Source organism: Phyllobates terribilis, unplaced genomic scaffold (genome assembly GCF_046119375.1).
Source record: "Phyllobates terribilis strain yellow unplaced genomic scaffold, ASM4611937v1 Scaffold_340__1_contigs__length_2048258, whole genome shotgun sequence".
Taxonomy (NCBI): domain Eukaryota; kingdom Metazoa; phylum Chordata; class Amphibia; order Anura; family Dendrobatidae; genus Phyllobates; species Phyllobates terribilis.
The window spans coordinates 1,041,489-1,185,667 of NW_027363100.1; positions in this window are offsets into that span (position 1 = coordinate 1,041,489).

The window sequence follows — 144,179 nt, forward strand, 5'->3', positions numbered from 1 at the left end:
ACCTCCTTCTCCTCCTGTACAATGACTGATAACACCTCTATATACAGTAGGTAACACGGGATCCACCATTCACAATAGGTGATATCACAGCTCACCTCCTCCTCCTGTACAATGAATGATAACACCTCTATATACAGTAGATAACACAGGATCCACCATTCACAATAGGTGAGATCACAGCTCACCTCCTCCTGTACAATGACTGATAACACCTCTATATACAGTAGATAACACAGGATCCACCATTCACAATAGGTGATATCACAGCTCACCTCCTCCTCCTGTACAATGAATGATAACACCTCTATATACAGTAGATAACACAGGATCCACCATTCACAATAGGTGAGATCACAGCTCACCTCCTCCTGTACAATGACTGATAACACCTCTATATACAGTAGATAACACAGGATCCACCATTCACAATAGGTGATATCACAGCTCACCTCCTCTTCCTGTATAATGCGGATTGCACATTTTCTGTACAATAAACCTCATTTCAAGGCAGAAACATTACTGTGTCCAACAGTTATTACATAGATCAAACTGAAATAGCTGTTGCAAAAACACCAATTTTAAGAAAGCATTAAGCTTAAGATTAATAGGGGTGCCCAAACTTTTTCATATAACTGTATATATAATTATATACACAGTGGGGGAAATAATTATTTGATCCCCTGCTGTCTTTCTTAGTTTGCCCACTGACAAAGACATGAACAGTCTATAATTTTAAGGGTAGGTTAATTTTAACATTGAGAGATAGAATATCCCAAAAAAAAATGAAGAAAATCACATTGTATAAATTAGATGATTTTTCTGCATTTTGCAGTGAGAAATAAGTATTTGATCCCTCTGGAAAACAACACTTAATACTTGGTGGTAAAACACATGTTGGCAGCACAGCAGTCAGACGTTGTTTGTAGCTGATGATGAGGGTTGTGCACATGTCGGGAGGAATTTTGCTCCACTCCTCTTTGCAGATCATCTCTAAATCATTAAGATTTTAAGGCTGTCGCTTGGCAAATCGGAGCTTTAACCCCCTCCATAAGTTTTCTATGGGATTAAGGTCTGGAGACTGGCTAGGCCACTCCATGACCTTACTGTAGTTCTTTATGATCCACTCCTTTGTTGCTTTGGCTGTATGTTTTGGGTCATTGCCTTGCTGGAAAGACCTAGCCACGACCCATCTTCAATGCTCTTACTGAGGGAAGGAGGTTGTTGGCCAAAATCTCGCGATACATGACGCCATCCATCTTCCCTTCAATACGGTGCAGTCGTCATGTCCCCTTTGCAGAAAAGCACCCCCAAAGTATGTTTCCCCCACCATGCTTCACGGTTGGAACAATGTTCTTAGGGTTGTACTTCCTTCTTCTTCCTCCAAACACGGCCAATTGAGTTAATGCTAAAGAGCTCAATTTTTGTCTCATCTGACCACAGCACCTTCTCCCAATAACTCACAGAATCATCCAGGTATTCATTGCCAAACTTCAGATGGGCCTGCACATGTGCCTTCTTGAGCAGGGGGACCTCGCGGGCACTGCAGGATTTTTAACCTTTAAAGCGGAATGTGTTACCAATGGTTTGCTTGGTGACTGTGGTCCCAGCTGCCTGGAGATCATTAGCAAGTTTCCCCCGTGTAGTTTTAGGCTGATCTCTCACCTTCCTCATGATCAAGGATACCCCCTCGAGGTGAGATTTTGCATGGTGCCCCAGATCAATGTCTATTGACAGTCATTTTGTATTTCTTTCATTTTCTTACAATTGCACCAACAGTTGTCTCCTTCTCACCCAGAGTCTTACTTATGGTTTTGTAGCCCATTCCAGCTTTGTGCAGGTCTATGATCTGGTCCCCGACATCCTTAGAAAGCTCTTTGGTCTTGCCCATGTGGTAGAGGTTAGAGTCTGACTGATTAATGGAGTCTGTGGACAAGAGTCTTTTATACAGGTGACTATGTAAGACAGCTGTCTTTACTGCAGGTAACGAGTTGATTAGGAGCGTCTAACTGGTCTGTAGCAGCCAGAACTCATAATGGTTTGTAGGGGATGAAATACTTATTTCTCACTGCAAAATGCAAAAAAAATTATCTAATTTATACAATGTGATTTTCTTGATTTTTTTGGGCAGGGATATTCTATCTCTCAATGTTAAAATTACCCTTAAAATTATAGACTGTTCATGTCTTTGTCAGTGGGCAAACTTAGAAAAACCCGCAAGGGATCAAATATTTATTTCCCCCAGTGTGTGTGTGTGTGTGTGTGTGTGTGGGCAGGTGTTTGTGTGTGTGTGTGGGCAGGTGTGTATGTGTGTGGGCAGGTGTGTGTATGTGTGTGTGTGTGTGTGTGGGCAGGTGTGTGTGTGTGTGGGCAGGTGTTTGTGTGTGTGTGTGGGCAGGTGTGTATGTGTGTGTGTGTGGGCAGGTGTGTGTATGTGTGTGTGTGTGGGCAGGTGTGTGTGTGTGGGCAGGTGTGTTTGTGTGTGGGCAGGTGTGTTTGTGTGTGGGCAGGTGTGTATGTGTGTGGGCAGGTGTTTGTGTGTGTGTGTGCGCAGGTGTGTGTATGTGTGTGTGTGTGGGCAGGTGTGTGTGTGTGGGCAGGTGTGTTTGTGTGTGGGCAGGTGTGTTTGTGTGTGTGTGTGTGGGCAGGTGTGTATGTGTGTGGGCAGGTGTATGTGTGTGTGGGGGGGGCAGGTGTGTGTGTGTGTGTCTGTGTGGGCAGGTGTGTGTCTGTGTCTGTGTGGGCAGCTGTGTGTGTGTGTGTGTGTGTGTATATGTGTGTGTGTCTGTGTGGGCAGGTGTTTGTGTGTATATGTGTGTGTGTGTGTGTATATGTGTGTGTGTCTGTGTGGGCAGGTGTGTGTGTGTATATGTGTGTGTGTGTGTGTGTGTGTGTGGGCAGGTTAGAAAGTCTTGCCCTGTTGAACACTACACCTGACTTGAGGCCACCACCTCTTGGTTGTCCAATGTTCTTGCTTCTCTAGGGCTCTTCTCAGATATTCATTATACCAGCTCCCCAGAATACCAAAGTTATGGTGGGTGACCGCGAGCCCTGGTGGTGGTCATAACTGCGGCCACCCAGGGGCAATACTCCATAACAACAATCCCCTGAGGTGGTGTAGGATGTAAGGACCTATTCACACTACATTCAGCGCTGCATTCAGGTCTTTACACAAGGCTTACAACTGAATCCCTGAAATTCAGGATTGTGCTGTCTGAAATGAGACATCTGAAAGCAGAGAAAATGGAGCCTAAAGATTCAGACTTTAGCCTCGGTTTGCCTTTGTTCAAATCAATGGCTATGTCAAGGCACATCTGAATGCCATTTTTCAGGGATTTAGATAGAAGCCTGGAAAGAGGAGATGAATGCATTGCAAAATTCAGTGTGAATAGGCCCTTATATCTGGAGTCTTGATATTGATGCCACAAGCATTTTACTTGTTTTTAACTTAAAAAAAAATACACACACACAAATTATACACACACACACACACACTATACATACACACACACTATACATACACACACACTACACATACACACACATTATACACACACACACACACACTATACATACACACACACTACACATACACACACACACACACTATACATACACACACACACTATACATACACACACACTATACATACACACACATTATACACACACACACACTATACATACACACACACAAATGTGTGTGTGGGCAGGTGTGTGTGTGTGGGCAGGTGTGTGTGTGTGGGCAGGTGTGTGTGTGTGATGTCTGTCTGTTTGTGTGTGTGTTTGTGTGGGCAGATGTCATTGTGTGATGTCTGTTTGTATGTATTTTTGTGTTTCAAATGTGTTTATGCGTGTCTGTATATGTTTGTGTGTGTGTATGACTGCATGCGGCCTACTGCTGAGTATAGTTGGCGCCGTGCGGCCTCCTGATGTCTCTGGGGGGGCTCCGTGCGGCCTCCTGCTGTGTATAGATGGCTACGTGCGGCTCCCCGCTGTGTATAGATGGCTACGTGCGCCCCCCCGCTGTTTATAGACGGCGCCGTGCGGCCCCCCGCTGTGTATAGATGGCTACGTGCGCCCCCCGCTGTGTATAGATAGCTATGTGCGGCCCCCCGCTGAGTATAGATGTCGCCGTGCGGCCTCCTGCTGTGTATAGATGGCTACGTGCGCCCCCCGCTGTGTATAGATAGCTATGTGCGGCCCCCCGCTGAGTATAGATGTCGCCGTGCGGCCTCCTGCTGTGTATAGATGGCTACGTGCGGTCTCCCGCTGAGTATAGATGGCGCTGTGCGGCCTCCTGCTGTCTCTGGGGGGAGCGCCGTGAGGCATCTATACTCAGCAGGAGGCCGCACGTAGCCAGCTATACACGTATACTCAGCAGGAGGCCGCACGTAGCCATCTATACGGTGCCATCTATACACAGCGGGAGGCCGCACGGCGCCATCTATACACAGTGGGAGGTCGCACGGCGCCATCTATACACAGCGGGAGGCCGCACGGAGCCATCTATACACAGCGGGAGTCTCAGTGTTTTGCAAGAGCAGTCAATAAATTCTGCTTGACTAATTCTGAGCACCATAAAGTCTGGTTCGCTTCTAACCTGCTGTCTTCATTTTCAGCTTGCTGAATTCTAACTCATTTACTGTCATTCGAGACGATGCCTTTGCTGGTCTCTTTCACCTTGAATACCTGTAAGTGCTCCACTTAATGTCATATTTTTGATTCTGTTCTTCTTCATCTTTTGGCATGTGCAATTGTATGAGCAAGTATTCATATGAATTTATGACCTACTTAAATCTTGGAGGACCTTAAATTTTATTCAATCAAGTTTTTTTTCCAGTTTAAAACTATGGGACATATATGTGCCTTGGTCCTCAAAAGGTTTTTAAAGGGGCTGCAAACATAAATACGAAAAAAATAATTCAATTAGTGCTTTTTGTGTTCATTTAATTTTTATTTGAAGTCCATTTTTTTTATATACCTTGAAATTAAGCCCTACCCCGTGGAATGAAGCCCTACCTACATAACATCTGAGAGCTACATGGATCCCGCTTGTGAGGTGCCTGTCCGTCACTGCTATTCAGTTTTAGGGTCCACTCACTAAGCCATATATTCTCTCATGCAAGAGAATAGGGCCAATTATGCTAATGACACTGGGCTCAAACTCTGTCAGAGCTTCAACTGAGTGTGATCCGATTCTCTCGCAGCACAGATATGGAGAAGATGGAGAACTTAATTTCTCCATCTTCTCCATAGTCTCTGTGAGTGTTCATCGGACTGCACTTGGATGACATCCGAGTGCAGTCCAATGTTTTACGTGCACCCATAGACTTGTATGGGTGCACATGGTCCGAATATCGAATGAGATTATTTTCTCATGCCAATAATCGCACTGTCCCATAGTATAACATAGAGCCGAGTCCTATCCGATAAAACATCACATAGCATTCGGCCGTGTTATACGACAGTGTGAGCGAGCCCTTAGAGTCAAGGAATATTTACATGTAGATGATGATATTACTCTCCAAGTGTATATTTTTTTAGGCGAGTTCATAGTAAATGCTTTGCATTTTTGACATGTGATCAACTAAAGAACAAGAAAGATTTAGGACCTCGCCTATAGAGAAACGGAAAATAGTTTGGAGGACTTGCATGTCCTTTTTTATTTATTATGAGAAAATCATAAAAGATCCCGTTTTTTAACCATGCTGTGACTTTCTGCTGAGGGAGAGGGAGAGAGCTGCCCTATTCAGAGTCTGTAATAAGACCTGCTGACAAAAGTGTTGAAGATACAGTCTAATGTGAATTAACAATGAAAAAAAGTTAATTTAACAAATGGCTTGTATTTTTTTTAATACAAACTTTTTTGTCTTTACAGCTCCTTTAAAGGGAATCTGTCATCAGGTTTTTGCCACCTAATCTGAGAGCAGCATAATGTAGGGTTAGAGGCACTGATTCCAGTAATGTGTCACTTACTGGGCTGCTTAGTGTTGTTTTGATAAAATCATTGATTTGTCAGAAGGTAATTATCACTAGATGACTAGTAAGTTCTGTAGGACCCCACCCCCATCACTGATCAGTAGATTTCTGTGTACAATGAGCATGGGCAGAAAGCTGCCAATCAGTGGTGTGGGTGGGGCTATACAGAGCGCAGCATTCAGAGAGCTGCTAGATCTGCAGCAGATAAAACAAAACGGTGATTTTCTCAAAATGACAACAAGCAGCTGAAAAAGTGACACATCGCTGGAATCAGGGTATCTGCCCCAATATTGTGCTGCTCTCAGATGAGGCAGCACAATTAATATTATGCCAAATTAATTTCCCGTGAACTATCACATGATCTATCACAGGGGATCATGTGACATGTCACGTGATAAATCAGGTGTGTGGAGGGGGCCCGCGCCTTCTAAACTGCCCGGGGCCCTTGCTACTCTTAATCCACCCCTGCCTATATCCTCGGAGCGGCCTGGCTGCCCCTGTATGCCGGCGAGTCGCATACCTTGGGCGACTTTAAAGAAAGGCTGTATAGCCTGTTCAAAGTTTATCCCCTGACAGAAGAACAGAAGGTAAGCATACTGATAGGGCAGTTAACTGGTGCGGCCCAGCGGGAGGTAAAGTCTTGGACAGCTGAGGAGAAAAGGACTGTAAGGGGGGTTCTGACCCGTCTACGGGACACCTTTGATACCCGTACCTCAGCAGAAATCAAAATGCGGTTCTATGGATGTAAGCAGCGAGCTCAAGATAGCATCCGAGATTATGCCCTAAATTTACAGGAAGCCTTGGGGGCAATTAAGCAAGCTGACCCTGGCAGCGTGCAGGATACAGATAAACTATTGACTGACCAGTTCATAGAAGGTCTGCTGTCCAGCGCCCACAGAACCCAGCTGCGCCTCATGGCCCTACAGAACCCCGATTTGACTTTTGCACAGTTCAAAGATAGGGCCATCCGGGTGCTCCGAGAACCTGCACCGGGTGGCGCTGTAGCTTCCCGGCGCCCTGCCATCCCTTACCACCAGGGGGCGGCGCCCTATCCCGCAGACCTTGTGGGGGCTGATGCGCAGGCCCTAAATCCATCCCCGCCTGCAAACCTGCACCATCAGGTCCAAGAACTAACAAAGAGTGTTGCTGCATTGACCAGGACCATACAGTCATTACAAATGGACCCGTCAGGACCAATCAAGCTGGCTTCCAGTCCGGAGGATGTCCCGTGGCGTCGACGGAGGAGGATCCCGTCGTTCAGAGGGAGGCCCGCCGATCATTACACTGAGGATGGACAGCCGATTTGCCGCTGTTGCAGCTAGCCGGGACACGTAGCCAGGTACTGTACTTTAAATGGGTCCGACCTGGGGCAAAGGGCCAACCCCCAGGCATAAGGTCATCAGGCCCATCTAATTGGCGTGATAAGTACGTAGGGGGACGCCCGGTTTTACCCGTAGTGCTGGACGGTATCCCCATAAGTGCACTGCTGGACACCGGGTCCCAAGTGACTACCATCCCCTATGTACTTTTCAAGCAGTACTGGAGTGACACTGATATAACTCGTTATCCAGACGATGACTTGAGCATCATCGCCAGCAATGGTCAACCCGTGCCGCAGGTGGGGTTCAGAGAGATGACCATTAAGATTGGTAAACTTGAACTGCCGGCACAGGGAGTGATCATTGTGGACATTGACCGTCGAGAAAGTCACCCTAAAATAACCTTGGGTACTAATGTGATTGAAAATTGTCTTTCAGAAGTAATTGTAATTTTGCAGCAGGTGGCGATGAATGCAAGCTCCAGCCAACAGAGGGTCCTCCAGAAGGAGATAAGAGCCCTGATGAGATGGCAACAGGTAGAACTGTCTGGTGGTGAGATCGGTAGCGTGAGGATGAGCGACCCGTTCCCCATTGCCATGCCCCCCAAAAGTGAAATGATCTGGTGTCGGACTGCAATCGGGTTAAGAGGGAGAGACTACCAAGCCATGGTAGAACCCGTGTACTCAGACAGCAGGCCCACCATTTTGACAGCCCGGGGGGTGGTCGATGTCCGCCATGGAAGGGTGCCCGTCCGGATCTTAAACTTTGGGGAAAGGGAAGTACACTTGCCCCGGTACGCTACACTAGCCAAATTGTATACTGTTGAACACAATGCTGTCAGGGCCATGGAACCCTTGCCTCCATCTCCCCAGGCGGAGGGTAATGGTTCCCAGAAACCCAAGGAGGACTGGTGCCAGAAACTCCACGTGGGTGCTGACTCCACTCCCTTGCACCAAAAACTTGGAGTCTATCGGGTGTTTCAAGAGTACGAGAGAATCTTTAGTAAGCACCCGCTAGACTTCGGCAGAGTGAAAGGGGTAGAACACCACATCCCCACGGGGAGCCACCCACCAATAAAAGAAAGATACAGATCTGTACCACCCCGCACACTATCAGAACGCAAAGGGCATGCTGAGAGAAATGAAGGAAGCCGGGGTCATTAGAGACAGTTGTAGCCCCTGGGCAGCCCCCTTGGTTCTGGTAAAAAAGAAAGACTGTACTATGAGAATGTGCGTGGACTATAGAGAAGTCAATCGTATCACCCATAAAGACGCATACCCGTTGCCTAGAATAGAGGAGTCTTTGGTCGCACTAAAATCAGCTAATTTCTTCTCTACTTTGGACCTTACTAGTGGGTACTGGCAGGTTCCTGTGGCAGAGGCTGATAAGGAGAAGACCGCCTTCACCACCCTGATGGGATTAAGTAAATTCAACTATATGCCGTTCGGGCTCTGCAACGCACCCGGGACCTTCCAGAGGCTGATGGAATGCTGTCTAGGGCACCGAAACTTTGAGACGGTCCTACTTTACCTGGACGACGTGATTGTCTATTCGAAGACTTACGAGGACCATCTAAAGCACCTGGCCGAGGTGTTCGAGGCCCTGGCAGGCTTTGGCATGAAAGTGAAACCCTCCAAGTGCCATCTGTTAAAGCCGAAGGTACAGTACCTGGGACACGTGGTGAGTGCAGAAGGAGTAGCCCCCGACCCTGACAAAATCATGGCAATAAAGAACAGGCCAAGCCCCTCTAACATAAAAGAAGTGAGGCAGTTCGTCGGGTTGGTAGGCTACTACCGAAGGTTCATCCCCAGGTTCACCAAGATGGCAGCCCCTATGCAGGACCTCCTTATAGGACAATCTAAGACCAGAAGCCAAAAGCCACCCTTCAAGTGGGACAAGCCGGAAGAGGAGTCCTTCCGCCAGCTGAAGATGGCCCTCACGGGGGATGAGATCCTGGCATACCCTGATTATGGCCAGCCTTTTATCCTCCACACAGACGCCAGTAATGTGGGGCTGGGAGCCGTACTGTCACCGAACCAACAGGACAGAGAAAAGGTGATCGCGTACGACAGCCGAGAGAAACCCGGAGAATTACAGCTCCTTTAAGCTGGAGTCCTTGGCAGTGGTGTGGGCCGTAACAGAACGTTTCAAGCATTACCTGGCCTCTGTGAAGTTCACTGTGTACACGGACAACAATCCGTAGACACATCTGGACAATGCGAGACTTGGTGCCCTAGAGCAGCGGTGGATGGCCCGGCTAGCAAACTATGACTTCACCATCAAGTACCGGGCAGGCCGAGCCAATGCCAATGCAGATGCCCTATCGAGAATGCCCCACTTGCCCGATGAGGGAGAAGATCCAGATGAGTTGGAGGAAATAGAGCTCCCTGCATTCCACCGGTACGGAAGGAAGGAAGGTACCAGCCAGAAGACGCCCTTGATGCCCATCGTCACCAGGCAGCCTCTTGAGCTGGTAGCTCTGGACCATGTGAAACTGGCTCCAAGCCGGTCGGGCTACGTCTATGCCCTGACAATAGTGGACCACTATTCCCGGTTCCTGGTGGTGGTTCCTGTTAAAGACTTGACAGCCCAAACAGCGGCCAGAGCCTTCCAACAACACTTCTGCCATCCACACGGGTATCCGGAACAGGTCTTGACAGATCAAGGTCCAGCGTTTGAGGCTGAAATCTTCCAGGAGTTCTGCAACCTCTACGGCTGTAAGAAGATTCGGACAACATCTTACCACCCACAAACCAACGGGCTATGTGAGAAAATGAATAATATCGTCATTGATCTCCTCAAAACGTTGCCCCTGGAAGAACGCAGCCTGTGGCCGGAGAAGCTGCCAGACCTGATAGACTTATACAACCATATCCCGGTGAATGCTACAAATTGCACCCCGGCTTACCTGATGAGGGCAAGACCAGGTAAGCTGCCGATAGACCTGGAGATGGGAGTCCTCCCCACCTCCCCAGACGCGGACTGGGATACGGAACGGCGGCTACAGTACAAGAAGGTACAGGAGAATGTGGAGAGGAGTCTGGCTCAAGCGAGAGAAAAGCAAGAGAGGCTCTTCAACCAACACGCCCCTGCTGGTCCCCTGGAACCTGGTGAGCAGGTCCTGAAGCGGAAGAGAAGGCTTCACAAGCTAGATGACCAGTTGGAGAGCGACCCGTACACAGTACTGCAGTCCAACCACAACAACCCGAAGGTATGTGTAATTGCCAAGGATGGAGGAGAAACCACTAGCACCGTCTCCAGAGACCACCTAAAAAGGTGCCCCAAGCAACTACAGAGTGCAGGAGAAGATCAAGATGACCTTGAACCCGCAGAAGACAAGAAAGAAATGATCAGCACAGTTCTTGGAGAGTTCCCCCGGTCCTGGACTCGGATAAATGATGCAATAGTGGTACCCGTCCTACACTTCCTTCAACCAACCCAGCAGGAACCTACAGGAGAGCAGGAGGAATCAGAAGACCAAGCAGCCCTAGAGGCAGAAGAACCCATGCCAGCAGCCCAGGAGAGTCAACCCTCTGCTGACAGTGAGCCTGCCATACCTGCGGTAAGCCAAAGGACCCGCAGATAGCTGCCTGCACTGCCTGTAAACCCAGCTAGTAGCTGTACCCTGAATGCTAGTGGGGAAAGTCAGGTTAGACCACCACCAGACAGTGGGTTACGCAGGTCAACCCGGAGCACTAGGGGGCAAATACCAGCTCGCTGGAAGATCTAAATGCTGTATATTGTAAATGTTTTATGTTTGTTGCCTGGTTGCTAATTATGTTTTTCCAGTCTTTCTAGTTCATGGACTAACAGGTTATGGACGCTGAATAACCGGAACTGTCTTGTTGATAGTTGCACTTGGTGCCCTCTTTCGAAGATGGCCACGGAAGAAAAATCTATCCGGTGTGGCCTCCTTGTGGCCCAAAGTAGAGAGCTCAGCCTTGTCGCCACGCCCAAGGCGAGGAACTTGGGGTTTATGGAAACAGGTCCCCACACCGTGGAAAACTTCACACCTTGTTGGGTGACATGGACACCCGTCACGGAAGCGCCGTGACCTCAAGGACAAAATATACTTGTATATATGTTATGTTGTCATTTATACCCTGCATTTGTGTTTCCTGTTTAGTCCGGAGTAATACATTTTACTAGGGGAGAATGTGTCACCCCAGGCCTGGATGCCACAAACAATAATCTGTGTCTGAGAGCAGGAGGGAGGTCCCCTGGTTAGGGACAATTAGCATACAGCACCTCCTGTCCCAGGCCAGCAGGGGGAGCTGGCTGCCCCTATAAAAGCTGGAACTGGGGGCAGGGTTAGAGAGAACTGGAAGACCTAGCTCAGGAGTGAGACTAGTCCCAGAGAAGGAGGGACAGTTCAGCTGTAGCTGAGGAGTCCGTGAGGCAGAGGAGAAACTGCAAGCCAGGGACAGAGGTGACGAGAGCCGGTCCTGGAAGAGAACCAATCTACCGGGCATTGGGGTCCGGGGCTGTCAGGGTTACAAGCCCAGCAGCAGAGAACCAACCTGCGAGGGATTTCAGGTCCCTTGGCCTAAGAAGCCTGGAGGCTCCGCCACACAGAGTGACCAGTACAGCGAGGAGCAAGCAACAGGTACCCAAGGCCCTAGTCGCATGCCATACAGGCGAGAAGTACACGGCCAGCTCAGAGACGTGGGCTATTACACCACGAAAAGGGGGATAGTCAGAAAGAGCATAGAGAGAACGGTAGGCCTACACACTCACCCTGACCAGTGGGGCTCGCCCGAATGCTCTCAGACACCCAGGCCCATTCCTAACCGGTACTGTTGGGTCATTAATAATATCTACAATAAAGACCCTGAACTGTTTGAAGCGGACTCTGAACTCTTACTATTGCGGCCTGCACTATCACCCCCAACATCCACCTACACTGCCCTGAGGCTACACTCTTCCCGTGGGGAGTTATCCTACACCTGTGCTGCACACCAACACCAGCCTCAGCAGTCTGCCTCGCAGCGGCGGTTATCCCTGACCGCAATCCACGGGTGGCGTAGTCGGACATTCAAAACACTGATAAATAGACTGCCACCATTTGGTCTGACCACCCTGAGCCACGGGATCGGGTTGCCACTACTACCCCCATCAGCACCGTACACTAGAAGGCCCGGTTCCGTGTACCCCACGGCCCAGGGGGCGAGTCATGTGCATCAAATTATACATACACATATGGGGCAGTGGGGCTTCATACTATATACAGGTGCTTCTCACAAAATTAGAATATCATCAAAAGTTAGTTTATTTCAGTTCTTCAATGCAAAAAGTGAAACTCCTATATTATATAGAGTCATTACACACAGAGGGATCTATTATATAGACTCATTACACACAGAGGGATCTATTATATAGAGTCATTACACACAGAGGGATCTATTATATAGAGTCATTACACACAGAGGGATCTATTATATAGAGTCATTACACACAGAGGGATCTATTATATAGAGTCATTACACACAGAGGGATCTATTATATAGAGTCATTACACACAGAGGGATCTATTTTAAGTGTTTATTTCTGTTAATGTTGATGATTATGGCTTACAGCCAATGAAAACACAAACGTCATTATCTCAGTAAATTAGAATACTTCATAACAACAGCTTGAAAAATGTTTTTAAAATCAGAAAAGTTGGCCTACTGAAATGTATGTTTAGTAAATGCCCTCAATACTTGTTCGGGCTCCTCGTGCATCAATTACTGCATCAATGCGGCAATGTGGCATGGAGGGATCAGCCTGTGGCACTGCTGAGGTGTTATGGAAACCCAGGTGGCTTTGATAGCAGCCTTCAGCTCATCTGTATTGTGGGGTCTGGGGTCTCATCTTCCTCTTGACAATACCCCATAGATTCTCTATAATAGATTCTCTATGGGGTTAAGGTCAGGCGAGTTTGCTGCCAATCAAGCACAGTGATACTGTTGTGTGTAAACCAGGTATTGGTACTTTTGGCAGTGTGGACAGGGGCCAAGTCCTGCTGGAGAATGACATTTCCATCTCCATAAAGCTTGTGGGCAGAGGGAAGCATGAAGTGCTGTAAAATGTCCTGGTAGACGGCTGCGCTGACTTTGGTCTTCATAAAACATAGTGGACCTACACCAGCAGATGACATGGCTCCCCAAACCATCACTGATTGTGGAAACTTCACACCAGACCTCCAGCAGCTTGGATTGTGGCCTCTCCACTCTTCCTCCAGACTCTGGGACCTTGATTTCCAAATGAAATGCAAAATTTACTTTTCATCTGAAAACAACACCTTGGGCCACTGAGCATCAGTCCAGGTCTTTTTCTCTTTGGCCCAGGTAAGACGCTGCTGGCGTTGTCTATTGGTCATGAGGGGCTTGACACAAGCAATGCGACACTTGTAGCCCATGTCCTGGATACGTCTGTGTGTGGTGGCTCTTGAAGCAATGACTCCAGCAGCAGTCCACTCCTTGTGAATCTCCCCCAAATTTTTGAATGGCCTTTTCTTAGCAATCCTTTCAAGGCTGCGGTTATCCCAGTTGCTTGTGCACCTTTTTCTGCCACACTTTTTCCTTCCACGTCCATTAATATGCTCGGATACAGCACTCTGTGAACAGCTGCTTCTTTAGCAATGACCTTTTGTGGCTTACCCTCCTTGAGGAGTGTGTCAATAACTGCCTTTTGGACATCTGTCAAGTCAGCAGTCTTGCCCATGATTGTGGAGCCTACTGAAACTGACTAAGGGACCTTTTTAAATGCTTAGGAAGCCTTTCCAGGTGTTTCTTGTTAATTCTAATTTACTGAGATAATGACTTTTGTGTTTTCATTGGCTGTAAGCCATAATCATCAACATTAGCAGAAATAAACACTTAAAACAGATCACTCTGTTTGTAATGACTCTGTATAATATATGAGTTTCACTTTTTGGATTTAAGAACTGAAATAAATTCACTTTTTGATGATATTCTAATTTTCTGAGAAGCACCTGTATGTAGCAGTGCGGCAATTATACTATATACAGTCAGGAGTATAAGTACTTGATACACTGATAATTTCGAAAGTTTTTCCACCTACAAAGAATGAAGAGGTCTGTTTTGTTCTACTTAACTGCTGCAACTTGGACCTTTAACAGGATTTATATTTCACCTATGAGAAAGCATACTATGTGTATTTGGCAGATTAACTCAGGCATGTTTATGATAAACTGAATACCTGGATTGGAGTCCTATTTGTATACAGAATATTGACTATTAATGCTGGCAGAGTAAGTCTTAGGCTATATTCACACTAGGTGTTTTTTTCTGCAGCAAAACATAATCTCTTGGCAGGAAAGAAGTAGCGTCAAAAACGCAGGTTTTGGTGTGTTTTTTTGCAGTGGCTCTTGGTGCATTTTTGGTGCGTTTTTCAGGATCCCAAAGTTCAGCTTTGCTTCCACCATAGACACATGAGAACAGGTCACCATTGCAAGACATATGTTCATGAAAAAGTACACATTACAAATGTAACAGGGGGCGGGTGGGGGGTGAATTGGTCTGGAATGGTTTATCTAAGACCCTGGCAGTGCATTGAATTTGTAGGACACTATTTACTTTCACATTATGGTTTGCCATTGAGTTGCTCAGGCATTGTTCATTTTCACACCTCCCTGGGCCACACGTGTTGTTCAATCTCACACCTAGCTCAACCAATGTTTACTTTGTAGGCATCACTAATTTAATTAAACTGTAATAATCCAAGCTGCTATCTCAGGTGACCAAGACAAGATGGTTTAAACTTGGGAAAATCACAAGAATAAATGTGTGTCACATACTTGCTTTTTTCACTAAAAACGCAGCAAAATGTTCGCACTAGGCTTTTTTTCAGCATTTTTTTCCACCACCCTTTTTTTTAATGGGTGAAAAACGCTGAAACAAGTGACATACTCTATTGCAAAAAGCCATGGAAAGCACAAAATACTGAGGACAAATAAGCAAGCTTTGTGCATGAGATTTCGGAAATCTCATAGACTTTGTTGGTACTGTAAAACGCAGCTGAAAATTTGCATAAAAAAGCCCGCTAAAAAAACGTCTAGTGTGAATATAGCCTTGTATAACGGTTCGCCAATGAGTTAGGATATATGACCACGATGCAGAAATGCTGCGGATTTTTCCTAAGCGTTTCTGCATCTCCCTGGGTTGTCAAGCGCTTTGCCAAGTGATTTTAGCATCACTTGGAAAAGTGCTTGACAACTTGGTCACACTATATAATTTCATGCAACCGGCATGGATTTATATAGTGTGACCAAGTTACCATGCTGCAAATGCAGCATCAATAATGAAAAAAAAGAATAATAATGGTGAAAAATAAAAAAAAAACATTATACTCATCTTCCGATAGTCCTCGATCTCCTTCTCCGGTGCGTCCGGTGTCTTTGGCGGATCACGGTGCTGTAAAAGGACCTTTCATGACGTCATTTAGTCATGTGACAGGTCACGCAACCGCCGATGTCAGCGGTCACGTGACCTGTCACATGACTAAATGGCATCATGGAAGGTCCTTTTACCACCGCGAGCAGCCGAAGAGCCAGCAGCACCGCCGGGAGCAGACAGGGGCCATCAGAAGGTAAGTATATGTTTATTTTTTATTTTAATTCTATTTTAACTACAGGTACTATGGTACCCGGGTCTGGAGGAGAGTCTCTTCATCTCCAGACCCGGGTACCATCCACGCATTGAGTCGCATAATATCCACATGTGTATTTGTAGTCATGCGGATGTTATGCGTTCCAATGCAAGTCAATGGCGGCTAAATCGCAGCGACTCTGCAAAATTAAAGGACGTGCTGCGGATTTTTCCGCAATGATAATCCGCAGCGGAAATCTCCGCGGCATGTGCATAGCACATGCGGATTATCATTGGGGACCATTGCAGACCTATCACCAAGCGTTTTTTAAGTGTTTCCGCAGCGAAAGTTACGCTGCAGAAACGCCTAAAAAACGCATAGTGGGCACACAGCCTTAAAAGTTCTATGGTGAAGAAAAACACGTGAGATAATAAATGCGAAATATACAATATTTCCCATAATATGACTGAGGATATCTTTAGGGTGTATTCACTGTTTTTTCTTCTGCAGCAATAAATGCTGTGTTTTACAGCACCATCTTAGTGAATGACATTTCTGAAATCTCATTCACATGCTGTTTTTTTTGCATTTTTTTTAAAATCTGCAGCTTGTCAAGTCTTTCAGAGGTTTTGCAGCATTTTTCACCCATTCAAATGAATGGAAAAAAAAACACAAGTAAAAACACCTGAATTTTAAGCAGCGTTTTTCCTGCCTCCTTTGATTTTTGAGGTAGAAAAAAATGCTGCCAAAATACAACTTGTGAACACACCTTTATCCTGGTTGTGTTCTAATTGGATATAAAATAGAACGGCCATGATAACATGGGTAGTTAATTGTATGGTGTTTTCACTTTAAATATTACCAGGCCGCATTCTATTTGCGCAGAGCTGCTCCGTGAAGATTCTATCACAAGATTCCGTGATGACATCACAGGTGATGGTGACATCACTGCTCACAGTCGCTATATATGCAATGCACATAGGCTCACCCGTGCCTTTCTTGGCTCTATAGTGACTGATAGCACTTCCAGTTTTTCACTATGGCTGGAATTGTTTTGGACATTCCTCAGGTAAAAGCACTATTGATGATCCTTATGATCAATCGTCCTAACAGTGTGCTTCTACCACCCGATGGCGTCCTCAGCTTCACTCACCGGCTGGTGATGGAGCTAGTAAAGGATTGCCTGACCAAACACCGACAACGTCGTCTAACGTCAGACTATCTGACGGATTTACTTCAGAACATCAGGACATTACTACACCAGGTAAGTGGCGGACACTCTGCACAGAACATCTCAATATTAACAGATAATAATGGAGGGATAGAAGCTTTTTCTTCTAATATATCGTATTTTGCAGACCATAAGACGCACCAAAATTTTTTGGGAGGTAAATAGGAAAAACATTTATTATAATAAAATGGGGGTCTGTCTTATAGTCCGAATTTTCGGTTGCTTACTGAGGGGGGGTGGTGGCAGTGGAGCGAGGTCACAGGAGGCAGAGTCACTGCTGCAGGAAGTCGGCAGTAGGAGTGGGGCGCTGCTGCGGGCTCCAAGCTGGGAGGAGCGGGGTGTCCAGAAGGTACGAGGCTGCGGGCCCTGGGCTTCAAGGAAATGTTAGCGGTAATTCAGGAGGGGAGGCCCTGCTCTGCTTATTGATTTCTCTGCAGTGGGCTTCAAGAAGTAGGCTGCTGGAGATGGCCAATACGCAGTTTGAGATCTCAGCTCCTCATTGAGCCGAGATCTAAATCTGCACATGCACTGCCTCCAGCGGCCATTTGCCTGAAGCCCACCGCCAGAAATTCAATGGGCAGAGCGGGGACTCCCCTCCTAAATCACCGCTAACATTGCCTTGAAGCCCAGGGCCCGCAGCCTCGCACCTCCTGGACACCCCGCTGGCCCGCAGGAGCGCCCCACTTCTACTGCTGGCTTCCTGCAGCAGTGACCCTACTTCCTGTGACCTCACTCCACCACAGCCACCCCCCTGGTAAGCTACATTCAGACAATTGTTATTATTAATAATCTGTCTGATATGCTGGGGTGGAGAGTTCCAGAGTAGGGGGGATGCACGGGAGAAATCTTGTATGCGATTGTGGGAAGAGGAGATAAGAGGGGAGTAGAGAAGAAGATCTTGTGAGGATCGGAGGTTGCGTGCAGGTAAGTACCGGGAGACTAGGTCACAGATATATGGAGGAGACAGGTTGTGGGTGGCTTTGCATGCCAAGGTTAGGGTCTTGAACTGGAGTCTCTGGGTAATGTGGAGCCAGTGAAGGGATTGGCGGAGCGAGGGGAGAAGCCAGGGAATAGCGGGGGGATAGGTGGATTAGTCAGACAGCAGAGTTTAGGATAGATTGGAGGGGTGCGAGAGTGTTAGAAGGGAGGTCAAAAATTTTGGAAAAAAAGGCATCTTATAGTCCAAAAAATACGGTAAAACACAACGAGTCCCCAAATACAGTATGTAGTCATTGTATCTGCAGACAGAGAACCGATGTCACATACAATTTCCGCCTCCATTCTGATCGCTCTCATCTCAAAATTCTCCTTTCCATTTTTCCTTCTTTATAGGCTGAAGAAAGATCTCAGACTGAAGATTTGGCTGTCTTTAAAGAACTGGCCGAAAAAGTCCTGTCTATACTAGAACGCTCATTGGAACGCCCGGTAAGGATCAATATTAATAGACGTATCTTAATCCACCGTATCTGAGGAGACTTTCTGAGAAAAGGTCTGAAGATGGCGCGGGATTTGTATCGTTACAATTGGTGCATCTGTAAATGTTGGTTTAGTCCTTCATGATTTATGTATTTGGTGATTTAGTGAAATCTTCCACATATTAATTATATACATTATATCTATCAGGAAACAACAGGAGGCGACGCCAAATATGGGCAAAATGTGACCCCGAAAATCCCTGACCCTAATAGGAGTCAGCCGGAGCTGAACAGCGATCTGATTACAGGTGAGCGATCACCCGACCTTCTACAAGGAATATCCAGATATTACAGAGGACGGAGGATAATGTTAGATTTACTCTCTACTCTGTGTAATGGGAACCTGGCAGCACATTGTTACATATAGAAGTAGTGGTGTGACGGTATAGGCCATTGTCCCCTAATAATAATTGTTTGTAGAAATCCAATGTGCTAGTCAGGAGAAATGTAAAGTAGACACCATATTCAAATTAGAATGGAAGTGCGCTGGGGGCGTGAAAGAAGAAATCCAAGTGCAGTGACACGCCCCCAGTGCACTTCCAGGCTAATTTGCAAATCTCTCCTATGTTTCAGCTCTCTTACCATCACTCATATGTGCAGCGTGGGTGGGGGCTTCCTCATTCATGTGATGGAGGGTCCATTCTGCAGTGCTATAGCAAGTAACATGAAATAAATTAAATTTAAATTGCATTACTGCTCTAGAAAATGGGAAAAAATTAAGATACTGAGCACATAATTTGGCCAATTCATGAATGCCCAGCAGCCAATGACAAGGCGATCTTTTTGTTGGAATCCTCTCCTAATGTGAATCCTCTCCTAGGCTGAAGCCTACATTTATATGGGTAGGTAGGATCCTGTTGTAATTAAAACCACCCCGGGCTGATGGGTGGAGATAGGTTCCCAGCAAAAAAGGTCGCCTTGCCGTGACTGCTGGGCATGCATCGAGCAAAAGAAGGTCGCCTTGCCGTGGCTGCTAGGCATGCACCCAGCAAAACAAGGTCGCCTTGTCGTGACTGCTGGGCATGCACCCAGCAAAAGAAGGTCGCCTTGTCGTGACTCCTGGGCATGCACCCAGCAAAAGAAGGTAGTCTTGCCATGACTGCTGGGCGTGCACCCAGCAAAAAAAAAGGTCACCTTGCCGTGGCTACTTGGCATGCACCCAGAAAAAGAAGGTCGCCTTGCCGTGGCTGCTGGCTATGCATGAATTGGCCAAATTATGCGCTAAGTATCTTCCTTTTATCCTATTTTATACAGCAGTAATGCAATTCAAATTTCATTTATTTCATGTTTACATGCTATAGCGTTACAGAGTGCAACTTTGTTAGTTATGTATTTGGATGGCTACTCTTAGTATGCACCTGTTCACACCCATTTTCTTTTCGGAAGTGATGGTCAGTCTTTTGTTATTTATGAAGGGGTTCCTCCATCATTTACATTACATTTATCTATGGATTCCCCGTATATTCTCATATTTAGAATCCCCATATAACGAGTATTAATCCCATTTACAGACATCTTGTCATTTCTCCGTTTTATTGCTGTATTATCTATGTAGGAATAATATCCTCTAATACATTTCATTTCTTCATCATTATTTTAGAAACAACTGAGCTGTCGAATCCTAACAATGGAATTTGTGAGATCCCGGAGATCCAAGAATCCGTAAGTATCATAGAGGGGGATGCGTGTGTGTCATCAGATCATGGGGTGTGAATGACTCGTCCAGTATTATCCCCCATACAACCGTGGGACGTCTCTATTCTAAGTGTAGATGACCCTATGGTGTTAATTACATGTGAATTACAGGGAATCTGTCACCAGGTTTATGCTATTTGGTCTGAGAGAAGCATGATGCAGGGACAGAGACCCTGATTCCATGTGTTGATTACTTTACTCGGTGGAGCAGTTGTGATAAAATCACTATTTTTTTCTGCTGCAGAGCTCTGAATGCTGAGTCTTGTATAACCCCGCCCACACCATTGATTGGCAGCTTTCTGTGTACACTGTGCATAGGCAGAAAGCTGCTAATCAGTGGTGGAGGCAGGGGTACAGAGCAATAGGACTACCTGGCTAGACAGATAGTCTTCTAGTGATAATCTACTGATTTTATTGAAACAGCCACACACAGCCTAGTAAGTAACACATCACTGGAATCAGGGTCTCTGCCCCTACATCATGGTGCTTTCAGAATACATAGCAAACACCTGGTGACAGATTACCTGTAAGTCCTCCTCTGTGTGATCTCCCACATTATCCAGAATGTTATAGTAATGTATGATGACCGTTGCAGGACGGCTCCAGGATTTCGTGGGCCCTGGGCGAAAGAGTCTCAGTGGCCCCTTTAACACATACCACGATTCATGATGCACAGATACCGCAGATAAATATATATACATATATGTATATATATATATATATATACATATATATATATATATATAGTACAAGCCCGAAGATTTCACTTCTTACATTACATGAGCGATATCTATTGTAAATTCCACAATAACTCAGAAAGCGGCGAATCCTCACAGCTCACAGTGCAGACCGGACAGTAATGTCCTCCACACAGTATAATGGCACCACATAGTCCTCTATACCGTATTATGAGCTCCATATATTGCTCCATATAGAATAATGGACCCCATAAAATGCTCCACGCAGTCTGTGCCCCCATATAATGCCCCATGCAGGCTGTGACCCCACACATAATGCCACATGCAGGCTGTGCCCCCCACATAATGCCCCATGCAGGCTTTGACCCCCCACATAATGCTCCATGCAGGCTGTGACCCCCACATAATGCCCCATGCAGGCTTTGACCCCCCACATAATGCCCCATGCAGGCTGTGCCCCCCCCCACATAATGCCCCTTGCAGGATGTCCCCCTCCCACATAATGGCCCATGCAGGATGTCACCCCCCATATAATTCCCCATGCAGAATGTCCCTCCCACATAATGCCCCATGCAGGCTGTGCCCCCCACATAATGCCCCATGCAGGCTGTGCCCCCCCACATAATGGCCCATGCAGGATGTCACCCCCCATATAATTCCCCATGCAGGATGTCCCCTCCACATAATGCCCCATGCAGGATGTCCCACCCCACATAATGCCCCATGCAGGATGTCCCCCACACATAATGCCCCATGCAGGATATCCCCCCCACATAATGCCCCATGCAGGATGTCACCCCCCATATAATTTCCCATGCAGGATGTCCCCCCCCACATAATGCTCCATGCAGGATGTCCCACCCCACATAATGACCCATACAGGATGTCACCCCCCATATAATGCCCCATGCAGGATGTCACCCCCCCATATAATGCCCCATGTAGGATGTCACCTCTCACCCCATATATTGGCCCATGCAGGATGTCACCTCTCACCCCATATAATGCCCCATGCAGGATGTCACTTCTCCCCCCATATAATACCCCATGCAGGATGTCACTCCCCCCATATAATGCCCCATGCAGGATGTCACCCCCCATATAATGCCCCATGCAGAATGTCACCTCTCACCCCATATAAAGCCCTATGCTGGATGTCACTCCCCCCCCCCATATAATGACCCATGCAGGATGTCACTTCTCCCCCTCATATAATACCCCATGCAGGATGTCACCCCCCTATATAATGCCCCATGCAGGATGTCCCCCCCATATAATGCCTCATGTAGGATGTCACCTCTTACCCCATATAATGCCCCATGCAGGATGTCACTCCCCCCCATATAATGCCCCATGCAGGATGTCACTTCTCCCCCCCATATAATACCCCACGCAGGATGTCCCTACCTCCCCCCCATATAATGCCCCATGCAGGATGTCACTTCTCCCCCCATATAATGCCCCATACCTCCATACATAAAAAAAAAAATCAAATGCTCACCTCACTGCTCACCAGCTGTGGAGAGGTAAGTATTGTGCCGGCCGTGGTCCTGGGCAAGCATTGAGGTGGGGGGGAGCAAGGCCCGCCTACTCAGGGCCCCGGCACTTGCCTGGGTGTGCTGGGTGCTAGCGCCATGTCTGCCCAGCGTCCGGTTTGTATCCTCCCAACATCATATCAGTGTAAATCATCTGGGACATAATATGGGGGGAGAAGTTTTTGCATCTGTAACTTTTTTCCTGCATCTTCAATAAATCAGTATTATTTCTTATTCTTTTATAGAGCGTGATGGATTCATTGGTTCCGGCGAGAAAGCCGCATATGACCGACTATGAAACTTCCAAACTCATCAGCAGTGGAAATTTTGGGTGAGATTTCTGTTGCCATAATCCACATTTCTCAGGGTTCCCTATGACAATGCTTCTGCCCCTGCACTCTGCCATTCAGTGTTATCATAGGGAAATTATGTGATCTGTAGCAAATCAAACTGCAAGGAAAGTGATTTAAATAATATAATTACATATAATATAATATATAATAATATAATATTATTACATTCGCCTGTGCTAGACTCTCATCTGTTCTTATGCTGCCTCCTCCACCTGAGCTTTTCTGCTCTCCACTCTGATCTTTGTTTTGATGGGGGGGGCTCCATTATGAAGCTGATCAGAGAAGTTGGCTACACATGGTCACATGAAGGGTGACACCATATTGACGTCAATGACATCTACACCCTCCACCATGACCATGTGGGCCCAATCACTGGCCTCAGCAGCAGAAGAGAGCCCTGGAGCACATTCATTTTGGACCAATTTTATTTGCACTAAATTGTATTTGGTCAGTTATAGCGAATCTGCCCAAAGAGAATTTCAGTAGATTCTCGTATCTATAATGTGACCTGGGTGATGGCTCCGGCAGAAGTGGCATTGTGGAGACCTCGCATAGGTGATCTATGTAGTGCTATTTTATGTATTTCTAGATGTGGATTTATAGCGGCGGCCAGACTTCTAGTATTAAACATATGCAAATTGTCTCTTCTGAGAGGAAGCAAACTAGAACTCCACCTATAGGAAGTAGCAATCCTAAAAGTCAATATCGACCCTTTAACAAGCCTTGTCACATGACTTAGGATAATAGCCAAAACCAAAATCTCAATTTGCAGGAACTGTGTTCTGGGGTACTGCCCCTCTTCAGTGCAAAGTGTGAGATATGGTTTGACTGGGTGAGAGGTGTCTGACCGGTATCCAAGGGGTTGACATTTCTCCTTGCGGACATGAGGAGACTTTTAAGCCACAATGCTCCTCTGGGAAATAGGATTGCTACTTCCCATAGGTGGCACTAGGGTGCTAGTTCTCTTCCTCTCTGAAAAGAGACAATTTGCATATTTCCCAGAAGAGCATTGCAGCTTAAAAGTCTCCTCACCTTGACATGCTTAACATGGCTTTTTCCGCAAGGAGAAACGTTACCGCTTGGATCCCGGTCAGATGCCTCTTACCCAGCCAAACCATATCTCACACTTTGCACTTATGAGTGCTTGTACCCCAAAACATAATGTCCGAAAATTGAGATTTTGGTTATGGCTATTATTCCATGTCATGTGATAAGGCTCGTTAAAGGGTCGATATTGACTTTTAGGATTACTACTTCCTATAGGTGGCACTAGAGTTCTAGTTCTCTTCCTCTCCGAAGAGACAATTTGCATATTTCCCAGAGGATCATTGAGGCTTAAAAGTCTCCTCACCTTGACAAGCTTAACATGTCACTCTCCGCAAGGAGAAATGTTACCAGGATACCAGTATTAAACATATAATGATTTCTATAGATGGATTATTAATAAGGATTTATTATAACCGATGGATTCTCCTTCTCTCCAGGGCCGTCTACTTAGTGCATCATAAAGACTCACACCAGACCTTTGCTATGAAGAAAATGGCTAAGCGGAACCTAAATACTGCACAGAGATTGGAATGGGCCTTTCTGGAGAGGGACATCTTAACATTTGCTGATTGTCCCTTTGTGGTCTCCATGCTCTGCTCCTTTCCAACTAGATCTCACCTGTGTATGGTCATGGAGTATGTAGGAGGTAAGACACATCTATTGTATTATATTCAGCCCATGTCTGCTTTCATCTTATCACTGCTCATATCATTAGGACATTGTTGGTTACATCCCCACAGAGCATTTACTATAGGTTATCTATTACCAAGATGCTCGTAAATTCATTGATCTTGGTGCAGGGGCGCTATGGGGCTCATCAGTCGGAGGGGGTCTGTCGACGCTCAGCAGTGGGCAGCATCCCTCCACCTGTCATCACAATTTCAGCGGTATTTGCTTCTTCAAGGAGGTGGGGCTGGTGGGGGCAAAAATACTGAGTAGGTGGCTAGTAGGGGCCAAAATACTGAAAGGGGGCCGTATGACTAGATATGGGGGGACTGTGAATGCTGAGTGGAGGTCATCATATTAAGTGGGGTGCTGTGGGGGTCCTCACTCTGTATGGAGGCCCCCATTCTGTGTGGGGACATCATACTGAGTGGGGAGTTATGCGGACCATTATATTGTGTGAGGGACTGTGGGAACCATTATCCTGAGTGGGAGGGTTGCTGTGGGTGCCATCACACCGAGTAGGGGGTTGTGGCTGGCCTTCTTCTAAGTGGTGGCCTCCTTAGGAGGATTCACTGTGGGGATACCATACTCATTGAGTGTGGGTGTGGGCATTTTTGGGAGCATCATACTCTAAAATGGCCATAAAAGTTGTATTGCTGGTGAGAACACCAAGCTGCTTCAACAGGGATATAAATATATTTCTTTTTTATTTTTTAGGGTGGGGGGCAATTACAACTTTTGATATGGGGTCTTGTGATTTCTATGTACGCCACTATCTGTGTGATCTCCCCAGGATGTTTCCGCTCACTGCTCATTATACATCATGGTTATCTGCTCATGGTATATCATGGTCATCTGCTGTATAAACCCCTCACTGGTCATATTTCCTTTCTTCTATAGGTGGAGACTGTGGGACCCTTCTAAGCACCAGGGGTCCTTTCTCTGTCCCCATGGCCCGCTTGTACTTTGCAGAGGCGGTACTTGCCGTGGAATACCTGCATAGTTACGGTGTGGTGCACAGAGACCTGAAGCCGGAAAAGTAAGTGCCCCCGAAGTATAATAAAGTGGGGAAAGTTGTCATTTATTATCATTCAGTCTGTGAGGCTAAAACCATCTTCTCTTTTGCAGCCTCCTGATTACATCTACTGGACATATTAAAGTTACCGATTTTGGGATTTCAAAACTTGGTCTAATGATACCGAAAACCAACACCTACAAGGAATTAGCAGTGGACATCTCCAGAGAGTTCCAGGACCGTGAGGTCAGCATCACCTACAAGAACTTAGCTTGTTATTTGCAAATCTCATCACACTATTGTCTCTTCTCTACGTTCTTCCTTTCTAGAGAACTTTTCCACTAATATTTTATCTTCTGCATTGTGTTTTAACGATGATATCTTGTCATAATAATTGTTTCATCGATTCTCATCTCTATGTTCTGTTGGTTTCCAGTTCTGTGGCACCCCATGTTACATAGCCCCAGAGATCATCCTGAAAGAAGGCTATGGAAGACCTGTTGACTGGTGGTCATTGGGGATCATCCTGTATAAATTCCTGCTGGGATGTGTACCATTTGATGCTGATTCCCTCACTGAGCTTTATAAAAGGGTTGTCATTGGTGAGTAGAATAATTCGATCATTGCGTTGATTGGTTACATTTGTTTAGTTATTTCCTTTGCTTTATGTTACAGTCCAGTAAAGAGGTTTTATTTTCTGTAATTTTCTATGTAACAGGAGAACTAATTTGGAATTGTGATCGCGCTCCACCCCTGGATGCTCAGAATCTCATCACTGAGCTGCTCAGAAGAAATCCTGTGCGTAGACTTGGGACAGGTAACAGATATACTAGTATTAATATTCCCTTATTAGACCAAGGACATATCGCTCATGTCCATGAAGATCAGCATTTCTCTATCAGCTCATCTACTGTATTTCTAGTTCTCCACACTAAGACTTTCAGTTTATTTCCTTCATGTCGGCTCAGTTTTGTCATTAGTTCAGATTACGATAAACTGTTCAGATATGGAGCCATCCCTGACTATGTCCGCATCACTTTTGTTTTTCTTTTTCTAGGAGGAGCATTTGAGATCAAGGTTCATCCATTCCTGAGTGACTTGGACTTTGACAACATTCTGAGCCAGGAGCTGGAGTATGTTCCTCAGCTTGTTTCAGATGCAGACACCAGCTTATTTATCAGTAAGTAGAAGGAGACGTCATCTAGACTAAGCGACTGTTTGTCTCATCTTCCCTAATATGTGATCATCTGTTCCCATTAATATTAGTGATAAATAGTGACTGTGTTATACTGACAACCTCTAATAATACTTCATTACCTATTTCTTGTAGATCATTCTGATATAAACAAACATCTGGTCTCAAAGGATGAGGAAGGCACAAGTGAGAACAATGAGAGCCTTGACTTCCAAAATTTTACGTCATCTTCTGAAAAGCTTTGTAAAGTAAGTATGTGATTAATAAATCCAAAATATGTAAAAAAAATGTAAAACAACTCTAAAAGTACATAAAAAAAATATTTTATATCTTATTTTTATCCGTATTTAGCTCTGTATCATCGCTACCAGGATGGTGAACAATGAGGATCCCAATGCCCCTCCAGAGTATACACCAGAAACCAACACAAACATCTCAGAAATGTGAGTAGATTATAAAGGGTCATTACTTCATTACTGGGAGTTCCAGGCTGATCTATGTACACAACACCAAATATAGGACATAAATATCAGAATATCAAATGCAGCATTCACCGCTTCATGGTTAACGGTCATTGTACTTTTGGCTTCAGAAAATGCAGAAGATAACAGCCCATAATTGTGGCAGGTCATGCATTTTTAGCACTGCCTACTCTGTAGGAGAGCTGTAGTATTACTTGCCAGCCATTCTTGGTAGTTGTGTTCTGATCCATGGAAGGTAGTTTTGAGCAGAAAACCTTCCCCACTATGACAGTCATATGTCCTATTAGGCCTTATAGTCAGTGTTCTTATAGTGAGACAACCCATTTTATACTGTGTTTACTTACGATTTACATGTTTTTCTTCTTCAAACAGGCAGAAAGAATCTGTTCCTGTATGTAATACAGACGATGCTGTTACCATCTTGCCACCCTCATCCCCATTGCCAGGTATGTACATGTCTACAGCACCAACAATGTGAATGTTGACTTCAAGGCTCAAATATTTCCACATGGTTTTTCTGGTCTACTATGTTATCCATGTTTCATGGATCTCAGCTATGTTGACCATGGGTTCGTACTGTATCCCTATTTCCTTAATTTTGTACAGGAGTTTTTTTTCATGTATTCTGTATATTACGTTGCATCATCTATTAACCTAGTGAGATATAGCGACTGTGTTATACTGACACCCTCTAACAATCCTTCATTACCTATGTCTTGTAGATCACTCTGATGAAAACAACCATCTGATCTCAGAGGATAAGGAGGGCACAAGTGAGGACGATGAGAACTTTATCTTCCGAATATTTGCATCATCATCTTCTGAGAGGCTTTCTAAAGTAAGTATGTGATCGATAAATCCAAAATATGTACAAAAAAAGGATCTATAAAATTAAAAAGTATGTATATTTAATAACTTATTGTTATCCACATTTAGCACTCTACCACCACTAACGGGATGGTGAACAACGAGGATCCCAAGGCCCCTCCAGAGTGTACACCAGAATCCAACACAAACATCTCAGAAATGTGAGTAGATTATGGGGTCATTACTGGGAGCTCCAGGCTGATATATGTGCACAACACCAAATATAGGACATAAATACCATAATATCAAATGTAGCATCCACCGCCCCATGGTTATGGGTCATTGTGCTTTCAGCTTTCGGAATTGTTGGAGATAACAGCCCATAATTGTGGCCGGTCATGCACTTTTAGTGCTGCCCTCACTGTAGGAGAGATGTAGTATGAAATGCCGGCCATTCTTGGTAGTTGTTTTCCTCTCAGCTCTCTATAAAAGGTAGTCTTGAGCAGAAGACCTTCCCCACTATGACAGTCATATGTCCTACTAGGCCTTATAGTCGGTGTTCTTCTAGTGAGACAACCCCTTTTATATGGAGTTTACTTGAGATTTACATGTTTTTCTTCTTCAAACAGGCAGAAAGTATCTGTTCCTGTATGTAATACAGACGATGCTGTTACCATCTTGCCACCCTCGTCCCCATTGCCAGGTATGTACATGTCTACAGCACCAGCAATGTGAATGGTGACTTCAAGGCTCAAATATTCCCACATGGTTTTATACAATACTATAGGTCTCTTATGTTATCCATATTATGACAAAGCAGATCCTATAAGAATATATTGTTACTGATTTTTTTTTTAATTTTTCATCAGAATTTCCATCTCATGAAGAAAGAAAATCGGCAATAAATCTGAGTATGGAGCAACAAAACTCAGAAAATGGAAAAAATGGGAAAAAGAGACGAGGTAAGTGTGAGAATCAACTCCATGTTGTGTGATGTCAGTGAGAATAATTCATGTGGAGTAGATGTCATCTGTCAGTGATGGGATTGTCACATGTATGATTGCTGACAATGACCCCTGACCTCTGTATGATAATATTCCTCTGCCGTCCGGCCACAGTGACTGCACAGCATTATCATGTAATATGGAGTCCCATCACTTACATTATATTTATTTCTCTTCTCATAGGTTCCATCTTCCGCCGGATCTTATCATCCTGCCGGCGTGGATTATCCAGGGCTGCTCGCGCATTTGCATGCTGTCACTGTTGCCCTAAAACCATCTAAAAGACGGGACACCTAAGCATCCAGCGCCCTGAAGTCCAGCAGATCCATCATCACTGCTGGAGCTGTATAGAAGGACCTTCACCATCTACCTGTGGCCTTCTGACTGGTCAACCTGGACAAGTTTCAGTAACGCCTCTGTCATCGGGCTCCGCGGTATTCATACTGCTCGTCTGACTTGTCATTTACTGATCACCTGGTATCTGACCTCGGCTATCTTCCTGACTTTGATTTATTCTATTGACAATGTTCACGATTTTATTCATCCCATTATTAATTAAAAAAAAGTAAAATCTGTTACTGTTGCTCTGATTCCTTTTTGTCTTGAATTCACAAATACTTGTAACTCACTAATTGCTCTTCTTCCCACTAAATGTATTTCTCATTATCCTTAATGCAGCAGTCAGTCTCATATTTCTGTCCAGCAATTACACTGGTGCATCCACCCTGTACCAGTCATTACACTCATCCACAAACCTCTCCACACTGCTGCACAGTCCTGCATCTCTACCATATCTACACTCCAATGAGCTAAGATTAACATCCTCCATAATCAGGACCTCCCACTCTCATGTCCAAGACATTTTCTCTGCTGCACCAGCTCTCAGGAGTGCACTACTGCAGGCAATCAGGTTCATTCCCACTATCAGAGATTTTAAGTGTGCAGTAGAAACAGATTATTTGTGGCAGGACTGTCAAATCACCTCACTATTCTAAGTTTTTCCTACAGCACTCAGTAGCACTTAATATTTGTACATATACAGATAATGGTTGGTGACTGGTTCATGCAGTGTTAATTCCACAAAGATAGAAATAAAAGGTCAACATGTTTCATACATCCAAACCATCCTTAATCATGGCAGAAAAACATAATTTTAAGTTCCCACTATGAATATTTGGTGAGATATCACAGCTGTGTATTTTCACAGCACAAAGAACGCATCTTACAGATCAGCAAATCACAGTGTGCTGACGCTTAGTGTTGTAGTTTTGAACAACACCATTCATTTTATCATATAATGTGTTGAAAAATGAGAAAAAATGCCAGGTTTGGGCTCCTTCATTTTACAGTGTGTATTGTGTTGTAAAAACAAACTGACAAAATGATTCAGAGTCAGTAGTACGATTACTGTGATACCAAACTTATAAGGTTTATATATATATATATATATATATATATATATATATACAGTACAGACCAAAAGTTTGGACACACCTTCTAATTTAAAGATTTTTCTGTATTTTCATGACTATGAAAATTGTACATTCACACTGAAGGCATCAAAACTATGAATTAACACATGTGGAATTATATACTTAACAAAAAAGTGTGAAACAACTGAAAATATGTCTTATATTCTAGGTTCTTCAAAGTAGCCACCTTTTGCTTTGATGACTGCTTTGCACACTCTTGACATTCTCTTGATGAGCTTCAAGAGGTAGTCACCGGAAATGGTTTTCCAACAATCTTGAAGGAGTTCCCAGAGATGCTTAGCACTTGTTGGCCCTTTTGCCTTCACTCTGTGGTCCAGCTCACCCCAAACCATCTCGATTGGGTTCAGGTCTGGTGACTGTGGAGGCCAGGTCATCCGGCGTAGCACCCCATCACTCTCCTCCTTGGTCAAATAGCCCTTACACAGCCTGGAGGTGTGTTTGGGGTCATTGTCCTGTTGAAAAACAAATGATGGTCCAACTAAACGCAAACCGGATGAAATAGCATGCCGCTGCAAGATGCTGTGGTAGCCATGCTGGTTCAGTATGCCTTCAATTTTGAATAAATCCCCAACAGTGTCTCCAGCAAAGCACCCCCACACCATCACACCTCCTCCTCCATGCTTCATGGTGGGAACCAGGCATGTAGAGCCATCCGTTCACCTTTTCTGCATCGCACAAAGTCACGGTGGTTGAAACCAAAGATCTCAAATTTGAACTCATCAGACCAAAGCACAGATTTCCACTGGTCTAATGTCCATTCCTTGTGTTCTTTAACCCAAACAAGTGTCTTCTGCTTGTTGCCTGTCCTTAGCAGTGGTTTCCTAGCAGCTATTTTACCATGAAGGCCTGCTGCACAAAGTCTCCTCTTAACAGTTGTTGAAGAGATGTGTCTGCTGCTAGAACTCTGTGTGGCATTGACCCGGCCTCTAATCTGAGCTGCTGTTAACCTGCGATTTCTGAGGTTGGTGACTCGGATAAACTTATCCTCAGAAGCAGAGCTGACTCTTGGTCTTCCTTTCGTGGGGTGGTCCTCATGTGAGCCAGTTTCTTTGTAGCGATTGATGGTTTTTGCAACTGCACTTGGGGACACTTTCAAAGTTTTCCCAATTTTTCGCACTGACTGACCTTCATTCCTTAAAGTAATGATGGCCACTCGTTTTTCTTTACTTAGCTGCTTTTTGCTTGCAATGATACAAATTCTAACAGTCTATTCAGTAGGACTATCAGCAGAGTATCGACCAGACTTCTGCACAACACAACTGATGGTCCCAACCCCATTTATAAGGCAAGAAATCCCACTTATTAAACCTGACAGGGCACACCTGTGAAGTGAAAACCTTTTTCGGTGACTACCTCTTGAAGCTCATCAAGAGAATGCCAAGAGTGTGCAAAGCAGTCATCAAAGCAAAAGGTGGCTACTTTGAAGAACCTAGAATATAAGACATATTTTCAGTTGTTTCATACTTTTTTGTTAAGTATATTATTCCACATGTGTTAATTCATAGTTTTGATGCCTTCAGTGTGAATGTACAATTTTCATAGTCTTGAAAATACAGAAAAATCTTTAACCGAGAAGGTGTGTCCAAACTTTTGGTCTGTACTGTATATATATATATATATATATATATATATATATATATATATATATATATACAGTGTTTAGCATAAATCAGTACACCCAAATAGATTTGTCAGCAAACCTGTAGTTTCCTTTCAGAATCATCATTTTATATGGGATACCATACTACAAAATACTCTCGCAAATTTGAGCCATTGAATGCAAACAAGATTTGGTATTTTGCAGACCCCAAAAAAGTAATTTTCTTAACAAACTCATCAAGATCATGTTTCAAAAATGAGAACATCCCAGTAACAGTCTTAAGAGAAAAGCTAAGTTTAGACAACAAAATTCTAATTAACAAGAACTGAACCACAGGTAAGTGTAATTATTCATTAAACAGATGTCCAGCAGACAGGTGTCTGTAAAAGGAAGTTACTTAATAAAGAAAACTCCTTCCCATTTCATGCTATCAGCAATGGCACCACATAGAAGGGAAATGTCACAAAACCTGAGAAAGAAAATAATTTCTTTGCAATAAATGTAAAGTCTACAAGAAGATCAGCAAAACTTTACTTATCAGTCAGAATACTGTAGCAAAAGTGATGCAAAACTATAACAAAGATGGAACTGCAACCATCTTACAGAGACGTCCAGGCCGACTATGGAAGTTAACACCTAAACAAAAGCGTCCTCTGATGAGAAGGGTAAGTGGCACCACATAGAAGAGAAATGTCACAAGACATTTCTGAGAAAGAAAATAATTTCTTTACAAAAAATGTGAAGTCTACAAGAAGATCAGCAAAGCTTTTCTTATCAGTCAGATGGAAGTTAACATCTAAACAAAAGCATCTTCTGATGAGAAGAAAATCAACAGGCAAATTCATTGCTATTAGCTGAAGAAGTAGAAAGCCAAACTAAGGTGAGTGTTTTCCATGACACGACACGGTGTACACTGCAAATGAATGGCATTCATGAGTGTCCTCCACAAAGGAAGCCTCTCTCCCTTAAAGCCCATGAACAATAAAAGTCCGTCTACAGTTTGCCAGGGTCCATGCTTAAAACTATGAGGACTACCGGGACTCTATACTGTGTATGTGAATCTTATGTGTATGTCCGTATTTTATGTTTGTGTGCACTATGTATATGTGACGCGCCCTGGGCCTATGTGACGTAGCGTTGCGCACGCAGGGACTACCCGGAGCCGGATCTGATAGGGGTAGTAGTCTCGTGGCGGTGACCCGGTCCGTGCCCAGGGAGTCAGACTAAGTGGCGGTATATTAGCAGTAGATGTAGGATGACTACGCCACCCGTTGAATGCAGCTATGGAGCTGCCGCTGCAGGGCAGACCGCTGAGGCCGGTGGAAGGATGGTGCAGCGTGGATGGTATAACCCCCAACGGGAGGGGTATGGCCTCAGGGCAGCCGACGTGGAAGATGGGGGTAGCAGGAACCACTCAGAGACGATGCGGTGTAGTTCAGGGTCTTTACTGGTGACAAAGACAGACCCTCCCGGAGTACTTGCTAGCGATCGGGGCCTGGTCAGTCCTTGAGCAGATGGGATCTCCCCTGGCCAGGTGGAGTTGTAGGCCTTCCCAACTAACTGTACTCTTCTGGCTACCTTGCTAGAGGCGGGTAAAAGTAGCCCACGTCCCTGAGTGTACCGTGTGGTGCTCACCCGTATGGCCGGTGACTCGGGGCCTTCTAGTGCCTTCCGCTCCACGACGGCGGTGCTGGTCCCACGCGTGTGACCGTGCCTTCGGGTTTCTGGGCCAGAGGACTTGAAATCCCCTGCCGGACGGTTTCTGCTGCTGGGTAAGGGTTAGTCCCCACAGCCTCGGACTCCGGGTCCGGTGATAACTTCTCAGTCAGGGCGAGCTCTGCAGCTGCCAGCCCCTGACTCCTTGTAGCACTGCTCCCACAGAGCTCCTGTTGTTTCTTCCTATGCTGCTTCTCTTCTCTGTCTCTACTTCTGGCATGGCCCGGGAGCTGGGCCCAGCCGGAGCCACAGCTCCCTGTCCGCCCTCCTGGCTCAACTCTCCCTTTGAACTCTCTAACCCTGCCTCAGCCCCAGGTTTATATAGGGGAAGTCCTTCCCCTCCCAGGACTGGGCAGGAGGTGTGGCATGCATAGGATTCCTGACCAAGAGACCTCCCACCTGCTCTCAGACATAACATTGCTGTTACTGTGGAAACCAGACCCCTGGGGTGCCACATTCCCCCCTAGTGAAATTTAGTACTCCGGGACTGAACATACTTTTGTCAACATAACAAGGCATAAAAAAAAAAATAACATTACAATAAGGAAACACATAAAGACGGTCACGGCGTGTCCGCAACCGGGTGCAGTCTTTGAAGAAAACAAAGGTGTCCATTTCACCAAAACAGGGAGACGTAACCAGGTAGGGGTCTGTCCTGCCCCGAGTCCTTAACAGTCTTTAGTCCATCCTGGGTTACGCTCCACTAACTGTACAAGGATTCCCGGTAAATCCACCAAGGACTCCTAAAAATAACTAGAAACACATAATTATTTACAGGATATGGCCGCTCTCAGGCCTCGGCCAGTGGGGATAAGGATTGGCTGCTCACAGTCCTCAGCCTGGTAAGGGATAGGGACACACGGGGAACAATTCACTAATCCCAACGGGGACCATATTTTAATTAGCAGCAGTCCTTGTACCCTAACGGGTAACTATGTACAGCTCTTTATTCACGCTACTTCCCTTCAGCAGCTATGTCCTCTTTGTGCTCCCTCCTGAGGGTAGTCCTCAGACCCGTCCGGGTCCTCTTGGCTTTCCTCGTATTGGTAGTACTGCAGCTCCTCCTCGGTTAGCCGGGTTAGTATCTCTGCGACAGTCCTCCTCCCAGGTGGCCAGGACTTTACCTCCCTTTGGGCTGCCCCGGTTAATTGGGCCACCAGGATGCTCACTTTTTGCTCTTCTGTGAGGGGGTACACCTGGAAGAGGCTATCCAGCTTTTCTCTAAAGTCATGTAGGGTATGTGACTCCCCTGAGTACTGGGGTAGCCAGGCCGCTCCCGGGATATAGGGCATGGTGAAAGGCATGACTGCAGCAGCGGTGGCGCTGGCGGGGGTTGAGGCAGTGAAGCTCTCCTCCGTATCCGACATCTTCCTCGCCCCTAGTGGACCGTGGCCTACCTTGCGATGATCCTCTTCCGTAGGCCGCGGCTCCGCAGTGGATCGTCAGGGTTGAGGACCTCTCGTCGCGCTCCTGTGACGTCGGCGTCTGCTGGGCTCCTTCCAGGACCTTACGCAACGTCCGGACGTGAGGCGGGGCTTCAGTTCTCGCGGGCTTTTCGGAGTCCACGCCCCTCTTCTTCCCGCGCGGCGTCCTCAAAATGGCGTCCAACGGCGGGAAAACTCCAGAGATGGCGGGAAGAAGGCTGAAGATGGCGCCGGATGGCGGGAAAACTTCACGGATTGCGGGAAGAAGGCTGAAGATGGCGCCGGATGGCGGGAATCTTCACCACAGGTAAGTTTTAAAAGTCTCTCTTTCAGGCACGCAGTACCCGGTGGTTGCGGGCACGAAATCCTGCCGACTACGCCAAAAGTTGACGCGCCCTGGGCCTATGTGACGTAGCGTTGCGCACGCAGGGACTACCCGGAGCCGGATCTGATAGGGGTAGTAGTCTCGTGGAGGTGACCCGGTCCGTGCCCAGGGAGTCAGACTAAGTGGCGGTATATTAGCAGTAGATGTAGGATGACTATGCCACCTGTTGAATGCAGCTATGGAGCTGCCGCTGCAGGGCAGACCGCTGAGGCCAGTGGAAGGATGGTGCAGCGTGGATGGTATAACCCCCAACGGGAGGGGTATGGCCTCAGGGCAGCCGACGTGGAAGATGGGGGTAGCAGGAACCACTCAGAGACGATGCGGTATAGTTCAGGGTCTTTACTGGTGACAAAGACAGACCCTCCCGGAGTACTTGCTAGCGATCGGGGCCTGGTCAGTCCTTGAGCAGATGGGATCTCCCCTGGCCAGGTGGAGTTGTAGGCCTTCCCAACTAACTGTACTCTTCTGGCTACCTTGCTAGAGGCGGGTAAAAGTAGCCCACGTCCCTGAGTGTACCGTGTGGTGCTCACCCGTATGGCCGGTGACTCGGGGCCTTCTAGTGCCTTCCGCTCCACGACGGCGGTGCTGGTCCCACGCGTGTGACCGTGCCTTCGGGTTTCTGGGCCAGAGGACTTGAAATCCCCTGCCGGACGGTTTCTGCTGCTGGGTAAGGGTTAGTCCCCACAGCCTCGGACTCCGGGTCCGGTGATAACTTCTCAGTCAGGGCGAGCTCTGCAGCTGCCAGCCCCTGACTCCTTGTAGCACTGCTCCCACAGAGCTCCTGTTGTTTCTTCCTATGCTGCTTCTCTTCTCTGTCTCTACTTCTGGCATGGCCCGGGAGCTGGGCCCAGCCGAAGCCACAGCTCCCTGTCCGCCCTCCTGGCTCAACTCTCCCTTTGAACTCTCTAACCCTGCCTCAGCCCCAGGTTTATATAGGGGAAGTCCTTCCCCTCCCAGGACTGGGCAGGAGGTGTGGCATGCATAGGATTCCTGACCAAGAGACCTCCCACCTGCTCCTAGACATAACATTGCTGTTACTGTGGAAACCAGACCCCTGGGGTGCCATATATGCATACGTTAAAATGTGTATAGAGTATTAGCATGTGCAAATTTTATATGTGTGCCTAATATAAATATACATGGAAATGTATATGTAGGTGGTGCCTGATGGAGGGTGGGGGGCCCAGATCAGAAGTCCTGATTAAGGGCCCTTCACTGTCATTGTCTGCCCCTTATATAAACAGTAAAATCCTCTTTAATAACTGGACTTCCATTGGGGTGGACTTCTCATAGATGGCCAGTATGCATACTATATTGTGAATCTGGGCATCTCTCACAGAAAATCTGATCTGGATATGAGGGTGGTCTTCTATAAGCGGTGATGTTTTGGAGAGATTTAGGGAAAAGTCCCAATTCTTATCCATCGATCTGGTAATTTGAGTAAAATATTTGTGTTGATAACTGATCACAAAGTCACAAAATATGTAAGATTTGGCATAACCTGGTTCATTTTTCAAAAAGTTATGCTCAATTTTTTTAGCACCAAGTTTTGTTGCTTTTTTGTAGACTTACACTAACTTAGTATATTGTGTGAGAATTAAATGAATTATGAATTAGTTGGCGCATTTTACCACACTCTGGGGGTCCCTGACAGTCCTTCTTTACCGGCCCTGTAGTGATGCCAATGTAAACTTCCAAGTGACCGCGCAGTCAATCACTGTCACGAATGCAGGACAACCTATAATTAGCTAATTTTTGGGAAATCCTTATAACAAAAGGGGATTGAAAATATTTACAATTATTTTAAAAGCATTAAAAAAAAAACAGACCCAATACTTATAATTAGTTTGTTGAAAGTAGTCTAATTAAAGGGAGCTGAAAGGATTAGAGATTATGAACCCGATTCACCAGTGTTTTTGCCAGAAAACTGGCATAAAGCTCTTGAAAAGTTGCAAAGTTTTGTGACTTTTCCCATTTTCACATAATTTTAACTTCTTTAAAGCCCAAGACGTACTGATACGTATCTGCGCCCTGGGACTTAAGAGCCTGATACGTATTAGTACATCTTTGCGATCGCGCCCGCACACAGGCTGTGCGGGCGTGATCGCCGCCGGGTGTCAACTGATTGTCACAACTGACACCCGGTGCTATGTGCTGGGAGAGGTCCCGCACATTAACCCCCGCAATGCTGGGATCGAAGTCGTTCGCAGCATTGCGGGGGCAAGGGGAGGTGATCGGGATAGTCACCTCTCCTGCCGGCGTCCAGCAATGTGTGCCGCGGCTTCCCGGATGTTGTCATGATGACCCGATTCACTGAGGGGTACAGTTTTAAGAATGGTGTCACTTTTGGGTATTTTCAGTCATAAAGACCCCTCAAAGTGACTTCAAAAGTGATGCGGTCCCTAATAAAATGGTTTTGTAAATTTTGTTGGAAAAATGAGAAATCGCTGGTCAATTTTAACCCTTATAGCTCCCTAATAAAAATAAATTTGGGTTCCAAAATTGTGCTGATGTAAAGTAGACATATGGGAAATGTTATTTATTAACTTTTTTTGTGTGACATATCTCTCCGATTTAAGGGCATAAAAATTCAAATTTTGAAAATTGCAAAATTTTCTAAATTTTCGCCAAATATCTGTTTTTTTCACAAATAAACACAAGTGATATCGAAGAAATTTTACCACAATCATAAAGTACAATATGTCATGAAAAAATATTCTCAGAACCAGGGGGATCCGTTGAAGCGTTCCAGAGTAATTACCTCATAAAGTGACAGTGGTCAGAATTGTAAAAATTGGCCTTCTCATTAGCGTGCAAACCACTTTGGGTTGTAAAGGGGTTAAGGACTCTACCTGCATATACAGTCATGGCGGAAAGTGCTGGCACCCTTGAAATTGTTTCAGAAAATTACACATGTTTTATTACACGCATGTTTATTTCCTTTGTGTTTATTGGAACAACACAAAAAAACTGAGAAAAAAAAGGCAAATTGGACATAATTTCACACAAAACTCCAAAAATGGGCCGGAATACATATATATATTTTTGATGGGACAACACTGAAGATGCGACACTTTGATACAATGTACAGTAGTCAGTGTACAGCTTGTTTAACTGTAAATTTGGTGTGCCTGCAAAATAACTCAACACACAGCCATTAATGTCTAAACAGCTGGCAACAAAAGTGAGTACACCCCTAAGTGTGTTCTCAGCTGATGTTATTTGTGGGTTTTTCTTTGCATCCCGAACAATTTTCTTGGCAGTTGTGGCTGAAATTTTTGTTGGTCTACCTGACTGTGGTTTGGTTTTTACAGAGCATCTGATTTTCCATTTGTTAATCACAGTTTGAACACTGCAGACTGGCATTATCAATTCCTGGGATATCTTTTTGTATCCCTTTCCTGTGTTATACTCTTTTTGCCTCCCTTTCCTGTGTTATACAGTTCAACTACCTTTTCCCGTAGATCCGTTGATAATTCTTTTGCTTTCCCCATCTCAAAATCCAGAAACGTCAGTGGCTGGATCCCAGAAACTCACTCAGCTTTATGCACACACACTGATTACAAGCAAACAGGTCATAGGTGAGGATGTTACCTTTAGTAGCCATTCAAACCCATTTGTGTCAAATTCTGTGCATGTTATCAGGCCAAAATCACCAGGGTATGTAAACTTTTTGATCAGGATTATTTGGATGTTTTTGGTTGTCATTAGTGATGAGTGAGCACTAAAATGCTCGAGTACTCGTTGCTCGGGTCGAGCAAATTGAAATACTCGGGTGCTCAACCCGAGCAATGAGCCCAATATAAGTCTAGGGGAAACTTGAGCATTTTTCAGGTGGCTCCCCACGGCGGTCTGCAGAGGGCCTAAAAATTGCCCAAATCGATGGGAACTGTGCTCAAATGACATGTGAACAGCATGGGGAAGACCCCTGGAAGCATCTCTGACTCCCAGATCACTGCTGTCAACAACGTCGTCAGAGTATTACGCCACTTTTACGGCGTAAGGAACATCCTTTCCAGGGTGATGACTTGTATATAAGGCAAAATAAATAAACAAAAACACAAATACTCCTACACACCTTGGGCTATGTTCACACGTAGCATTTTTGACACGTTTTTGCACTTTTGCATTGCTTTCAACCAAGACAAATGCATTCACCAGGAAATGTCATTTTAACATTTTACAACCTTATCTGGCCATGTGGTGTGTGACACATCATCAGACACATGCATACAGTGCTGAAAAGACATGGGAACAGCAAGGGGAAGACCTCTGGAAACATCTCTGAATCCCAGGTCACTGCCTAAATGTGTGCCCATCATAAGTGATCCTTGGCACATGCGAAGATGCCTCCCGCCATGCACCTGTCGTTGCAGACTTGCAACAATCACCGTCCACGTCCTTGTCCCACTGCAGTGTTCAGTTGTCCCTACCCCATTCCTTGGAATGCAAGCACAAGAATGCCGGCAGCCACCCACCCACAGGCTGCAATACTATACTGCCAAATTTTTGACAGCTGCTTGCACTTGAAATGTGGCCTTTTAGGCTCGTGGAGGCGGAAGCTTTTCATAACCTCATGCCGGCGGCGGCCGGGTGTCCATACTCGGTCCCCAGTCGCCACTATATTTCCCGGTATCGCCTCCGCCTTCCACAACCACGGGTCCAATAACATTACCCGTGCCCTCCCCAGTGCACTTACTGGGAAGGACCGCCTAACCACAAACACGTGGACAGGTGAATGTGGCCAGGGACGGTACGGAGCCAGTCCACAACTTTTTTTGCTAAGAGTTGTATTTAGCTCGGTGAAAGGACTGGCATAGAGGGAAACCGTATCTACCCTGCGTGTCATTTCTCCCAGAAAATCCTGTAATTGAGCTTGTTGCAGAAGCAATGGCAGCCCATCCAACATCAACTCGCACTTGTCAATGGTGCTTTGACACACACACATCTTTCTTTGCGCATTTAATTTCTTGAATACAGAATTGGAAAATGGCCTGATCCGTAATGCGTTTTGAGAAATAACATGCATAAGCATGGCCGATCCGCATTAAAAAAGCAGCCATAGAGTGTCCAGGAACCTTCCCCCACACTTTTCTTAGCCAGGGCTGCTTTTCGGCAGGGTTGCACGGGCCCACCAGAGAACCAGAGACTCCTCCGGCGGGCCCTGGCTTCTCCTTCAGGAGAGTTCATAGTGCCGAGGTGAGGCCATGATGATGATAGAGGCCATCATCTGCTTAGTTTTCTGTTACTTGGAATGCAATTGCAAGTATGCAGCCAGCCACCCACCCACCCACAGGCCGCAACACTAAACTGACAGATTTCTGGGCAGCTCTTTGCACTTGAAATATGGCCTTTTAAGCTTGTGGAGGTGGAAGCTTTTCACAACCTCATGCAGGCGGCGGCCGGGTGTCCATACTCGGTCCCCAGCCGCCAGTATTTTTCCGGTATCGCCTTCGCCTTCCACAAGCACGGGTCCCACAACATTACCCATGCCCTACCCAGTGCACTTACTAAGAAGGACTGCCTAACCACAAACACGTGGACAGGTGAATGTGGCCAGGGACGGTACGGAGCCAGTCCACAACTTTTTTTGATAAGAGTTGTATTTAGCTCAGTGAAAGGACTGGCATAGAGGGAAACCGTATCTACCCTGAGTGTTATTTCTCCCAGGAAGCCCTCTAAAGCTGCTTGCACTTGAAATGTGGCCTGAACATTACTGCTGGTACTTTTCTGTGGCAATTTTCTTGCCTCCTACCAGCCTGGAATATTTCCAGCAAACTATGGTACAACACCATGGTATTAGCACTGCCCCCAGTACCAGCAGCGAAGCCATCCTCAATTTCCTTCTCTGGAATTTTATTTGGTAGACTGAGTGGCTGCCAAAATAAATTTTCTCACAAAGGAGCTGATGATAGAGTGGCAGTAGGTTCAAGTTTCTCCAGCCTGCTAGATATTAGAGGGTGAACGGCAGCACATTGGATCAGTGGTTAGCACTGAAGTCTTGCAGCACTGGGATCCTGGGTTCAAATCCCAGCAAGGACAACATCTGCAAGAAATTTGTATGTTCTCCCACAGGGTTGGACAGTCCCACCAGAGAATTCTCTGGTGTGCCTTGGCTTCTACCTCAGGAGAGTTCATGATAGCGCTAACTTTGCAGCTGCTATGGGGCTCTTGAGCAGGTGAGAAAGGTTAGCCCTCAGAAACAAATCCTCTGGTGGGCAGAATGTTTTTCAATCTGAAACAGCTTCTCAGTGGGAGTTGTATTTCACAGCATGCCATATTCTTTAGCTCTGTGAAAGGACTGGCATATAGGGAAACCTTATTTACCCCGGTTGTCATTTCTCCGTCACCAGGTTCCGCCCATTGTAACACACGACCATGCCTGGCTGTATGTTCAGCGGTGAGAGCCACAGATCAAGCTGCTGTGTTACAGCTTTCAACAACTATGCAGCGCTGGGCGGTTTGTTAATTAAGCATTAAGCATGTTATCTTCAGCACAGCCTGCTGCTGTTTGGCCAAGGCAGTGCAGCAGTGCTGTCAGCTTGTGACTGATGTGGTCATTTCGGAGATGGAGGAGGAGGTGCATGAGCTGAACAATGTGATTACATTGAGGTTAAATTGGTGATGCTGTTTTTTATACTAAAGAAAGATCCTATTGTTATGTTTTTTTATGTTATTTTTTATGACAAATGCATTCACCGGGAAAAGTCATTTTAACATTTTACAACCTAATCTGGCAATGTGGTGTCATCAGACACATCCTGTTTTATTTATGATGGAGGGACTCTGAAAGTCATAAAGCCTATTTTTATAGGAACATCAGACGGCCCTTACTATTCTTAAAAGGCCAGCAGTCGGCCCTAGCTATTGTTAGAGAGCCATCAGAGGGCTATGCTTTGTTGTTCCCATTATTAACAAGTGGGTCTCCTATACTGTTATTGCGCATCCAGTGACTGCAAGGGTTGTCAAAAATTTGGACGCAACCTAATACCCCTTTGAAGAGACATAGAGGAGGGTCTCAGTAAAAAAAATGTTCCCATTATAAAGGAGCGGGTCTTCTATAGTGGTAATGCCCATGCTGTGACTGCAAGGGTGGGCAAAATTTTTGAATAAAACACTAACAATTTAAAGACACAAAGAGCATGGCCACAGTAACAAGGTACGACATGTTCCCGTTAGAAAGGAGAGGGTCTGCTATACAGTTATAGGGTATGCAGTGAATCCAACGGCTGACAAATTTTAGGAAAAACCCCACTAAGAATTTAAGGACACACAGAGCAGGGCCACATTAACAAGGTACGACATGTTCCCATTAGAAAGGAGAGGGTCTGCTATACAGTTATAGGGTATGCAGTGAGTCCACCGGCTGACCAAGTTTAGGAAAAAACCCACTAAGAATTTAAAGACACATAGACCAGGCCACAGTAATGACAAATTCCCATTAGAAAGGAGAGAGTCTCCCATAGTGTTGGACTATGCAGTGACTGCAAGAGCTGCCAAAAATTTGGAGGCACTTCAATGGCCCTTGGAAGAGACGTGGAGGAGCGCATCATAAAAAATTGTTACCATTAGAAAGGAGCGGGCCTCCTATACTTGTAATGCCATGCACTAAGTGTATGGGCTGACAAACATTTACTCCTGGGGGGTATACATGAACATACTGTATAAAAAATTTTTTTTAAGGGCATCATAAAAATGTAGCGCCCCGAGGGCTCGACCGCTACAGGGGTATTGCACCTCTGCCAGAGGTGTGATATTCCACTCCCGGGTAAGGATGGAGTATGGACCAGGGTTCAGTTAGCTGCATACAGCACACTCACCCCATTTCCGAGGGACAGCTCAACGGTGCTCCCATTAGACAGAAATGCAGGCACGACAGACCATGTCCCTGGCTGGAGTGGGGAGGGGGTAGGAATACCCAGTGATGTAGGAGCAGATAGGGGTTGGTTCCTGAGCGTAGATAGGAGCCCATTGTTTGCTGGTCACCTGGGCTCATGTTCTAGAGGGAGGTATAAAAGGTGGGCACCATCTTAGAACAGTGTTCAGTCAGAGAGAAGAAGTGACAGAGTGGGGGCCTCTGCAAGGGGCTCTTCTCCGTAGGCGGGCCTAGCCTCTGAGGCCCAGCCAGCACAGAGAGAAGAGAAGAAGAGAAGTTCAGTGAGTGGAGTAAGAGAAGGAGTTCAGCCAGAGAGGGCTGACAGGGAGCTGTGGCTCAGTCTGGGCCCAGCTCCACGAGGCAGGCCTAGGATGAAGGCCAGGAACAGAAAGGAACAAGAACAGAAAGGAACAAGAACAGAAAGGAACAGAAGAGAAAGAGAAAGAGAGAAACAGAAGGGCTCAGGAACAAGACGGCAGAAGGGACCCTAAGAACCAACGAGAATACAGGGTGAAGGGTCAGGCAGATTAAGGGTACCGGATCCCAAGTTGGTGGAGGAGAAACAGCCCTCAGCCAAAGACCGGAGGTCGTGATCATTTATTGGTGCGACACCTCATCAAACCTGCTAGGAAGGCACCATATAGGACAGCGGGGAACGGGAACCACATTTACCCGCACAAGTCCGCGGCAGCTGGACAAAAGTGGGTCACTGGTGAGGCAGGCCAGAGAAAGGATTGAAGGGGTCCTGTGTCATGCTCCTGAACTGCCTGGGGTTGACCGAGCCCCTCACCTGGTGGACGCAGCACGGCTCGGGCGGTCATTGCTGACAGAAGTGACCCGGAGTACATGAACTGTGAGTAAAAGACATTGGACTGCAGTACGTTGTCTGTGTACTCTTTCGCTCCTCCAGCACTAACGGCACTGGGACTCTCTGCACCATCACCCCCACCATCCACTACACTGCCCTGGGGCTGCACTCTTCCCGTGGGGAGTCACACTACCTCAGCTGCATACATCATCAGCCCCAGCGATCTGCCTTGCAGCGGCGGTTCATAATAACCGCAATCCACGGGTGGCGCAGTCGGACATCACTTAGGACGGCTAAAGGACTACCACTGGTCTGACCACCCTGAGCCACGGAACCGGGTCGCCACTACTACCCCCACCGTCTCCCTATTGCCCGGCTCCGAGTGCCCCACGGCCCAGGGGCGAGTCAAACACCCTTAAAAAAAATTATGTGGGTGTTGCATCATGGACCACGGTCACCCTGGTGATATGGTGGTGGAGGATGAGGAGAAGGAGGAGGACAAGAGCAAATAGCCAAAATCAGGAAGCGTATACCCATGTGTGGGTGTGAAAAGGTGCATGGGAATACACCTCCCAAGAAAAGACACTGGATTTGAGTTTATGTTACGCTGCTATTGTAGCACCCTGAGGACTCGGCTGCTACAGGGGTATTGCACCTCAACCCAGAGGTGTGGTTTTCCACTCCCGGGTAAGGATGGAGTGTGGAACTGAGCTTAGTAGGCTGCATGCACTACATACATCCCATTTCCGGGGGACAGAACTACGGTACTCCCACCAAGTATATATGTGCAGGTACGACAGCGTCTGTCCCTGGCTGGAGTGGGAAGGGGGGTGGAACATCCCAGTAGTGTAGGGGCAGATAGGGGGAGCACTCTGGGTAAAGCTAGGAGCTCATTGGGTGCTGGTCACCTGGGCTCACACATAGAGGGAGTATATAAGGTGGGCACCATCTTAGGACAGGGTCTTTTTAGGAGCTGAGGAAGAGTTCAGCCAGGAGGGCTGACAGGAGCTGTGGCTCCGTCTGGGCCCAGCTCCAGGGCTAGGCCTGCAGTGAGGAGAGAGGAAGAAGGAAGGCCCAGAGTGGAAGACAAGAGGGAACCCTGAGAACCCAGAATTAAGCCAGAAGGGTGAAGGGTTGGCGGACACGGGTACCGGAACCCAAGCTGGTGGAGGTCAATCATCCTCAGCCAGGAACCGGAGGTCATGGTCAAGATTTGCCACGACCCCCACCAAATCCACCAGAAAGGCACACCAAGTATAGGGTCAGGGAACCCAGAGAAGGTTTAACCACCAAGAGACCCGAGGGAGCCGGCCAAAGGTGGATCCCTGGTGGGGACGGCCAGGAGAAAGAGAGGAGAGAGGGAAGCTCAGGACCACGCTCCGGAACTGCCTGGGGGTTGGCCGAGTCCAGGACCTGGTGGACGCAGCACGGCTCGGGTGGTCACTCAAGGCCAGAGTGACCAAAGGAACACCCGTGAGTTAAAAACCCTGAAACTGCATCCCACGTCTCTGACTCTCCTTTCTACACTACAACTACCCCCATCATCCGCATCTGCTGCCCTGAGGCCATACCCCTCCCGTTGGGGGTTATACCACCACGCTGCACATCCTGATACACCTGGCCTCAGTGGACTGTTCTGCAGCGGCGGCTTCAAAGCCGCACTCAACGGGTGGCGTAGTCGATCAAGTTAACATCTACTGCCATAGACTGCCACTTAGTTTGACACCCTGGGCACGGACCGGGTCACCGCCACAAGGACTACTACCCCTATCCAGATCCGGCTCCGGGTATCCCCTGAACATGGCCCAGGGGGTGCGTCAACTTTGGCGTAGTCGGCAGGATTACGTGCCCGCAACCACCGGGTACTGCGTGCCTGAAGAAAAGTTCACATTTACCTCAAAAAGAAGTCTCCCGCCGGTTCCGGAGGGTCCCCGCCATCGGACGCCATCTCGGATCGTTTCCCGCCGTTTGCCAGTCATCTGCAGTCTTTTCCCGCCATCCACGGAGTTTCCCGCCACTGGGAGACGATTCCCGCCATCTGAGAAGATTTCCCGCCCTGGCAGAGCGGACGCCATTATGGGCGTGCCAGAGGGTGGCAAGAGGCCACCTCCCATCGTGGGCCAGGTCCAAGAATGGCGCCAAAAGCGGAAACCGCCCCCACCAGCAGAGACTGTAATGATAGAGATGTCCATCAGCGTGAGGGGACTGCCCCTGGAACTGACAATCACCGAGTTGCCCCGGGACCGCCCTCAGTATGGGCGGATACAGAACAAAAGAGCGAGGATGGGTGCAGCCTGGAGGAGTCTGGAGAGGTCGCACCCGGAGATGGAGGGAGAGTCAGGCAGCACCGACCCTGTGGTCAGGAGCCTGTTGCAAGCAACCACCCCACTAGGCCTGGTGGAGATCCTGGCACAGCTCCCCCAAGACCGGGAGCGTGCACAGACCGCGCTGGAGGGCCTCGCACGGAGGATGGCCCGGGTGCAGCGAGAAATGCTGACTGAGTGGAGTAGGGAGATGGCCCAGCAGGCTGGAACCCGCCAGCGGAGCACGCCACCCGAGACGAGGAGTCTGACCGCCTCTGAGGATGGTGCAGGAGGAATGAAGGCCGGAGACGACGCCGAGGAAGGAGCTGAAGAGACGGAGGCAGGTAAAGGGGACGTCACAACCCCAAGCCTAATAACCGTGAACCTGCCCCAGCTCCCCGTCGCAGAGCCCAAAATTCCCCCTACCGTGCCTGTCGCTGCACCGCCACCGTTCCCAGCTAGGCCTCAAGCGGCAGGAGCCGCGGCCACGCCCCCTGTGACGTCACGCGCCTCAACCCTGAGCGCGGCCAAGCAGGAAATGCCACCGGCCTGGTCGCAGGGCCGAGTACCCCCGGGCGCCGCAGACCCAACAGCGCCCTCTACCTCCACTAAGCCACCGGCCTGGTCGCAAGGTCAAGTACCCCCGGGCGCCGCCGTCTCCACGGTGCCCTTTACCTTCAGGGTGCCCCAAGCCTGGTCGCAAGGCCTGGAAGACCCGGGCGCCGCTGCCACCACCGCACCCTCAACTTCCACAGTGCCGCACCTGGGTGAAGACCTATTCGCCCAACACACTTGCCCGGATGGGCAGCCCTTTGTGTGGCCACCGGAGTACTACCATCTCCGACTCCGGAAGGAAGGACCCCTGTGCGAGCCCCTGATTCCGGCTCCGGCGCCTGTCAAGATCACCCCACTCTCGTTGGAGGAGGCGCAGTTCGCGTGGGACCCCACTGGAGGAGACCTCATCAGGTTCACTCAAGAAACCCGGGCGGCCGCAGCTGAGCGTGCGGAGTGCTGCCGGCAGCAATTGGAGGTCTTCGACAGGGAACGGAGAGAGAGGCGGGTCCGCGAGGAGCGGCTGCAAGTACAGAGTGCAGAGCAGAAGAGCCGGACCCGACGGAACCCCCGTGCAGCCCATGGTCCCCGTGCCACCGGGACTGTAATCAAATTCCAACTGCAGCATGGTTGGGGCTTCATCCGGGACCACCGCACCCCCGGCGACGTCTTTGTGACCCGCAGGGACGTCGAGAGCCATCTGCCGGAGGGACACAGAGGTCGTGACCTATACCTGGGTGACGAGGTCACCTTTACCCGGCATCAATGTGCCAAAGGACCCTACGCCCTTCATGTACACCGGTTGACGGAGGAAGAGCTGCGGTGTGAGGAAGGACAAGAGGACCCGGACGGGTCTGAAGCCTACCCGCGAGAAGGAGCAGGAGGACGCCGTTACTGAAGTACGGTAAAGTGGAACTGTAAATAGTTACCCGTAAGGGTACAGGAACTGTTGCCAGAAAAGTATAGTCCCCGTTGGGACAAGTGTGAACTGTTACCCGTGTGTCCCCTATCCCTTAACAGGCTGAGGACTGTGAACAGCCAATCCTTATCCCCACTGGCCGAGGACTGAGAGCGGCCATAACCCCTTGTATATAGTTGCGCTTCCTAAGGCGCCCCCTACCGGTTTTATAGGAAACTGTGTTTTTTCTAAAAGAGACTGTTGCACTTTACCCGGTCACAAGTTGCACCGTGGCCGGAGGAACAAGAATGTTTACAATGAAAAGTTTATTATGAAAAAGTTTTATGCTGCTGATAATGTATATAATGTTTTATATGTTTATGGATGTTATGAAAAAAAATTGTATGTTTTGGTATGTTTTTATTCTTTTACAGCCCGAGGACGTGCTGTGATTTACCAGGGGGGAATGTAGCACCCTGAGGACTCGGCTGCTACAGGGGTATTGCACCTCAACCCAGAGGTGTGGTATTCCACTCCCGGGTAAGGATGGAGTGTGGAACTGAGCTTAGTAGGCTGCATGCACTACATACATCCCATTTCCGGGGGACAGAACTACGGTACTCCCACCAAGTATATATGTGCAGGTACGACAGCGTCTGTCCCTGGCTGGAGTGGGAAGGGGGGTGGAACATCCCAGTAGTGTAGGGGCAGATAGGGGGAGCACTCTGGGTAAAGCTAGGAGCTCATTGGGTGATGGTCACCTGGGCTCACACATAGAGGGAGTATATAAGGTGGGCACCATCTTAGGACAGGGTCTTTTTAGGAGCTGAGGAAGAGTTCAGCCAGGAGGGCTGACAGGAGCTGTGGCTCCGTCTGGGCCCAGCACCAGGGCTAGGCCTGCAGTGAGGAGAGAGGAAGAAGGAAGGCCCAGAGTGGAAGACAAGAGGGAACCCTGAGAACCCAGAATTAAGCCAGAAGGGTGAAGGGTTGGCGGACACGGGTACCGGAACCCAAGCTGGTGGAGGTCAATCATCCTCAGCCAGGAACCGGAGGTCATGGTCAAGATTTGCCACGACGCCCACCAAATCCACCAGAAAGGCACACCAAGTATAGGGTCAGGGAACCCAGAGAAGGTTTAACCACCAAGAGACCCGAGGGAGCCGGCCAAAGGTGGATCCCTGGTGGGGACGGCCAGGAGAAAGAGAGGAGAGAGGGAAGCTCAGGACCACGCTCCGGAACTGCCTGGGGGTTGGCCGAGTCGAGGACCTGGTGGACGCAGCACGGCTCGGGTGGTCACTCAAGGCCAGAGTGACCAAAGGAACACCCGTGAGTAAAAACCCTGAAACTGCATCCCACGTCTCTGACTCTCCTTTCTACACTACAACTACCCCCATCATCCGCATCTGCTGCCCTGAGGCCATACCCCTCCCGTTGGGGGTTATACCACCACGCTGCACATCCTGATACACCTGGCCTCAGTGGACTGTTCTGCAGCGGCGGCTTCAAAGCCGCACTCAACGGGTGGCGTAGTCGATCAAGTTAACATCTACTGCCATAGACTGCCACTTAGTTTGACACCCTGGGCACGGACCGGGTCACCGCCACAAGGACTACTACCCCTATCCAGATCCGGCTCCGGGTATCCCCTGAACATGGCCCAGGGGGCGCGTCACTATCATTCGGTGGTGTTGAGAAGTCTGGCCCAATCCAGCCCTTGTTCATTTTTATAAGAGTCAGCCTGTCAGCATTTTCAGTTGACAGGAGGATGCGCTTATCAGTTATAATTCCACCAGCGGCACTAAAAACCCGATCTGATAAAACGCTGGCAGCAGGGTAGGCCAGGACCTCCAAGGCATAGAGAGCCAGTTCATTCCACATATCTAGCTTGGATACCCAATATTTATAAGGCACAGAGGAATCACGGAGGACGTTGGTACGGTACGGCAAGGTACTCCCTCAGCATCTTCCCAAACTTTGCACTCCTTGTGAGAGTACCCTGCGCCTCAGGGCCTGTGCGATGGGAGGGTCTGAGAAAACTCTCCCAGAACTTTGACAGTGTTCCCCTGCCTCTGCTGGATTGAAGTTGTGTCTCTCTCGCCTGTACTCCTTGGTTGTCGAACGAAGTGTGCCCTCTGCCTCCAGCGTTTTCAGATGGGAATTTTTTTAATAGGTCCGCAACAAGGGCCTTCTGGTACTGCCTCATTTTTGTACACCTGTCCGCCTCAGGAATAAGAGATATAAAGTTCTCCTTGTAGAGTGGGTCTAGAAGTGTCACCAACCAGTAATGACCTAAAATTTTGAGAATGCGAGGGTCATGGGAAAGGCAGCATAACATAAACTCAGCCATGCGTGCCAGACTACTAACAGGCAAGACTTCCGTGTCCTCACCAAGAGGATGACTGACCATGCTCTCCTCCTCCTCCTCTCTGTCCTCTGGCCATCCACGCTGAACAGACGGTATGACAGCTGTGCAGATAGCACCGTCTATAGTGCATGAAACTAGTTCCTGTCCTTCCTCCTCCTCCTCTTCCTCATTGTCACCCAATCCACGTTGGGATGAGATGAGGCTTGGCTGTGTGTAATCACCCTGTATGGTTAATTGCTCCATCTTATCATTCTCCGCCTGCAATGCATCATCTTTGATTGTGAGCAGAGAGTGTTTCAGAAGACAGAGAAGCGGGATGGTGACGCTAATTATGGCGTCATCGCCGCTCACCATCTTGGTGGAGTCCTCAAAGTTTTGGAGGATGGTACATATGTCTGACATCCACGTCCACTACTGAGGTCTTATGTGTGGAGTCTGAACTGAATACCGATAGCCTTTTTGATGCTGGTACTCAACAACTGCCCTCTTCTGCTCACAAATCCTTCCCAACATCTGCAATGTAGAGTTCCAACGTGTGGGGACATCACACACCAGTCTGTGAGCCAGAAGCTGCAAACGCTGCTGAAACACTGCAAGGGCAGCGGAAGCTGTAGCTGACTTTCTAAAATGGGAACACAGGCGGCATACTTTAACAAGCAGATCCGGCAGCTCCGGGTAGGATTTGAGTAACCGCTGAACCACGAGGTTAAGCACATGGGCCAGGCATGGTACGTGTGTGAGCTCGCCTCGCCTCTGAGCCGCCACCAGGTTCCAGCCATTGTCACACGCGACCATGCCTGGCTGTAGGTTCAGCGGTTTGAGCCACAGATCTGCCTGCTCTTTCAGAGCTGTCCATAACTCTTCAGCATTGTGTGTTTTTTCACCTAAGCATATTAGCTTCAGCACAGCCTGTTGCCGCTTGGCCGAGGCAGTGCTGCAGTGCTTCCAGCTTGTGACTGATGTGGTCATTTCGGAGATGGAGGCTGAGGAGGAGGAGCAGGCTGAGGAGCATGAGGTTCAGGAGCTGTAGACCGTGGGGGCAACCCTGATTGACCTAGGGCCTGCAATCCTTGGCGTCGGGAGGACGTGTTCCGTCCCAAGGTCCGACTGGGTCCCGGCTTCCACTATGTTAACCCAGTGTGCCATCAGCGAGATGTACCGTCCCTGCCCACAAGCACTTGTCCACGTATCCGTGTTTAGGTGGACTTTACCGGTAACTGCGTTGTTGAGGGCACGGCTAATGTTTTGGGACACTTGCTTGTGTAATGTGGGGACGGCACACTGGGAGAAATAGTGGCGGCTGGGGACAGAGTACAGAGGGACGGCCGCCGCCATCAGGTTGCGGAATGCTTCTGTTTCCACAAGCCTAAAAGGCAACATTTCGAGCCAAGCAGTCGTGAATTGTGAGAATTTAGTAGTGTGGCCTGTGGGACGTTGGCTGCATATTTGCGCTTGCATTCCAAGGACTGGAGTATGAACAACTGAACGCTGCGCTGGGACAAGGACATGGACGTGCTTCCTGATGCTGCTACTTGAGAGTGTGCAATGACAGGAGCAGGGCAGGAGGCATCTTTGCATGCACTATGGACAGGGGATTGACTTGCATGCACAACAGCAGAAGAAGCAATGGTGCCACCTGTAGACACTGTTCCTGGACCCTGGTGTTCGGCCCACAAAGTCGAGTGCTTTGCTGCCATGTGCCTCATCATGCTGGTGGTGGTCAGGCTGGTCGTTTTGCCACCCCTGCTGATGCTGGTCTGGCTCGTGATGCAAATGGCCTTTTTGGAGTTATCGGCAGAGTCTTTAAAAAACAACCAGACTCGGGAAGACCTAACAGTTGTAGTGGCAACTTCCTTCATGTTGGTGTTACGGGAAACGGTAGCCTGCCTTCTGTCTGCGGCCACCACACTGCTTCTTCCTGCCTGTTGGGGTGCTCTGCCTCCCTCCCCCTGTGTGCTGCTGTCCTTGCTCTGCATGTCCTCCTGCCAGGTTGGGTCAGTTACTATATCATCCACCACCTCGTCTCCCACTTCTGCACCCTGGTACTATTCCTGACTTTCTGTCAATTGTGTCTCATCATCGTCCACCTCTTATGACAGTTTCCCACCGTCGCCTTCGTGTGACCGTGGCTGCTCAAATATTTGGGCATCGCTACACGTGATCTCCTCTTGCCCCGCTTCAAGTGGACCGGGCGAGAGGCCCGAATCTATAAATGGAAAAGTGAACAGCTCTTCAGATTGTCCAAGTGTGGGATCAATTGTCTCTGGGTACTCGGCATGGTGGGAGGAAGGAGGATCAGGGTGAGGAATATGAGGTCCAGACTCATGGCTACTGAGACTTGACCGTGTGGAAGACAGGGTGGTGGTGGTGGTGGTGGCTAAGTGACTGGAAGCATTATCCGCTATCCAACCAACAACCTTTTGACACTGATCTGGGTTCAATAGTGGTGTGCTGCGGTCCCCTAGAAATTGGGACAGGAAGGTCAGGCGAGAAGATGTGGGTGTTTGTTGTGGCACAATTTCGGCTTGCCCACGGCCTTGTCCTCGGCCTCTGCATGCACCATTACCATCACGTCCAGTTCCCCGTCCCTTGCCACGTGCCTTGCCCATTTTAAATGGAGGACAGTATCTTCCACGCTCACTACAAATGATTGAGTTTGAAGCGAAGTTATATGTGATCGGTGTGATGGAGAAAACAGAGTTTTAAATTCCTGGCCTGTAGGTAAGTAGTGTGAACAGCAAACTGCTGTGAATTGCTTCACTGACACACTGAAAAAATGGAGGCCAGAAATGGCAGTATTTTCTGACAACGTATATGTGATCTGTGTGACGGAGAAAACACAGTTTTAAATAGCTGGATTTCTAGCGCTCTAATATGGAAAGGACCTGGCTGTATTCTGCAGTGCCAACAAGCAAATGGTGCAGAAAAACGGTGTTCTCTGGATTGCTTTATAAGCAAATAATGAGGATTAAGATCCAAAGAAAAGTATTCCTCGCCCCTGAGACCTGGGCCTTTGTATAGAAATATCTAACAGCAGCAGAAGGCAGAATTGGAATGGAGCCTCTTGTGCTATATGCACTGCAGTCTGCTATATACACTGCCTGCCTGCCTATTTACACTGCCTGCCTGATATCTCTGCAGATGGATTAGTCCTCAGAAGGACTGTTTGTTGAGATGTATATGTGTAATGTGCGGTTTTTCTCACTACACTACCTAATGCACGATCAAATCTCTCCCTAACGCAGCAGCAGCTCTCCCTACACTGTCTGATCCGGAGTGACTGTGATGAGCATGGCGGTGCCAGGTCAGATATAGACCTGATGACGCTGTGCAGCCAGCCAATCACTGTAATGCCCACAACCAACATGGCTATGGCATTACAGTGCATGGCAGGCAATCCCTGCATGTTCATTGGCTCTGTAAAGAGCACCAAACATGCAGGGATGGGTCCCGACTTCCCGCCCGACCAACCCGGAAATACTCGGTGAGCGCAGAGCATCTCGAGCAGTGAGATACTCGGGCGAGCACCGAGCAGTAGCGAGCATGCTCGCTCATCACTAGTTGTCATTAAGATTTAAAAAGAGAAAACACAGAAATGTGACAGTAAATGGCTTCACCCAACCAATAACCATGAGTGGAGAAAAAGTGTTTTTGTTATCATTCATTTTTTCTGAAACAAGGCCAAGAAAGGAAAAATTCTGCCGGGGTATGTAAACTTTTGAGCAGAACTGTATATGCGCCAGCCCCAGTGTCTCCTATTCTATATACTCCAGCCCCAGTGTCTCCTATTCTATATACTCCAGCTTCTTCTGTGATGTATATGCTCTAGCCCCAATGTATCCTGTGATGAATATACGCCAGCCCCAGTGTCTCCTATTCTATATACTCCAGCCCCAGTGTCTCCTATTCTATATACTCCAGCTTCTTCTGTGATGTATATGCTCTAGCCCCAATGTATCCTGTGATGAATATACGCCAGCCCCAGTGTCTCCTATTCTATATACTCCAGCCCCAGTGTCTCCTATTCTATATACTCCAGCTTCTTCTGTGATGTATATGCTCTAGCCCCAATGTATCCTGTGATGAATATACGCCAGCCCCAGTGTCTCCTATTCTATATACTCCAGCTCCAGTGTCTTCTGTGACGTAGCTAATGTAGCCCTAATGTCTCTTATGCAGAGGCGTCGCATGATAAAGCAGTGGGACACAAGCTCCCTGCCCTATCACTATCTCTTTCATATGCCACAGATCGCCATAGGCCTGCGGTTAACGAGATGTCAGCATCCTCACGCAGGTGGCTCGGTGACATCATTGCACCGCTCTGCTCTGCTGTCCCGCCATGGAAGAGGAGACAGAGGCCGTGATGTAGGGAATCAGGATTAAGTGAGATATTTTTTTAAATGATCGGGCAGTGGAGCCATCCTACTATATATCTGGAGTAGTGGGTCCATCATACTACATATGGAGTAGTGGGGCCATTATACTATATGTATGTGGGGCAGTGGGACCATCATAGTATATACAGGTGCATCTCACTAAATTAGAATATCTTCAAAAAGTTAATTTATTCCAGTTCTTCAATACTGTTTCAGTATGCTCCACAATCATGAGGAAGACTGCTGACTTGACAGATGTCCAGAAGGCAGTCATTGACACACTCCACAAGGTCCTAGAGTTCCAATTTTCATTTGGAAATCAAGGTCCCAGAGTCTGGAGGAAGAGTGGAGAGTCCACAATCCAAGCTGCTTGAGGTCTAGTGTGAAGGCTCCACAATCAGTGATGGTTTGGGAGGCCATGTCATCTGCTGGTGTAGGTCCACTGTGTTTTATCAAGACCAAAGTCAGCACAGCCGGCTACCAGGACATTTTACAGCACTTCATGCTTCCCTCTGCCGACAAGCTTTTTGGAGATAAAAATGTCATTCTCCAGCAGGACTTGGCCCCTGTCCACACGGCCAAAAGTACCAATACCTGGTTTACACACAACAGTATCACTGTGCTTGATTGGCAGCAAACTCGCCTGACCTTAACCCCATAGAGAATCTATTATTGAGAATCTATGGGGTATTGTCAAGAGGAAGATGAGAGACACCAGACCCAACAATGCAGATGAGCTGAAAGACAGCTTTTTGTATTGAAGAACTGAAATAAATTAACTTTTTGATGATATTCTAATTTAGTGAGATGCACCTGTATATGGAGCAGTGGGACTATCATGCTATATATATGGAGGAGTGGGGGCATCATACTAAATATAGAGCAGTGTGTGTGTGTCACCCCAGGCCTGGATGCCACAAACAATAATCTGTTTCTGAAAGCAGGAGGGAGGTCCCCTGGTTAGGGACAATTAGCATACAGCACCTCCTGTCCCAGGCCAGCAGGGGGAGCTGGCTGCCCCTATAAAAGCTGGAACTGGGGGCAGGGTTAGAGAGAACTGGAAGACCTAGCTCAGGAGTGAGACTAGTCCCAGAGAAGGAGGGACAGTTCAGCTGTTGCTGAGGAGTCCGTGAGGCAGAGGAGAAACTGCAAGCCAGGGACAGAGGCGACGAGAGCCGGTCCTGGCAGAGAACCAATCTACTGGACATTGGGGTCCGAGGCTGTCAGGGTTACAAGCCCAGCAGCAGAGAACCAAGCTGCGAGGGATTTCAGGTCCCTTGGCCTAAGAAGCCTGGAGGCTCCGCCACACAGAGGGACCAGTACATCGAGGAGCAACAAACAGGTACCCAAGGCCTGAGTCGCAAGCCATACAGGAGAGAAGTACACGGCCAGCTCAGGGACGTGGGCTATTACACCACGAAAAGGGGGATAGTCAGAAAGAGCATAGAGAGAACGGTAGGCCTACACACTCACCCTGACCAGTGGGGCTCGCCCGATTGCTCTCAGACACCCAGGCCCATTCCTAACCGGTACTGTTGGGCCATTAATAATATCTACAATAAAGACCCTGAACTGTTTGAAGCGGACTCTGAACTCTTACTATTGCGGCCTGCACTATCACCCCCAACATCCACCTACACTGCCCTGAGGCTACACTCTTCCCATGGGGAGTTATCCTACCCCTGTGCTGCACACCAGCACCAGCCTCAGCGGTCTGCCTTGCAGCGGCGGTTATCTCCAACCGCAATCCACGGGTGGCGTAGTCGGACATTCAAAACACTGATAAATAGACTGCCACCATTTGGTCTGACCACCCTGAGCCACGGGATCGGGTTGCCACTACTACCCCCATCAGCACCGTACACTAGAAGGCCCGGTTCCGGGTACCCCACGGCCCAGGGGGGGAGTCAGCTTTGGCGTAGTCGGCAGAATTGTGACCAACCCGCCACAAACGGGTATTGCGTGCCTGGAAAAGACTCTATACATATCTGAGTGAAGTTTCCCGCCATTTGGGGCCATTTCCCGCCAATCGGAGCCGTTTCCCGCCATCGGGCGCCATCTTCGGGACGACGCGCGGGAAGAAGAGGGGCGTGGACGTCCAAAAACGCGTGAGACCTGAAGCCCCGCCCTACGCTGAGACGCTGCTCAAGGTCCTGGATGGAGATCCAGCGGATGCCGACGTCATCACCGAGCAACGCAAGGTCCTCTCCCAGAGCATCGCGAGGGAAGCCGCGGCCTACAGAAGAGGTTCGCCAGAAGGTAGGCCACGGTTAATTAGGAGGGAGGAAGATGTCGGACGCGGAGGGACCCTCTACCACCAGCGTAGCCGCTGCAGCTGTGATGCCGTTTTCCATGCCCTATATCCATAGGCGGATTATAATGAGGGCAATCCGGGCGACCGCCCAGGGCCCTGAGCCTGCAGGGGGTCCACGGCTCCAGGCGGGGTGTCTAATGCCGGATTGCCCTCATTATATGTGCGGGCCGCCGCGGCACATAGCGGTAGCAGTGGCGGGAGGGGGGGGCCTGGACTGCTCCCCCAGCAGCGGCCACCGCTACTTCTTCATCGGCCGGGCCAGCACTGCAGCAGTTAACTTCCCTGTGCTGGCCCGGCCGCGTCACTGCTAGGAGACATGGCCCTGTGCGCGCTGTGTCTCCTAGCTGTGACGTCACACAGTGCGCCCCGGCCTGCAGTGCTGCACCGGAAAAGAGAGAGAGAAGGCAGGAGGAATTGAGCCGGGGGATGGTGAGTGTGTGTGTGTGTGAGCAGATGTGTGTGTGGGCAGGTGTGTGTGTGTTTGTGGGCAGGTGTCTGTGGGGGCAGGTGTCTGTGTGGGCAGGTGTGTGTGTGTATATGTGTGTGTGTGTATATGTGTGTGTGTCTGTGTGGGCAGGTGTGTGTGTGTATATGTGTGTGTGTGTATATGTGTGTGTGTGTGTGTGTGTGTGTGTGGGCAGGTGTGTGTGTGTGTGTGTGGGCAGGTGTGTGTGTGGGCAGGTGTGTGTATATGGGTGTGTGTATGTGTTTGCGGGCAGGTGTCTGTGTGGGCAGATGTGTGTGTGGGCAGGTGTGTGTGTGTGTGTGGGGGCAGGTGTGTGTGTGTGTGTGGGCAGGTGTGTGTGTGTGTGGGCAGGTGTTGGTGTGTGTGTGTGGACAGGTGTGTATGTGTGTGGGCAGGTGTGTGTGTGTGTGGGCAGGTGTGTGTGTGGGCAGGTGTGTTTGTGTGTGGGCAGGTGTGTGTGTGTGTGTGGGCAGGTGTGTGTGTGTGTGGGCAGATGTGTATGTGTGTGGGCAGGTGTGTGTGTGTGTGTGTGTGGGCAGGTGTGTGTGTGTGTGTGTGGGCAGGTGTGTGTGTGTCTGTGTGGTCAGGTGTGTGTGTGTGTCTGTGTGGGCAGGTGTGTGTGTGTATATGTGTGTGTATATGTGTGTGTGTCTGTGTGGGCAGGTGTGTGTGTGTGTGTGTGTGGGCCGGTGTGTGTGTGTCTGTGTGGGCAGGTGTGTGTGTGTGTCTGTGTGGGCAGGTGTGTGTGTGTATATGTGTGTGTGTGTGTGTGTGGGCAGGTTAGAAAGTCTTGCCCTGTTGAACACTACACCTGACTTGAGGCCACCACCTCTTGGTTGTCCAATGTTCTTGCTTCTCTAGGGCTCTTCTCAGATATTCATTATACCAGCTCCCCAGAATACCAAAGTTAGGGTGGGTGACCGCGAGCCCTGGTGGTGGTCATAACTGCGGCCACCCAGGGGCAATACTCCATAACAACAATCCCCTGAGGTGGTGTAGGATGTAAGGACCTATTCACACTACATTCAGCGCTGCATTCAGGTCTTTACACAAGGCTTACAACTGAATCCCTGAAATTCAGGATTGTGCTGTCTGAAATGAGACATCTGAAAGCAGAGAAAATGGAGCCTAAAGATTCAGACTTTAGCCTCGGTTTGCCTTTGTTCAAATCAATGGCTATGTCAAGGCACATCTGAATGCCATTTTTCAGGGATTTAGATAGAAGCCTGGAAAGAGGAGATGAATGCATTGCAAAATTCAGTGTGAATAGGCCCTTATATCTGGAGTCTTGATATTGATGCCACAAGCATTTTACTTGTTTTTAACTTAAAAAAAAAATACACACACACAAATTATACACACACACACACACACTATACATACACACACAGTATACATACACACACATTATACACACACACACACACTATACATACACACACACAGATGTGTATGTGGGCAGGTGTGTGTGTGTGGGCAGGTGTGTGTGTGGGCAGGTGTGTGTGTGTGTGATGTCTGTCTGTTTGTGTGTGTGTGTGTGTGTGTGTGGGCAGATGTCATAGTGTGATGCCTGTTTGTATGTATTTTTGTGTTTCAAATGTGTTTATGCGTGTCTGTATATGTTTGTGTGTGTGTATGACTGCATGCGGCCTCCTGCTGAGTATAGTTGGCGCCGTGCGGCCTCCTGATGTCTCTGGGGGGGCTCCGTGCAGCCTCCCGCTGTGTATAGATGGCTACGTGCGGCCCCTCGCTGTTTATAGACGGCGCCGTGCGCCCCCCCGCTGTGTATAGATGGCTACGTGCGCCCCCCGCTGTGTATAGATGGCTACGTGCGGCCCCCCGCTGAGTATAGATGTCGCCGTGCGGCCTCCTGCTGTGTATAGATGGCTACGTGCGGTCTCCCGCTGAGTATAGATGGCGCTGTGCGGCCTCCTGCTGTCTCTGGGGGGAGCGCCGTGCGGCATCTATACTCAGCAGGAGGCCGCACGTAGCCAGCTATACACGTATACTCAGCAGGAGGCCGCACGTAGCCATCTATACGGTGCCATCTATACACAGCGGGAGGCCGCACGGCGCCATCTATACACAGTGGGAGGTCGCACGGCGCCATCTATACACAGCGGGAGGCCGCACGGAGCCATCTATACACAGCGGGAGTCTCAGTGTTTTGCAAGAGCAGTCAATAAATTCTGCTTGACTAATTCTGAGCACCATAAAGTCTGGTTCGCTTCTAACCTGCTGTCTTCATTTTCAGCTTGCTGAATTCTAACTCATTTACTGTCATTCGAGACGATGCCTTTGCTGGTCTCTTTCACCTTGAATACCTGTAAGTGTTCCACTTAATGTCATATTTTTGATTCTGTTCTTCTTCATCTTTTGGCATGTGCAATTGTATGAGCAAGTATTCATATGAATTTATGACCTACTTAAACCTTGGAGGACCTTAAATTTTATTCAATCAAGTTTTTTTCCAGTTTAAAACTATGGGACATATATGTACCTTGGTCCTCAAAGGGTTTTTAAAGGGGCTGCAAACATAAATATGAAAAAAATAATTCAATTAGTGCTTTTTGTGTTTATTTAATTTTTATTTGAAGTCCATTTTTTTTATATACTTTGAAATTAAGCTCTACCCCATGGAATGAAGCCCTACCTACATGACATCTGAGAGCTACATGGATCCCGCTTGTGTGGTGCCTGTCCGTCACTACTATTCAGTTTTAGGGTCCACTCACTAAGCCATATATTCTCTCATGCAAGAGAATAGGGCCAATTATGCTAATGACACTCGGCTCAAACTCTGTCAGAGCTTCAACTGAGTGTGATCCGATTCTCTCGCAGCACAGATATGGAGAAGATGGAGAACTTACTTTCTCCATCTTCTCCATAGTCTCTGTGAGTGTTCATCGGACTGCACTTGGATGACGTCCGAGTGCAGTCCAATGTTTTACGTGCACCCATAGACTTGTATGGGTGCACATGGTCCGAATATCGAATGAGATTATTTTCTCATGCCAATAATCGCACTATCCCATAGTATAACATAGAGCCGAGTCCTATCCGATAAAACATCACATAGCATTCGGCCGTGTTATACGACAGTGTGAGCGAGCCCTTAGAGTCAAGGAATATTTACATGTAGATGATGATATTACTCTCCAAGTGTATATTTTTTTAGGCGAGTTCATAGTAAATGCTTTGCATTTTTGACATGTGATCAACTAAAGAGCAAGAAAGATTTAGGACCTCCCCTATAGAGAAACGAAAAATAGTTTGGAGGACTTGCATGTCCTTTTTATTTATTATGAGAAAATCATAAAAGATCCAGTTTTTTAACCATGCTGTGACTTTCTGCTGAGGGAGAGGGAGAGAGCTGCCCTATTCAGAGTCTGTAATAAGACCTGCTGACAAAAGTGTTGAAGATACAGTCTAACGTGAATTAACAATGAAAAAAAGTTAATTTAACAAATGGCTTGTATTTTTTTTAATACAAACTTTTTTGTCTTTACAGCTCCTTTAAAGGGAATCTGTCATCAGGTTTTTGCCACCTAATCTGAGAGCAGCATAATGTAGGGTTAGAGGCACTGATTCCAGTAATGTGTCACTTACTGGGCTGTTTAGTGTTGTTTTGATAAAATCATTGATTTGTCAGAAGGTAATTATCACTAGATGACTAGTAAGTTCTGTAGGACCCCACCCCCATCACTGATCAGTAGATTTCTGTGTACACTGAGCATGGGCAGAAAGCTGCCAATCAGTGGTGTGGGTGGGGCTATACAGAGCGCAGCATTCAGAGAGCTGCTAGATCTGCAGCAGATAAAACGGTGATTTTCTCAAAATGGCAACAAGTAGCTGAAAAAGTGACACATCGCTGGAATCAGGGTATCTGCCCCAATATTGTGCTGCTCTCAGATGAGGCAGCACAATTAATATTATGCCAAATTAATTTCCCATGAACTATCACATGATCTATCACAGGGGATCATGTGACATGTCACGTGATAAATCAGGTGTGTGGAGGGGGCCCGCGCCTTCTAAACTGCCCGGGGCCCTTGCTACTCTTAATCCACCCCTGCCTATATCCCCGGAGCGGCCTGGCTGCCCCAGTATGCCGGCGAGTCGCATACCTTGGGCGACTTTAAAGAAAGGCTGTATAGCCTGTTCAAAGTTTATCCCCTGACAGAAGAACAGAAGGTAAGCATACTGATAGGGCAGTTAACTGGTGCGGCCCAGCGGGAGGTAAAGTCTTGGACAGCTGAGGAGAAAAGGACTGTAAGGGGGGTTCTGACCCGTCTACGGGACACCTTTGATGCCCGTACCTCAGCAGAAATCAAAATGCGGTTCTATGGATGTAAGCAGCGAGCTCAAGATAGCATCCGAGATTATGCCCTAAATTTACAGGAAGCCTTGGGGGCAATTAAGCAAGCTGACCCTGGCAGCGTGCAGGATACAGATAAACTATTGACTGACCAGTTCATAGAAGGTCTGCTGTCCAGCGCCCACAGAACCCAGCTGCGCCTCATGGCCCTACAGAACCCCGATTTGACTTTTGCACAGTTCAACGATAGGGCCATCCGGTGCTCCGAGAACCTGCACCGGGTGGCGCTGTAGCTTCCCGGCGCCCAGCCATCCCTTACCACCAGGGGGCGGCACCCTATCCCGCAGACCTTGTGGGGGCTGATGCGCAGGCCCTAAATCCATCCCCGCCTGCAAACCTGCACCATCAGGTCCAAGAACTAACAAAGAGTGTTGCTGCATTGTCCAGGACCGTACAGTCGTTACAGATGGACCCGTCAGGACCAATCAAGCTGGCTTCCAGTCCGGAGGATGTCCCGTGGCGTCGACGGAGGAGGATCCCGTCGTTCAGAGGGAGGCCCGCCGATCATTACACTGAGGATGGACAGCCGATTTGCCGCCGTTGCAGCCAGCCGGGACACGTAGCCAGGTACTGTACTTTAAATGGGTCCGACCTGGGGCAAAGGGCCAACCCCCAGGCATAAGGTCATCAGGCCCATCTAATTGGCGTGATAAGTAGGTAGGGGAACGCCCGGTTTTACCCGTAGTGCTGGACGGTATCCCCATGAGTGCACTGCTGGACACCGGGTCCCAAGTGACTACCATCCAATATGTACTTTTTAAGCAGTACTGGAGTGACACTGATATAACTCGTTATCCAGATGATGACTTGAGCATCATCGCCAGCAATGGTCAACCCGTGCCGCAGGTGGGGTTCAGAGAGATGACCATTAAGATTGGTAAAGTTGAACTGCCGGCACAGGGAGTGATCATTGTGGACATTGACCGTCGAGAAAGTCACCCTAAAATAACCTTGGGTACTAATGTGATTGAAAATTGTCTTTCAGAAGCAATTGTAATTTTGCAGCAGGTGGCGATGAATGTGAGCTCCAGCCAGCAGAGGGTCCTCCAGAAGGAGATAAGAGCCCTGATGAGATGGCAACAGGTAGAACTGTCTGGTGGTGAGATCGGTAGCGTGAGGAATGGATGAGCGACCCGTTCCCCATTGCCATGCCCCCCAAAAGTGAAATGATCTGGTGTCGGAATGCAATCGGGTTAAGAGGGAGAGACTACCAAGCCATGGTAGAACCCGTGTACTCAGACAGCAGGCCCACCATTTTGACAGCCCAGGGGGTGGTCGATGTCCGCCATGGAAGGGTGCCCGTCTGGATCTTAAACATTGGGGAAAGGGAAGTACACTTGCCTTGGTACGCTACACTAGCCAAATTGTATACTGTTGAACACAATGCTGTCAGGGCCATGGAACCCTTGCCTCCATCTCCCCAAGCAGAGGGTAATGGTTCCCAGAAACCCAAGGAGGACTGGTGCCAGAAACTCCACGTGGGTGCTGACTCCACTCCCTTGCACCAAAAACAAGGAGTCTACCGGGTGGTTCAAGAGTACGAGAGAATCTTTAGTAAGCACCCGCTAGACTTCGGCAGAGTGAAAGGGGTAGAACACCACATCCCCATGGGGAGCCACCCACCAATAAAAGAAAGATACAGATCTGTACCACCCCGCACACTATCAGAACGCAAAGGGCATGCTGAGAGAAATGAAGGAAGCCGGGGTCATTAGAGACAGTTGTAGCCCCTGGGCAGCCCCCTTGGTTCTGGTAAAAAAGAAAGACTGTACTATGAGAATGTGCGTGGACTATAGAGAAGTCAATCGTATCACCCATAAAGACGCATACCCGTTGCCTAGAATAGAGGAGTCTTTGGTCGCACTGAAATCAGCTAATTTCTTCTCTACTTTGGACCTTACTAGTGGGTACTGGCAGGTTCCTGTGGCAGAGGCTGATAAGGAGAAGACCGCCTTCACCACCCCGATGGGATTAAGTGAATTCAACTATATGCCGTTCGGGTTCTGCAACGCACCCGGGACCTTCCAGAGGCTGATGGAATGCTGTCTAGGGCACCGAAACTTTGAGACGGTCCTACTTTACCTGGACGACGTGATTGTCTATTCGAAGACTTACGAGGACCATCTAAAGCACCTGGCCGAGGTGTTCGATGCCCTGGCAGGCTTTGGCATGAAAGTGAAACCCTCCAAGTGCCATCTGTTAAAGCCGAAGGTACAGTACCTGGGACATGTGGTGAGTGCAGAAGGAGTAGCCCCCGACCCTGACAAAATCACGGCAATAAAGAACTGGCCAAGCCCCTCTAACATAAAAGAAGTGAGGCAGTTCCTCGGGTTGGTAGGCTACTACCAAAGGTTCATCCCCAGGTTCACCAAGATGGCAGCCCCTATGCAGGACCTCCTTATAGGACAATCTAAGACCAGAAGCCAAAAGCCACCCTTCAAGTGAGACAAGCCGGAAGAGGAGTCCTTCCGCCAGCTGAAGATGGCCCTCACGGGGGATGAGATCCTGGCCTACCCTGATTATGGCCAGCCTTTTATCCTCCACACAGACGCCAGTAATGTGGGGCTGGGAGCCGTACTGTCACAGAACCAACAGGGCAGAGAAAGGGTGATCGCGTACGCCAGCCGGAAGCTGAGGCCCACCGAGAGAAACCCGGAGAATTACAGCTCCTTTAAGCTGGAGTCCTTGGCAGTGGTGTGGGACGTAACAGAACGTTTCAAGCATTACCTGGCCTCTGTGAAGTTCACTGTGTACACGGACAACAATCCGTAGACACATCTGGACAATGCGAGACTTGGTGCCCTAGAGCAGCGGTGGATGGCCCGGCTAGCAAACTATGACTTCACCATCAAGTACCGGGCAGGCCGAGCCAATGCCAATGCAGATGCCCTATCGAGAATTCCCCACTTGCCTGATGAGGGAGAAGATCCAGATGAGTTGGAGGAAATAGAGCTCCCTGCATTCCACCGGTACGGGGCCACTCAGTACTCCCACCGTGTAAGAGACAAAGACTTGACCACTGTCATGTTCAATCCCTTACCTCACCACGGCTGGGCTGAAACGCAAGATAGTGACCCTGCAATTCGCCTGGTGAAAGACCTGTTGACCCAGGCAGACGCTAGCCCTGGCTCGGACGCTCCAGAGGAAGCCAAGCAGTTATGGAAGGAGAAAAGCAGGCTATTCCTCTACGAAGGTAAGCTGTGCAGAAGGCTTGTCAACCACCGGACGCACGAGCTGACCTGGCAGGTAGTGGTCCCGAGACGAGATGCAGCAATGGTCCTGGAGGCCTACCATGACAGAGCGGGACACTTCGGGTGGAAGAAACTGGAGTTCCTACTGAGAGAGCGGTTCTACTGGGTCGGAATGAGAGGGGCCATAGAGAAGTGGTGCAGGGACTGCGGCCCATGTAACCTCAGAAGGAAGGACGGTACCAGCCAGAAGACGCCCTTGATGCCCATCATCACCAGGCAGCCTCTTGAGCTGGTAGCTCTGGACCATGTGAAACTGGCTCCAAGCCGGTTGGGCTACGTCTATGCCCTGACAATAGTGGACCACTATTCCCGGTTCCTGGTGGTGGTTCCTGTTAAAGACTTGACAGCCCAAACAGCGGCCAGAGCCTTCCAACAACACTTCTGCCGTCCACACGGGTATCCGGAACAGGTCTTGACAGATCAAGGTCCAGGGTTTGAGGCTGAAATCTTCCAGGAGTTCTGCAACCTCTACGGCTGTAAGAAGATTCGGACAACGTCTTACCACCCACAAACCAACGGGCTATGTGAGAAAATGAATAATATCGTCATTGATCTCCTCAAAACGTTGCGCCTGGAAGAACGCAGCCTGAAGCCGGAGAAGCTGCCAGACCTGTCCGTCACTACTATTCAGTTTTAGGGTCCACTCACTAAGCCATATATTCTCTCATGCAAGAGAATAGGGCCAATTATGCTAATGACACTCGGCTCAAACTCTGTCAGAGCTTCAACTGAGTGTGATCCGATTCTCTCGCAGCACAGATATGGAGAAGATGGAGAACTTACTTTCTCCATCTTCTCCATAGTCTCTGTGAGTGTTCATCGGACTGCACTTGGATGACGTCCGAGTGCAGTCCAATGTTTTACGTGCACCCATAGACTTGTATGGGTGCACATGGTCCGAATATCGAATGAGATTATTTTCTCATGCCAATAATCGCACTATCCCATAGTATAACATAGAGCCGAGTCCTATCCGATAAAACATCACATAGCATTCGGCCGTGTTATACGACAGTGTGAGCGAGCCCTTAGAGTCAAGGAATATTTACATGTAGATGATGATATTACTCTCCAAGTGTATATTTTTTTAGGCGAGTTCATAGTAAATGCTTTGCATTTTTGACATGTGATCAACTAAAGAGCAAGAAAGATTTAGGACCTCCCCTATAGAGAAACGAAAAATAGTTTGGAGGACTTGCATGTCCTTTTTATTTATTATGAGAAAATCATAAAAGATCCAGTTTTTTAACCATGCTGTGACTTTCTGCTGAGGGAGAGGGAGAGAGCTGCCCTATTCAGAGTCTGTAATAAGACCTGCTGACAAAAGTGTTGAAGATACAGTCTAACGTGAATTAACAATGAAAAAAAGTTAATTTAACAAATGGCTTGTATTTTTTTTAATACAAACTTTTTTGTCTTTACAGCTCCTTTAAAGGGAATCTGTCATCAGGTTTTTGCCACCTAATCTGAGAGCAGCATAATGTAGGGTTAGAGGCACTGATTCCAGTAATGTGTCACTTACTGGGCTGTTTAGTGTTGTTTTGATAAAATCATTGATTTGTCAGAAGGTAATTATCACTAGATGACTAGTAAGTTCTGTAGGACCCCACCCCCATCACTGATCAGTAGATTTCTGTGTACACTGAGCATGGGCAGAAAGCTGCCAATCAGTGGTGTGGGTGGGGCTATACAGAGCGCAGCATTCAGAGAGCTGCTAGATCTGCAGCAGATAAAACGGTGATTTTCTCAAAATGGCAACAAGTAGCTGAAAAAGTGACACATCGCTGGAATCAGGGTATCTGCCCCAATATTGTGCTGCTCTCAGATGAGGCAGCACAATTAATATTATGCCAAATTAATTTCCCATGAACTATCACATGATCTATCACAGGGGATCATGTGACATGTCACGTGATAAATCAGGTGTGTGGAGGGGGCCCGCGCCTTCTAAACTGCCCGGGGCCCTTGCTACTCTTAATCCACCCCTGCCTATATCCCCGGAGCGGCCTGGCTGCCCCAGTATGCCGGCGAGTCGCATACCTTGGGCGACTTTAAAGAAAGGCTGTATAGCCTGTTCAAAGTTTATCCCCTGACAGAAGAACAGAAGGTAAGCATACTGATAGGGCAGTTAACTGGTGCGGCCCAGCGGGAGGTAAAGTCTTGGACAGCTGAGGAGAAAAGGACTGTAAGGGGGGTTCTGACCCGTCTACGGGACACCTTTGATGCCCGTACCTCAGCAGAAATCAAAATGCGGTTCTATGGATGTAAGCAGCGAGCTCAAGATAGCATCCGAGATTATGCCCTAAATTTACAGGAAGCCTTGGGGGCAATTAAGCAAGCTGACCCTGGCAGCGTGCAGGATACAGATAAACTATTGACTGACCAGTTCATAGAAGGTCTGCTGTCCAGCGCCCACAGAACCCAGCTGCGCCTCATGGCCCTACAGAACCCCGATTTGACTTTTGCACAGTTCAACGATAGGGCCATCCGGGTGCTCCGAGAACCTGCACCGGGTGGCGCTGTAGCTTCCCGGCGCCCAGCCATCCCTTACCACCAGGGGGCGGCACCCTATCCCGCAGACCTTGTGGGGGCTGATGCGCAGGCCCTAAATCCATCCCCGCCTGCAAACCTGCACCATCAGGTCCAAGAACTAACAAAGAGTGTTGCTGCATTGTCCAGGACCGTACAGTCGTTACAGATGGACCCGTCAGGACCAATCAAGCTGGCTTCCAGTCCGGAGGATGTCCCGTGGCGTCGACGGAGGAGGATCCCGTCGTTCAGAGGGAGGCCCGCCGATCATTACACTGAGGATGGACAGCCGATTTGCCGCCGTTGCAGCCAGCCGGGACACGTAGCCAGGTACTGTACTTTAAATGGGTCCGACCTGGGGCAAAGGGCCAACCCCCAGGCATAAGGTCATCAGGCCCATCTAATTGGCGTGATAAGTAGGTAGGGGAACGCCCGGTTTTACCCGTAGTGCTGGACGGTATCCCCATGAGTGCACTGCTGGACACCGGGTCCCAAGTGACTACCATCCAATATGTACTTTTTAAGCAGTACTGGAGTGACACTGATATAACTCGTTATCCAGATGATGACTTGAGCATCATCGCCAGCAATGGTCAACCCGTGCCGCAGGTGGGGTTCAGAGAGATGACCATTAAGATTGGTAAAGTTGAACTGCCGGCACAGGGAGTGATCATTGTGGACATTGACCGTCGAGAAAGTCACCCTAAAATAACCTTGGGTACTAATGTGATTGAAAATTGTCTTTCAGAAGCAATTGTAATTTTGCAGCAGGTGGCGATGAATGTGAGCTCCAGCCAGCAGAGGGTCCTCCAGAAGGAGATAAGAGCCCTGATGAGATGGCAACAGGTAGAACTGTCTGGTGGTGAGATCGGTAGCGTGAGGAATGGATGAGCGACCCGTTCCCCATTGCCATGCCCCCCAAAAGTGAAATGATCTGGTGTCGGAATGCAATCGGGTTAAGAGGGAGAGACTACCAAGCCATGGTAGAACCCGTGTACTCAGACAGCAGGCCCACCATTTTGACAGCCCAGGGGGTGGTCGATGTCCGCCATGGAAGGGTGCCCGTCTGGATCTTAAACATTGGGGAAAGGGAAGTACACTTGCCTTGGTACGCTACACTAGCCAAATTGTATACTGTTGAACACAATGCTGTCAGGGCCATGGAACCCTTGCCTCCATCTCCCCAAGCAGAGGGTAATGGTTCCCAGAAACCCAAGGAGGACTGGTGCCAGAAACTCCACGTGGGTGCTGACTCCACTCCCTTGCACCAAAAACAAGGAGTCTACCGGGTGGTTCAAGAGTACGAGAGAATCTTTAGTAAGCACCCGCTAGACTTCGGCAGAGTGAAAGGGGTAGAACACCACATCCCCATGGGGAGCCACCCACCAATAAAAGAAAGATACAGATCTGTACCACCCCACACACTATCAGAACGCAAAGGGCATGCTGAGAGAAATGAAGGAAGCCGGGGTCATTAGAGACAGTTGTAGCCCCTGGGCAGCCCCCTTGGTTCTGGTAAAAAAGAAAGACTGTACTATGAGAATGTGCGTGGACTATAGAGAAGTCAATCGTATCACCCATAAAGACGCATACCCGTTGCCTAGAATAGAGGAGTCTTTGGTCGCACTAAAATCAGCTAATTTCTTCTCTACTTTGGACCTTACTAGTGGGTACTGGCAGGTTCCTGTGGCAGAGGCTGATAAGGAGAAGACCGCCTTCACCACCCCGATGGGATTAAGTGAATTCAACTATATGCCGTTCGGGTTCTGCAACGCACCCGGGACCTTCCAGAGGCTGATGGAATGCTGTCTAGGGCACCGAAACTTTGAGACGGTCCTACTTTACCTGGACGACGTGATTGTCTATTCGAAGACTTACGAGGACCATCTAAAGCACCTGGCCGAGGTGTTCGATGCCCTGGCAGGCTTTGGCATGAAAGTGAAACCCTCCAAGTGCCATCTGTTAAAGCCGAAGGTACAGTACCTGGGACATGTGGTGAGTGCAGAAGGAGTAGCCCCCGACCCTGACAAAATCACGGCAATAAAGAACTGGCCAAGCCCCTCTAACATAAAAGAAGTGAGGCAGTTCCTCGGGTTGGTAGGCTACTACCAAAGGTTCATCCCCAGGTTCACCAAGATGGCAGCCCCTATGCAGGACCTCCTTATAGGACAATCTAAGACCAGAAGCCAAAAGCCACCCTTCAAGTGAGACAAGCCGGAAGAGGAGTCCTTCCGCCAGCTGAAGATGGCCCTCACGGGGGATGAGATCCTGGCCTACCCTGATTATGGCCAGCCTTTTATCCTCCACACAGACGCCAGTAATGTGGGGCTGGGAGCCGTACTGTCACAGAACCAACAGGGCAGAGAAAGGGTGATCGCGTACGCCAGCCGGAAGCTGAGGCCCACCGAGAGAAACCCGGAGAATTACAGCTCCTTTAAGCTGGAGTCCTTGGCAGTGGTGTGGGACGTAACAGAACGTTTCAAGCATTACCTGGCCTCTGTGAAGTTCACTGTGTACACGGACAACAATCCGTAGACACATCTGGACAATGCGAGACTTGGTGCCCTAGAGCAGCGGTGGATGGCCCGGCTAGCAAACTATGACTTCACCATCAAGTACCGGGCAGGCCGAGCCAATGCCAATGCAGATGCCCTATCGAGAATTCCCCACTTGCCTGATGAGGGAGAAGATCCAGATGAGTTGGAGGAAATAGAGCTCCCTGCATTCCACCGGTACGGGGCCACTCAGTACTCCCACCGTGTAAGAGACAAAGACTTGACCACTGTCATGTTCAATCCCTTACCTCACCACGGCTGGGCTGAAACGCAAGATAGTGACCCTGCAATTCGCCTGGTGAAAGACCTGTTGACCCAGGCAGACGCTAGCCCTGGCTCGGACGCTCCAGAGGAAGCCAAGCAGTTATGGAAGGAGAAAAGCAGGCTATTCCTCTACGAAGGTAAGCTGTGCAGAAGGCTTGTCAACCACCGGACGCACGAGCTGACCTGGCAGGTAGTGGTCCCGAGACGAGATGCAGCAATGGTCCTGGAGGCCTACCATGACAGAGTGGGACACTTCGGGTGGAAGAAACTGGAGTTCCTACTGAGAGAGCGGTTCTACTGGGTCGGAATGAGAGGGGCCATAGAGAAGTGGTGCAGGGACTGCGGCCCATGTAACCTCAGAAGGAAGGACGGTACCAGCCAGAAGACGCCCTTGATGCCCATCATCACCAGGCAGCCTCTTGAGCTGGTAGCTCTGGACCATGTGAAACTGGCTCCAAGCCGGTTGGGCTACGTCTATGCCCTGACAATAGTGGACCACTATTCCCGGTTCCTGGTGGTGGTTCCTGTTAAAGACTTGACAGCCCAAACAGCGGCCAGAGCCTTCCAACAACACTTCTGCCGTCCACACGGGTATCCGGAACAGGTCTTGACAGATCAAGGTCCAGGGTTTGAGGCTGAAATCTTCCAGGAGTTCTGCAACCTCTACGGCTTTAAGAAGATTCGGACAACGTCTTACCACCCACAAACCAACGGGCTATGTGAGAAAATGAATAATATCGTCATTGATCTCCTCAAAACGTTGCGCCTGGAAGAACGCAGCCTGAAGCCGGAGAAGCTGCCAGACCTGATAGACTTATACAACCATATCTTGGTGAATGCTACAAATTGCACCCCGGCTTACCTGATGAGGGCAAGACCAGGTAAGCTGCCGATAGACCTGGACATGGGAGTCCTGACCCCCGAGGACACCTCCCCAGACGCGGACTGGGATACGGAACGGCGGCTACAGTACAAGAAGGTACAGGAGAGTGTGGAGAGGAGTCTGGCTCAAGCGAGAGAAAAGCAAGAGAGGCTCTTCAACCAACACGCCCCTGCTGGTTCCCTGGAACCTGGTGAGCAGGTCCTGAAGCGGAAGAGAAGGCTTCACAAGCTAGATGACCAGTGGGAGAGCGACCCGTACACAGTACTGCAGTCCAACCACAACAACCCGAAGGTATGTGTAATTACCAAGGATGGAGGAGAAACCACTAGCACCGTCTCCAGAGACCACCTAAAAAGGTGCCCCAAGCAACTACAGAGTACAGGAGAAGATCAAGATGACCTTGAACCCGCAGAAGACAAGAAAGAAATGATCAGCACAGTTCTTGGAGAGTTCCCCCGGTCCTGGACTCGGATAAATGATGCAATAGTGGTACCCGTCCTACACTTCCTTCAACCAACCCAGCAGGAACCTACAGGAGAGCAGGAGGAATTAGAAGACCAAGCAGCCCTAGAGGCAGAAGAACCCATGCCAGCAGCCCAAGAGAGTCAACCCTCTGCTGACAGTGAGCCTGCCATACCTGCGGTAAGCCAAAGGACCCGCAGATAGCTGCCTGCACTGCCTGTAAACCCAGCTAGAAGCTGTACCCTGAATGCTAGTGGGGAAAGTCAGGTTAGACCACCACCAGACAGTGGGTTACGCAGGTCAACCCGGAGCACTAGGGGGCAAATACCAGCTCGCTGGAAGATCTAAATGCTGTATATTGTAAATGTTTTATGTTTGTTGCCTGGTTGCTAATTATGTTTTTCCAGTCTTTCTAGTTCATGGACTAACAGGTTATGGACGCTGAATAACCGGAACTGTCTTGTAGATAGTTGCACTTGGTGCCCTCTTTCGAAGATGGCCACGGAAGAAAAATCTGTCCGGTGTGGCCTCCTTGTGGCCCAAAGTAGAGAGCTCAGCCTTGTCGCCACGCCCAAGGCCAGGAACTTGGGGTTTATGGAAACAGGTCCCCACACCGTGGAAAACTTCACCTTGTTGGGTGACATGGACACCCGGTCACGGAAGCGCTGTGACCTCAAGGACAAAATATACTTGTGTATATGTTATGTTGTCATTTATACCCTGTATTTGTGGTTCCTGTTTAGTCCGAAGTACTAAATTTTACTAGGGGAGAATGTGTCACCCCAGGCCTGGATGCCACAAACAATAATCTGTGTCTGAGAGCAGGAGGGAGGTCCACTGGTTAGGGACAATTAGCATACAGCACCTCCTGTCCCAGGCCAGCAGGGGGAGCTGGCTGCCCCTATAAAAGCTGGAACTGGGGGCAGGGTTAGAGAGAACTGGAAGACCTAGCTCAGGAGTGAGACTAGTCCCAGAGAAGGAGGGACAATTCAGCTGTAGCTGAGGAGTCCGTGAGGCAGAGGAGAAACTGCAAGCCAGGGACAGAGGCGACGAGAGCCGGTCCTGGAAGAGAACCAATCTACCGGGCATTGGGGTCCGGGGCTGTCAGGGTTACAAGCCCAGCAGCAGAGAACCAACCTGCGAGGGATTTCAGGTCCCTTGGCCTAAGAATCCTGGAGGCTCCGCCACACAGAGGGACCAGTACAGCGAGGAGCAAGTGACGCACCCCCTGGGCCAGTGTTGTTTGGGGGATACCCGGAGCCGGATCAGATGGGGGTTGTAGTCTCCGAGTGGCGGTGACCCGGTCCGTGCCCAGGGTGTCAAGCTCAGTGTGTGGCAGTCCTTACAGATGTTATTAGTGTTCTTTTGTGTCGACTACGCCACCCGTTGATGTGCGGTCAATACGGCCGCCGCTGCAGCAGGGTCCGCTGAGGCTGGTGGTGTGTGCGCAGCTTGGTAGTAGTATAACCCCCAACGGGAGGGGTATAGCCTCAGGGGGTCAGTCGCAGAGGATGGGGGTTGTGGTGGTGCAGTGAGAGTGGTAATAAGACTCCGAGTCGGGCTGTGCAGTTCAGGGTTTTTACTTACTGCAGATGTTCTGGTCACTCCGGCCTTGAGTGACCACCCGAGCCGTGCTGCGTCCACCAGGTCCTGGACTCGGCCAACCCCCAGGTGATTCTGGAGCGTGGTCCTGAGCTCCCTTTCTGACTTGTCCTCCTCTCTGGCCTTCCCCACCAGGGATCCACCTATGTCCGGCTCCCTCGGGCCTCTTGTTGGTAAACCCTTGTCTCTGGGTTCCCTGACCCTATGCACGGTTTGCCTTCCGGGTGGATTTAGTGGGTGGTCGTGACAGATTCTGCCCACGACCTCCGGTCTCTGGCTAAGGATTAGTGCCCTCCACCAGCTTGGGATCCGGTACCCTTGTGCCAACTCTTCACCCTCTGGTCTAATTTGGGCTCTTGGAGTTCCTTCTTTCTCCCCCTCTGGGTCCTTCTTTCTCCTCTCTCTCTCTGGGCCTTGGAGCTGCTCTGCTTCTCTGCTCTCTTCCTCTACAAAAGACAGGCTGACTGACTGACCCTGATCTAAGATGGTTCCCACCTTATATACTCCCTCTATGTGTGAGCTCAGGTGACCAGCACCCAATGAGCTCCTAGCATTACCCAGACTGCTCCCCCTATCTGCCCCTACACTACTGGGATGTTCCACCCCCCTCCCACTCCAGCCAGGAACAGACACGGTCGTACCTGCACATTTCTTAAGTGGGAGTACCGTTGGTCTGCCCCCCCGGAAATGGGATGTATGTAGTGCATGCAGTCTATCTGAGCTCAGTTCCACACTCCATCCTTACCCGGGAGTGGAATACCACACCTCTGGGTTGAGGTGCAATACCCCTGTAGCAGCCGAATCCTCAGGGTGCTACATTCCCCCCTGGTAAATCACAGCACGTCCTCGGGCTGTAAGATACAAAAACATCCAAAACATACAATTATTTTTCATAAACATCAACATATAAAACAACATATAAAACATCACATATATTATCAGCAATAAAAACTTTTTCATATAAAACATTCTTGTAAATATTCTTGTTTCTGGTTCCTCCGGTCACGGTGCAACTTGTGACCGGGTAAAGTGCGACAGTCTTTTCTTGAAAACAAAACTCGGCTTTCCTATAAAACCAGTAGGGGGCGCTTTAGGAAGCGCAACTATATACAAAAGGGGATATGGCCGCTCTCAGTCCTCGGCCAGGTATTAGGAATAGGGACACACGGGTAAACAGTTCACTCTTGTCCCAACGGGGACATATTTAAAGCAGCAACAGTTTTTGGTACCCCGACGGGCAACTATATACAGTCTCTTCTCTACCATACTCAACGACGGCGTCCTCCTGCTCTTTCTTTGGATTCAGTTTCTGTTTCAGACCCGTCCGGGTCCTCTTGCTCCTCCTCACACCGCAGCTCCTCCTCCGTCAGGCGATGCACATGGAGGGCGTAGGGTCCTTTGGCACACTTGTGCCGGGTGAAGGTGACCTCGTCCCCTAAATACAGGTCACGACCTCTGTGTCCCTCCGGCAGATGGCTCTCTACGTCTCTGCGTGTGACAAAGACGTCGCCGGGGGTATGATGGTCTCTGATGAAGCCCCACCCATGCTGCAGATTGAACTTTATCACAGTCCCGATGGTGCGGGGACCATGCGCTGCACGGGGATCTCTCCTGGTCCGGCTCTTCTGCTCCGCGCTCCTTATTTGGGCTTGCTGTTCCCGGACCCGCCTCTCTCTCCGCTCCTTCTCGAAAACCTCGAGCTGCTGCCGGCAGCACTCTGCACGCTCCGCTGCGGCCGCCCGAGTCTCCTGAGTGAACCCCATGAGGTCTTCTCCGGTGGGGTCCCACTCAAACTGTGCCTCCTCCAGCGGGGGCGAGGTCCTCTTTACGGGCTTCGGAGCCGGAATCAGGGGCTCGCACATGGGCCTTGCTCTCTGGAGCTCCAGTTGAATGTACTCCTCAGGCCATATGAAGGGCTGCCCATCCGGGCACGTGTGCTGGGCAAATAGATTTTCGCCCAGGTGCGGCACTCGAGATGCTATAGGCGCTGTGGTGGTAGCGGCGCCCGGATTGACCAGGCCTTGCGACCAGGCCGGCGGCACCTTAAAGGCAAAGGGCACCGTAAGAACGGCGGCGCCCTGGGTTATTCGGCCCTGCGACCAGGCCGGGGGCTCCGCGGAGGTAGGGGGCGCTGTTGGTATTGCGGCGCCCGGGGGTACTAGGCCTTGCGACCAGGCCGATGGTACTTCCTGCTTGGCCACGCTCGAGGTCGAGGCGTGTGACGTCACAGGGGTCGCGGCCGCGGCTTCCGGTTGAGGCCTAGTCGGCGGCGGTGACGATGCAGCGACGGGCACGGCAGGGGGAACTTCGGGCTCTGCGACGGGGAGCTGGGGCAGGTACGCGGTTTCCCGGCTCGGGGTATAGACGTCCCCTTTACCTGCCTCCATTCGTTCGGCTCCCTTCTCGGCGCCGTCTCCGGCCTTCAGTCCTCCTGCACCATCCTCAGAGGCGGTCTGTCTCCTCGTCTCGGGTGGCGTGCTCCGCTGACGGGTTTCGGTCTGCTGGGCCATCTCTCGGCTCCACTCCGTCAACGCCTCCCGCTGCACCCGGGCCATCCTCCGTGCGAGGCCCTCCAGCGCAGTCTGTGCACACTCCCGATCTCGGGGGAGCTGTGCCAGGATCTCCACTAAGCCTAGTGGGCTTGTTGCTTGCAGCAGGCTCCTGACCACTGGGTCGGTGCTGCCTGTCTCTCCCTCCATCTCCGGGTATGTTCTCTCTGGACTCTTCTCCAGACGTCTTGTCTCCGGGTGCGCTCTCTCTAGACTGCTCCAGGCGGCACCCATCTTTGCTCTTTTGTTCTGTCTCCGCCCACATCGAGGGTGGTCCCGGGGCAACTTCAGTTCCAGGGGCAGTTCTCTCACGCTGATGGACACTTCCAGCATCACAGTCTCTGTTGGTGGGCGCGGTTTCCGCTTTTGGCGCCATTCTTCGACCTGGCCCACGATGGGAGGTGGCCTTTTGCCACCCTCTGGCACGCCCATAATGGCGTCCGCTCTTCCAAGGCGGGAAATCTTTGGAAATGGCGGGAATCGTCTCCCAGTGGCGGGAAACTCCATGGATGGCGGGAAAAAGCTGCAAATGGCGGGCAACCGGCGAGAAACGACTTGTGATGGGGCCCGTTGGCGGGGACCCTCCGGAACCGGCGGGAGACTTCTTTTTGAGGTAACGGTGAACTTTTCTTCAGGCACGCAGTACCGGTTGTTGCGGGCACGTAATCCTGCCGACTACGCCAAAGTTGACGCACCCCCTGGGCCAGTGTTGTTTGGGGGATACCCGGAGCCGGATCAGATGGGGGTTGTAGTCTCCGAGTGGCGGTGACCCGGTCCGTGCCCAGGGTGTCAAGCTCAGTGTGTGGCAGTCCTTACAGATGTTATTAGTGTTCTTTTGTGTCGACTACGCCACCCGTTGATGTGCGGTAAATACGGCCGCCGCTGCAGCAGGGTCCGCTGAGGCTGGTGGTGTGTGCGCAGCTTGGTAGTAGTATAACCCCCAACGGGAGGGGTATATCCTCAGGGGGTCAGTCGCAGAGGATGGGGGTTGGGGTGGTGCAGTGAGAGTGGTAATAAGACTCCGAGTCGGGCTGTGCAGTTCAGGGTTTTTACTTACTGCAGATGTTCTGGTCACTCCGGCCTTGAGTGACCACCCGAGCCGTGCTGCGTCCACCAGGTCCTGGACTCGGCCAACCCCCAGGTGATTCTGGAGCGTGGTCCTGAGCTCCCTTTCTGACTTGTCCTCCTCTCTGGCCTTCCCCACCAGGGATCCACCTATGTCCGGCTCCCTCGGGCCTCTTGTTGGTAAACCCTTGTCTCTGGGTTCCCTGACCCTATGCACGGTTTGCCTTCCGGGTGGATTTAGTGGGTGGTCGTGACAGATTCTGCCCACGACCTCCGGTCTCTGGCTAAGGATTAGTGCCCTCCACCAGCTTGGGATCCGGTACCCTTGTGCCAACTCTTCACCCTCTGGTCTAATTTGGGCTCTTGGAGTTCCTTCTTTCTCCCCCTCTGGGTCCTTCTTTCTCCTCTCTCTCTCTGGGCCTTGGAGCTGCTCTGCTTCTCTGCTCTCTTCCTCTACAAAAGACAGGCTGACTGACTGACCCTGATCTAAGATGGTTCCCACCTTATATACTCCCTCTATGTGTGAGCTCAGGTGACCAGCACCCAATGAGCTCCTAGCATTACCCAGACTGCTCCCCCTATCTGCCCCTACACTACTGGGATGTTCCACCCCCCTCCCACTCCAGCCAGGAACAGACACGGTCGTACCTGCACATTTCTTAAGTGGGAGTACCGTTGGTCTGCCCCCCGGAAATGGGATGTATGTAGTGCATGCAGTCTATCTGAGCTCAGTTCCACACTCCATCCTTACCCGGGAGTGGAATACCACACCTCTGGGTTGAGGTGCAATACCCCTGTAGCAGCCGAATCCTCAGGGTGCTACACAAGCAACAGGTACCCAAGGCCCTAGTCGCATGCCATACAGGCGAGAAGTACACGGCCAGTTCAGGGACGTGGGCTATTACACCACGAAAAGGGGGATAGTCAGAAAGAGCATAGAGAGAACGGTAGGCCTACACACTCACCCTGACCAGTGGGGCTCGCCCGAATGCTCTCAGACACCCAGGCCCATTCCTAACCGGTACTGTTGGGTCATTAATAATATCTACAATAAAGACCCTGAACTGTTTGAAGCGGACTCTGAACTCTTACTATTGCGGCCTGCACTATCACCCCCAACATCCACCTACACTGCCCTGAGGCTACACTCTTCCCGTGGGGAGTTATCCTACACCTGTGCTGCACACCAACACCAGCCTCAGCAGTCTGCCTCGCAGCGGCGGTTATCCCTGACCGCAATCCACGGGTGGCGTAGTCGGACATTCAAAACACTGATAAATAGACTGCCACCATTTGGTCTGACCACCCTGAGCCACGGGATCGGGTTACCACTACTACCCCCATCAGCACCGTACACTAGAAGGCCCGGTTCCGTGTACCCCACGGCCCAGGGGGCGAGTCATGTGCATCAAATTATACATACAGATATGGGGCAGTGGGGCTTCATACTATATACAGGTGCTTCTCACAAAATTAGAATATCATCAAAAGTTAGTTTATTTCATTTCTTCAATGCAAAAAGTGAAACTCCTATATTATATAGAGTCATTACACACAGAGTGATCTATTATATAGAGTCATTACACAGAGGGATCTATTATATAGAGTCATTACACACAGAGGGATCTATTATATAGAGTCATTACACAGAGGGATCTATTATATAGAGTAATTACACACAGAGGGATCTATTATATAGAGTCATTACACAAAGAGGGATCTATTATATAGAGTCATTACACACAGAGTGATCTATTATATAGAGTCATTACACACAGAGGGATCTATTATATACAGTCATTACACACAGAGGGATCTATTATATAGAGTCATTACACACAGAGGGATCTATTATATAGAGTCATTACACACAGAGGGATCTATTATATAGAGTCATTACACACAGAGGGATCTATTATATAGAGTCATTACACACAGAGGGATCTATTATATAGAGTCATTACACACAGAGGGATCTATTTTAAGTGTTTATTTCTGTTAATGTTGATGATTATAGCTTACAGCCAATGAAAACACAAACGTCATTATCTCAGTAAATTAGAATACTTCATAACAACAGCTTGAAAAATGTTTTTAAAATCCGAAAAGTTGGCCTACTGAAATGTATGTTTAGTAAATGCCCTCAATAGTTGTTCGGGCTCCTTGTGCATCAATTACTGCATCAATGCGGCAATGTGGCATGGAGGGATCAGCCTGTGGCACTGCTGAGGTGTTATGGAAGCCCAGGTGGCTTTGATAGCAGCCTTCAGCTCATCTGTATTGTGGGGTCTGGGGTCTCATCTTCCTCTTGACAATACCCCATAGATTCTCTATAATAGATTCTCTATGGGGTAAAGGTCAGGCGAGTTTGCTGCCAATCAAGCATAGTGATACTGTTGTGTGTAAACCAGGTATTGGTACTTTTGGCAGTGTGGACAGGGGCCAAGTCCTGCTGGAGAATGACATTTCCATCTCCATAAAGCTTGTGGGCAGAGGGAAGCATGAAGTGCTGTAAAATGTCCTGGTAGACGGCTGCGCTGACTTTGGTCTTGATAAAACACAGTGGACCTCCACCAGCAGATGACATAGCTCCCCAAACCATCACTGATTGTGGAGACTTCACACCAGACCTCCAGCAGCTTGGATTGTGGCCTCTCCACTCTTTCTCCAGACTCTGGGACCTTGATTTCCAAATGAAATGCAAAATTTACTTTTCATCTGAAAACAACACCTTGGGCCACTGAGCATCAGTCCAGGTCTTTTTCTCTTTGGCCCAGGTAAGACGCTTCTGGCGTTGTCTATTGGTCATGAGGGGCTTGACACAAGCAATGCGACACTTGTAGCCCATGTCCTGGATACGTCTGTGTGTGGTGGCTCTTGAAGCAATGACTCCAGCAGCAGTCCACTCCTTGTGAATCTCCCCCAAATTTTTGAATGGCCTTTTCTTAGCAATCCTTTCAAGGCTGCGGTTATCCCAGTTGCTTGTGCACCTTTTTCTACCACACTTTTTCCTTCCACGTCCATTAATATGCTCGGATACAGCACTCTGTGAACAGCTGCTTCTTTAGCAATGACCTTTTGTGGCTTACCCTCCTTGAGGAGTGTGTCAATGACTGCCTTCTGGACATCTGTCAAGTCAGCAGTCTTGCCCATGATTGTGGAGCCTACTGAAACTGACTAAGGGACCTTTTTAAATGCTTAGGAAGCCTTTGCAGGTGTTTCTTGTTAATTCTAATTTACTGAGATAATGACTTTTGTGTTTTCATTGGCTGTAAGCCATAATCATCAACATTAGCAGAAATAAACACTTAAAACAGATCACTCTGTTTGTAATGACTCTGTATAATATATGAGTTTCATTTTTTAGGATTGAAGAACTGAAATAAATTCACTTTTTGATGATATTCTAATTTTCTGAGAAGCACCTGTATGTAGCAGTGCGGCAATTATACTATATACAGTCAGGAGTATAAGTACTTGATACACTGAAAATTTCGAAAGTTTTTCCACCTACAAAGAATGAAGAGGTCTGTTTTGTTCTACTTAACTGCTGCAACTTGGACCTTTAACAGGATTTATATTTCACCTATGAGAAAGCATACTATGTGTATTTGGCAGATTAACTCAGGCTTGTTTATGATAAACTGAATACATGGATTGGAGTCCTATTTGTATACAGAATATTGACTATTAATGCTGGCAGAGTAAGTCTTAGGCTATATTCACACTAGGTGTTTTTTTTCTGCAGCAAAACATAATCTCTTGGCAGGAAAGAAGTAGCGTCAAAAACGCAGGTTTTGGTGTGTTTTTTTGCAGTGGTTCTTGGTGCATTTTTGGTGCGTTTTTCAGGATCCCAAAGTTCAGCTTTGCTTCCACCATAGACACATGAAAACAGGTCACCATTGCAAGACATATGTTCATGAAAAAGTACACATTACAAATGTAATAGGGGGGGGTGAATTGGTCTGGAATAGTTTATCTAAGACCCTGGCAGTGCATTGAATTTGTAGGACACTATTTACTTTCACATTATGGTTTGCCATTGAGTTGCTCAGGCATTGTTCATTTTCACACCTCCCTGGGCCACACGTGTTGTTCAATCTCACACCTAGCTCAACCAATGTTTACTTTGTAGGCATCACTAATTTAATTAAACTGTAATAATCCAAGCTGCTATATCAGGTGACCAAGACAAGATGGTTTAAACTTGGGAAAATCACAAAAGTAAATGTGTGTCACATACTTGCTTTTTTCACTAAAAACGCAGCAAAATGTTCACACTAGGCTTTTTTTCAGCATTTTTTTCCACCACCCTTTTTTTTAATGGGTGAAAAACGCTGAAACAAGTGACATACTCTATTGCAAAAAGCCATGGAAAGCACAAAATACTGAGGACAAATAAGCAAGCTTTGTGCATGAGATTTCGGAAATCTCATAGACTTTGTTGGTACTGTAAAACGCAGCTGAAAATTTGCATAAAAAAGCCCGCTAAAAAAACGTCTAGTGTGAATATAGCCTTGTATAACAGTTCGCCAATGAGTTAGGATATATGACCATGATGCAGAAATGCTGCGGATTTTTCCTAAGCGTTTCTGCATCTCCCTGGATTGTCAAGCGCTTTGCCAAGTGATTTTAGCATCACTTGGAAAAGTGCTTGACAACTTGGTCACACTATATAATTCCATGCAACCGGCATGGATTTATATAGTGTGACCAAGTTACAATGCTGCAAATGCAGCATCAATAATAAAAAAAAAGAATAATAATGGTGAAAAATATAAAAAAACCATTATACTCATCTTCCGATGGTCCTCGATCTTCTTCTCCGGTGCGTCCGGTGTCTTCGGCGGATCACGGTGCTGTAAAAGGACCTTCCATGACGTCATTTAGTCATGTGACAGGTCACGCGACCGCCGATGTCAGCGGTCGCTTGACCTGTCACATGACTAAATGGCATCATGGAAGGTCATTTTACCACCGCGAGCAGCCGAAGAGCCAGCAGCACCGCCGGGAGCAGACAGGGGCCATCAGAAGGTAAGTATATGTTTATTTTTTATTTTAATTCTATTTTAACTACAGGTACTATGGTACCCGGGTCTGGAGGAGAGTCTCTTCATCTCCTGACCCGGGTACCATCCATGCATTGAGTCGTATAGTATCCACATGTGTATTTTTAGTCATTCGGATGTTATGCGTTCCAATGCAAGTCAATGGCGGCTAAATCGCAGCGACTCTGCAAAATTAAAGGACGTGCTGCGGATTTTTCCGCAATGATAATCCGCAGCGGAAATCTCTGCAGCATGTGCACAGCACATGCGGATTATCATTGGGAACCATTGCAGACCTATCACCAAGCGTTTTTTAAGTGTTTCCGCGGCGGAAGTTACGCTGCAGAAACGCCTAAGAAACGCATAGTGGGCACACAGCCTTAAAAGTTCTATGGTGAAGAAAAACACGTGAGATAATAAATGCGAAATATACAATATTTCCCATAATATGACTGAGGATATCTTTAGGGTGTATTCACTGTTTTTTCTTCTGCAGCAAAAATGCTGTGTTTTACAGCACCATCTTAGTGAATGACATTTCTGAAATCTCATTCACATGCTGTTTTTTTGCATTTTTTTTAAATCTGCAGCTTGTCAAGTCTTTCAGAGGTTTTGCAGCATTTTTCACCCATTCAAATGAATGGAAAAATAAACACAAGTAAAAACACCTGAATTTTAAGCAGCGTTTTTCCTGCCTCCTTTGATTTTTGAGGTAGAAAAAAAATGCTGCCAAAATCCAACTTGTGAACACACCTTTATCCTGGTTGTGTTCTAATTGGATATAAAATAGAACGGCCATGATAACATGGGTAGTTAATTGTATGGTGTTTTCACTTTATATATTACCAGGCCGCATTCTATTTGCGCAGAGCTGCTCCGTGAAGATTCTATCACAAGATTCCGTGATGACATCACAGGTGATGGTGACATCACTGCTCACAGTCGCTATATATACAATGCACATAGGCTCACCCGTGCCTTTCTTGGCTCTATAGTGACTGATAGCACTTGCAGTTTTTCACTATGGCTGGAATTGTTTTGGACATTTCTCAGGTAAAAGCACTATTGTTGATCCTTATGATCAATCGTCCTAACAGTGTGCTTCTACCACCCGATGGCGTCCTCAGCTTCACTCACCGGCTGGTGATGGAGCTAGTAAAGGATTGCCTGACCAAACACCGACAACGTCGTCTAACGTCAGACTATCTGACGGATTTACTTCAGAACATCAGGACATTACTACACCAGGTAAGTGGCGGACACTCTGCACAGAACATCTCAATATTAATAGATAATAATGGAGGGATAGAAGCTTTTTCTTCTAATATATCGTATTTTGCAGACCATAAGACGCACCAAAAATTTTTGGGAGGTAAATAGGAAAAACATTTATTATAATAAAATGGGGGTCTGTCTTATAGTCCTGTCTTATAGTCCGAATTTTCGGTTTCTTACTGAGGGGGGTGGTGGCAGTGGAGCGAGGTCACAGGAGGCAGAGTCGCTGCTGCAGGAAGTCGGCAGTAGGAGTGGGGCGCTGCTGTGGGCCCCAAGCTGGGAGGAGCGGGGTGTCCAGAAGGTGCGAGGCTGCGGGCCCTGGGCTTCAAGGAAATGTTAGCGGTAATTCAGGAGGGGAGGCCCTGCTCTGCTTATTGATTTCTCTGCAGTGGGCTTCAAGAAGTAGGCTGCTGGAGATGGCCAATACACAAATTGAGATCTCAGCTCGTCATTGAGCCGAGATCTAAATCTGCACATGCACTGCCTCCAGCGGCCATTTGCCTGAAGCCCACCGCCAGAAAATCAATGGGCAGAGCGGGGACTCCCCTCCTAAATCACCGCTAACATTTCCTTGAAGCCCAGGGCCCACAGCCTCGCACGTCCTGGACACCCCGCTGGCCCGCAGGAGCGCCCCATTTCTACTGCCGGCTTCCTGCAGCAGTGACCCCACCTCCTGTGACCTCACTCCAGCACAGCCACCCCCCTGGTAAGCTACATTCAGACAATAATTATTATTAATAATCTGTCTGATATGCTGGGGTGGAGAGCTCCAGAGTAGGGGGGATGCACGGGAGAAATCTTGTATGCGATTGTGGGAAGAGGAGAAAAGAGGGGAGTAGAGAAGAAGATCTTGTGAGGATCGGAGGTTGCGTGCAGGTAAGTACCGGGAGACTAGGTCACAGATATATGGAGGAGACAGGTTGTGGGTGGCTTTGCATGCCAAGGTTAGGGTCTTGAACTGGAGTCTCTGGGTAATGTGGAGCCAGTGAAGGGATTGGCGGAGCGAGGGGAAAAGCCAGGGAATAGCGGGGGGACAGGTGGATTAGTCAGACAGCAGAGTTTAGGATAGATTGGAGGGGTGCGAGAGTGTTAGAAGGGAGGTCAAAAATTTTGGAAAAAAAAGCATCTTATAGTCCATAAAATACGGTAAAACACAACGAGTCCCCAAATACAGTATGTAGTCATTGTATCTGCAGACAGAGAACCGATGTCACATACAATTTCCGCCTCCATTCTGACCGCTCTCATCTGAAAATTCTCTTTTCCATTTTTCCTTCTTTATAGGCTGAAGAAAGATCTCAGACTGAAGATTTGGCTGTCTTTAAAGAACTGGCCGAAAAAGTCCTGTCTATACTAGAACGCTCATTGGAACGCCCGGTAAGGATCAATATTAATAGACGTATCTTAATCCACCGTATCTGAGGAGACTTTCTGAGAAAAGGTCTGAAGATGGCGCGGGATTTGTATCGTTACAATTGGTGCATCTGTAAATGTTGGTTTAGTCCTTCATGATTTATGTATTTGGTGATTTAGTAAAATCTTCCACATATTAATTATATATATTATATCTATCAGGAAACAACAGGAGGCGACGCCAAATATGGGCAAAATGTGAGCCCGAAAATCCCTGACCCTAATAGGAGTCAGCCGGAGCTGAACAGCGATCTGATTACAGGTGAGCGATCACCCGACCTTCTACAAGGAATGTCCAGATATTACAGAGGACGGAGGATAATGTTAGATTTACTCTCTACTCTGTGTAATGGGAACCTGGCAGCACATTGTTACATATAGAAGTAGTGGTGTGACGGTATAGGCCATTGTCCCCTAATAATAATTGTTTGTAGAAATCCAATGTGCCAGTCAGGAGAAATGTAAAGTAGACACCATATACAAATCAGAATGGAAGTGCGCTGGGGGCGTGAAAGAAGAAATCCAAGTGCAGTGACACGCCCCCAGTGCACTTCCAGGCTAATTTGCAAATCTCTCCTATGTTTCAGCTCTCTTACCATCACTCGTATGTGCAGCGTGGGTGGGGGCTTCCTCATTCATGTGATGGAGGGTCCATTCTGCAGTGCTATAGCAAGTAACATGAAATAAATTAAATTTAAATTGCATTACTGCTCTAGAAAATGGGAAAAAACTAAGATACTGAGCACATAATTTGGCCAATTCATGAATGCCCAGCAGCCAATGACAAGGCGATCTTTTTGTTGGAATCCTCTCCTAATGTGAATCCTCTCCTAGGCTGAAGCCTACATTTATATGGGTAGGTAGGATCCTGTTGTAATTAAAACCACCCCGGGCTGATGTGTGGAGATAGGTTCCCAGCAAAAAAGGTCGCCTTGCCGTGACTGCTAGGCATGCACCCAGCAAAAGAAGGTCGTCTTGCCGTGACTGCTGGGCATGCACCCAGCAAAAAAAAGGGTCACCTTGCCGTGGCTACTTGGCATGCACCCAGAAAAAGAAGGTCGCCTTGCCGTGGCTGCTGGCCATGCATGAATTGGCCAAATTATGTGCTAAGTATCTTCCTTTTATCCTATTTTCTACAGCAGTAATGCAATTCAAATTTAATTTATTTCATGTTTACATGCTATAGCGTTACAGAGTGCAACTTTGTTAGTTATATATTTGGATGGCTACTCTTAGTATGCACCTGTTCACACCCATTTTCTTTTCGGAAGTGATGGTCAGTCTTTTGTTATTTATGAAGGGGTTCCTCCATCATTTACATTACATTTATCTATGGATTCCCCGTATATTCTCATATTTAGAATCCCCATATAACGAGTATTAATCCCATTTACAGACATCTTGTCATTTCTCCGTTATATTGCTGTATTATCTATGTAGGAATAATATCCTCTAATACATTTCATTTCTTCATCATTATTTTAGAAACAACTGAGCTGTCGAATCCTAACAATGGAATTAGTGAGATCCCGGAGATCCAAGAATCCGTAAGTATCATAGAGGGGGATGCGTGTGTATCATCAGATCATGGGGTGTGAATGACTCGTCCAGTATTATCCAGGATTTCGTGGGCCCTGGGCGAAAGAGTCTCAGTGGCCCCTTTAACACATACCACGATTCATGATGCACAGATACCGCAGATAAATATATATATATATATATATATATATATATATATATATATATATATATATATATATAGTACAAGGCCGAAGATTTCACTTCTTACATTACATGAGCGATATCTATTGTAAATTCCACAATAACTCAGAAAGCGGCGAATCCTCACAGCTCACAGTGCAGACCGGACAGTAATGTCCTCCACACAGTATAATGGCACCACATAGTCCTCTATACCGTATTATGAGCTCCATATATTGCTCCATATAGAATAATGGACCCCATAAAATGCTCCACGCAGGCTGTGCCCCCATATAATGCCCCATGCAGGCTGTGACCCCACACATAATGCCCCATGCAGGCTGGCCCCCCACATAATGCCCCATGCAGGCTTTGACCCCCCACATAATGCTCCATGCAGGCTGTGACCCCCACATAATGCCCCATGCAGGCTTTGACCCCCCACATAATGCCCCATGCAGGCTGTGCCCCCCCCCACATAATGCCCCATGCAGGATGTCCCCCTCCCACATAATGGCCCATGCAGGATGTCACCCCCCATATAATTCCCCATGCAGAATGTCCCTCCCACATAATGTCCCATGCAGGCTGTGCCCACCACATAATGCCCCATGTAGGCTGTGCCCCCCCACATAATGGCCCATGCAGGATGTCACCCCCCATATAATTCCCCATGCAGGATGTCCCCTCCACATAATGCCCCATGCAGGATGTCCCACCCCACATAATGCCCCATGCAAGATGTCCCCCACACATAATGCCCCATGCAGTATATCCCCCCCACATAATGCCCCATGCAGGATGTCACCCCCCATATAATTCCCCATGCAGGATGTCCCCCCCACATAATGGTCCATGCAGGATGTCCCACCCCACATAATGGCCCATACAGGATGTCACCCCCCATATAATGCCCATGAAGAATATCACCCCCCCATATAATGCCCCATGCAGGATGTCCCCCCAACACATACTGCCCCATGTAGGATGTCACCTCTCACCCCATATATTGCCCCATGCAGGATGTCACCTCTCACCCCATATAATGCCCCATGCAGGATGTCACTTCTCCCCCCATATAATACCCCATGCAGAATGTCACTCCCCCCATATAATGCCCCATGCAGGATGTCACCCCCCATATAATGCCCCATGCAGAATGTCACCTCTCACCCCATATAAAGCCCTATGCTGGATGTCACTTCCCCCCCCCATATAATGACCCATGCAGGATGTCACTTCTCCCCCTCATATAATACCCCATGCAGGATGTCACCCCCCTATATAATGCCCCATGCAGGATGTCCCCCCCATATAATGCCTCATGTAGGATGTCACCTCTCACCCCATATAATGCCCCATGCAGGATGTCACTCCCCCCATATAATGCCCCATGCAGGATGTCACTTCTCCCCCCCCATATAATACCCCACGCAGGATGTCCCTACCTCCCCCCCATACAATGCCCCATGCAGGATGTCACTTCTCCCCCCATATAATGCCCCATACCTCCATACATAAAAAAAAAAAATCAAATGCTCACCTCACTGCTCACCAGCTGTGGAGAGGTAAGTATTGTGCCGGCCGTGGTCCTGAACAAGCATTGGGGGGGGGAGCAAGGCCCACTAGCTGGCGCTGGCACCACTCTCCTCTGCTCACCGGTCCCATACCGCGCCAGGGTGCCCGACAGCAAGTGGGCCCCTCGCCTACTCAGGGCCCCGGCACTTGCCTGGGTGTGCTGGGTGCTAGCGCCAGGTCTGCCCAGCGTCCGGTTTGTATCCTCCCAACATTATATCAGTGTAAATCATCTGGGACATAATATGGGGGGAGAAGTTTTTGCATCTGTAACTTTTTTCCTGCATCTTCAATAAATCAGTATTATTTCTTATTCTTTTATAGAGCGTGATCGATTCATTGGTTCCGGCGAGAAAGCCGCATATGAGCGACTATGAAACTTCCAAACTCATCAGCAGTGGAAATTTTGGGTGAGATTTCTGTTGCCATAATCCACATTTCTCAGGGTTCCCTATGACAATGCTTCTGCCCCTGCACTCTGCCATTCAGTGTTATCATAGGGAAATTATGTGATCTGTAGCAAATCAAACTGTAAGGAAAGCGATTTAAATAATATAATTACATATAATATAATATATAATAATATAATATTATTACATTCGCCTGTGCTAGACCCTCATCTGTTCTTATGCTGCCTCCTCCACCTGAGCTTTTCTGCTCTCCACTCTGATCTTTGTTTTGATGGGGGGGGCTCCATTATGAAGCTGATCAGAGAAGTTGGCTACACATGGTCACATGAAGGGTGACACCATATTGACATCAATGACATCTACACCCTCCACCATGACCATGTGGGCCCAATCACTGGCCTCAGCAGCAGAAGAGAGCCCTGGAGCACATTCATTTTGGACCAATTTTATTTGCACTAAATTGTATTTGGTCAGTTATAGCGAATCTGCCCAAAGAGAATTTCGATAGATTCTCGTATCTATAATGTGACCTGGGTGATGGCTCCGGCAGAAGTGGCATTGTGGAGACCTCCAATAGGTGATCTATGTAGTGCTATTTTATGTATTTCTAGATGTGCATTTATAGTGGCGGCCAGACTTTTAGTATTATACATATGCAAATTGTCTCTTCAGAGAGGAAGCAAACTAGAACTCCACCTATAGGAAGTAGCAATCCTAAAAGTCAATATCGACCCTTTAACAAGCCTTGTCACATGACTTAGGATAATAGCCAAAACCAAAATCTCAATTTGCAGGAACTGCGTTCTGGGGTACTGCCCCTCTTCAGTGCAAAGTGTGAGATATGGTTTGACTGGGTGAGAGGTGTCTGACCGGTATCCAAGGGGTTGACGTTTCTCCTTGCGGACATGAGGAGACTTTTAAGCCACAATGCTCCTCTGGGAAATAGGATTGCTACTTCCTATAGGTGGCACTAGGGTGCTAGTTCTCTTCCTCTCTGAAAAGAGACAATTTGCATATTTCCCAGAAGAGCATTGCAGCTTAAAAGTCTCCTCACCTTGACATGCTTAACATGGCTTTTTCCGCAAGGAGAAACGTTACCACTTGGATCCCGGTCAGATGCCTCTCACCCAGCCAAACCATATCTCACACTTTGCACTGATGAGTGCTTGTACCCCAAAACATAGTGTCCGAAAATTGAGTTTTTGGTTATGGCTATTATTCCATGTCATATGATAAGGCTCGTTAAAGGGTCGATATTGACTTTTAGGATTACTACTTCCTATAAGGGGCACTAGTGTTCTAGTTCTCTTCCTCTCTGAAGAGACAATTTGCATATTTCCCAGAGGATCATTGAGGCTTAAAAGTCTCCTCACCTTGACAAGCTTAACATTTCACTCTCCGCAAGGAGAAATGTTACCCCTTGGATACCAGTATTAAACATATAATGATTTCTATAGATGGATTATTAATAAGGATTTATTATAACCGATGGATTCTCCTTCTCTCCAGGGCCGTCTACTTAGTGCATCATAAAGACTCACACCAGACCTTTGCTATGAAGAAAATGGCTAAGCGGAACCTAAATACTGCACAGAGATTGGAATGGGCCTTTCTGGAGAGGGACATCTTAACATTTGCTGATTGTCCCTTTGTGGTCTCCATGCTCTGCTCCTTTCCAACTAGATCTCACCTGTGTATGGTCATGGAGTATGTAGGAGGTAAGACACATCTATTGTATTATATTCAGCCCATGTCTGCTTTCATCTTATCACTGCTCATATCATTAGGACATTGTTGGTTACATCCCCACAGAGCATTTACTATAGGTTATCTATTACCAAGATGCTCGTAAATTCATTGATCTTGGTGCAGGGGCGCTATGGGGCTCATCAGTCGGAGGGGGTCTGTCGACGCTCGGCAGTGGGCAGCATCCCTCCACCTGTCATCACAATTTCAGCGGTATTTGCTTCTTCAAGGAGGTGGGGTTGGTGGGGGCAAAAATACTGAGTAGGTGGCTAGTAGGGGCCAAAATACTGAAAGGGGGCCGTATGACTAGATATGGGGGACTGTGAATGATGAGTGGAGGTCATCATATTAAGTGGGGTGCTGTGGGGGTCCTCACTCTATATGGAGGCCCCCATTCTGTGTGGGGACATCATACTGAGTGGGGAGTTATGCGGACCATTATATTGTGTGAGGGACTGTGGGAACCATTATCCTGAGTGGGAGGGTTGCTGTGGGTGCCATCACACCGAGTAGGGGGTTGTGGCTGGCCTCCTTCTAAGTGGTGGCCTCCTTAGGAGGATTCACTGTGGGGATACCATACTCATTGAGTGTGGGTGTGGGCATTTTTGGGAGCATCATACTCTAAAATGGCCATAAAAGTTGTATTGCTGGTGAGAACACCAAGCTGCTTCAACAGGGATATAAATATATTTCTTTTTTATTTTTTAGGGTTGGGGGCAATTACAACTTTTGATATGGGGTCTTGTGATTTCTATGTACGCCACTATCTGTGTGATCTCCCCAGGATGTTTCCGCTCACTGCTCATTATACATCATGGTTATCTGCTCGTGGTATATCATGGTTATCTTCTGTATAAACCCCTCACCGGTCATATTTCCTTTCTTCTATAGGTGGAGACTGTGGGACCCTTCTAAGCACCAGGGGTCCTTTCTCTGTCCCCATGGCCCGCTTGTACTTTGCAGAGGCGGTACTTGCCGTGGAATACCTGCATAGTTACGGTGTGGTGCACAGAGACCTGAAGCCGGAAAAGTAAGTGCCCCCGAAGTATAATAAAGTGGGGAAAGTTGTCATTTATTATCATTCAGTCTGTGAGGCTAAAACCATCTTCTCTTTTGCAGCCTCCTGATTACATCTACTGGACATATTAAAGTTACCGATTTTGGGATTTCAAAACTTGGTCTAATGATACCGAAAACCAACACCTACAAGGAATTAGCAGTGGACATCTCCAGAGAGTTCCAGGACCGTGAGGTCAGCATCACCTACAAGAACTTAGCTTGTTATTTGCAAATCTCATCACACTATTGTCTCTTCTCTACGTTCTTCCTTTCTAGAGAACTTTTCCACTAATATTTTATCTTCTGCATTGTGTTTTAACGATGATATCTTGTCATAATAATTGTTTCATCGATTCTCATCTCTATGTTCTGTTGGTTTCCAGTTCTGTGGCACCCCATGTTACATAGCCCCAGAGATCATCCTGAAAGAAGGCTATGGAAGACCTGTTGACTGGTGGTCATTGGGGATCATCCTGTATAAATTCCTGCTGGGATGTGTACCATTTGATTCTGATTCCCTCACTGAGCTTTATAAAAGGGTTGTCATTGGTGAGTAGAATAATCCGATCATTGCGTTGATTGGTTACATTTGTTTAGTTATTTCCTTTGCTAAGTTACAGTCCAGTAAAGAGGTTTTATTTTCTGTAATTTTCTATGTAACAGGAGAACTAATTTGGAATTGTGATCGCGCTCCACCCCTGGATGCTCAGAATCTCATCACTGAGCTGCTCAGAAGAAATCCTGTGCGTAGACTTGGGACAGGTAACAGATATACTAGTATTAATATTCCCTTATTAGACCAAGGACATATCGCTCATGTCCATGAAGATCAGCATTTCTCTATCAGCTCATCTACTGTATTTCTAGTTCTCCACACTAAGACTTCCAGTTTATTTCCTTCATGTCGGCTCAGTTTTGTCATTAGTTCAGATTACGATAAACTGTTCAGATATGGAGCCATCCCTGACTATGTCCGCATCACTTTTGTTTTTCTTTTTCTAGGAGGAGCATTTGAGATCAAGGTTCATCCATTCCTGAGTGACTTGGACTTTGACAACATTCTGAGCCAGGAGCTGGAGTATGTTCCTCAGCTTGTTTCAGACGCAGACACCAGCTTATTTATCAGTAAGTAGAAGGAGACGTCATCTAGACTAAGCGACTGTTTGTCTCATCTTCCCTAATATGTGATCATCTGTTCCCATTAATATTAGTGATAAATAGTGACTGTGTTATACTGACAACCTCTAATAATACTTCATTACCTATTTCTTGTAGATCATTCTGATATAAACAAACATCTGGTCTCAAAGGATGAGGAAGGCACAAGTGAGAATAATGAGAGCCTTGACTTCCAAAATTTTACGTCATCTTCTGAAAAGCTTTGTAAAGTAAGTATGTGATTAATAAATCCAAAATATGTAAAAAAAAAGAAAAAAAACTCTAAAAGTACATAAAAAAATATTTTATATCTTATTTTTATCCGTATTTAGCTCTGTACCATCGCTACCAGGATGGTGAACAATGAGGATCCCAATGCCCCTCCAGAGTATACACAAGAAACCAACACAAACATCTCAGAAATGTGAGTAGATTAGAAAGGGTCATTACTTCATTACTGGGAGTTCCAGGCTGATCTATGTACACAACACCAAATATAGGACATAAATAACAGAATATCAAATGCAGCATTCACCGTTTCATGGTTAACGGTCATTGTACTTTTGGCTTCAGAAAATGCAGAAGATAACAGCCCATAATTGTGGCATGTCATGCATTTTTAGCACTGCCTACTCTGTAGGAGAGCTGTAGTATTACTTGCCAGACATTCTTGGTAGTTGTGTTCTGATCCATGGAAGGTAGTTTGGAGCAGAAAACCTTCCCCACTATGACAGTCATATGTCCTATTAGGCCTTATAGTCAGTGTTCTTATAGTGAGACAACCCATTTTATACTGTGTTTACTTACGATTTACATGTTTTTCTTCTTCAAACAGGCAGAAAGAATCTGTTCCTGTATGTAATACAGACGATGCTGTTACCATCTTGCCACCCTCGTCTCCATTGCTAGGTATGTACATGTCTACAGCACCAACAATGTGAATGTTGACTTCAAGGCTCAAATATTTCCACATGGTTTTTCTGGTCTACTATGTTATCCATGTTTCATGGATCTCAGCTATGTTGACCATGGGTTCGTACTGTATCCCTATTTCCCTAATTTTGTACAGGAGTTTTTTTTCATGTATTCTGTTTATTACGTTGCATCATCTTTTAACCTAGTGAGATATAGCGACTGTGTTATACTGACACCCTCTAACAATCCTTCCTTACCTATGTCTTGTAGATCACTCTGATGAAAACAACCATCTGATCTCAGAGGATAAGGAGGGCACAAGTGAGGACGATGAGAACTTTATCTTCCGAATATTTGCATCATCATCTTCTGAGAGGCTTTCTAAAGTAAGTATGTGATCGATAAATCCAAAATATGTACAAAAAAGGATCTATAAAATTAAAAAGTATATATATTTAATAACTTATTGTTATCCACATTTAGCACTCTACCACCACTAACGGGATGGTGAACAACGAGGATCCCAAGGCCCCTCCAGAGTGTACACCAGAATCGAACACAAACATCTCAGAAATGTGAGTAGATTATGGGGTCATTACTGGGAGCTCCAGGCTGATATATGTGCACAACATCAAATATAGGACATAAATACCATAATATCAAATGCAGCATCCACCGCCCCATGGTTATGGGTCATTGTGCTTTCAGCTTTCGGAATTGTTGGATATAACAGCCCATAATTGTGGCCGGTCATGCACTTTTAGTGCTGCCCTCACTGTAGGAGAGATGTAGTATGAAATGCCGGCCATTCTTGGTAGTTGTTTTCCTCTCAGCTATCTATAAAAGGTAGTCTTGAGCAGAAGACCTTCCCCACTATGACAGTCATATGTCCTACTAGGCCTTATAGTCGGTGTTCTTCTAGTGAGACAACCCCTTTTATATGGAGTTTACTTGAGATTTACATGTTTTTCTTCTTCAAACAGGCAGAAAGTATCTGTTCCTGTATGTAATACAGACGATGCTGTTACCATCTTGCCACCCTCGTCCCCATTGCCAGGTATGTACATGTCTACAGCACCAGCAATGTGAATGTTGACTTCAAGGCTCAAATATTCCCACATGGTTTTATACAATACTATAGGTCTCTTATGTTATCCATATTATGACAAAGCAGATCCTATAAGAAGATATTGTTATTGATTTTTTTTTTTAATTTTTCATCAGAATTTCCATCTCATGAAGAAAGAAAATCGGCAATAAATCTGAGTATGGAGCAACAAAACTCAGAAAATGGAAAAAATGGGAAAAAGAGACGAGGTAAGTGTGAGAATCAACTCCATGTTGTGTGATGTCAGTGAGAATAATTCATGTGGAGTAGATGTCATCTGTCAGTGATGGGATTGTCACATGTATGATTGCTGACAATGACCCCTGACCTCTGTATGATAATATTCCTCTGCCGTCCGGCCACAGTGACTGCACAGCATTATCATGTAATATGGAGTCCCATCACTTACATTATATTTATTTCTCTTGTCATAGGTTCCATCTTCCGCCGGATCTTATCATCCTGCCGGCGTGGATTATCCAGGGCTGCTCGCGCATTTGCATGCTGTCACTGTTGCCCTAAAACCATCTAAAAGACGGGACACCTAAGCATCCAGCGCCCTGAAGTCCAGCAGATCCATCATCACTGCTGGAGCTGTATAGAAGGACCTTCACCATCTACCTGTGGCCTTCTGACTGGTCAACCTGGACAAGTTTCAGTAACGCCTCTGTCATCGGGCTCCGCGGTATTCATACTGCTCGTCTAACTTGTCATTTACTGATCACCTGGTATCTGACCTCGGCTATCTTCCTGACTTTGATTTAGTCTTTTGATAATGTTCACGATTTTATTCATCCCATTATTAATTAAAAAAAAGTAAAATCTGTTACTGTTGCTCTGATTCCTTTTTGTCTTGAATTCACAAATACTTGTAACTCACTAATTGCTCTTCTTCTCACTAAATGTATTTCTCATTATCCTTAATGCAGCAGTCAGTCTCATATTTCTGTCCAGCAGTTACACTGGTGCCTCCACCCTGTACCAGTCATTACACTCATCCACAAACCTCTGCACCCTGCTGCACAGTCCTGCATCTCTACCATATCTACACTCCAATGAGCTAAGATTAACATCCTCCATAATCAGGACCTCCCACTCTCATGTCCAAGACATTTTCTCTGCTGCACCAGCTCTCAGGAGTGCACTACTGCAGGCAATCATGTTCATTCCCACTATCAGAGATTTTAAGTGTGCAGTAGAAACAGATTATTTGTGGCAGGACTATCAAATCACCTCACTATTCTAAGTTTTTCCTACAGCACTCAGTAGCACTTAATATTTGTACATATACAGATAATGGTTGGTGACTGGTTCATGCAGCCTTAATTCCACAAAGATAGAAATAAAAGGTCAACATGTTTCATACATCCAAACCATCCTTAATCATGGCAGAAAAACATAATTTTAAGTTCCCACTATGAATATTTGGTGAGATATCACAGCTGTGTATTTTCACAGCACAAAGAACGCATCTTACAGATCAGCAAATCACAGTGTGCTGACGCTTAGTGTTGTAGTTTTGAACAACACCATTCATTTTATCATATAATGTGTTGAAAAATGAGAAAAAATGCCAGGCTTGGGCTCCTTCATTTTACAGTGTGTATTGTGTTGTAAAAACAAACTGGCAAAATGATTCAGAGTCAGTAGTACGATTACTGTGATACCAAACTTATAAGGTTTATATATATATATATATATATATATATATATATATATATATATATACAGTGTTTAGCATAAATCAGTACACCCAAATAGATTTGTCAGCAAACCTGTAGTTTCCTTTCAGAATCATCATTTTATATGGGATACCATACTACAAAATACTCTCGCAAATTTGAGCCATTGAATGCAAACAAGATTTGGTATTTTGCAGACCCCAAAAAAGTAATTTTCTTAACAAACTCATTCAAGATCATGTTTCAAAAATGAGAACATCCCAGTAACAGTCTTAAGAGAAAAGCTAAGTTTAGACAACAAAATTCGAATTAACAAGAACTGAACCACAAGTAAGTGTAATTATTCATTAAACAGATGTCCAGCAGACAGGTGTCTGTAAAAGGAAGTTACTTAATAAAGAAAACTCCTTCCCATTTCATGCTATCAGCAATGGCACCACATAGAAGGGAAATGTCACAAAACCTGAGAAAGAAAATAATTTCTTTGCAATAAATGTGAAGTCTACAAGAAGATCAGCAAAACTTTACTTATCAGTCAGAATACTGTAGCAAAAGTGATGCAAAACTATAACAAAGATGGAACTGCAACCATCTTACAGAGACGTCCAGGCCGACTATGGAAGTTAACACCTAAACAAAAGCGTCCTCTGATGAGAAGGGTAAGTGGCACCACATAGAAGAGAAATGTCACAAGACATTTCTGAGAAAGAAAATAATTTCTTTACAAAAAATGTGAAGTCTACAAGAAGATCAGCAAAGCTTTTCTTATCAGTCAGATGGAAGCTAACATCTAAACAAAAGCATCTTCTGATGAGAAGAAAATCGACAGGCAAATTCATTGCTATTAGCTGAAGAAGTAGAAAGCCAAACTAGGGTGAGTGTTTTCCATAACACGACACGGTGTACACTGCAAATGAATGGCATTCATGAGTGTCCTCCACAAAGGAAGCCTCTCTCCCTTAAAGCCCATGAACAATAAAAGTCCGTCTACAATTTGCCAGGGTCCATGCTTAAAACTATGAGGACTACCGGGACTGTATACTGTGTATGTGCATCTTATGTGTATGTCTGTATTTTATGTTTGTGTGCACTATGTATATGCATACGTTAAAATGTGTATAGAGTATTAGCATGTGCAAATTTTATATGTGTGCCTAATATAAATATACATGGAAATGTATATGTAGGTGGTGCCTGATGGAGGGTGGGGGGCCCAGATCAGAAGTCCTGATTAAGGGCCCTTCACTGTCATTGTCTGCCCCTTATATAAACAGTAAAATCCTCTTTAATAACTGGACTTCCATTGGGGTGGACTTCTCATAGATGGCCAGTAGGCATACTATATTGTGAATCTGGGCATCTCTCACAGAAAATCTGATCTGGATATGAGGGTGGTCTTCTATAAGCGGTGATGTTTTGGAGAGATTTAGGGAAAAGTCCCAATGCTTATCCATCGATCTGGTAATTTGAGTAAAATATTTGTGTTGATAACTGATCACAAAGTCACAAAATATGTAAGATTTGGCATAACCTGGTTCATTTTTCAAAAAGTTATGCTCAATTTTTTTAGCACCAAGTTTTGTTGCTTTTTTGTAGACTTACACTAACTTAGTATATTGTGTGAGAATTAAATGAATTATGAATTAGTTGGCGCATTTTACCACACTCTGGGGGTCCCTGACAGTCCTTCTTTACCGGCCCTGTAGTGATGCCAATGTAAACTTCCAAGTGACCGCGCAGTCAATCACTGTCACGAATGCAGGACAACCTATGATTAGCTAATTTTTGGGAAATCCTTATAACAAAAGGGGATTGAAAATATTTACAATTATTTTAAAAGCATTAAAAAAAAAACAGACCCAATACTTATAATTAGTTTGTTGAAAGTAGTCTAATTAAAGGGAGCTGAAAGGATTAGAGATTATGAACCCGATTCACCAGTGTTTTTGCCAGAAAACTGGCATAAAGCTCTTGAAAAGTTGCAAAGTTTTGTGACTTTTCCCATTTTCACATAATTTTAACTTCTTTAACCCCTTAAGCCCCGCGGGTGGTTTGCACGTTAATGACCGGGCCAATTTTTACAATTCTGACCACTGTCACTTTATGAGGTAATTACTCTGGAACGCTTCAACGGATTCCCCTGATTCTGAGATTGTTTTTTCGTGACATATTGTACTTCATGATTGTGGAAAAATTTCTTCGATATCACTTGCGTTTATTTGTGAAAAAAATGGAAATTTGGCGAAAATTTAGAAAATTTTGCAATTTTCAAAATTTGAATTTTTAAGCCCTGAAATCAGAGCGATATGTCACACAAAAGAGTTAATAAATAACATTTCCCACATGTCTACTTTACATGGTATCCGCTAACAATTTGAGCCGATTTTCCATTCAATTTGTTAGCGGATACCATGTTGCATTTAGAGAGTCCCTGCGTGCCCAAACATTGGAGCTCCCCCACAAGTGACCCCATTTTGGAAACTAGACCCCCCAAGGCACCTATCTAGATTCATAGTGAGCACTTGGAACCCCAGGTGCTTCACAAATTGATTCATAAAAATGAAAAAGTGTTTTTTTTTTTCACTTTTTCATTTTTACGAATCAATTTGTGAAGCACCTGGGGATTCCAAGTGCTCACTATGCATCTAGATAGGTGCCTTCGGGGGTCTAGTTTCCAAAATGGGGTCACTTGTGGGGGAGCTCCAATGTTTGGGCACACAGGGCCTCTCCAAACGCAACATGGCGTCCGCTAACAATTTGAGCCGATTTTCCATTCAATTTGTTAGCGGACACCATGTCGCGTTTGGAGAGCCCGTGATGTGCCTAAACAGTGGAGCTCCCCCACAAGTGTCCCCATTTTGGAAACTATACCCCTCAAGGATTTTATTAAGGTGTATAGTGAACATTTTGAACCCAGAGGTACGGCACAGAATTTGTTTACATTAGGTCATCATATTGAATAAGTTGTCATTATTCTTGAGCGCAAGTGCTCGCTACTTGAGTTTGCATCGGGTACTCAGGTATGCACCATGTACAGCGTGTGCTCGAGTGACATGCTCGAGTCCCTGCTCCGCATGTTTCACGGTTATTAGACACCCCAAAAAAAACATGTGGGGATCGCTCGTGCATGGCAGGCAATCCCCGTAAAGTTTTTTGGCCGCGAAGCATATGGGGCAGAGACTCGAGCATGTCACTCAAATACCCACGATACTCAATGCATACCAGAGCACCCGATGCAAACTCAAGTAGCGAGCACTTGCTCTCAACACTAGTCGCCATATCGTCATCTTTTTTTCTTACTTTTGAAAAAAATCCCAACCCCAGCCCTAACCCTAGCACAACCCTAGCCCCAGCACAACCCTAGCCCCAGCACAACCCTAGCCCCAGCACAACCCTAGCCCCAAACCCAGCCCTAACCCTAGCCCAATCCTAACCCAAGAGTTTATTTTTGACGCCGTTCCTTGTGCGGTATAAGTGATTAGACGACTTTATTCTTCGGGTCGGTGTGATTACAGCAATGCCAGAATCATATGGGGTTTTTATGACTGACAGCTGTCACACACTAAAAGACGCATTTTTTTTTAAATCTAGTTTTTGCATCGCCATATTTTGAGAGCTATAATTTTTCCAGATTTTGGCAGACAGTCATGTGACGGCTCGTTTTTTGCGGGATGACTTGACGTTGTTATTGGTGCCATTTTCAGGCACGTGACATTTTTTGATCGCTTTCTATTCCGATTTTTGGGAGGCAGAATAAACAAAAACCAACAATTCAGGAATTGTTTTTTTTTTTTTTTTTTATTCTGTTCCGCGTGTGGTAAAATTGATGAGGTAGCTTTATTCTTCGGGTCAGTACGTTTACAGCGGTACCACATTTGTATCATTTTTCTATGTTTTGGCGCTTATACACAATAAAAGCTATTTTATAGAAAAAAATATTTTTTAGTATCGCTTTATTCTGAGAGCTATAACTTTTATTTTTCGGCTGATGGAGCTGTATAGCGGCTTGTTTTTTGCGGGACGAGATGATGTTTTCAGCGGTATCATTTTTATTTATATGCGTCTTTTTGATCGCGTGTTATTCCACTTTTTGTTTGGCGGTATGGTGATAAAGCATTGCTTTTTGCTTCGTTTTTTTTTTTTTTTTTTTTACCGTGTTCACTGAAGGGGTTAACTAGTGGGACAGTTTTATAGGTCAGGTTTTTCCGGACGCGGCGATACCAAATATTTTTTTTATAATAATATTTATTGATGGGTACATTATATTTTTATTTTTGGTGTATTATTTTTTTTATTTTTTTATAATATTTTTGCACATTTTTTTTTTTTTTTTCCACTTTCACACAGTTTATACACTTTATTACTTTGTCCCACTCTGGGACTTTCACTTTTTTTTTTTCTGATCGCCTGCATGGCACAGGAATGGAGCACCATCCCTATGCCATGAAGGCTGTCAGAAATGCACAGTGTGAAGATTGCTTGGAGATGCACTGCGCATGTCCAAGCAATCTTCCTGCTCTCTGGTGACCCGGATGTTGTCATGACGACATCGGGTCGTCATGGCAACACCCGGGAAGCCTTTGCAGACTGCGCTGGAAGCCGGAAGAGGAGGTGAGTATCGCCGATCACCTCCCCTTGCCCCCGCAATGCCGCGATCGACTTCGATCGCAGCATCGCGGGGGTTAATGTGCTGGGAGCGGTGCAGGACCGCTCCCTGCACATAGTACCGGGTGTCAGCTGTGACAATCAGCTGACACCCGGCGGCGATCGCGCCCGCACAGCCTATGTGCGCGCGCGATCGCGATGACGTACTAATACGAGTCTGGCTCTTAAGTCCCAGGGCACAGACGCGTATTAGTACGTCAGATGTTATTAAGGGGTTAAAGCCCAAGACGTACTGATACGTATCTGCGCCCTGGGACTTAAGAGCCTGATATGTATTAGTACATCTTTGCGATCGCGCCCGCACACAGGCTGTGCGGGCGTGATCGCCGCCGGGTGTCAACTGATTGTCACAGCTGACACCCGGTGCTATGTGCTGGGAGAGGTCCCGCACATTAACCCCCGCAATGCTGCGATCGAAGTCGTTCGCAGCATTGCGGGGGCAAGGGGAGGTGATCGGGATAGTCACCTCTCCTGCCGGTTTCCAGCAATGTGTGCCGCGGCTTCCCGGATGTTGCCATGATGACCCGATTCACTGAGGGGTGCAGTTTTAAAAATGGTGTCACTTTTGGGTATTTTCAGTCATAAAGACCCCTCAAAGTGACTTCAAATGTGATGCGGTCCCTAATAAAATGGTTTTGTAAATTTTGTTGGAAAAATGAGAAATCGCTGGTCAATTTTAACCCTTATAGCTCCCTAATAAAAATAAATTTGGGTTCCAAAATTGTGCTGATGTAAAGTAGACATATGGGAAATGTTATTTATTAACTTTTTTTGTGTGACATATCTCTCCGATTTAAGGGCATAAAAATTCAAATTTTGAAAATTGCAAAATTTTCAACATTTTCGCCAAATATCTGTTTTTTCACAAATAAACACAAGTGATATCGAAGAAATTCTACCACAATCATAAAGTACAATATGTCATGAAAAAATATTCTCAGAACCAGGGGGATCCGTTGAAGCGTTCCAGAGTAATTACCTCATAAAGTGACAGTGGTCAGAATTGTAAAAATTGGCCTTCTCATTAACGTGCAAACCACTTTGGGTTGTAAAGGGGTTAAGGACTCTACTTGCATATACAGTCATGGCGGAAAGTGCTGGCACCCTTGAAATTGTTTCAGAAAATTACACATGTTTTATTACACGCATGTTTATTTCCTTTGTGTTTATTGGAACAACACAAAAAAACTGAGAAAAAAAAGGCAAATTGGACATAATTTCACACAAAACTCCAAAAATGGGCCGGAATACATATATATATTTTTGATGGGACAACACTGAAGATGCGACACTTTGATACAATGTACAGTAGTCAGTGTACAGCTTGTTTAACTGTAAATTTGGTGTGCCTGCAAAATAACTCAACACACAGCCATTAATGTCTAAACCGCTGGCAACAAAAGTGAGTACACCCCTAAGTGTGTTCTCAGCTGATGTTATTTGTTGGTTTTTCTTTGCATCCCGAACAATTTTCTTGGCAGTTGTGGCTGAAATTTTTGTTGGTCTACCTGACTGTGGTTTGGTTTTTACAGAGCATCTGATTTTCCATTTGCTAATCACAGTTTGAACACTGCAGACTGGCATTATCAATTCCTGGGATATCTTTTTGTATCCCTTTCCTGTGTTATACTCTTTTTGCCTCCCTTTCCTGTGTTATACAGTTCAACTACCTTTTCCCGTAGATCCGTTGATAATTCTTTTGCTTTCCCCATCTCAAAATCCAGAAAAGTCAGTGGCTGGATCCCAGAAACTCACTCAGCTTTATGCACACACACTGATTACAAGCAAACAGGTCATAGGTGAGGATGTTACCTTTAGTAGCCATTCAAACCCATTTGTGTCAAATTCTGTGCATGTTATCAGGCCAAAATCACCAGGGTATGTGAACTTTTTGATCAGGATTATTTGGATGTTTTTGGTTGTCATTAGTGATGAGCGAGCACTAAAATGCTCGAGTACTCGTTGCTCGGGTCGAGCAAATTGAAATACTCGGGTGCTCAACCCGAGCAATGAGCCCAATATAAGTCTAGGGGAAACTTGAGCATTTTTCAGGTGGCTCCCCACGGCGGTCTGCAGAGGGCCTAAAAATTACCCAAATCGATGGGAACTGTGCTCAAATGACATGGGAACAACATGGGGAAGACCCCTGGAAGCATCTCTGACTCCCAGAACACTGCTGTCAACAACGTCGTCAGAGTATTACGCCACTTTTACGGCGTAAGGAACATCCTTTCCAGGGTGATGACTTGTATATAAGGCAAAATAAATAAACAAAAACAAAAATACTCCTACACACGTAGCATTTTTGACACGTTTTTGCACTTTTGCATTGCTTTCAACCAAGACAAATGCATTCACCAGGAAATGTCATTTTAACATTTTACAACCTTATCTGGCCATGTGGTGTGTGACACATCATCAGACACATGCATACAGTGCTGAAAAGACATGGGAGCAGCAAGGGGAAGACCTCTGGAAACATCTCTGACTCCCAGGTCACTGCCTAAATGTGTGCCCATCATAAGTGATCCTTGGCACATGCGAAGATGCCTCCCGCCATGCACCTGTCGTTGCAGACTTGAAACAATCACCGTCCACGTCCTTGTCCCACTGCAGTGTTCAGTTGTCCCTACCCCATTCCTTGGAATGCAAGCACAAGAATGCCGGCAGCCACCCACCCACAGGCTGCAATACTATACTGCCAAATTTCTGACAGCTGCTTGCACTTGAAATGTGGCCTTTTAGGCTCGTGGAGGCGGAAGCTTTTCATAACCTCATGCCGGCGGCGGCCGGGTGTCCATACTCGGTCCCCAGCCGCCACTATATTTCCCGGTATCGCCTCCGCCTTCCACAATCACGGGTCCCATAACATTACCCGTGCCCGCCCCAGTGCACTTACTGGGAAGGACCGCCTAACCACAAACACGTGGACAGGTGAATGTGGCCAGGGACGGTACGGAGCCAGTCCACAACTTTTTTTGCTAAGAGTTGTATTTAGCTCGGTGAAAGGACTGGCATAGAGGGAAACCGTATCTACCCTGCGTGTCATTTCTCCCAGGAAGTTCTCTAAAGCTGCTTGCACTTGAAATGTGGTCTGAACATTACTGCTGGTACTTTTCTGTGGGAATTTTCTTGCCTCCTACCAGCCTGGAATATTTCCAGCAAACTATGGTACAACACCATGGTATTAGCACTGCCCCCAGTACCAGTAGCGAAGCCATCCTCAATTTCCTTCTCTGGAATTTTATTTGGTAGACTGAGTGGCTGCCCAAATAAATTTTCTCACAAAGGAGCTGATGATAGAGTGGCAGTAGGTTCAAGTTTCTCCAGCTTGTTAGATATTAGAGGGTGAACGGCAGCACATTGGATCAGTGGTTAGCACTGAAGTCTTGCAGCACTGGGATCCTGGGTTCAAATCCCAGCAAGGACAACATCTGCAAGAAATTTGTATGTTCTCCCCATGTTTGCATGTGTTTCCTCCTCAGTAAAAATAGAGTGTCCTGGAATCTTCCCACACACTTTTCTTAGCCAGGACTGCTTCTCAGCAGGGTTGGACAGTCCCACCAGAGAATTCTCTGGTGTGCCTTGGCTTCTACCTCAGGAGAGTTCATGATAGCGCTAACTTTGCAGCTGCTATGGGGCTCTTGAGCGGGTGAGAAAGGTTAGCTCTCAGAAACAAATCCTCTGTTGGGCACAATGTTTTTCAATCTGAAACAGCTTCTTAGTGGGAGTTGTATTTCACCACAGCCATATTCTTTAGCTCTGTGAAAGGACTGGCATAGAGGGAAACCTTATCTACCCCGGTTGTCATTTCTCTGTCACCAGGTTCCGCCCATTGTAACACATGACCATGCCTGGCTGTATGTTCAGCGGTGAGAGCCACAGATCAAGCTGCTGTGTTACAGCTTTCAACAACTATGCAGCACTGGGCGGTTTGTCAATTAAGCATTAAGCATGTTATCTTCAGCACAGCCTGCTGCTGTTTGGCCAAGGCAGTGCTGCAGTGCTGTCAGCTTGTGACTGATGTGGTCATTTCGGAGATGGAGGAGGAGGTACATAAGCTGAACAATGTGATTACATTGAGGTTAAATTGGTGATGCTGTTTTTTATACTAAAGAAAGATCCTATTGTTATGTTTTTTTATGTTATTTTTTATGAAAAATGCATTCACCGGGAAATGTCACTTTAACATTTTACAACCTCATCTGGCAATGTGGTGTCATCAGACACATCCTGTTTTATTTATGATGGAGGGACTCTGAAAGTCATAAAGCCTATTTTTATAGGGACATCAGACGGCCCTTACTATTCTTAAAAGGCCAGCAGTCGGCCCTAACTATTGTTAGAGAGCCATCAGAGGGCTATGCTTTGTTGTTCCCATTATTAACAAGTGGGTTTCCTATACTGTTATTGCGCATCCAGTGACTGCAAGGGTTGTCAAAAATTTGGACGCAACCTAATACCCCTTTGAAGAGACATAGAGGAGGGTCTCAGTAAAAAAAATGTTCCCATTATAAAGGAGCGGGTCTTCTATAGTGGTAATGCCCATGCTGTGACTGCAAGGGTGGCCAAAATTTTTGAAAAAAAACACTAACAATTTAAAGACACAAAGAGCATGGCCACAGTAACAAGGTACGACATGTTCCCGTTAGAAAGGAGAGGGTCTGCTATACAGTTATAGGGTATGCAGTGAATCCAACGGCTGACAAATTTTAGGAAAAACCCCACTAAGAATTTAAGGACACACAGAGCAGGGCCACAGTAACAAGGTACGACATGTTCCCATTAGAAAGTAGAGGGTCTGCTATACAGTTATAGGGTATGCAGTGAATCCAACGGCTGACAAATTTTAATGAAAAACCTCAATAAGAATTTAAAGACACACAGAGCAGGGCCACAGTAACAAGGTACGACATGCTCCCATTAGAAAGGACAGGATCTGCTATACAGTTATAGGGTATGCAGTGAGTCCAACGGCTGACCAATTTTAGGAAAAAAACGACTAAGAATTTAAAGACACATAGAGCAGGGTCACAGTAACGACAAATTCCCATTAGAAATTCTAGGGTCGGCTATACTGTTATAGGGTATGCAGTGAGTCCAACGGCTGACAGATTTTAGGAAAATCCCCACTAAGAATTTAAAGACACACAGAGCAGGGCCACAGTAACAAGATATGACATGTTCCCATTAGAAAGGAGAGGGTCTGCTATACAGTTATAGGGTATGCAGTGAGTCCAACGGCTGACCAAGTTTAGGAAAAACCCACTAAGAATTTAAAGACACATAGACCAGGCTACAGTAATGACAAATTCCCATTAGAAAGGAGAGAGTCTCCCATAGTGTTGGACTATGCAGTGACTGCAAGGGCTGCCAAAAATTTGGAGGCACTTCAATGGCCCTTGGAAGAGACGTGGAGGAGCGCATCATAAATTTTTTTTACCATTAGAAAGGAGCGGGCCTCCTATACTTGTAATGCCATGCACTAAGTGTATGGGCTGACAAACATTTACTCCTGGGGGGTATACATGAACATACTGTATAAAAATTTTTTTTTTCGGGCATCATAAAAATGTAGCGCCCCGAGGGCTCGGCCGCTACAGGGGTATTGCACCTCTGCCAGAGGTGTGATATTCCACTCCCGGGTAAGGATGGAGTATGGACCAGGGTTCAGTTAGCTGCATACAGCACACTCACCCCATTTCCGAGGGACAGCTCAACGGTGCTCCCATTAGACAGAAATGCAGGCACGACAGACCATGTCCCTGGCTGGAGTGGGGAGGGGGTAGGAATACCCAGTGATGTAGGAGCAGATAGGGGTTGGTTCCTGAGCGTAGATAGGAGCCCATTGTTTGCTGGTCACCTGGGCTCATGTTCTAGAGGGCACCATCTTAGAACAGTGTTCAGTCAGAGAGAAGAAGTGACAGAGTGGGGGCCTTGGTTGTCGAACGAAGTGTGCCCTCTGCCTCCAGCGTTTTCAGATGGGAATTTTTTTAATAGTTCCGCAACAAGGGCCTTCTGGTACTGCCTCATTTTTGTACACCTGTCCGCCTCAGGAATAAGAGATATAAAGTTCTCCTTGTAGAGTGGGTCTAAAAGTGTCACCAACCAGTAATGACCTAAAATTTTGAGAATGCGAGGGTCATGGGAAAGGCAGCATAACATAAACTCAGCCATGCGTGCCAGACTACTAACAGGCAAGACTTCCGTGTCCTCACCAAGAGGATGACTGACCATGCTCTCCTCCTCCTCCTCTCTGTCCTCTGGCCATCCACGCTGAACAGACGGTATGACAGCTGTGCAGATAGCACCGTCTATAGTGCATGAAACTAGTTCCTGTCCTTCCTCCTCCTCCTCTTCCTCATTGTCACCCAATCCACGTTGGGATGAGATGAGGCTTGGCTGTGTGTAATCACCCTGTATGGTTAATTGCTCCATCTTATCGTGCTCCGCCTCGCCTCAGAGCCGCCACCAGGTTCCGGCCATTGTCACACACGACCATGCCTGGCTGTAGGTTCAGCGGTTTGAGCCACAGATCTGCCTGCTCTTTCAGAGCTGTCCATAACTCTTCAGCATTGTGTGTTTTTTCACCTAAGCATATTAGCTTCAGCACAGCCTGTTGCCTCTTGGCCGAGGCAGTGCTGCAGTGCTTCCAGCTTGTGACTGATGCGGAGATGGAGGCTGAGGAGGAGGAGGAGGCTGAGGAGCATGAGGTGCAGGAGCTGTAGACCGTGGGGGCAACCCTGATTGACCTAGGGCCTGCAATCCTTGGCGTCGGGAGGACGTGTTCCGTCCCAAGGTCCGACTGGGTCCCGGTTTCCACTATTTTAACCCAGTGTGCTATCAGCGAGATGTACCGTCCCTGCCCACAAGCACTTGTCCACGTGTCCGTGGTTAGGTGGACTTTACCGGTAACTGCGTTGTTGAGGTCACGGCTAATGTTTTGGGACACGTGCTTGTGTAATGTGGGGACGGCACACTGGGAGAAATAGTGGCGGCTGGGGACAGAGTACCGAGGGACGGCCGCCACCATCAGGTTGCGGAATGCTTCTGTCTCCACAAGCCTAAAAGGCAACATTTCGAGCCAAGCAGTCGTGAATTGTGAGAATTTAGTAGTGTGGCCTGTGGGACGTTGGCTGCATATTTGCGCTTGCATTCCAAGGACTGGAGTATGAACAACTGAACGCTGCGCTGGGACAAGGACATGGACGTGCTTCCTGATGCTGCTACTTGAGAGTGTGCAATGACAGGTGCAGGGCAGGAGGTATCTTTGCATGCACTATGGACAGGGGATTGGCTTGCATGCACAACAGCAGAAGAAGCAATGGTGCCACCTGTAGACACTGTTCCTGGACCCTGGTGTTCGGCCCACAAAGTCGAGTGCTTTGCTGCCATGTGCCTGATCATGCTGGTGGTGGTCAGGCTGGTCGTTTTGACACCCCTGCTGATGCTGGTCTGGCTCGTGATGCAAATGGCCTTTTTGGAGCTATCGGCAGAGTCTTTAAAAAACAACCAGACTCGGGAAGACCTAACAGTTGTAGTGGCAACTTCCTTCGTGTTGGTGTTACGGGAAATGGTAGCCTGCCTTCTGTCTGCGGCCACCACACTGCTTCTTCCTGCCTGTTGGGGTGCTCTGCCTCCCTCCCCCTGTGTGCTGCTGTCCTTGCTCTGCATGTCCTCCTGCCAGGTTGGGTCAGTTACTATATCATCCACCACCTCGTCTCCCACTTCTGCACCCTGGTACTATTCCTGACTTTCTGCCAATTGTGTCTCACATCGTCCACCTCTTGTCACAGTTTCCCACCGGCGCCTTCGTGTGACCGTGGCTGCTCAAATATTTGGGCATCGCTACACGTGATCTCCTCTTGCCCCGCTTCAAGTGGACCGGGCGAGAGGCCCGAATCCATAAATGGAAAAGTGAACAGCTCTTCAGATTGTCCAAGTGTGGGATAAGTTGTCTCTGGGTACTCGGCATGGTGGGAGGAAGGAGGATCAGGGTGAGGAATATGCGGTCCAGACTCACGGCTACTGAGACTTGACCGTGTGGAAGACAGGGTGGTGCTGGTGGTGGCTAAGTGACTGGAAGCATTATCCGCTATCCAACCAACAACCTTTTGACACTGATCTGGGTTCAATAGTGGTGTGCTGCAGTCCCCTAGAAATTGGGACAGGAAGGTCAGGCGAGAAGATGTGGGTGTTTGTTGTGGCACAATTTCGGCTTGCCCACGGCCTTGTCCTCGGCCTCTGCATGCACCATTACCATCACGTCCAGTTCCCCGTCCCTTGCCACGTGCCTTGCCCATTTTAAATGGAGGATAGTATCTTCCACGCTCACTACAAATGACTGAGTTAGAAGCGAAGTTATATGTGATCGGGGTGATGGAGAAAACAGAGTTTTAAAAACCTGGCCTGTAAGTAAGTAGTGTGAACAGCAAACTGCTGTGAATTGCTTCACTGACACACTGAAAAAATGGAGGCCAGAAATGGCAGTATTTTCTGACAACGTATATGTGATCCGTGTGACGGAGAAAACACAGTTTTAAATAGCTGGATTTCTAGCGCTCTAATATGGAAAGGACCTGGCTATATTCTGCAGTGCCAACAAGCAAATGGCGCAGAAAAACGGTGTTCTCTGGATTGCTTTATAAGCAAATAATGAGGATTAAGATCCAAAGAAAAGTATTCCTCGCCCCTGAGACCTGGGCCTTTGTATAGAAATATCTAACAGCAGCAGAAGGCAGAATTGGAATGGAACCTCTTGTGCTATATGCACTGCAGTCTGCTATATACCCTGCCTGCCTGCCTATATACACTGCCTGCCTGATATCTCTGCAGATGGATTAGTCCTCAAAAGGACTGTTTGTTGAGATGGATATGTGTAATATGCGGTTTTTCTCCCTACACTACCTAATACACAATCAAATCTCTTCCTAACGCAGCATCAGCTCTCCCTACACTGTCTGATCCGGAGTGACTGTGATGAGCATGGCGGCGCCAGGTCTGATATACACCTGATGACGCTGTGCGGCCAGCCAATCACTGTAATGCCCACAACCAACATGGCTATGGCATTACAGTGCATGGCAGGCAATCCCTGCATGTTCATTGGCTCTGTAAAGAGCGCCAAACATGCAGGGAGGGGACCCGACTTCCCGCCCGACCAACCCGGAAATACTCGGTGAGCGCAGAGCATCTCGAGCAGTGAGATACTCGGGCGAGCACCGAGCAGTAGCGAGCATGCTCGCTCATCACTAGTTGTCATTAAGATTTAAAAAGAGAAAACACAGAAATGTGACAGTAAATGGCTTTACCCAACCAATAACCATGAGTGGAGAAAAAGTGTTTTTGTTATCATTCATTTTCTCTGAAACAAGGCCAAGAAAGCAAAAATTCTGCCGGGGTATGTAAACTTTTGAGCAGAACTGTATATGCGCCAGCCCCAGTGTCTCCTATTCTATGTACTCCAGCCCCAGTGTCTCCTATTCTATGTACTCCAGCCCCAGTGTCTCCTATTCTATGTACTCCAGCCCCAGTGTCTCCTATTCTATATACTCCAGCTTCTTCTGTGATGTATATGCTCTAGCCCCAATGTATCCTGTGATGAATATACGCCAGCCCCAGTGTCTCCTATTCTATATACTCCAGCCCCAGTGTCTCCTATTCTATATACTCCAGCTTCTTCTGTGATGTATATGCTCTAGCCCTAATGTATCCTGTGATGAATATACGCCAGCCCCAGTGTCTCCTATTCTATATACTCCAGCTCCAGTGTCTTCTGTGACGTAGCTAATGTAGCCCTAATGTCTCTTATGCAGAGGCGTCGCATGATAAAGCAGTGAGACACAAGCTCCCTGCCCTATCACTATCTCTTTCATATGCCACAGATCGCCATAGGCCTGCGGTTAACGAGATGTCAGCATACTCACGCAGGTGGCTCGGTGACATCATTGCATCGCTCTGCTCTGCAGTCCCGCCATGGAAGAGGAGACAGAGGCCGTGATGTAGGGAATCAGGATTAAGTGAGAATAAACGTTATTTTTTTAAATGATCGGGCAGTGGAGCCATACTACTATATATCTGGAGTAGTGGGTCCATCATACTACATATGGAGTAGTGGGGCCATTATACTATATGTATGTGGGGCAGTGGGACCATCATAGTATGTACAGGTGCATCTCACTAAATTAGAATATCTTCAAAAAGTTAATTTATTCCAGTTCTTCAATACTGTTTCAGTATGCTCCACAATCATGAGGAAGACTGCTGACTTGACAGATGTCCAGAAGGCAGTCATTGACACACTCCACAAGGTCCTAGAGTTCCAATTTTCATTTGGAAATCAAGGTCCCAGAGTCTGGAGGAAGAGTGGAGAGTCCACAATCCAAGCTGCTTGAGGTCTAGTGTGAAGGCTCCACAATCAGTGATGGTTTGGGGGGCCATGTCATCTGCTGGTGTAGGTCCACTGTGTTTTATCAAGACCAAAGTCAGCACAGCCGTCTACCAGGACATTTTACAGCACTTCATGCTTCCCTCTGCCCACAAGCTTTTTGGAGATGGAAATGTCATTCTCCAGCAGGACTTGGCCCCTGTCCACACGGCCAAAAGTACCAATACCTGGTTTACACACAACAGTATCACTGTGCTTGATTGGCAGCAAACTCGCCTGACCTTAACCCCATAGAGCAGGGGTCTCAAACTCGGCTGGGTATATGGGCCGCAAATGGAAAAAATTTGAATTTGGGGGGCCGCATTTTTTGTTCAATGTGACATTTTTAGTGATACCATTTTTTTTTGTATACACCTTTTGAACATTTTTGCCCTGTTTATTTTTTTATAGCTTGGGTCCTTATGGATGTGGCGATAATAAACGTGTACTTTTTTGTGTTTACTTTAGTTTACATATAAAACAGCATTTTTAGCGCCCAATATTTTTTCATGCTTTATTTTTATTTTTTTGATTTTTACAATTTTGTTTCCCCCAATTGGCCACATACAGTAAAATTGTCTTACAATTAGCATCATATAGTAATAATGGCAAACATCTTGTAGTAATGTCCCCATCTTGTACTAATGTGCCCCAACCAGGTCCCCATCCTGTGGCTATGTGCCCCATCCAGGTTCCCATCCTGTGGCTATGTGCCCCATCCAGATCCCCATCCTGTGGCAATGTTCCCGATCCAGGTCCCCATCTAGTGGCTCTGTGTCCCATCCAGGTCTCCATCTTGTGGCTATGTGCCCCATCCAGGTCCCCATCCTGTGGCTATGTTCCCCATCCAGGTCCCCATCTTGTGGCTATGTGCCCCATCCAGGTCCCCATCTTTTGGCTATGTGCCCCATCCAGGTCCCCATCTTGTGGCTATGTGCCACATCCAGGTCCCCATCTAGTGGCTATGTGCCCCATCCAGGTCCCCATCTTGTGGCTCTGTGTCCCATCCAGGTCTCCATCTTGTGGCTATGTGCCCCATCCAGGTCCCCATCCTGTGGCTATGTTCCCCATCCAGGTCTCCATCTTGTGGCTATGTGCCACATCCAGGTCCCCATCTAGTGGCTCTGTGCCCCATCCAGGTCCCCATCTTGTGGCTATGTGCCACATCCAGGTCCCCATCTAGTGGCTCTGTGCCCCATCCAGGTCCCCATCTTGTGGCTATGTGCCCCATCCAGGTCCCCATCTTGTGGCTATGTGCCACATCCAGGTCCCCATCTAGTGGCTCTGTGTCCCATCCAGGTCTCCATCTTGTGGCTATGTGCCCCATCCAGGTCCCCATCCTGTGGCTATGTTCCCCATCCAGGTCTCCATCTTGTGGCTATGTGCCCCATCCAGGTCCCCATCTTTTGGCTATGTGCCCCATCCAGGTCCCCATCTTGTGGCTATGTGCCACATCCAGGTCACCATCTAGTGGCTCTGTGCCCCATCCAGGTCCACATCTTGAGGCTATGTGCCCCATCCAGGTCCCCATCTTGTGGCTATGTGCCCCATCCAGGTCCCCATCTTTTGGCTATGTGCCCCATCCAGGTCCCCTCTTGTGGCTATGTGCCCCCTGTGCTGTTCTTCACACACATAAAAAAAAAAGAAGATGATTCTCACCTGTCCTCCGTTCCCTCGGCGTCCTTCCTGCAGATGTGGCCGCAGGCACCACAGAGTCAGACCCCTTGACGATCCCGACCTGGTCCAGGAGGAGCCGCCGACAGCAGCGCTGCATTGCCGCACACAGACTGTCTCCCAGCACAGCATTTCCAATGCCAGCCGCCGGCCAATCAGAGGCCAGCAGCTGACATCAGCGTACGGCAATGACGTCATACTCACTGCGCCGACACGCAGATATCAGCTGCTGGCCTCTGATTGGTCAGCGGCTGTCATTGGAAATGCTGTGCTGGGAAACAGTCTCTGTGTGGCAATTCAGCGCTGCTGTCGGCGGCTCCTCCTGGACCTGGTCAGGATCATCAAGGGGTCTGTGCCTGCGGGCCGCATAAAGCAGCCTCAGGGGCCGCATGCGGCCCGCGGGCCGCGTGTTTGAGACCCCTGCCATAGAGAATCTATTATAGAGAATCTATGGGGTATTGTCAAGAGAAAGATGAGAGACACCAGACCCAACAATGCAGATGAGCTGAAAGACAGCTTTTTGTATTGAAGAACTGAAATAAATTAACTTTTTGATGCTATTCTAATTTAGTGAGATGCACCTGTATATGGAGCAGTGGGACCATCATGCTATATATATGGAGGAGTGGGGGCATCATACTAAATATAGAGCAGTGTGTGTGTGTCACCCCAGGCCTGGATGCCACAAACAATAATCTGTTTCTGAAAGCAGGAGGGAGGTCCCCTGGTTAGGAACAATTACAATACAGCACCTCCTGTTCCAGGCCAGCAGGGGGAGCTGGCTGCCCCTATAAAAGCTGGAACTGGGGGCAGGGTTAGAGAGAACTGGAAGACCTAGCTCAGGAGTGAGACTAGTCCCAGAGAAGGAGGGACAGTTCAGCTGTAGCTGAGGAGTCCGTGAGGCAGAGGAGAAACTGCAAGCCAGGGACAGAGGCGACGAGAGCCGGTCCTGGCAGAGAACCAATCTACCGGACATTGGGGTCCGAGGCTGTCAGGGTTACAAGCCCAGCAGCAGAGAACCAACCTGCGAGGGATTTCAGGTCCCTTGGCCTAAGAAGCCTGGAGGCTCCGCCACACAGAGGGACCAGTACATCGAGGAGCAAGCAACAGGTACCCAAGGCCTGAGTCGCAAGCCATACAGGAGAGAAGTACACGGCCAGCTCAGGGACGTGGGCTATTACACCACAAAAAGGGGGATAGTCAGAAAGAGCATAGAGAGAACGGTAGGCCTACACACTCACCCTGACCAGTGGGGCTCGCCCGAATGCTCTCAGACACCCAGGCCCATTCCTAACCGGTACTGTTGGGTCATTAATAATATCTACAATAAAGACCCTGAACTGTTTGAAGCGGACTCTGAACTCTTACTATTGCGGCCTGCACTATCACCCCCAACATCCACCTACACTGCCCTGAGGATACACTCTTCCCGTGGGGAGTTATCCTACCCCTGTGCTGCACACCAACACCAGCCTCAGCGGTCTGCCTTGCAGCGGCGGTTATCTCCAACCGCAATCCACGGGTGGCGTAGTCGGACATTCAAAACACTGATAAATAGACTGCCACCATTTGGTCTGACCACCCTGAGCCATGGGATCGGGTTGCCACTACTACGACCATCAGCACCGTACACTAGAAGGCCCGGTTCCGGGTACCCCACGGCCCAGGGGGCGAGTCAGCTTTGGCGTAGTCGGCAGAATTGTGACCAACCCGCCACAAACGGGTATTGCGTGCCTGGAAAAGACTCTATACATATCTGAGTGAAGCTTCCCGCCATTCGGGGCCATTTCCCGCCAATCGGAGCCGTTTCTCGCCATCGGGCGCCATCTTCGGGATGCCGCGCCGGAAGAAGAGGGGCGTGGACGTACAAAAACGCGCGAGACCTGAAGTCCCGCCCTACACTGAGACGCTGCGCAAGGTCCTGGAAGGAGATCCAGCGGATGTTGACGTCATCACCGAGCAACGCAAGGTCCTCGCCCAGAGCATCGCGAGCGGAGCCGCGACCTACAGAAGAGGATCGCCAGAAGGTAGGCCACGGTTAACTAGGGGGCAGGAAGATGTCGGACGCGGAGGGACCCTCTACCACCAGCGTAGCCGCTGCAGCTGTGATGCCGTTTTCCATGCCCTATATCCATAGGCGGATTATAATGAGGGCAATCCGGGCGACCGCCCAGGGCCCGAGCCTGCAGAGGGCCCGCGGCTCCAGGCGGGGTGTCTAATGCCGGATTACTCTCATTATATGTGCGGGCCGCCGCAGCACATAGCGGTAGCAGTCGCGGGAGGGGGGGGCCCGACCGCTCCCCCAACAGCAGCCGCCGCTACTTCTTCATCGGCCGGGCCAGCACTGCAGCAGTTAACTTCCCTGTGCTGGCCCGGCCGCGTCACTGCTAGGAGACATGGCCATGTGTGCGGCTGTGTCTCCTAGCTGTGACGTCACGCAGTGCGCCCCGGCCTGCAGTGCTGCACCGGAAAAGAGAGAGAGCAGGCAGGAGGAATTGAGCCGGGGGATGATGAGTGTGTGTGTGTGTGGGCAGATGTGTGTGTGGGCAGGTGTGTGTGTGTTTGTGGGCAGGTGTCTGTGGGGGCAGGTGTCTGTGTGGGCAGGTGTGTGTGTGTGTATATGTGTGTGTGTGTGGGCAGGTGTGTGTGTGTTTGTGGGCAGGTGTCTGTGGGGGCAGGTGTCTGTGTGGGCAGGTGTGTGTGTGTGTGTATATGTGTGTGTGTGTATATGTGTGTGTGTGTGTGTGTGTGTGTGAGCTGGTGTCTGTGTGGGCAGGTGTCTGTGTGGGCAGGTGTGTGTGTGTGTGTGTGGGCAGGTGTGTGTGTGGGCAAGTGTGTGTATATGGGTGTGTTTGTGGGCAGGTGTCTGTGTGGGCAGGTGTGTGTGTGGGCAGGTGTGTGTGTGTGTGGGCAGGTGTGTGTGTGTGTGGGCAGGTGTGTGTATATGTGTATGTATGTGTGTGTATGTGTGTGTGTGTATGTGTGTGTGTGTGTATGTGTGTGTGTATGTGTGTGTGTGTGTATATGTGTGTGTGTTTATGTGTGTGTGTGTTTATGTGTGTGTGTGTATGTGTGTGTATGTGTGTGTGTATGTATGTGTGTATGTATGTGTGTGTGTGTGTATGTGTGTGTGTGTATGTGTGTGTGTTTGTGTATGTGTGTGTGTGTGTATGTGTGTGTATGTGTGTGTGTGTGTGTGTATATATATATATACACACACACACACACACTGTATATATATATACATATCTGTAGCTTTGTCGCCATAAAAAGATGGGGGCTCGGACACATTTCTTGCACTTGGGCCCCAAGCTGTTAATGTCCACCCCTACTTTTCTCAACTTATGTAACTATGTAGAATGCACATTAGGAAAATGCTTGAAATGCAATTCCCAATAATATTATTTTACAAGTAATTTCCTCTTTTTTTTTTTTCTTTGTAAAGTGCTAGTAATAAACCCAATCTCTGGATCTAGAAAGTGCAAAACACTCATGACAAACTTGCACATTTAATATCTGTATTTCTTATGGTGCCTAAGGGAAGCCATAATGATAAGGCCCCTGCTTGGTAACAAGTGCAGTTATCTGCCTCTATAACAATAGCAAATTACCAATGATGAAAGGGTTAATACTTGTGCCCTGCATCAGTAATAGACCCTGTAGTCACCATGACAACTGTTATGAGGTCATAAACCAGTGTCATAAAGAAGATTCCATAAAAGAATTCCGCGCTGCCACGATCAGCGCCATTACTGATGCGCCTGAGGACCTTGAGCTTGACCACCCACGTAATGTGCCAAACTTGGTGTAATTTGGAGGTTCTAGCAGGGAAAGGGGTTGTCTGCTTTAGACACCCCTAGGGCATGGGAAGGTAACAAAGGGGGGTCCCTAGACCAGGATCCCCTTCTGTTACCCTCTATATAGAGCAGCTCTCCTTTGGGAGTTCATGGACTGATCTATGACTTTAATGGGTGATAAATTGGGAGGGATCATTTATCCTATTAGGGATTAGGCATAACGAACTGTAACCAAATGTCCAATTTTTTGAGAGGCGGACCTGGATCTGTAAGGGAGAAATTATACATCCACCTGGCCAATCAGATCAACCAAATTCGCTCCATCAATCAATGTGGTGACAGATATCGCAGCCAGATCTCTCCCACATCCGCTTTATCACATTTATAGTCTGTATTTGTTATGTCATTCTCTGTAAATCTGGTAAAATGTACAAATTGTACAATTCTGCAGTTACATCTGTTATATATTGGCACAAACTCTCTAAGCCCAATGGAAGGGCAGCCCTCCATCCATGGTTCCATAGAGGTTTCCTCCACAGGGGGTTTTCCTCTCCTGAGTGCTGGAGGGTGACTCTTCGTGAGTCGGGGGTTGTGCTATTTTCGGTGTCATGTAAATTTAAATAAAATTTTGACCATTTGACACCTAATTGCAATGCTTCGTGTATTTATTTTGTGTGCTTCTGTCTGATTAATTTTGTTTGGGGGACGGGGTCTATCACATACGGCTGGACATCTGCCAGCTGCACAGAACCCAGTAAGCACATTTTGCCCCAGGGGTCGCCCCTGATCTGATGATGATGGTGAAGAGGAGACAAACATTACAGCACAACTCCTGGACGCATGCTCTCATCATTGGATAAAAGAATTGTATTACAGCAGTATAAGCAGATTACTCATCTATTCCTGTAATTTCCGTTGTCTTCAATGGAGAAGGCTGCAAGCAAGATGGTCTATAGGAACAAAGGCTACACAGAATCTTCTTTATCCTGATAGGTGATGGTTCAGTGTCATGTAAATTTAAATAAAGTTGAGAACGTTTGACACCTAATTGCAATGCTTCATGTATTTATTTTGTATGCTTCTGTCTGATTTTGTTTGGGAGTCGGGCTCCATCACATATCACTGAGTGACGCGTCTGACATCTGCCGGCTGCAGTTTTGCCCCAGGGGTCGCCCCTGCTCTGGGGAGTATGATGGAGCAGAGAAGATAAGCATTACAGCACAGCACCTGCAAGTGAGCGCTCATCCTCAGAATAAGGACTTATATTACAGTATTACAAGCAGCTTCCTCGCCTCATTCACACAGGGAGTATTTTGGGCAGTAATTTACATTAGTATTTGTAAGCTAAAAACCAGAGGGGAACAAACACAGAGAAAAATAATAACTGTACCACTCTCACCTCTTCTGTGTTTTGGATCCACTCCTGGCGTCTGTTAACAAATACTGATGCAAAATATCGCCATGTAAAAGGGCCCTAAATCCTTACTGACTGATTGGACAATTCTTTACAAAAAAAACAATATATGCCTCACCATGCATTTAATCCATCCTGCTGCTCATATCTTCTGGGCTCAGACCCACAATGCCGTGACTCTCGGCCAGTGTACATAAGGAGAAAGTGGGAAAAGTCTCCAATAAAAAATAATTCTCACTTTATTGGTGCAAAATATTAAAATATATAAAAGTCCATGATAGCGGAGATGCAATCTCGACGCGTTTCTGGTTACGCCCTTAGTCAGTGATCCTGTTGTCATGACAACCCGCGCCTCCAGGTATCCCAGCGACGGTGGCCTGCTTAGACCAAGCTAGGAGCATGGTCTCAGAGGCTTCTATCACTGTAACACTGACAGGTAGAATTCATTGCAATGCTTTATAACAGCGATTATACTAATAAAAGCTAGTCCCATAGAGGGACTAAATGAAAAAGTAAAAAAAAGAATGTGAAAAAATATAAAAAAAAAAACCTAATCAAAAAATAAACAAAAAAAAATGAAAATAATGTTATATCAATAAATGGGTAAATTCATATAAAAACTAAAATAAACCAAAAAGGTCCACATATTTGTTATCATCACGTCCACGGCCTATAAAAAGGTCACACTACTTAACGCCTTCAGTGAACATTGTAAAAAAAAAACTATTCTTTTTCATCTTACCACCAAACAAAGAGTGGAATAAAACACGATGAAAAAGTCTAATGGAAATAAAAATGGTATAGCTGAAAACTAGTGACGAGCGAGCACTAAAATGCTCGGGTGCTCGCTGCTCGAGTCAAGCAAATTGGAATACTCGGCTGCTCGGTCCAAGTAACGAGCCCAATGTAAGTCTATGGGAAACTCCAGCATTCTTTCGGCGCCCCCCCCCTGGCGGTCTGCAGAGGGCCTAAAAATTGCCCAAATCGATGGGAACAGTACTCAAATGACATGGGAACAGCATGGGGAAGACTCCTGGAAGCATTTCTGACTCCCAGGTCAATGATGTCAACAATGTTGTCAGAGGTATTACGCCACTTTTACGGACTCACAATAAAACATACAAAAACTAAACCAAAATGGATTTTCCTGGGAAATATGTTAACCACTTCGCACCAGAGCCTGTTTTTGCCTTCGTGACCGGGCCAATTTTTTCAATTCTGACCACTGTCACTTTATGAAGCAATTACTCTGGAACGCTTCAACGGATCCCCCTGATTCTGAGATTGTTTTTTCGTGACATATTGTACTTCATGATAGTGGTAAAATTTCTTTGATATCACATGCGTTTATTTGTGAAAAAATCGGAAATTTGGCGAAAATTTTGAAAATTTTGCAATTTTCAAACTTTGAATTTTTAAGCCCTTAAATCAGAGAAATATGTCACACAAAATACTTAATAAATAACATTTCCCACATGTCTACTTTACATCAGCACAATTTTGGAACCAAAATTTTTTTTTGTTAGGGAGCTATAAGGGTTAAAAGTTGACCAGCGATTTCTCATTTTTCCAACAAAATTTACAAAAACATTTTTTTAGCGACCACATCATATTTGAAGTCACTTTGAGGGGTCTTTATGACAGAAAATACCCAAAAGTGACACCGTTCTAAAAACTGCACCCCTCAAGGTGCTCAAAACCACATTCAAGAACTTTATTAACCCTTCAGGTGCTTCACAGAAATTTTTGGAATGTGGAAGAAAAAAATTAACATTTAACTTTTTTCACAAAAATGTTACTTTAGACCCAATTTTTTTTATTTTCACAGGGGTAACAGGAAAAAAATGGACCCCAAAATTTTTTGTGCAATTTCTCTTGAGCGTGCTGATACCCCATATGTGAGGGAAAACCACTGTTTGGGTGCACGGCAGGGCTCGGAAAGGAAGGAGCGCCATTAGACTTTTTGAATGTAAAATTTGTCTGAATAATTAGCAGACGCCATGTTGCGTTTGGAGAGCTCCTGATGTGCCTAAACAGTGGAAACCCCCCACAAGTGACACCATTTTGGAAACTAGACCCCTTAGGGAACTTATCTAGATGTGTGGTGAGCACCTTGAACCCCAAGGTGCTTCACAGAAGTTTATAATATTGAGCTGTAAAAATAAAATTTTCACATTTTTCCCTACAAAACCGTTTTTCATCCCTTAATTTTGCATTATCATAAGGGTAATAGGATAAATTGCACCATGAAATTTGTTGTGCAATTTCTCCTGAACACGCTGATACCCCATATGCGGAGGCAAATTACTGTTTGGGCGCACGGCAGGGTTTGAAAGGGAAGGAGCGCCATTTGACTTTTTGAATGTAAAATTTATTTGAATAATTAGCGGACGCCATGTCACATTTATGGAGCCCCTAATGTGTCTAAACAGCGGAAACCCCCCACAAGTGCCACCATTTTGGAAACTAGACCCCTTAGGGAACTTATCTAGATGTGTGGTGAGCACCTTGCACCCCCAGCTGCTTCACAGAAGTTTATAATATTGAGCCGTGAAAATAAAATTTTCACATTTTTCCCATAAAAAATGTTTTTCATCCCCTAATTTTGCATTATCATAAGGATAACCGGAGAAATTGCACCATGAAATTTGTTGTACAATTTCTCCTGAGTACGCCGATACCCCATATGTGGGGGAAAACCACTGCTTTGGTGTACGGCAGGGTTCGGAAGAGAAAGGAGCGCTATGTTGGCTGGGATAGGCAGCAGACACCATGTCACATTTGAAGAGTCGCTGACATGCCAAAACAGCAGAAACCTCCACAAATGACCCCATTTTGTAAACTACACCTCTCAAGGAATTCATCTAGGGAAGTAGTGAGTATTTTTTAATTTTTAAATTTATACCATTGGGCAGTGAAGAAAACATAAATGTATTTTTACCACAAAAAAATGTTTTGCCCTCAGATTTTACATTTTCACACAGGGCAATGGGTAAAAATGGTGCCGAAATGTGTCACACAATTTCTTCTAAAAGTGTCAATACCCCATATGTGGCTGTATCGTACCGCTTAGCCATACGGTGAGATCTGGGGGGGACGGAGTGCTATTTGACAATTGGAGAACAAATTAGTGTAGAATAGGCATTTGGATTTGGGAGCACAAAATTTTCTGAATTTCTTTTGGGGGGCAAGGGTCATTTTGCTTTTCCAGAGCCTTTCTACTACCAGTAACTTGGAAGTCCCTTATATTTTTAACAGATGACGGACCTGAGTGGGGACTAGCTTTTTTTGAGGACTGAGTTGAAGCTTTTATTGGGAACATTTTACGTAACATTTATCCGGCGCTCTAGGCTGAGCACTTACATCGGGGTTTCCATCTAAATTTCCAAGTGATGTAATTCAGATGAAACCCCTGCAGGATCCATTCACTGTAATGAGGCAGCAGAGTTACTCTGGACACCGTCTGGCCTCTGTGTAGCGGTGTCCTTTTTTTCAGAAGTGCACAAAACTGTGGCCAACCGCACTTTTATGCACGCCTAAAACAAATGACACCGTGGGATCCCAGGCTAGACGGCGTCCACAGTGGCCTATATCTGTCTCATTACAGGGAATCTTCCGTCATGGGTTCCGGCTGAATCATGTATTTCAGAGATTTACACGGAAACCCTGGTGTAAGTGCTCAGCGCAGAGCACAGGATAAATGTGGGCAGAGCCTTACTGGGATCTTTGGGGACATAATAAACAAATCAGTAGCAGGTGAAGAATTGGTTTTATTTATTTTTTACGCCGTTCCTAGTGTGATATAACTGATTAGATTACTTTATTCTTCGGGTCGGTGTGATTACAGAGATACCAGATTGATATCGGGTTTTTATGATTGACAGCTGTCACACACTAAAAGACGCTTTTTTTGCAAAATCTAGTTTTTGCATCACCATATTTTGAGAGCTATAATTTTTCCATATTTCGGCCGACAGAGTCATGTGACGGCTTGTTTTTTGCGGGACGAGTTGACATTTTTATTGGTACCATTTTTGGGGACGTGACATTTTTTGATCGCTTTCTATTCCGTTTTTTGGGAGGTAAAATTAACAAAAACAAACAATTCAGGAATTGTTTTTTGAGTTTTTTTTATGCCGTTCTGCGTGTGGTAAAAGTGATCAGGCAGCGTTATTCTTCGGGTCAGTACGTTTACAGCGATACTACACTTACTGTATTTTTTTTATGTTTTGGCGTTTTTACACAATAAAACTATTTTATAGAAAAAAATATTTTTTTTGCATTGCTTTATTCTGAGCGCTATAACTTTTTTATTTTTCGGCTGATGGAGCTGTATGGTGGCTTTTTTTTTGCGTAACAAGATGACGTTTTCAGTGGTACCATTTTTATTTCTATTTTGTTTTTTGATCGCATTTTTTTCCACTTTTTGTTTGGCAATATGATGAAAAAGCATATTTTTTTGCTCCGTTTTTTATTTATTTTTATTACGGTGTGCACAGAAGGAGTTAATTAGTGTGACAGTTTTATAGCTCGGGTTGTTTCGGACGCGGCGATACCAAATATGTGTACTTTTTTTGGTTTTGTAAAAATATACGGATTTATTGGTTTAATATTTTATTTATTTATTTTTATTTATTTTGTGATTTTTTTATTAATAGTTTAAAAACTTTTTTTTTACTTTTTTTCACATTTTTTCTTAGTCCCTGTATGGGACATAAATTTTTATTTTTCTGATCTCTGATCTCATGTAATGTAATAGACATATATTACATTACATGAGATCTTCCCTGACTGTTTCAGTCAGAGTCTCCTGTCTGGCTACAGCTGCAGCTGAGCCAGACAGGACACCATATATGGCAGAGCTGGAGGCGGTCATGTGACCTCCAGCTGCCATAGCAACCCCAGGTTCTGGAAGGACACGGAGGTCTTCGGAGAGGTAAGTTGACGACCCCCTCTCCTCCTGCTGTCTCCTATATGCCGTGATCACTATAGATCACAGCATATAGAAGACAGCTAAGGGTTAACATCACTGGGACCTGATCTAATCAGGTCCCGATGATGTTCCCTGTCAGAGCTAACGCTCTGCACCGGAATCGCAGCGCTTGCAGGACCCTAGGGGTCCTGAGCGCTGCGAGACCACCCACCGTTTTTAAACGTCGGCGCTGCACAGAGCCCAGCAAGCGCCGACGTTTATCTACAGTGGGCGGTCGGGAACCGGTTAAGGAACATCCTTTCCAGGGTAATGACTTGTATATAAGGCAAAATCAATAACCAAAAACAAAAATCCTCCTTCACACCTTGGGCTATGTTCACACACAGCGTTTTTGATGCATTTTTGCATTTCTTTCAACCGTGACAAATGCATTCAGCAGGAAATGGCATTTTAACATTTTACAACCTTATCTGGCCATGTGGTGTGTGAAACATCATCAGACACATCCTGTTTCATTTATGAAGGAGGGATTGTGAAAGTCACAAACACTATTTTTACTGCCTTACTATTCTTAAAGGGCCAGCAGTCGGCTATGCTTTGTTGTTCCCATTATTAAAGAGTGGGTCTCCTATACTGTTATTGCGTATGCAGTGACTGCAAGGGCTGCCAAAAATTTGGACGTAACCCAATACCCCTTTGAAGAGACATAGAGGAGGGTCTCAGTAAAAAAAATATTCCCATTATAAAGGAGTGGGTCTCCTATAGTGGTAATGCCCATGCTGTGACTGCAAGGGCTGCCAAAATTTGGGAAAAACCCCACTAACAATTTAAAGACACATAGAGCTGGGCCACAGTAATGACATGTTCCCATTAGAAAGGATAAGGATCTGCTATACAGTTATAGGGTATGCAGTGAGTCCAACAGCTGCCAAAATTTAGGAAAAACCCCACTAACAATTTAAAGACACATAGAGCTGGGCACAGTAACGATGTTACACTCGCGGCCTGACTGTCTGGCGTGAGTGTGATTAGTGGTCCCACTGTACCATGAACCGAGGAGTGCCTGGAGGGGCGCAACTAAGTATCTACCCGATCCGACCAAGGTCGCACGGCGGCTAACGACTCCGTGAACCAAGGAGGAACCGAGCAGAGGGACCAGGTGCTACACCAGGTTAGACCCCGGTCACAGCTGTTGACCCACACCGGGGAATGCAGGAACAGGCAGGCCAGGCTGGCATACAGACAGGTGGGTATAGGCAAGCACGGCTGGTATGCAGACAGGGGGGGTACTGGCAAGCACGGTTGGTGTACAGACAGGGAAATACTGGCAAGCACAGCTGGAGTGCAAACAGGCAGGTACTAGCAGGTTGGAGCGCAAGCAGGATAGGCTCCAATACAGACTGGGAGACAGAGACAAAGCAGCAGATGCGGTAGACAAGCTGGGCAGAGCAAAACCCGCAGATGCGGTAGACAAGCCGAGCAGAGCAAAAAAACGCAGAAGCGGTAGACAAGCAAAGCAGAGCAGAAACCAGCAACCGCGGTGAACAAGCAGAGCAGAGCTAAAACCGCTGGTGCGGTATGCAAGACAGAGCAGAAAGGAACCGCTGGAGCGGTGAACAAGGCAGAGCAGAGGGGAACCGCCGGAGCGGTGGGCAAGGCAGAGCAGAGGGGAACCGCCGGAGCGGTGGGCAATTAAGAGCAGAGCGAAACCGCACGTACAGTGAACAAGACAGAAAGGACAGAGCCCTGTTCCCATGGAACAGACTGGAAAATACAGAAAGATACCAAAGAAGGCAAAGGGAACAAGCAGAACCAGATACACACAAGGTACTTCCTATGAAGTAGCGAGTGGACACAAAACTCACAAACAGAAGTACAGAGACAACGAGTTGGAGCTAGGTGCTGGTTCAGACACTGCAGAAAAAGGGAGGAAACGGACAGAGACAAAACAGGTAACAGGTTAGGAGACAGTTCAGACAGGAACTGTTACTGCAACGAAATACAGAAATGAGCCTAGGTATAGCCAAGTGCTGGTTCAGACACTGCAGAAAAAGGGAGGAAATGGACATAGAGACAAAACAGATAAGAGGCTAGGAGACAGTTCAGACAGGAACTGTTACTGCAGCGAATTACAGGAATGAGCCTGGGTATAAGGCCCCCAGAGGCAGAAACAGACTAGAAGTCACAGATAACAGGTCTGGGAATGCAGCCCCCAGAGTGGCGAGACAGACAGAAATAGAACTGGACCTGGCAACTTCAGAGAAAAGCACACACTGAATGTTAGTGTTGCTCAGGCACCTCCTACTGGGTGGAGGGGGTTTAAATATCCAGAGACTCACAGCAAAAGGCTAGAGACGCAATAGAGGTGCACCACAGCAGCTATAAGAATCAGGAAGTAACCGGGCCGCCACCCTAAGCAGTCAGTCAAGAGACATGCACACAGCAAGAATCTGGAGCACGGTTTACAGGCTGGACTGACAGGTAAGATTGTGGTCTTGCATAGTGGGAGGTGGTGCACTATGCAAGCACGCCGCAGTGAGTCCAACGGCTGCCAAAATTTAGAAAAAACCCAATTAACAATTTAAAGACACATGGAGCTGGGCTACAGTAATGAGTACGACATGTTCCCATTAAAAAAGAGTTGGTCTCCCATACTATTTGCCTATGCAGTGAATGCAACGGCTGCCAAAAATTACGAGGCACTCCAATGACCTTGCAAGAGATGTAGAGGTTGGAGGGCCTCCTGATAACAATTTTCCCATTATTAGGAAGTGGGTCTCCCATACTGTTTGCCTCCACTGCCCCTTGCAAGAGACGTAGATATGGTGATATGGTAGTGATATGGAGGAGGATGTGAAGGATGAGGAGAAGGTGGAGGACAAGAACAAATAGACAAAATCAGGAAGCTTATACCCATGTCTGGGTGTGAAGACAGAGGTGCATGGGAATACAGTTAGACCTCCCAAAAATAAGACACTGTATTTGAGTTTATGTTACGCTGCTATCATTCAGTGGTAGAGAGAAAGAAATTAGAATCAGACTTAGAATTGCCACTATTATGTAACTAAGTAATATATGGTATATCCACATTTATCATTATTGCAATCTTCTAGTCGGATTATATAGGGGCCATCGTTAACATATAGCAAAAAGAAGGAGTGCAAAGCACAAACAACGATAATAGCCCAATTGTTAGAAAAATACAAAAATACTTTATTGAATATTAAACATCAGAGAATCTGGGGAGACGATAAATACACATAAATCCACATATAGTTGCATAGATCAATACACAATTGCATAAAAGCATTAAAATCAAGCACTACATCACACGAAGTGTGGCTATTACATGGAAGGTGTCCGTTATTTAAAGTAAATTGAAATGGACAAAATGCTGCGCTATATGAATCAAATATACATACGAACATTTATGTTCAGTCAGGAAGAGCAGCATCATCACCATGAACCGATGGTCACATTCCCTATCACCACAATATATAGATGGATACAAGTCAAAAAAGTTTTTTTTACCTCTGTAGGGGGAAAAGAGCACACTCCATGTGTGTATCCCCAACGCGCGTTTCGGCGCTATGTGCCTTTCTCAAGGGGACTGCTCAAGTATCACAGATGGTCATTTAAATAGTGTCTTGCGTAAACACCGCGAGACGCTGGGGGTGGATGATACTAATCATGTGACTTGTCACCATGTGAACCACAACGCTACCCAGAGATGCCTCGCAACGGACCAGAAGTGACGCACAGAGCATCGCCGTTACCCAGACACCGGACTCCGACGGCATCGCGGCTGATAGCCCATGGATGCCGAAGGGAAAACAGCGTGTGGGGACGACGATGCCCCTGCGTGCATGGTCCAGGTATACATAACACATATGTATGCAACGTCACCCGTTTGAACAGAGGCGGGACCACCCCCATGCAGACTAGGACTAAACTACGACAAGGGAAACATAACATTAACGCACACACTGCATATAATTGCCAAAAATCAATACACTTATAATGGAGAACACATAGATGATGAAGAACAAAAAAATGCATCTTTAACCCCTTTAAAGCCCATGACGTACTAATACGCGTCTGTGCCCTGGGATTTAAGAGCCTGACCCATATTAGTACGTCATAGCGATAGCGCGCGCACAGAGGTTGTGCGGGCGTGATCGCCGCCGGGTGTCAGCTGATTGTCACAGCTGACACCCGGTACTATGTGCAGGGAGCGGTCCCGCACCGCCCCCAGCACATTAACCCCTGCAATGCTGCGATCGAAGTCGATCACAGCATTGCGGAGGCAAGGGGAGGTGATCGGTATACTCACCTCCTCTTCCGGCCTCCAGCGCTGTCTGCCGCGGCTTCCCGGGTGTTGCCATGACGACCCGATGTCGTCATGACAACATCCGGGTCACCAGACAGCAGGAAGATTGTTTGGACATGCGCAGTGCATCATCAAACTATCTTCTCCCTGTCCAGCGCTGACTGCCTGCACGGCACAGGGATGGTGCTCCATCCCTATGCTGTGCAGGCGATCAGAATAAAAAAAGTGAAAGTCCCACAGTGGGACAAAGTAAAAAAGTGTAAAAACTCCCAGAAAGTGAAAAAAAAAGAAAAAAATAATAATCCATTAAAAATAAAAATATAACGTACCCATCAATAAATATTATTATGAAAAAAAACAAAAAAAAAACAATAAAAGTACACATATTTGGTATCGCCGCGTCTGTAACGACCAGGCCTATAAAACTGTTCCACTAGTTAACCCCTTCAGTGAACACGGTAAAAAAATAAAAATAAAAAACAAAGCAAAAAACAATGCTTTATCATCATACCGCCAAACAAAAAATGGAATAACACGCGATCAAAAAGACGAATATAAATAAAAATGGTACCGCTAAAAACGTCATCTTGTCCCGCAAAAAACAAGCCGCCATACAGCTCCATCATCCGAAAATTCAAAAAGCTACAGCTCTCAGAATAAAGCGATGCAAAAAAATAATTTTTTCTATAAAATAGCTTTTATTGTGTAAAAACGCCAAAACATAAAAAACAATATAAATGTGGTACCGCTGTAAACCTACTGACCCGAAGAATAAAGCTACCTTATCAATTTTACCACACCCGGAGCAGAATAAAATAAAACAAAAAAAACAAATCCTGAATTGTTGGTTTTTGTTCATTCTGCCTCCCAAAAGCTGGAATAGAAAGCGATCAAAAAATGTCACATGCCTGAAAATGGCACCAATAACAACGTCAACTCATCCCGCAAAAAACAAGCCGTCACATGACTCTGTCGGCCAAAATATGGCGATGCAAAAACTAGATTTTACAAAATATGTGTTTTTTAGTGTGTGACAGCTGTCAATCATAAAAACCCGATATGATTCTGGTATTGCTGTAATCGCACCGACCCGAAGAATAAAGTAATCTCATCACTTATACCGCACGAGGAACGGCGTAAAAAATAAACGCTAGGGCTGGGGATGTTTTTTTTTTTTTCAAAAGTAAAAAAAAAAAAACAAAAAAAAAAAAAAAGAAGATGACGATATGGCGACTAGTGTTGAACGCAAGTGCTCGCTACTTGAGTTTGCATCGGTTGCTCGGGTATGCACTGAGTATTGCGGGTGCTCGAGTCTCCGTCCAATATGCTTCACGGCCAAAAAAACCTCGCGGGGATGGCCTGCCATGCACGAGCGATCCCCGCATGGTTTTTTGGGGTGTCTAATAACCGTGAAACATGCGGGCGGGGACTCGAGCATTTCACTTGAGCACCCGTGATACATGGTGCATACCTGAGTACCCGATGCAAACTCAAGTAGCGAGCACTTGCGCTCAAGAGTAATGACAACTTATTCAATATGATGACCTAATGTTATCAAATTCTGTGTCGTACCTCTGGGTTCCAAATGTTCACTATACCCCTTAATAAAATCCTTGAGGGGTATAGTTTCCAAAATGGCGTCACTTGTGGGGGAGCTTCACAGTTTAGGCACATCAGGGGCTCTCCAAACGCGACATGGTGTCCGCTAACAAATTGAATGGAAAATCAGCTCAAATTGTTAGCGGACACCATGTTGCGTTTGGAGAGCCCGTGTGCCTAAACATTGGAGCTCCCCCACAAGTGACTCCATTTTGGAAACTAGACCACCCAAGGCACCTATCTAGATGCATAGTGAGCACTTGGAACCCCCAGGTGCTTCACAAATTGATTCGTAAAAATTAGAAAGTGGAGAAAAAAAAAACTTTTTCATTTTTACGAATCAATTTGTGAAGCACCTAGGGGTTCCAAGTGCTCACTATGCATCTAGATAGGTGCCTTGGGGGGTCTAGTTTCCAAAATGGGGTCACTTGTGGGGGGTTTCCACTGTTTAGGCACATCAGGGGCTCTCCAAACGCAACATGGCATCCGCTAATTATTCAAGCAAATTTTACAATCAAAAAGTTAAATGGCGCTCCTTCACTTCCGAGCCCTGCCGTGCGCCCAAACAGTGGTTTTTCCCCACATATGGGGTATCTGCGTGCCCAGAGGAAATTGCACAACAAATTTTGGGGTCCTTTTTTTCCTGTTACCCCTGCGAAAATAAAAAAAATTGGGTCTAAAGTAACATTTTTGCGAAAAAAGTTAAATGTTCATTTTTTTTCTTCCACATTCCAAAAATTCATGTGAAGCACCTGAAGGGTTAATAAAGTTCTTGAATGTGGTTTTGAGCACCTTGAGGGGTGCAGTTTTTAGAATGGTGTCACTTTTGGGTATTTTCTGTCATAAAGACCTCTCAAAGTGACTTCAAATGTGATGTGGTCCCTAAAAAAATGGTTTTGTAAATTTTGGTGGAAAAATGAGAAATTGCTGGTCAACTTTTAACCCTTATAGCTCCCTAACAAAAAAAAATTTTGGTTCCAAAATTGTGCTGATGTATAGCAGACATGTGGGAAATGTTATTCATTAACTCTTTTGTGTGACATATCTCTCTGATTTAAGGGCATAAAAATTCAAATTTTGAAAATTGCTAAATTTTCAAAATTTGCCAAATTTCCGTTTTTTTCACAAATAAATGCAAGTGATATCGAAGAAATTTTAACACAATCATGAAGCACAATATGTCACGAAAAAACAATCTCAGAATCAGGGGGATCCGTGGAAGCGTTCCAGAGTAATTACTTCATAAAGTGACAGTGGTCAGAATTGTAAAAATTGACCGGGTCATTAACGTGCAAACCACCCGCGGGGCTTAAGGGGTTAAGTGAAAGAAGAATACAACTTCCCTTTGCCTGTGGGAGAGGTTGGGGTTCTTCTGGCTCAAAAAATAGATTCTCTTTAAAAAACTGTCCGTCCTGCAAGAATGGAGACAGCGGATATAATACAGGACAGGAAAGGTGACTGGTATGATGGAAGGCTCACAGGGGGAAAGTTATAAAGCTGGGGTACATGGGGTAGCGCACCATGCAGCAGATTGAACTATCCTTTTAAAGGCAAAGATACAGCCTATTTCCAAGATCCTACCGCAATATGTAGTAGATCTAATAATAGTAATATTCGAAAATACCTCCAATTAGAAAACAGTATAGTTCTTCTGATTCACTATGTCACTTACCCTATGTGCAGGGCATTGTAGTAGCTTAGGTATCTATGGTCACGACCACTCATAGCGACAGTTGTTAGTGGTCGTAATCATGGATACCTAAACTACTACAATGCAGTGCACATGGGGTAAGCGACATAGCTAATCAGAAGAACAATACTACAATTTTAATTGGAGGTATTTGCTAATATTATTATTACACCTACTACATAGTGGGATAGGATCTTGGAGATGGGAATACCCCTTTTTTTAGGATACAGTTGATGCTTTACAGTCTTCCTAGGTGTATACTTACTAGTTTATCAATGGTGGGAAAATAAGTTACCAATCTGTGCAACACAAAAAAAGAAAAAAAAAAAGCATTGAATCGGTGATTTGCATTTGTATAATAATGTGATAGCAGAGAGGTGCGGGCACCTGTAGCAGGCGGAGAAGCTTTCCACCGCCCCGTGCAGAGGGTTTCCCTCCAGCCACAGCTCTCTCAGCTCCAGGTTGTGGATCAGATCCAGCTCTTCAACTCTGCAAAGCTAAAAAAGAACATGTTCCCGTCACCAGCTACCACCAGAAAACACAGAGATTTGTTTGTTTCTCGCCTTCTTCCAAGAGCCACAAACCATTTTATTGTTCCGTCTATATGGCCTGGGTTTTTTTTCCCCAGGATGAGTATGGGCTTTCTATTCCTCCATTTTTGGGACTTGTAACTTTTTCTGTTGCGGGGGCTGGGTGAGGGTCTTTTTGTATTTTTATTCATACCATTTTGATCGATTGTTTTTTATTCCATTTTTGAGAAGTGCAGCGATCGAAAATTCAATTATTTTGATTTTAATTTTTTTAAACTGTTTACAATTTGGGTTCTTTATATTTTCATAGGATGGAGTTTTACGGATTCGATTTACCAATTTTTTTTTTTTTTTTTTTGAATTTCATTATTTTTTAATTGGGAAAAGCGAGACAAATGAAAATTATGGGTTTTAGTTTATTTATTCATTTTTAAATACATTTTTACTTATTTTTGCCCTGGACTCTGCGACTGTTTGATCGCTTGTACTATACTGGGAACACAGATGTACAGAGATGGCAGGACGGGGGTCTTCAGGAGGCCACTGACTGCCACTATTACCCACCGGTACCCCACGATCGATGGCATATACGGGGTAATCGGAAAAGACGTCACGACGGCAGCAGACCCGATCCCTGCGCAAGGAGGCGACGTACCTCGTTATAGGAGAGGTTCAGACTCTGCAGGTGCCGGGTCAGGTAGAAGAGATGAGCAAAACCAGTCAGCTTGGAGAGACGACGACAACTCAGGTCCAAAGACTGAAGCTACAAAAATATATATAGAGAATTTCACAAACACCCTATGGACAGGGGGGCGCTGGTTCTTACCCCATGTATCATTAGCCCAAGAGTGACAAAAAAGATTGTGGGGGTCCCAGCGGGGTCCCCAAGGATCTCTAGTGGCATAGCCTAGTGTGGACCTGCTCAGGTCACAGATGGGGCTGTAATTAATAGTATTTATTATTACCTGGGGGCAACACTCCGAGATCATCTGCAGGACGACCTCTGCGGCTGCAGCGTGGGTCAGCGAAAGCACAATGTTGTCAGAAAGCAAATCTAAGGAAAGCAAATAACATTAGTGAGGAAGGGGCACGGCGCAGGCAGAGGAGAGAAGGCGAAGGGGCGCGGCCGGAGGAGAGGAGGCGACGGGGCGCCGGCAGAGGAGAGGAGGCGACGGGGCGCGGGCAGAAGAGAGGAGGCGACGGGGCGCAGGCAGAGGAGAGAAGGCGACGGGGCGCGGCCGGAGGAGAGAAGGCGACGGGGCGCGGCCGGAGGAGAGAAGGCGACGGGGCGCCGGCCGAGGAGAGAAGGCGACGGGGCGCCGGCCGAGGAAAGAAGGCGACGGGGCCGTGAGCAAAAATCAAAGCATACCCACACATAACCGCTATACATTACCTACAACACACACCATATAGTGCCCACACATAACCGCTATACAGTACCTACAACACACACCATATAGTGCCCACACATAACCGCTATACAGTACCTACAACACACACCATATAGTGCCCACACATAACCGCTATACAGTACCTACAACACACACCATATAGTGCCCACATAACCGCTATACAGTACCTACAGCACACACCATATAGTGCCCACACATAACCGCTATACAGTACCTACAGCACACACCATATAGTGCCCGCGCATAACCACTATACAGTACCTACAGCACACACCATATAGTGCCCGCACATAACCGCTATACAGCACCTACAGCACACACCATATAGTGCCCGCGCATAACCGCTATACAGCACACGCCATATCGTGCCCGCGCATAACCGCTATACAGCACACGCCATATCGTGCCCACGCATAACCGCTATACAGCACACGCCATATCATGCCCACGCATTACCGCTATACAGCACCTACAGCACACGCCATATAGTACCCACGCATTACCGCTATACAGCAAACGCCATATAGTGCCCACGCATAACCGCTATACAGCACCTACAACACACGCCATATAGTGCCCACACATAACCACTATACAGCACCTACAACACACGCCATATAGTGCCCACGCATAACCGCTATACAGCACACGCCATATAGTGCCCACGCATAACCGCTATACAGCACCTACAGCACACGCCATATAGTGCCCACGCATAACCGCTATACAGCACACACCATATAGTGCCCACGCATAACCGCTATACAGCACCTACAGCACACACCATATAGTGCCCAGGCATTACCGCTATACAGTACCTACAGCACACACCATATAGTGCCCACGCATAACCGCTATACAGCACACACCATATAGTGCCCACACATAACCGCTATACAGCACACACCATATAGTGCCCACGCATAACCGCTATACAGCACCTATAGCACACACCATATAGTGCCCACGCATAACCGCTATACAGCACCTAGAGCACACACCATATAGTGCCCACGCATAACCGCTATACAGCACCTACAGCACACACCATATAGTGCCCACGCATAACCGCTATACAGCACCTACAGCACACACCATATAGTGCCCACGCATAACCGCTATACAGCACACATCATATAGTGCCCACGCATAACCGCTATACAGCACACACCATATAGTGCCCACGCATAACCGCTATACAGCACACACCATATAGTGCCCACGCATAACCGCTATACAGCACACACCATATAGTGCCCACGCATAACCGCTATACAGCACACACCATATAGTGCCCACGCATAACCGCTATACAGCACACACCATATAGTGCCCACGCATAACCGCTATACAGCACACACCATATAGTGCCCACACATAACCGCTATACAGCACACACCATATAGTGCCCACGCATAACCGCTATATAGCACACACCATATCGTGCCCACGCATAACCGCTATACAGCACCTACAGCACACACCATATCGTGCCCACGCATAACCGCTATACAGCACACACCATATCGTGCCCACGCATAACCGCTATACAGCACACACCATATAGTGCCCACGCATAACCGCTATACAGCACACACCATATAGTGCCCACACATTACCGCTATACAGTGCCTACAACACACACCATATAGTGCCCACACATTACCGCTATACAGTGCCTACAGCACACACCATATAGCGCCCACGCATAACCGCTATACAGCACACGCCATATAGTGCCCACACATAACGGCTATACAGCACCTACAGCACACACCATATAGTGCCCACGCATAACCGCTATACAGCACCTACAACACACACCATATAGTGCCCACGCATAACCGCTATACAGCACACACCATATAGTGCCCACGCATAACCGCTATACAGCACACACCATATAGTGCTCACACATAACCGCTATACAGCACCTACAGCACACACCATATAGTGCTCACACATAACCGCTATACAGCACCTACAGCACACATCATATAGTGCCCACACATTACCGCTATACAGTACCTACAACACACATCATATAGTGCCCACACATTACCGCTATACAGCACCTACAACACACACCATATAGTGCCCACGCATAACCGCTATACAGCACACACCATATAGTGCCCACGCATAACCGCTATACAGCACCTACAGCACACACCATATAGTGCTCACACATTACCGCTATACAGCACCTACGACACACATCATATAGCGCCCACACAAGTTCTCAGTGTGGATTGTCACTGCTAATTTCACTTAATGGTTTGCAAAGAGTGAAATCTGTGGCCAAATCTGCAGTTAAGTTTTGCACAGATTTTGGTGCAGATTTTCTGTCCCATTTACAGAGGCTTTATGACAGTTATTGCTTCTGTTATAAACTGTGGACACAGCTCAGGTGTGAACAGAGGGCAATGTGATGAGAGCTGCTGGGCGGTGATGTCATTCCTGTCCTGCAGCCAGATATTATCCGCCTCTGATTGGTAGAATTAGAAGCCCCCCTCATTCCTTTCCTCTGCTGAATGCGGCCCTTGTCCCCCTCATTACCGCGCTCGTCCCCCCTCATTACCGTGCTCGTCCCCTCGGCCCGTCCCGCTCCTTCGCTTATTGTGCTGATGACTCCCGCGCTCTGGATTTCTGCCAGCACTAATGTTGTATCTCCTCCATCCCCCTCATCGGCAGGTGGAAGACCCCAGCCAGCCCAACGACGAGGGTCTCACAGCCCCCCACACCGCCGTGTGCGCCGGCCACACCGAGATCGTCCAGTTCCTCGTACAGTTCGGAGTGAAGGTAAACGCAGCAGACAGCGCCGGCTGCTGCCCCGAATATCGGCTCGCATTAAAGGGGTCGACAGAACCCCCCATCCCTTGTTAGAGGCCTGAGAGCACTTATTAAGCACTACCCCGCCCCCCCGGCCAGCACGTGACTCAGCCCCTGGCCAGATTGCATCAATGGGAGAAAAAGAAAAAAAATTCTTGGCCCAAGAAATAGAAAAGTTGAGCCCCCGAGGGTCTGGGTGATTTAGGACAGACGGTCTAGTTTTTCAGGGGGTTTTCTGTGGCGGTTTCTGTCGTTTTCTCCGCTTGGTGTCGCTGTCAGAACCCCGCTGCACTGCACCGTCTCCTGCAACAACGTCCAGGTGTGTAAGTTCCTGGTGGAGTCCGGAGCCGTCGTGTGCGCCATGACCTACAGCGACAGACAGAGGGCGGCAGACAAGTGCGAGGAGATGGAGGAGGCTACAGCCAGTGCTCCCAGCTCCTGTACGGTAAGTACAGACAATCCACCTGGCCACCTACAAGACATCGTTCACACTTACCTGGCATTTTTTACATTTTCTTAAATGCATATATTTTGATTTTATTAAAAATGGGATTTATTAAAATTTTTGCGTCTGATATCTGCAGAATGAGTTAACTGAGAATTCATCAGTGAGCTTGCAGCTTTTTTTTTTAAGCTGTCATTTTACTGAGCCTACATGAAAGCTGAGCAGAACTTTGTGTCAGTGAGAGGAGCTCACTGACAGGTCCTCAGTTGACTCATTCCACAGTCACTTAAAAGGCCTGTAAAAGCCAAACTGTGAAAAAATTTGAATGGAACCAAATTGCAAAAAATATTTGGCTCAAAAATAAATGCATTTAAATACAAAAGAAAGTCCCCAAAGGTGACCATAACATTTAAAGGGGAAATGCCCGCTCCAACCAGATCCCTATGGTTAGAGATTTCCTGGACACAGCCCTGCTCAGAGTGGAAAAACATGGCTGCTCTGGTACAGAAACAGCGCCACATCTGCTCACAGGCGGTATTGCAGGACCCTGAGCTGTAATACCAAATACAACCCATGGGTCAGGGTGGCGCTCTTTTCCGTAACAATTATTTCTGCAGAATTAAGAAAAAATTAAATGTTTTTATTCCCTGATGAAGTAAATGGTGAAGAATAAAAACGCAAGGTATATAAGAAAGCGAGTGCAGTTTATTCCGGCGGGCGGGATGCTGAAGCTTCGATCCCCATGGTGCGAGCCTCCATGTGAGGCCGGTGTGGGGACTCGCCTCCTCTCCTGCCTGGAGGGCGCACATTAGCGGCCGCTGTAGGCGGATTAGGATGAACGGCTGGAATGTGCCGGATTATAGGGCCCCGGCTCTCACCGCTCCGGGCTGAGACAATAATCGTCTGCGCGCTGATTCCATCACTCAGAAGCGAACGCCCAGTAACCCTGTACGGCCGGGTCTGCCAGTCACTATAGCGGCAGGATGGGCCCTGAACACTGTCAGGAGTCAGTCATAGCAGGGGTCCTCCAAGTCACACCTGCTACCTACAGGGCACCAGGTCCAAGGCCAGAGTCCGGTAACTGACCTCCTCCCAGCGAGTGAGGCGGCACCCAGCGGAGGCCATACAGGAACAGAAGGGAGGCCATTGTAGAGCAAGTGCCCGGAAATGTGGCACCCAGAGAAGTCACCGCATACAAGCGCCCAGAGCTGAGCCCTCATCTAAGCCCAAAACAGGTTTAAGACGAGGAGGGGTTAATGCAGGAGAAAAACAGCGCAAATAATGATGGCAATACCGCCACTCATACCAGTATCATAGCAGTTATATTCTTATACAGGGGCAGTATCATAGCAGTTATATTCTTATACAGGGGCAGTATTATAGCAGTTATATTCTTATACAGGGGCAGTATCATAGCAGTTATATTCTTATACAGGGGCAGTATATAGCAGTTATATTCTTATACAGGGGCAGTATTATAGCAGTTATATTCTTATACAGGGGCAGTATTATAGCAGTTATATTCTTATACAGGGGCAGTATTATAGCAGTTATATTCTTATACAGGGGCAGTATTATAGCAGTTATATTCTTATACAGGGGCAGTATATAGCAGTTATATTCTTATACAGGGGCAATATCATAGCAGTTATATTCTTATACAGGGGCAGTATCATAGCAGTTATATTCTTATACAGGGGCAGTATCATAGCAGTTATATTCTTATACAGGGGCAGTATCATAGCAGTTATATTCTTATACAGGGGCAGTATCATAGCAGTTATATTCTTATACAGGGGCAGTATCATAGCAGTTATATTCTTATACAGGGGCAGTATTATAGCAGTTATATTCTTATACAGGGGCAGTATCATAGCAGTTATATTCTTATACAGGGGCAGTATCATAGCAGTTATATTCTTATACAGGGGCAGTATTACAGCAGTTATATTCTTATACAGGGGCAGTATCATAGCAGTTATATTCTTATACAGGGGCAGTATCATAGCAGTTATATTCTTATACAGGGGCAGTATCATAGCAGTTATATTCTTATACAGGGGCAGTATCATAGCAGTTATATTCTTATACAGGGGCAGTATTATAGTAGTTATATTCTTATACAGGGGCAGTATCATAGCAGTTATATTCTTATACAGGGGCAGTATTATAGCAGTTATATTCTTATACAGGGGCAGTATCATAGCAGTTATATTCTTATACATAGGAGCAGTATCATAGTAGTTATATTCTTGTACATAGGAGCAGTATTATAGTAGTTATATTCTTGTACATAGGAGCCGTATTATAGTAGTTATATTCTTGTACATAGGAGCCGTATTATAGTAGTTATATTCTTGTACATAGGAGCAGTATTATAGTAGTTATATTCTTGTACATAGGAGCCGTATTATAGTAGTTGTATTCTTGTGCATAGGGGCAGTATTATAGTAGTTATACTCTTGTACATAGGAGCCGTATTATAGTAGTTATATTCTTGTACATAAGAGCCGTATTATAGTAGTTATATTCTTGTACATAGGAGCAGTATTATAGTAGTTATATTCTTGTACATAGGAGCTGTATTATAGTATTTGTATTCTTGTACATAGGGGGCAGTATTATAGTAGTTATATTCTTGTACATAGGAGCTGTATTATAGTATTTGTATTCTTGTACATAGGGGGCAGTATTATAGTAGTTATATTCTTGTACATAGGGGGCCGTATTATAGTAGTTATATTCTTGTACATAGGAGCAGTATTATAGTAGTTATATTCTTGTACATAGGAGCTGTATTATAGTATTTGTATTCTTGTACATAGGGGGCAGTATTATAGTAGTTATATTCTTGTACATAGGAGCCGTATTATAGTAGTTATATTCTTGTACATAGGAGGCTGTATTATAGTAGTTATATTCTTGTACATAGGAGCCGTATTATAGTAGTTATATTCTTGTACATAGGAGCCGTATTATAGTAGTTGTATTCTTGTACATAGGGGGCTGTATTATAGTAGTTGTCTTCTTTTACATATGAATTTTCGTGTGTTGGGCAAATTGTATGAAATTCTGATAAACCCTTTTAATGTGGCAGTAGAAGATGTATTTTGTGCACCATGTATGTGGTTGTATATATTTCCTGAGGTTGGTTGGGAAGGTTTAGTCCATCCCAGAGACAGAAGGAATTAATGTGGGAATATTCGGATGTGATAATAGTTTGTAGCTTTTTGTTTTTTTGCCGAGATCCAATTAAAGTTGTATTTACACTGAAAGATAATCGCTCCTCTGCTCGTTTTCTGGATTTAGGCCATAATAAAGAGCAAATTAGTCAGAAATGGTTTTAACAATTATTTTTTTTTTTATTCAAAATCTGTATTTTACATTTTGTGATCTCTAAATTCTTTATCAATGTGAAACATTTTGTACATTTTTTTTTATATAGAGTCGAGCTAACTAGCTAATACACAAAATTCCTTTTTATTCCCTTTTTTATTTTGGAGAGGACACAAAAAATTGGAGGCAATAACTCTAGTTCTATTTTCTGCAGGTTGACTTTTACGCTGACTTTGTCCTTCTCATAGATCAAGAGAGCCAGGTCTGGCATAGACAAAGGGTCGCTTTTTAAGGGGCTAGAAATTAAATAGGCCTGAAATGGGCCAGAAGTGACCAGAAGGTACAAAGAACTATTTACTACTTGTACTTAGATTCTCTTTCTCATTCTCCCTTACACTTTCAACATGCTTACATATGCTTTTACTGTTTTTGCCCCCCTAATCCTCACTCTCCTTCGCTATCCCCTCACCCCAGCACCCTCTAACCAAATCATCATCTCTCCTTCCCTCCTTCCTCCCCACCTAACCTCATCCGCAGACCTGCTCCTCAACCTCAGATCAATCCTCCCAAAACATAAAACAAGCCGGACACTCTCTTTCTCCCACCTGCTCTCCCTCTCTCTGCTTCTCCTCACTGCTGGCGACATATCTCCCAATTCTGGACCCCCACAGCTTGCACCCTCCACCAACTCCCCCACCTGTCACACCAAACCAACTGCAAACTACCGCAACCCCTCCTATGCAAAACCGGTCCCCCTGACGCCCACCCCGCTGCTCCCTCTCTCTGGAGCACTGTGGAATGCACGCTCTGTCTGCAACAAGCTCCATTTTGTCCACGACCTCTTTACCTCTCGTCATCTCTCCTTCCTGGCCATCACAGAGACATGGCTAACACCCTCTGACACTGCCTCCCCTGCTGCGCTGTGTTACGGTGGCCTCCACTTCACCCACATTCCTCGCCCTGGAAACAGACATGGTGAAGGAGTGGGTCTTCTCCTCTCTAACAATTGCACCTTTAGCCCTACTCCTCCTCTTCCCTCCCTTATTCTCCCTTCTTTTGAAGTCCACTCTGTCCGCATTTACTCTCCCTCCAACCTCCAAGTGGCTGTCATATACCGACCCCCGGGCCCGATCACTGCCTTTATCGACCAATTCTCCACCTGGCTTCTTTACTTTCTCTCTGATGACATTCCCACAATCATCATGGGCGATTTCAACATCCCCACTGACACTCGCCAGTCAGCAGCATCAAAACTCTTGTCGTCGCTTACTTCATCCTTTGGACTTACTCAGTGGTCCTCCTCAGCCACCCACACAGACGGACACACACTAGACCTCATCTTCATCCGACTCTGCTCCCTATCTAACCTCAAAACCTCCCCCTACCCCTATCTGACCACGATCTACTCGCCTTCTGATCCCTGTCCTCCTCACCTGTCACCCATGTCCGGCAGCTAGCACACGCCCGCAGAAACCTTGCACATCTAGACACTCACACACTCTCTGACTCTGTTCTACCACTGACATCCATATCCTCACTCCATGACACAGACAGCGCCACTGCTTTCTACAATGCCACTCTCGCATCAACTATTGACTCGGTCGCCCCTCTTATGCATGGCAGAGCGCGACGAGCCAACAGGCAACCCTGGCACAACAACCTCACTAAACAGCTTCGACAAGCGTCCAGGGTTGCGGAGCGGCGTTGGAAGAAAACACATACTCAAGAAGACTTCACTGCATTCAAACAAGCAACGCTCGCATTCAACTCAGCACTCACCTCTGCTAAACAGGCCTACTTCACAACCCTCATATCCTCCCTATCCTACAACCCCAAACAGCTATTCAACACTTTTAACTCTCTCCTCCACCCTTCACTGCCCCCTCCGACCTCCCTCATCTCCGCCGAGGAGTTTGCCACACACTTCAAAAACAAGATTGACCAAACACGACAAGTCTTCACTGTCCGACCACCACAACCCCTTTGTTTTCCACACCATTTCCCTAACTCCATAACCTCCCTTCCCAACATCACGGAAAGAGACCTTACTCATCTCCTCTCCAAATCACACCTCACCACATGTGCACTCGACCACATCCCATCCCACCTCCTCCCCAATCTCACCCCCACACTCGTCTCATCCCTAACCAATCTCTTCAACCTATCACTATCCTCTGGTACTTTCCCTGCTGCCTTCAAACATGCCACAATCACGCCCATCCTCAAAAAGCCATCCCTCAACCCATCCGCCCTGTCCAGCAATCGCCCCATATCGCTGCTCCCATTTGCCTCCAAACTCCTTGAGCAACACGTTCACGCCAAACTTTCCTCCCACTTTTCATCTAACTCTCTCTTCGACAACCGACAATCCGGCTTCCGCCCCCACCATTCCACCGAAACTGCCCTTACCAAAATCACTAATGACCTGCTCACAGCCAAAGCTAACAGACAATTCTCTGTACTCCTTCTTCTTGACCTGTCCTCTGCTTTCGATACACCACTGCCTCCTACTACAGATCCTCTCTTCCTTTGGCGTCAAAGACCTTGCCCTATCCTGGATCTCCTCATACCTTTCTAACTGCACATTTAGCGTCTCCCACTCCCACGCTACCTCCTCACCCTGCCCCCTCTCTGTTGGAGTCCCTCAAGGCTCTGTCCTAGGACTCCCTACTCTTCTCAATCTATACCCTTGGCTTGGGACAGCTGATAAAATCCTATGGCTTCCAGTACCATCTGTACGCTGACGACACCCAGATCTACCTCTCTGGCCCAGACGTCACCTCTCTGCTGTCCAGAATCCCAGCATGTCTATCAGCCATATCCTCCTTCTTCTCCTCCCGCTACCTCAAGCTCAATGTGGACAAAACTGAACTCATTATCTTTCCACCACCTTGCATATCCTTCCCACCTGATCATTCTATCACAATAAATGACATCACTCTTTCCGCTGTACCGACATTCTGCTGCCTCGGAGTAACCCTTGACTCCGCCCTGTCCTTCAAACCCCACATCCAAGCTCTCGCCACCACTTGTCGCCTCCAGCTCAAAAATATTTCCAGAATCCGTCCTTTCCTCAACCCTAACTCTACTAAACTGCTTGTGCACGCCCTCATCATCTCCCGCCTCGACTATTGCAACATCCTCCTCTGTGGCCTCCCTGCTAACACTCTCGCACTCCTCCAGTCTATCCTCAACTCTGCTGCACGACTTGTTCATCTCTCGCCTCGCTACTCCTCTGCTAAGCCCCTTTGCAAATTGCTTCACTGGCTCCCATTCCCCCAGCATATCCAGTTCAAACTACTAACACTGACCTACAAAGCCATCCATAACCTCTCTCCTCCGTATATCTCTGAACTAATCTCCCGATATATTCCCTCACGTAACCTCCAGTCCTCCCAAGACCTCCTTCTCTCCTCCACACTTATCCGTTCCTCACGCAATCACCTCCAAGATTCCTCCCGAATATCCCCCATCCTCTGGAATTCTGTGCCTCAACACGTCCGATTATCCTCCACATCCGGATCCTTCAGACGGAACCTGAAAACCCATCTCTTCAAGAAAGCTTACAGCCTGCAATGACCCCGCTGCCTCCTCAACAACACCGGAGCTACTGCAACCCCCAACCTATTGTCTCCTCCCCACTCCTGTAGAATGTAAGCCCGCAAGGGCAGGGTCCTCCTCCCTCTCTACCAGTCTATCATTGTTAGTTTGTTTACTGTAAGTGATATTTTTACTTGGTATGTAACCCCTTATGTACAGCGCCATGGAATCAACGGCGCTATATAAATAAATAATAATAATAGCTGGGAGTTTGCTACAGTTGTATCTGTTCTAAACCATCAGACTGAACCTCTTCCTTCTGTATTGATATATTGTACCAGGATAAGATCTGTAAGAATGTACCAGTGTGAAAAGTATTTGGTCAGAACGAGTCTTCATTCACTGCCGGAAAGCAGAGATCTAGAAATGTGAAGCATTTGAAACATAGTGTTAGAAAGTTCAGAAAATTCTATTTTGCAATGATTAAAGTTCCGTTGTGAATTTTAGCGTGACTGGACCGTTCTTGCGGAAATGTTTCCTGCCTCCTTCACTTAGATTCAGATCATACAGATAGTCAGACACCGCATTATCTCTGATACTATGGCCGATACAGCGCACATATAGATTATACAATAGAGTCCAAAAGTTTTGCTTTTTTTTTTTTTTAAAATGTGATGACTTCTGTCTGGTTGTTGTGATGCCATTTCCCTGGTGAGGAATTGAAAGTGCATGAAGTTGTCATCATACAAGACCTTAATTGTAACCAAAATGCTTTTGAATAAAGGAATGGTCTTTTAATTAAAGAAAACTGACGGCCAAAAGTTTTGCATCTACTATTTATTGATCACAACATAGAGAGTAATTCATTCTTTACAATGCCATAACTTAGTATTTTGTAACATAACCTCTTGCTTTAGTTCCTGCCGCACCGCATTGAAGCCACTCGGGTATTCAAGACATCTTGAGGGATCTTGCTTCGTTCCATTTGCTGACGCCGGCCCTGATTCAATCCCATTTGTGTCAAATTCTGTGCATGTTATCAGGCCAAAATCACCAGGGTATGTGAACTTTTGATCAGGGTCATTTGGATGTTTTTGGTTGCCATTAAGATTTAAAAAGAGAAAACACAGTAGTTTGACAATAAATGGCTTCACCCAACCAATAACCATGAGTGGAGAAAAAGTTTTTTTGTTCTCATTCATATTCTCTGAAACAAGACCAAGAAAGGAAAAATTCTGCCGGGGTATGTAAACTTTTGAG